Raw genomic sequence first — 144,179 nt, 5'->3', positions numbered from 1 at the left:
AGAATTTTAAATCCATGCACAGTTTTTTCATAATACATATTTTTCATGGACTTTTTGAAGACCCCTAGTATTTACAGTGTTAGTTTTGCTTTGTGACTGATATCTTTTCTTGTGGGCAGAGCACATTTTCATTCACAGGCTACTCCCTGACCTTTGACTCAGGATTCCCTCCTGGGGAGACGAGAACTGTCAGTTCTTTGAAGTCTTTGAAATATGATTTGAAATCATATTTCCACTCAAATAAACGTTGCTTCTGTTTCTCAGAAACAGAGATACGGATAGGAATCATGCAACACTAGATATTACATGAGTAGACATTACAGCACATTATCTGTCCATCAAAAACAGAAATACCAATAGGAACCATATAATGTTAGAATCAAATGACTTTTTAGAAACCATAAAGCAAACCAGATAAGCTCTTGATTCTCACTTTCAGGCTAAATCTTAAAAATAACGTTCTAAAGCAAGAAAAGCAAGTTTTAAAGGTTGTTTTGCTTTCTTTCTATTTAATATCTAGTTAAAATCCTTACATTTTTCCTCCTTGTAAATTATACTAAATGTCATTTCAATCCTTAGCTAAAACAGATAAAAGTGATAACTTTGAATTTCCTACTCACAGTATAACGAAGAGCTCTAAAGAACGCATTTTAAAAAGTACTTGGGAATAAGAAGATTACATGAGATATCAAAAATCTTTACAGGGGGCTATAAAAAGGAAAAGTTTAAGGAAGCCAGGTTCCCATCTGAAATTGGAAAAATAGCCTTGTGAGGCATCAGAGGAATCTCAGTTCACTACATAAAAATCAAGAAGATTTTTTTCTCCAGCATGAATGGGTCCATTTGCTTTGGATGGAGATACCAAGACTGATGTGAAAACCTGGCCCGTGAAGCATGCTTATAAAATGATGATGCTGATTCCACACTTGGCTCACACAAGATTGTCTCGGTAGCCTGATGCTAACATTGCTTTCAGATTACACATCATAATTTTTCAAGCACCCACATCTTGGTTACCTAATTTGGTCCTCCTGAAATGCCTGTAGTGCAGATGAGACCAGGGTTGTCCTTGACTGCACTGTTTTGTGGCTTTTGAGTAGGGAAGCTGGACACGTCTTGTTTTCCTCTCTGTCTTAGCCTCCCAGTGTCATGGACATGGTAGCTATGCCAGCACAGGTCCAGGGGTCTCTCCCACCCTCCCCCAGACCACTGCAGGTCCTGGGGCACGTTTTACACCACTGCAAATCCTAGGAGGTGAACGTGGCAGGGGCCCTCATCTCAGCTGGAGGCTCCTAGCAGGTTTGATGGAAACAGCTTGCAGCTCTGAGCACAGCTTGGTCACCATCTGTGCCCATCAGCAAGTTAAATAAACTCCCTGGGCTTCACATTCCTCTTTTGTAAAATGAGCACATAGATTTGCATGATCTTTAAGGCAGTGGATTCCAGAAGATTAGTCCATGGATCAGTTTGAAAAAAAAAAAAATTAATTTTGGGAATTCACATGGGCTTGCCAACTCTTTGTTGTTTGAAATACATTAAAGAGCCAGGAGTGGTGGCTCACACCTGTAATCCCAGCACTTTGGGAGGCCGAGGCAGGTGGATCACTTGAGGTCAGGAGTTCAAGACCAGCATGGCCAACATGGTGAAACCCCGTCTCTACTAAAAATACAAAGATGAGCTGGGCATAGTGGTGAGTGCCTCAAATCCCAGCCACTCGGGAGGCTGAGGTGGGAGAATCGCTTGAACCTGGGAAACAGAGGTGGCAGTGAGCCAAGATTCTGCCAGTACACTCCAGCCTGAGCTACAGAGCAAGACTCCATCTCAAAATAAAAAGAAAGAAAGAAAAAGAAAAAAGAAATACATTGAAGATAACAACTCTGATCGTCCCTCCTCCCACGCTGGTTCCAACCAGTGGAGAACTGACACCGAGATCCAGATGAAGATCAAAAAAACAACTTCATTAGTTATTGGTCAAGTGCCTAATGCCCACAGAGTAACAGAGGGTCTCTTAAGGCAGAGTAAGAAGACACTAGCTGGCATCTCTCCATCAGTGAGATTTAACAAACACACCTGAAGCCAATGGGCAGAGTAATCTCAGAGCAGCGCCCCTTCCACCTCCAGAAGCTGAGCCCTACTCCTATCCCATCCTTCTCCTTGTGTTGGCTTCTGGGATATGTAAAATGGGCAGCTCAGCTATTGCCCCAAAAGGCTCTGAAATCAGTAAGGACAGAATTAAGATAACTTTGCTGGGCACGAGATTATATGCCTGTAGTCCTAGCTACTCAGGAGGCTGAGGTGGGAGGATCACTTGAGCCCTGGAGTTTGAGACCAGCTGGGGCAACATAGCAATACTCTGTCTCTAAAAAATAAAATAAAATAAAATAAAGTAAAATAAAATAAAACGGTAAAAAAGAAAGAAGAAAACTTCAAGACCGCACATACTGAAGGCCAAAATCCATTGCTTTTTAAATTTTCCATCTCCAATTATATTCCACTTAATACCCAACATAACTCATGACATTTTACAACAAACACCACATGAAAGTCTAAAATGTTCCAAATAAAGCAAAGCCAACCACACAAAAATGCCCAAATTTACATAAACTCACATTAGTGATTACAGTTTCAAAGAGAGGTTGAAGTCTAAAGATGAAATCCTTTGACTTTGGTAAATTAAAGTCTGAAGACATTAAGGTTCAACATTTTCTCTCACTTGATTTGGCATATAGTAGAAACTTCTCAAGAACATAATCCTGACAGCAGAACTGTCTCTTTCCTAAGTGCTACAGACAGAGGATTGTAGGATCCCACCGGCACAAAAGGCACTTTCAAGAGCAAGCCAGTAGTTTGAGGTACAATCCACATGTGAGCTTCCAGTGGGAGGGATCCTAAGACAGCAGCCACTGAAATAGTGCCCAGGGACTGGGTAGGCAGCCCATACCTCCTTCTTGGTTGCAATAACTGTTTCTCAGCGGAGATACAGAATTTACCCTGGGCCTCCATGCACTCTCCAGCTCTGTGCTCAGGAAGATGCTAGAATTGCCCACGCCACTTTAGGCCATTCCCAGAACTATTCACATTAACGTGGCAGGTACTGGCTACCACGTTGAGGGTTTGTCTCAAATCCCTTAGAGAACAAACAGTTAAATACACACAGTAGAATATGGCTCAGATTTTAAAAAGGAACGACATTCTGACACGTGCTACAACACTGATGAACCTGAGGACTTAGGCTAAGTGAAATAAGCCAGATAGAGAAAGATAAATACTGCATACTTCCACTTATATGAGGAACCTGGAGCAGTTAAATTCATAGAGATGGCTGGGCGTGGTGGTGTACACCTATAACCCCAGCACCTTGGGAGGCAGAGGTAGGCAGATTGCTCGAGCTCAGGAGTTTGAGACCAGCCTGGGTAACATGATAAGACCTCATCTCTACAAAAAATACAAAAATTAGCTGGGCCTACTGGCACATGCCTATAGTTCCTGCTACTCAGAAGGCTGAGATGAAAAGATAACTTGTGGCCAGGGGTTGAGGGTACAGTGAGCCAAGATCGTGCCACTGCACTCCAGCCTGGGCAACAGAGTGAAACCTGTCTCCAAAAAAAAAAAAAAAAAATCATAAAGACATGCAGAATAGTTGTCAGGGACTGGGAGGAGGTGAGAATGGGGAATTATTATTTAATAGGCATAGAGTTTCAGTTTGGATAGTGGCAATGACAGCACAACAGTGTGAATGTACTTAATGCCATTAAACTGTGGATTTAAAAATTATTAACATGGTAAATTTTATGTTATGTGTATTTTACCACCATTTAACACTTTAATCTTCAATCCAAAAAAAAATCCTTCTTAGCCTGATTGTGGAACTAAGAACACTTATGATTCTTTGCATAAGTCTAAGCTATTCAATGCTGGCAGGTTGCAATGAAATTCGAGGCTTCTTGAGGCTCTTTTACTAAATACCACAGCTCACCCAGCACCCGGCTGCACTCCCCATGTTGATCCATGGAGGAAGGGTCTCCCTCCCACACTTCTACCTGTAGACCAGTGCTGGGAGGAGAGCTTCCACCCCACTTCCCTGCCATCCAAAATGAAGAGAAGTACTGAATCTGATGAGTGAGGGCTGGCATCACAGGGCATGGTTCCCCAGTGGGCAAGGTACAGTGTCAGTGTTACCTGCAACTGTCTTTATCTTTCTGTGGCCAGCAAGCTGAGCAGGGCCCACCTCAGCAAATCCATAATTCACTTTCTGCTCCACCCACTCTGCCTGTGACCAGGAATGAGTCAGAAGGGCCTTGTAGAATGGACCTGTCTGAATCTGGTTTCAGGGGAGAAAGTAGAAGGCTGCCCTCAGGTCTGCCAACTGAAAGTCTGTATCTCAGCTGGCCTGGACGCAGGACTTGACTAGGTCAAAAATGGGACTTTGATTCTCATCTAGATGTCAGTTTCTTGAGGTGCTTCTCCTCTGGCAGAAAAGGGGTTAGAAATGAGAGGGTAAAGGAGAATGGTGTTATTCTCCTCAAATCACCATGAAATGGTCTTTTAAAAATAAGAAAAGTAGGACAGACATTCTAAAGAAAAAAAAAATATTTTCAACTGAACACATTTAGCTTTATACAAAGTTCACCTTGTTTCTTTGTCTTTCATTTTGTTCAAATTGTTAATTTCATAATTATCACTAGTCCAGGAACCTGCATTTGAGAAATCTTTGAGAAGCATTCCTCTGAAGTATGTTTTTGCTGTCAAAGTCTGTGACATAAATAACTCACTTCTGCTTCCATCACCCCTCCCAAAACCCCAGTCATTGAAAGAGAAGACTAGAGCAGAAACTACAATTTAGTGCCTTACAGAGTGCTTTGTACAAATAAATACTCAACAAATTTTTTAAATACAGCCTACCGCCTGTGTCAGGGTGACTCAGGAATCCATCTGACCTAAAGTCCCATCTGTTTATCTGAATCCGGAGTCCAGATACTCACATGCAGATGAGAAAAAAGTATTAGGAGTGGCACATCCCTGAGCCACACTGCACCAAAGATGATTTCACAATAGGTACCCAGTTTATTTTTGCTTCTTGAGGCTGCCTGCAAATTCAGGTTTCTCTGGTTCATCTCCTTTGCGTTAGTATGTGTTAATTAAAGTGAAATTAGCACGTCTTCCTTAAGCTCTGGCCCTCATTGTATACACACCAGGACTAATATTAAGCGGCCTTCACTTCGTGCTCTCTAGGCACCGGGGATCTTCAGGACTCACATTTTTTTCTCTGAGAATTATTAGCTCATTCTGCCTACCATGTTCCCCAGCAGAGAGGGAGGAAGAGAACTCTCTGTGTCCCCCACCCCCACACAAAAAGCCATTCTCTTCTTTGCAAGCAACTGGTACATGTTTTCAGCTGACATGTCCTAGATTGTTCTAAAAAGAGCAGCAGCAAGAGAAACTGCAAGAACAGATGATTCAAAGACTCCCTGGGAATTGCCACAGCCAGCTCATAATTACAAATGCAGGGTAGGCGGAACATCTGTATCCTGAGTCACTCTGCTTTTCTAGAAGGGAGAATGTTATTAGCCCTCCTGCTGCAGGAACTTTTGAGATCTGTTAGCAGGCGCCAGAACTGGTTCACAGTGTAATCTGTCCTCTCGAGGCTGCAGGTGACCCACTCCCCACCCCCATACAAATCTAACATACCTTGAAGTCATTATAATTAATTACCAACTGACTATAGCCCAGAGAGCTTTTAAGTCAATATTTTGAATAATAACTCTGCAAAGGTAATGGGCACGTGTTTTGGGGGAAGAATGATAATCTTAAAAATCTTATACATGTTTCTGAGCTTGGTTCTCTAATGCCTGGAATGATACAAAGTTAGGGGCCTTGCCTTTTGTGGGAAGAGATAGTAGGAAAAAGTAAAAGGAGAAATGGGTTTTTCTGGAAAACTATAAGAACAATTATCTTAAATGAGAGATGGTTGAGGCTCTGGGGTTAATGAATAACAAAAAGATGATGGCAAAAGAAACATAAGACATTGATGAGTGAAAACAAGAGCTAGTAGTTTTGGCACAGCCAAGTTTACCAGTGTGTTGGCAGGAGTCACTGTTCCTTCTTGTGTGATTTCTTTGGGGACATTTCACTGTTTATACAGAGAGTGTAAACATAGCTGTTGATTTAACAAAACACTGTTTTTCATTCCCCGTCTCCCACAGCCATGGTAAATAGCCCAACATTTAAGCTCGCAGGCTTTGATGTGAGTTAAGGTAAGATTCAGCTGTGCTGGTCATAGCTGTGTGCCTTAGGACAAACGTCCTACCCTCTCTGAGTCCCGTTTCGAGATTGCTACAGGAATCACAATCCTATCTGTCTCAAAACGCAGTTTTAAGGATATAATGAGGCAATGTGTATAACCACCAGAGTATAATTTTTGGGACACAGCAAATACTTAATGAACGTCAGGGTGAAGTGGGGTGGCACTTGGCTGTTGTCAATTTATCTAAGTGAAGTCCTCACTTACAAACACCTGGTGTAGAATAAAACTAATGGTCTCCAGGGTCAGCGCTAAAACCTCAAACTCTGAACAGTGTCACACAAAATGTTTGCATAAGGTAGCTTTCCATAAAGAAATGCGATGAACCCCTGGAAGAAAAACTGAGGATGACAGAAATGTCCACTTAGGACATTTAGACAGACCCACTCAAGTGTTTGTGAAGGGAAGATGGCACATTATCATCAGGTCTTTTTGAGCTGGCCACAGGTCCTACCCGGGGATTCTAGAAATTAAAATGGCCTGACCTGAGTCTGATTTTGCCCAAGCATCCTCATAGGACCTCTTGAGAATGTAATCATTCTACTACTTGGTCTGAGGGTAGAAATGGGGAAATAAGGGGAAGCTGGAAAGTGATTGTAGGAAGGCCCCGTAATGGGACCATGGTAGGAGGAATGTGTCTCAGGAAGGGTGAGAAAGTTATTCTCACTGCCTCTCATGCTTCTCCTCACCAACCTCTCCCCCAGATGGCATGGGCTAGGGCACTGGACATCCTCCAAACTTGACCAGTTATATGCTATCACTCTAATATAACATAATGTTCTTAGTCTATTTTGGCTGCTATAACAAAATACCGTAAACTAGTTGGCTTATAAACAACAGGAATTTATTATTTCTTACTCTTATGGAGGCTGGAATGTCCCAGATCAAGACACTGATAGATTCCATGTCTGGTGAGGGCCCGCTCCTGGTTCTTCTCACTGTGTCTCACATCGCGAGGGTGTTCTATGGGGTGCCTTCTAAAGGCGCACTAAGCCCATTCAAGAGGGCTTCTTCGTCCTTGCCTAATCACCTCCCAAAGCCTCCATCTCCTAATACCATCACCTTGGGGGTTAGGATTTCAACATTCCCATTTTGGAGGTACATAACATTCAGCCCATAGCAATAATGAAATTGTATCCTTTCAGCAGCAGGCACTAGAATTCGTTTTGTACTAGATCCATCATTGTTGGGAGAAGACCCTGGGCCAGCCCACTTCAGCCAGGGAGGTACCCATGGGGTCATGGATGTTGGCTGGCACTGTGGCTTCCGCAAAGTTATCCTGCGAAGGGTGAGATGTCTGTGACACTCCTGAAGTGAAGGAGGAAGAAGAGACAGGAGGAAAGAGAAAGTTAAAAGAGAGAGAAAAAAGAAGAGTCAATGCAGTGATGAAGAAGACAGCCCCTCAAAGTCTCACCAAAGCCACTAAGCCCATACAGGCTTGGAAGTGGGTTAAGAGTATGAGTGGGGTTTGTGTCCAAGTTCACAGATCACAAAGCAGAAAAAATGCAGGCAGAAGTAAAGCTACAAGGCAATGTGGCCTCAACTGCTAGCTGGGTTACATAAAATATCATATGATTAAACACATAGTAAGTCCTCACTTAACATTGTCGATGGGTTCTTGGAAGCTGCGACTTTAAGCAGAACTATTTGTAGCAGGTCCTCAAATAACATCGTTTTGTTCTACATTGTTTTATTATAACGTTGATTTAAAAAGAATTGGTTTTGTCACACATCATTTTGCTTAAAGTCACAGTTTCCAAGAACCGATTGAGGTTATTAAGTCAGAACCTACTGTATGTATTTCTACTGAAGGCTCAAACTATTAAGGTGCAAAAAGATCTAGACATGAGACAGTGTGTAAGTGGCATGCCAAGCAGAGGGAACCCCCGTGCAGATGCACAGAGACAACCATGCACAAAGTCATGCACCCATCAATATTTGTTGAACTCCTGCCATGTGCAAAGGAACTATGTCAGGCTGTGGAACCCCACGTTGAGCAAAACCAGAGTCCTGGTATTCACACGCCAATGAGAAAGACAGACACTAATCAAGTCACTGCACAAAAGCCTGTAAAATGACAGTGGTCAGGAGGGCTATGCAGCCCTCACATGGTGCAATGAGAGAATGAATAGGGAAGCTGGCCTCGTCAGGGGGATCAGAGACCTCTTCCACAAATAAGCAATGCTTGGCCTGAGAACTGAATGACGAGACCTTAACTAGGTGAAGAAAATAGAGCAAAGCACCCCTGGAAGAGGAATATGGGCGGCCAGTTGGAGGACTGAAATAATGCAACATGTGTTTAGGGCAAAGAGAGCACTGAGGAGAATGAGCAGCATAAAGTCGGAAGGTTGGAAGGAGCAGGCTTCTCAGGGGCTGCAGACCATCTTACCGAGTTTAGTCTTTACCTTCAGGGAGAGAGGAAGTCACCGACAGGAAACTGATAGGAATACCCAAGAAAGTCTGAAAATGGCAGATGAGTCCTCTGTGTATGCATAAAGTGTGTCTCCACTTTACTTAGCATCTCCATAAACTATAAATTTGGCTTACCCTGAGTTGCTGGGCATGCCCCAAATGAAGAAATATTTAATTAACATTGTTAACTTAGAAGGTTGGGCACAGTGGCTCACACCTGTAATTCGAGGACTTCGCAAGGCCGAAGCAACAGGATCACTTGAGCTCACGAGTTGGAGACCAGACAGGGCAACATAGCAAAACCTCATCTCTACTAAAAATACAAAAAACCTGGTGCGTGCTTGTAGTCTCAGCTACTCGGGAGGCTGAGGTGGGAGAATCACTTGAACCCGGGAGGTGGAGGTTGCAGTGAACTGAGACTGCACCACTGCATTCCAGACAGCCTAGGTGACAGAACACTACTCCACCTCAAATTTTAAAAAACACAAAAAGTAATAAAAGAAAAAACTGTTAACTTACTAACTACATTTCCATAATCAGTATTTTTTAAATGAGTTTTCTATCAACACACAAGAAAAATCCTAAATTCTGAACTACCACTGAAATGTAAATGCCCAGGATGTAAATTCATAATCAATATTTAATTTTTAGTGACGTTAAGAATACTGGTCAAACAGCTGAAGTTCTATTTCTTTTTTGTTTGTTTGTTTGAGACAGAGTTTTGCTCTCGTTGCCCAGGCTGGAGTGCAATGGTGCAATCTCAGCTCACTACTACCTCCACCTCCCAGGTTCAAGTGATTCTCCCGCCTCAGCCTCCTGAGTAGCTGGGATTACAGGTGCCCGCCACCATGCCCAGCTAAATTGTTGTATTTTTAGTAGAGACAGGATTTCACCATCTTGGTCAGGCTGGTCTTGAACTCCTGATCTCAGGTGATCCACCTGCCTCGGCCTCCCAAAGTGCTGGGATTACAGGCATGAGCCACCCTGCCCGGCCCAGAGTTCTAATTCTGCCTCTGCCTCTTATTAGTCACATAGCCTTGCACAAGTCTCCAAACCTCTCTCAGTCTCAGTTTTCTCATCCATAAAATGGGATAAAATGGGTCCAGTGCACCCCACAGGATTAAAAGTGAGAGCCTTGGGCAGGGCGTGGTGACTCACGCCTGTAACCTCAGCACTTTGGGAAGCTGAGCCAGGCTGATGGCTTGAGCGAGTAGTTTGAGACCAGCCTGGGCAACATGGTGAAACCCCATCTCTACAAAAACTACAAAAATTAGCCAGGTGTGGTGGCACACACCTGTAGTCCCAGGTACTCAGGAGGCTGAGATGGGAGCATCACGTGAGCCCAGGAGGTTGCGGCTGTAGTAAGCCAAAATTGCACCAGTGCACTCCAGTCTGGGTAATTGAGTGAGACTCCGTCTCAGAAAAAGAAAAGAAGCAAGTGAGAGCCTTTTGTAATACAGCAATATACCAAATAAAGAGATCATCATTAACATTTCTTCAACTTTGCATGGGGAAAATACAGAACCATAGAACTTATTCCACTCAGATAATGACTTTTTTTTAACTTCATGCTTCAAACTGTTTTGTAATATTGGTATAAAATCATGCTTTATCTTTAAATCCATTGTCCTCTAATACATCATAAAACAATTTCTTATGTACATGAAGACACCAAGATAGAGATTCTCTGGGAAAAAAAGTTTTCATTTTATTTCAGCCCTGATGAACAATTCAATTCCAATATTATGACTAAAGTTTTATATCTATTTTTAAAAAGGAAAAGAACACATGAGGCTGGGCACAGTGGCTCACGCCTGTAATCTCAGCACTTTGGGAGGCCGAGGTAGGCAGATCACGAGGTCAGGAGAACGAGACCATCCTGGCTAACATGGTGAAACCCCGTCTCTACTAAAAATAAACAATAAAAAAAAATTAGCGGGGCGTGGTGGCGGGCGTCTGTAGTCCCAGCCAACTGGGAGGCTGAGGCAGGAGAATGGCGTGAACCCGGGAGGCGGAGCTTGTAGTGAGCCGAGATGGTGCCACTGCACTCCAGCCTGGGCGACAGAGCCAGACTCCGTCTAAAAAAAAAAAAAAAAAAAAAAAAAAAAAGTACTGTACGAGATGCTATTTCGCACGTATCAGGATTGGCAAAAATGTAAACTCTTGACAAACCAATTTGTGGGAAAGCACACACTCTCATTCCCTCCTGGGCCGTACAAAATGGTACAATGCCTGTGAAAGGAATTGGGCAATATCTAGCAAAAATTCATTTTCAGTTTCCCTTTGATCCAGAAATCACGCTTCTGTGAATTTACCCTGAAAATGCACCTCCAACAACAGAAGAAAACACGTGCACAAAGTTATTCATTGCAACATTATTTGTAATAGAAAAATATTGGAAACACCCTAAAGGCCCATATGTAGGAGTTTGGTTGATAAACTCTGGTACGAGTATAAAAAAGATTTCTGTTAAACTCCATAAACTGATTTCCAGACTATATTACTAAGTGAAAAAAGACTATATGTAGTATGCTACATTTTGTGTGATAAAGACAAAATGTATATTCATTCATTTACTTATTTTTAAAAAAAGAAAGACAGAGGCCGGGCACGGTGGCTCACGCCTGTAATCCCAACACTTTGGGAGGCCAAGGCGGGCAGATCACGAGGTGAAGAGATCGAGACCATCCTGGCCAACACAGTGAAATCCTGTCTCTAAAACACAAAAATTAGCTGGGCATGGTGACATGCCTGTAGTCCCAGTTACTCAGGAGGCTGAAGCTGGAGAATCGCTTGAACCTGGCAGGCGGAGGTTGCAGTGAGCCGAGATCACCCCACTGCACTCCAGCCTGGCGACAGTGCAAGACTCCGTCAAAAAAAAAGAAAGATAAAGAAATACAGGATAAATAAGAAATAAATGAATTTGGTTACCTGTGAGGGTTGAGGAAATGGAACGGAAAACAAAATGAAAAGGGGATGGGACCTGTCTCAGTATAACTTTTATGCTGTTTTGAATTTTGAACCATGTTTGTATTTTACATATTCAAAAAATAAAATTAAATCAACAAGAATGGGGGAACAGAGACCTGAAAGTGAAAGAAATGAATAAACTTGATTATAATCAAATTGGTAACACGATTGGAAAGAAAAAAGAATTAATCCAAACAATTTTTGGACACAGCAACAAAGTATTCTGACTATACACCTTCAATGGAATAGAGTCTAAGACAAAACAAAAACAAAAACAAAGAATCTTAAACTTACCTGCTATGTTTGCTTTTGGTAATGGTGTTGGTGAGGCAATTCTGGAACCATTTTGTGTATATTGCAAGATTGAGCAATTGAGTAAACATCTATTGACATTTTGAGGTACCAGGAATTTCACTGTGGGAGAAAAAAGATACAAATATAGATGAGGGGAAGGAGAGGAGGAAGATCCTATATTATTGGATTGGGTATCAGTTGGCGGTATCATGAATTCATGGTTTTGACAAAGTATTTTCCTGTTCTGTCCACTGAAAGGCCCTAAAAGCAATTTTGCCACAGAGTAGTGAGCACACACAGCACCCGTATCTTGCTCTCTAAATACCATTTACCAGACCCTTTGGAAGAATAGCTCATTTCCAGGTGAGCCTGGAATATCTTGTGCCACAAATGTTAAAAGTGCTCAAAAACTGAGGAAGATGTGTCAAAGAGATACAAGAACCAGTTTAAGGGGGCTGCCACTCATCAAATTTGGGGCAATTCATACTCAATAAAATATAATTCATGAGTTCATATTATATTAAAAAGAAATGTTAAAGGGATTAGGAAGAGAAGGGAAGTCCTTTTTATAGAAAAATGCCAACTAATAAACATAGACAAAATGATAGAAACAGAAAATTGTCAGTCAGGCAAAGTGGCTCATGCCTATAATTCCAGCAGTTTGGGAGGCTGAGGCAGGCAGGTCATTTGAGGTCAGGAGTTCAAAACCAGCCTGGTCAACATGATGAAACCCCATCTCTACTAAAAATATGAAAAATAGCTGGGCCTGGTGGCACACACCTGTAATCCCAGCTGCTTAGGAGGCTGAGGCAGGAAAATCAGGCCCTAGGAGATGGAGGTTTTAGTGAGCCAAGATCATGCCACTGCACTCCTGCCTGGATGACAGAGTGAGACTCTGTCTCAAAAAAAAAGAAAAAATGATAGAAAATTGCCATTTCAATGGCTGGATGTGGTGGTTCATGCCTGTAATCTCAGTGCTTTGGGAGGCCAAGGTGGGTGGGTCACTTGACGTCAGGAGTTCGAGACCAGCCTGGCCAACATGGTGAAACCATCTCTATTAAAAATACAAAAATTAGCCAGGCATCGTGGTGTGTGCCTGTAATCCCATCTACTTGGGAGGCTGAGGCAGGAGAATCACCTGAACCCGGGAAGCAGAGGTTGTAGTGACCTGAGATGGTGCTACTCCACTCCAACCTGGGCAACAGAGCAAGATTCTGTCTCAAAAAAAGAAAAAAAGAAAAGAAAAGAAAATTGCCATTTCATAACTACCACAGTAATATTTGATTCACAAAGGAGTCATCTGTGGATACTAAAACCATTGGGAGAAAGATGGGGAAACAGGATATTCACGCAGTCTCAAAGTAGCACATCACTAGTTATATTTTAATTACAAAGAAAAAAAAGGAATGATTATGATGGAGAAATCCAGCAGACACCACCTTAATTAAATGAGCAAATTCAACATCACCAATTTTTAAAACAATTCACATTACAGGTCCTCTGCTGTGTAATGTACTGAGACCTGTGACACAACGACACCCTATGCCGTATTCTTGCCAATAATGTTTAACCAAAGTCTAGTCATGGGAAAACAATCAGACATCTGCAGAAGAACTGGCCTAAACTCTTCAAAAATGTCAATATCATGAACAAATTTTGAAAGGGCTGGCAAACTGTTTTACGTTAAAGAACACTAAAGAGACATGAAAATAAATGCAAAGTCTGATCATTGCCCAAACTTGGAATTAAAAAAGAAAGCCTGACCTGAGCATGGCAGCACGGACCTGTGGTTCCAGCTGCTCTGGTGGCTGAGATGGGAGGAATGCTTGAGCCCAAGAATCCGAGACCAGACTGGGCAACACAGCGAGACCTAGTCTCCAAAAATATACATTGAAAATTAAAATTAGAAACCGTGCAAAAAAGCAGTATAGGACCAATTGCAGAAATTTAAATATAGACTGCATATTAGAAGACAGTATTGTGTCAATGTTAAATATGACCTGATGGCTCAAGCCTGTAATCCCAGCACTTTGGGAAGCCGAGACGGGCGGATCACGAGGTCAGGAGATCGAGACCATCCTGGCGAACACAGTGAAACCCCATCTCTACTAAAAAAAAAATACAAAAACTAGCCGGGCGAGGTGGCGGGCGCCTGTAGTCCCAGCTACTTGGGAGGCTGAGGCAGGAGAATGGCGTAAACCCGGGAGGCGGAGCTTGCAGTGAGCTGAGATGGCACCACTGCACTCCAGCCTGGGCGACAGAGTGAGACTCCATCTCAACAAAAAAAAAAAAAAAAAAATATGACCTGAGTGCGATCTTTGCATCATGCTTATATATAGGAAAATATTCTAATTTTTGAGAGACATGCAGAGTGTTTTGGGGCTTAGATGTCATGGTATCTGTAACTCTCAAATGGTTCAGCTAAGGATACACACATACAAAAGGAGAGAAAGGAAGAAAATGTGACAGAAATGGTAAAATTAGTGACATATAAAAAGCATATGGAAGTTCATTGTACATTTCTCACAAATTTTCTGTAGGTTTGACATTTTTCAAAGTAAAACATTGGGAATAAGAAGAAAACGGAGTTTTTTTCCCAGTCACAGCAAGATGATAGCATGGTTAGGCAACCTGAGAGCCAGTAAATATTCCTCTGGGTTGATCCTTTCCCAGAGTGCAAGCCCTCACAGAGAAATTAAGCAAAAACAAAATAAATAAGTGAGTACGAAACACCCAGTGAGATTTGAATTTCAGGCAAGCAACAAACAATTTTTTTGGTAGAAGAATGTTCCAAGTAGTGTATGGGACACACTTTATTTGCTCTGGCAACCCCACTGAGAGGCACTTTGGCCTGTTCCATGCCCAGGGGATAAAGCATACCAGTTCAGAAACCAGGACAGTTCAAGGTTAGGTCCATTTATCTTTTTTATTTACTGTTTTTATTTCATTGCACTCTATTTTCTTGAATGAAGGTCATTCTTCGGCTGTATTTTCTCCTTATATATTGGCAGTGCAGCTCTGCCTTAGGCTCAATTTCTTCTTACTGAATTTCCAAGCTTTTTCCTACTCCCACCACGTTTGACTTCCAAGTTCTTCCCTTTTCTCATTCTCTTCACTGCTTTCTTCCTTCTCAACTTCCACCTCTTTGGCCCAGGAGGGAATATCGCACCTCCAAAACAATCAGTGATAGCCAGCAGGGATTGCTTCTGGAAATGTGAATCATTGCTAACCCCATCCTACATCATTAGTTAAATGTTTTGACCCAGGCTGGCAGGGGACTCTCCCCTCTCAAGGGAAACTCTGGATATCTTGAGGTAACTTTTTTATTTTTTATCTTATTATACTTTAAGTTTTACAGTACACATGTACAACGTGCAGGTTTGTTACATAGGTACACATATGCCATGCTGGTTTGCTGTACCCATCAACTCGTCATTTACATTAGGTACTTCTCCTAATGCTATCCCTCCCCCAGCCCCCCACTCCCCAACAGGCCCCAGTATGTGATGTTCCCTGCCCTGTGTCCATGTGTTCTCGTTGTTCAACTCCCACCTATGAGTGTAAACATGCGGTGTTTGGTTTTCTATTCTTGTGATAGTTTGCTTAGAATGACGGTTTCCAGCTTCATCCATGTCCTTGCAAAGGACATGGACTCATCCTTTTTTATGACTGCATAGTATTCCATGGCATATATGTGCCATATTTTCTTAATCCAGTCTATTATTGATGGACATTTGGATTAGTTCCAAGTCTTTGCTATTGTAAATAGTGCCACAACAAACATACGTGTGCATGTGTCTTTCTAGTAGCATGATTTGTAATCCTTTGGGTACATACCCAGTAATGGGATGGCTGGATCAAATGGTATTTCTAATTCTAGATCCTTGAGGAATCGCCACACTGTCTTCCACAATGGTTGAACTAATTTACACTCCTACCAACAGTGAAAAAGATGTCCTATTTCTCGACATCCTCTCCACCATCTGTTGTTTCCTGACTTTTTAATGATTGCCATTCTAACTGGCGTGAGATGGTATCTCATTGTGGTTTTGGTTTGCATTTCTCTGATGATCAGTGATGATGAGCATGTTTTCATGTCTGTTGGCTGCATAAATGTCTTTTTTTGAGAAGTGTCTGTTCCTATCCTTTGCCCACTTTTTGATGGGGCAGTTTGTTTTTTTCTTGTAAATTTGTTTAAGTTCTTTGTAGATTCTGGATATTAGCCCTTTGTCAGATGGGTAGACTGCAAAGATTTTCTCCCATTCTTTAGGTTGCCTGTTCACTCTGATGATAGTTTCTTTTGCTGTGCAAAAGCTCTTTAGTTTAATTAGATCCCATTTGTCTATCTTGGCTTTTGTTGCCATTGCTTTTGGTGCTTTAGTCATGAAGTCTTTGTCCATGCCTATGTCCTCAATGGTATTGCCTAGGTTTTCTTTTAGGGTTTTTATGGTGTTAGGTCTTATACTTAAGTCTTTAATCCATCCTGAGTTAATTTTTGTATAAGATGTAAGGAAGGGATCCACTTTCAGCTTTCTACATATGGCTAGCCAGTTTTCCCAACATCATTTATTAAATAGGGAATCCTTTCCCCATTGCTTGTTTTTGTCAGGTTTGTCAAAGATCAGAAGGTTGTAGATGTGTGGTGTTATTTATGAGGCCTCTGTTCTGTTCCATTGGTCTATATCTCTGTTTTGGTACCAGCACCATGCTGTTTTGGTTACTGCAGCCTTGTAGTATAGTTTGAAGTCAGGTAGCGTGATGCCTCCAGCTCTGTTCTTTTTGCTTAGGATTGTCTTGGCTATGTGGGCTCTTTTTTAGTTCCATATGAACCTTGAAGTAGTTTTTTCCAGTTCTGTGAAGAAAGTCAGTGGTAGCTTGATGGGGATAACATTGAATCTATAAATTACTTCGGGCAGTATGGCCATTTTCACAATATTGATTCTTCCTATCCACGAGCATGTTCTTCAATTTGTTTGTGTCCTCTTTTATTTCACTGAGCAATGGTTTGTAGTTCTCCTTGAAGAGGTCCTTCACATCCCTTGTAAGTTGCATTCCTAGGTATTTTATTCTCTTTGTAGCAATTGCAAATGGGAGTTCCCTCATGATTTGGCTCTCCCTTTGTCTATTATTGGTGTATAGGAATGCTTGTGATTTTTGCACATTGATTTTGTATCCTGAGACTTTGCTGAAGTTGCTTATCAGCTTAAGGATATTTGGCGCTGAGATGATGGGGTTTTCTAAATATATAACCATGTCATCTGCAAACAAAGAAAATTTGACTTCCTCTTTTCCTAACTGAATACCCTTTATTTCTTTCTCTTGCCTGATTGCCCTAGTCAGAACTTCCAACACTATGTTGAATAGGAGTGGTGAGAGAGGGCATCCCTACCTTGTACCAGTTTTCAAAGGGAATGCTTCCAGTTTTTGCCCATTCAGTATGATATTGGCTGTGTGTTTGTCATAAATATCTCTTATCATTTTGGGAAACATCCCATCAATACCGAATTTATTGAGAGTTTTTAGCATGAAGCGCTGTTGAATTTTGTCAAAAGTCTTTTCTGCATCTATTGAGAAAATCATGTGGTTTTTGTTGTTGGTTCTGTTTATGTGATGGATTGTGTTTATTGATTTGCATATGTGGAACCAACCTTGCATCCCAGGGATGAAACCCACTTGATCGTGGTGGATAAGCCTTTTGATGTGCTGCTGGATTTGGGTTGCCAGTATTTTATTGAGGATTTTCACATCAATATTCATCAGGGATATTGGCCTAAAATCCTCTTTTTTTGTTGTGTTTCTACCAGGCTTTGGTATCAGGATGATGCTAGCCTCATAAAATGAGTTAGGGAGGATTCCCTTTTTTTCTACTGATTGAAATAGTTTCAGAAGGGATGGTACCAGTTCCTTTTTGTACCGCTGGTAGAATTTGGTTGTGAATCTTTCTGATCCTTTACTTTTTTTGTTTGGTAGGCTATTAATTATTGCCTCAATTTTAGAACCTGTTATTAGTCTATTCAGAGATTCAACTTCTTCCTGGTTTAGTCTTGGGAGGGTGTATGTGTCCAGGAACTTATCCATTTCTTCTAGATTTTCTAGTTTATTTTCATAGAGGTGTTTATAGTATTCTCTGATGGTAGTTTGTATTTCTGTGGGATCAGTGGTGATATCCCCTTTATCATGTTTTACTGCATCTATTTGATTCTTCTCTCTTTTCTTCTTTATTATTCTTGCTAGTGATCTATCAATTTTGTTGATCTTTTCAAAAAACCAGCTCTTGGATTCATTGATTTTTTGAAGGGTTTTTTTGTGTCTCTATCTCCTTCAGTTCTGCTCTGATCTTAGTTATTTCTTGCCTTTTGCTAGTTTTTGAATGTGTTTGCTCTTGCTTCTCTAGTTCTTTTAATTGTGATGTTAGGGTGTCAATTTTAGATCTTTCCTGCTTTCTGTCGTGGGCATTTAATGCTATAAATTTCCCTCTACACACTGCTTTAAATGTGTCCCAGAGACTCTGGTACATCGTGTCTTTATTCTCATTGGTTTCAAAGAACATCTTTATTTCTGCCTTCATTTCATTATTTACCCCGTAGTCATTCAGGAGCAGGTTGTTCAGTTTCGGTTTCCATGTAGTTGTGTGGTTTTGACTGAGTTTATTAATCCTGAGTTCTAATTTGATTGCACTGTGGTCTGAGAGACAGTTTGTTATAATTTCTGTCTTTTACATTTGCTGCAAAGTATTTTACTACCAATTATGTGGTCAATTTTAGAATAAGTGTGGTGTGGTGCTGAGAAGAATGTATATTCTGTTGATTTGGGGTGGAGAGTTCTGTAAATGTCTATTAGGTCCACTTGATCCAGAGCTGAGTTCAAGTCCCGGATATCCTTATTAACTTTCTGTTTCATTGATCTGTCTAATATTGACAGTGGGGTGTCAAAGTCTCCGATTATTATTGTGTGGGAGTCTAAGTCTCTTTGTAGGTCTCTAAGGACTTACTTTTTGAATCTGGGTGCTCCTGTATTGGGTGCTTATATATTTAGGATAGTTAGCTCTTCTTGGTGAATTGATCCCTTTATCATTTTGTAGTAGCCTTATTTGTCTCTTTTGATCTTTGTTGGCTCAAAGTCTGTTTTATCAGAGACTAGGATTGCAACTCCTGCTTTTTTTTTTTCTTTTCATTTGCTTAATAGATCTTCCTCAATCCCTTTATTTTGACCCTGTGTGCATCTTTGCATGTGAGATGGGTCTCCTGAATACAGCACACTGATGGATCTTGACTCTTTATCCAATTTGCCAGCCTGTGTCTTTTAATTGGGGCATTTAGCCCATTTACATTTAAGGTTAATATTGTTATGTGTGAATTTGATCCTGTCATTATGATGTTAGCTGGTTATTTTGCCCATTAATTCATGCAGTTTCTTCATAACATTGATGGTCTTTATCATTTGGCATGTTTTTGCAGTGGCTGGTACCAGTTGTTTCTTTCCATGTTTAGTGCTTCCTTCATGACCTCTTGTAAGGCAGGCCTGGTGGTGACAAAATCTCTCAGCATTTGCTTGTCTGTAAAATATTTTATTTCTCCTTCACTTATGAAGCTTAGTTTGCCTAGATATGAGATTCTGGGTTGAAAATTCTTTTCTTTAAGAATGTTGAATATTGGCCCCCAGTCTCTTCTGGCTTGTAGGGTTTCTGCTGAGAGATCCGCTGTTAGTCTGATGGACTTCCCTTTGTGGGTAACCCGACCTTTCTCTCTGGCTGCCCTTAACATCTTTTCCTTCATTTCAACCTTGGTGACTCTGACAATTATGTGTCTTGGGGTTGCTCTTCTCGAGGAGTATCTTTGTGTTGTTCTCTGTATTTCCTGAAATTGAATGTTGGCCTGCCTTGCTAGGTTGGGGAAGTTCTCCTGCACATTATCCTGAAGGGTATTTTCTAACTTGGTTCCATTCTCCCCGTCATTTTCTGGTATACCAGTCAAGTGTAGATTTGGTCTTTTCACATAGTCCCATATTTCTTGGAGACTTTGTTCATTTCTTTTCCCTCCTTGTTCTCTAATCTTGTCTTCTCACTTTATTTCATTAATTTGATCTTCAATCACTGATATCCTTTCTTCCACTTGATCAAATTGGCTACTGAAGCTTGTGCATGCATCATGAAGTTCTCATGCCATGGTTTTCAGCTCCATCGGGTAATTTAAGGTCTTCTCTACAGTGTTTATTCTTGTTAGCCATTCGTCTAACCTTTTTTCAAGGTTTTTAACTTCCTGGCGATGGGTTAGAACATGCTCCTTTAGCTTAGAGAAGTTTCTTCTTACTGACCTTCTGAAGCCTACTTCTGTCAACTTGTGAAACTCATTCTCCATCCAGTTTTGTTCCGTTGCTGGCAAGGAGCTGCAATCTTTTGGAGGAGAAGAGGCACTCTGTGTTTTGGAATTTTCTGCTTTTCTGCTCTGGTTTCTCCCCATCTTTGTGGTTTTATCTACCTTTGGTCTTTGATGTTGGTGACCTACAGATTGGGTTTTGGTGTGGATGTCTTTTTTGTTGATGTTGATGCTATTCCTTTCTGTTTGTTAGTTTTCATTCTAACATTCAGGCCCTTCAGCTGCAAGTCTGTTGGAATTTGCTGGAGGTCCACTCCAGACCCTGTTCACCTGGGTATCACCAGCAGAGGCTGCAGAACTGCAAATATTGCTGCCTGATCCTTCCCAGAGGGGCACCTGCCTGTTTGAGGTGTCTGTCAGCCCCTACTGGGAGGTGTTTCCCAGTCAGGCTACACAGGGGACAGGGACCTGCTTGAGGAGGCAGTCTGTCCATTCTCAGAGCTCAAATGCTGTGCTGAGAGAACCACTGCTCTCTTCAGAGCTGTCAGATAGGGATGTTTAAGTCTGCAGAAGCTGTCTGCTGCCTTTTGATCTACTATTCCCTGCCCCCAGAGGGGGAATCTATAGAGGCAGTAGGCCTTGCTGAGCTGCGGTGGGCTCCACCCAGTTTGTGCCTCCCACTCACTTTGTTTACACTGTGAACCACTCAAGCCTCAGCAATGGCGGACGCCCCTCCCCACTGGTCAAGCTGCAGCATCACAAGTCAATCTCAGACTGCCGCACTAGCAGTAAGCAAGGCTCCATGGGCGTGGGACCTGCTGAGTCAGACATGGGAGGGTATCTCCTGGTCTGCAGGTTGCTAAGACAGTGAGAAAAGTGCAGTATTTGGTCAGGAGTGTACCATTTCTCCAGGTACAGTCTGTCACAGCTTCCCTTGGCTAGGAAAGGGAAATCCCCTGACCCTTTGTGCTTCCTGGGTGAGGCAATGCCCCGCCCTGCTTCAGCTCACCCTCCATGGGCTGCACCCACTGTCCAACGAATCCCAATGAGATGAACCAGGTACCTCAGTTGAAAATGCAAAAATCACCCTTCTGTGTTGATCTCACTGGGAGCTGCAGACCAGAGCTGCTCCCATTCAGCCATCTTGGAAGTGACCAAAAAAAAAAGGTAGCTTTTTTGATACATTTGGCAACCATGCGGTCAGAGCAGTGCAGCACAAGGACTAATTATGTTACACTCTTAATTTCTCTCTTACTATTCAACCCCCTCTTGTTTGGTCTTCTTTATCCAGTTCCTCTTATTTTTCTTAATGTCCAAATGTTAGACAGCATCACTGTTAAATCCTAAGCATCTTCTCATCTCTCTTTTAGACCTGGTACTTCCCAAAGTTCAATGAGATAAATATCAACTTCATGATTTTTGCCATCTCTGGATAATTATTTACTTATTAATAATTTTCTGTAAATAGATTTGACTTTAAAAAAATTTATACATTTTAAAAGAAAGCTTTATATCACAACTCTAATATAAAACCCAGTTTCACAAATAGAAGATAAATCTAAATGTAAAAACAAAAATCACAGAATATATAATTTAACTTTTTACTTAAATTTCAAATAATAAGAACAAATCATTATAAATACAAAAATTTATAAAAATGCACACCCCAATGGGAAAAATTGAACTGTTCATGATTAATTAAAAACAATAATGTTTGGCTTCATGTTCTTTGACTCTTGCTTACAGTTGGGGAAATCAAAGCCCACAAGGGAAAACAACTTGCCCAAGATCAAAGCAAAATGGAGGCCGAGCTGGAACCATGGTCTTGGGACTACTGAGTCACAGTTACAGATACTGGTCACACAATCCAGAAAGGAACAATAGCTCTTTCAGGTATGAGGATTCAGTCAGGTGACAGGAGCTTGGCACCTTGAATATAAACCTTGAAGTCAGAAAGACCTTGGTGAAGTCTCACATAGACCGGTTAAATCATGTTGCCATCTGCCTGTGATTTCTACCTGTTTAAGCCTTTGTTTTCTTTCTTTCTTTCTTTTCTTTCTTTTTTTTTTTTTTTTTGGAGACAGAGTCTCACTCTGTCACCCAGGCTGGAGTGCAGTGGCACGATCTCAGGTCACTGCAGCCTCCACCTCCTGGGTTCAAGTAATTCTCCTGTCTCAGACTCCCGAGTAGCTGGGACTACAGGCACCCACCACCACGCCCAGCTAATTTTTGTATTTTTAGTAGAGACAGGGTTTCACCATATTGGTCAGGCTGGTCTTGAACTCCTGACTTCAGGTGATCTGCCCACCTCGGCCTCCCAAAGTGCTGAGATGACAGCTGTGAACCACTGCACCCAGTCTAAGCCTTCATTTTCTAGCATAACTCGTAAATTGTGTAATTTCGAGAAGACAATCAGACATATATACTTAGTTTTCAGCTCAGTGGCTATCCAATCACTAGAAATTTCTTTCCATCCACCCCAGCTCAGATCTGCCCAACACCAGCTCTATTTCCTCTTGAAAGACATACAGATTATTTGAAGAATCTGTATTTCTTTCCATCATATCTCTGTGTCCAGGACTAGGAGAGGGGCCTCCATCTGTGCATGGCTGGTTGATGGCCTAGAGATGGAAGATGGCCTAGAGATGCATCTGAAAGCCAGAGGATAACCCTAGCTTTGAGCAGTGATGGGTGATCTATAGGCTCTATAGAAGTAGCCCAGTGGCCCAGGAATGGACTCAGCTTCCAGATCCAGTGAATGCTCAGAGATGTCTAGAAAAGTCTAACCCTGGGCAAGCCCTGAGGTCCAGTCTATGGTTAGCAAGAAGTCTACAGCGTTTGATGAATGTGGAGAGAAGAGAGCTATTCCCATGGAGACAGTTCGAGAGGCATAGCTGTGGGATCTAAGAAACAGCTGGGAGTTGGGTATTCAATGCCCACAGAAAAAAACATGACTGAGACTTAGAAGTCAGGAGAGGAGGGAAAGACAGGTGACTGGTTTCCATGGCAACAGGAAAGAAAGCAGAACTTCCACCAATCACTTTGGGGGTGAGATTAGTTGAGGGCAAATTGTAAAGCAGGTGACCCATGCCCAGCATGGAATTGGGGGAAGTAGATCACCTAATGGAAATGTAGGATGGTTTCAGCATTGTAAAAATAATAGCAGGGAATGGTCAAAAGAGGAAAGCCAAAATTGGGACTTTCAGGCATACTTGAGATTTATGTGTTCTTGGAAGGAATCCAGGTGTGTCTGGATTCTTTACGGTGCCATGGAAGACAGGTGGCAAAGTAGCCAAGAGATTGCCACAACTAGGGTGAAAGGGTGGATCACCCATTCTGCAAGTGGGCCTGAAAGTGCAGGGTGGGTCAAAAGGAGCAAACCACTGGAGATGAACTAAGGCAAGAGAATGTGCCATGAGTTCATGAGTCTTAAAACTCAGCATTAGATATCAACAAGATGGCTAAGGAGAGAGACTGGAAAGACCAGAAAAGCAAGAGAGCTTCTCAAAGAGCCTGTGGATATGTGTTCAAGGACCCTTTTTACCAATCAGACAACTGCAGCTCATCTTGTTCTCAGAGGGCATCCAAAGGGACTGAAGAAGGAAATCTGAACAATGGGGCATATATCCAAAACAGGTGGAACCAGAAAAGAGATCATTTAAATTTGAAAAGATTGAGATAAACTAACTGGCAAATTCAAGATTTGTTTCCATAGTTCCTAGAGGCCAGTAGGGTGCCAGAGCAAGAATAGATCAATTTTAGGGGAGAAAGTGCATTTGTTTGAGTCAGGTCTTAGGTGTTCAATTTCAGGACATGTGTTGCCTTTACCAGACATTCAACACTGCAAGAACTGGGACTTTGTTTTCCTCACATAACAGGCACATATCAGGCACTCAACATTTGCTGAATACATAAAATGAATGAATAAATAAATGACTCACTCCAGAATAGCAAAGCCTAGATTTTAATTATTATGAGTATGCTATCTCACTGATTTTCCTAAGATTTAAAAACGTGTTCTGAAAATAAAATTTTTTTGGCTTTACACAACATATCTGGAATAATTTAAACTAAGAAACTCTTTGGCAGGGAGAATCAGGAGATCCTGATAGCTCTTTGCTATTCCTCAAGCCACAAAAGTCAGAAAAGTCCAGTCTAAGCCTAATTTAAAAGAAGGTCTTTGCAAAGACTGCTTAAGTAGAGCTTCCCAAGGACTCTTGGGAAGGTTGCCTCTTTCCCAATACAACATTGTAGCGCTTCTCTCTCCATCTTCCGCCAACCATAGGGCAGAAAAAGGAGCATCTGTCTCCTTTGATGTTCTAAATAAGGTTGATGTCTGACTGGAAGTTCTTCTCTGCCCAAACATCAAAATTCTAAACATATTTTTCAATTTTCCCACATATAGCCTGATTTACAGGAAAGCTGAAATATGTTCCAGATCTGGAGACATATTTGATTAATGGAGGTATAATGAACGTTGTTGGCTGCCATCCATTCTCACCTTTCTCCTTCAGAACAGGACCCAGATTTTATTCAGTATCTCACTCTCCCTCATGTAACTCAAGCACCCCTAAAGCAAGCTGGCCCATGCCCTTAGCTCCAGGGTAGATCTGATGGTCTAAGGCAGTGATTCTCAACTTGGGGGTGATTTTGTTCCCCAGAGATATTTGGCAATGCATAAAATGTGACATTTTTGAGTGTCACAATGTGGGGTGAGGCATCTAGTGGGTAGAGGTCAGACATGCTGCTAAGCATCCTACCATGCACAGGACAACCCACAACAAAGAATTATCCAACCCAAAAAGAGAATGGTCCTGAGGTAGAGAAACACTGGTTTAAGGGTTATGGCATTCCCCTGACAAGGGACTGATTTAAGAAGAAGCCTTTTGAGTTAGGAAAAGAAAAAGCAAGATGCCTGCCAAGAGATACCAGACATTCAGAACCCCACCTGAGCAAGAAAGGACCAAGGCAATAACTACAGAGCTGAGATTTGAACGGAGGGTAGAAGGGAAAGTGCTGGAGTGCAGTGGGGGAGTAGAGCTATAGTTGTGGTGATTAGAAGTGCAGGAGGGCAGCATGGAGGCACCAGGACTCTGCAGCCCCATCTCCTCCACATGGATCACATCTGCCTGGAGTCAGAAGAGACTCCACATTGTAGGGGAAGGTCAAGGACAAGAGCCCCACCTATCCCCATCGCTGCCACAAACACCCACAAGTCCTTACATCAGAAGAATCTCACAATCCTTGCAAGCCCTGAATCCAGTTCGGAAAGCTGGTGGGAATTCACACAGCTGCATTGCCCCAGATGAGTAGGATAAGGTGTGCACCACCCAAACACTCACCCACTGTGAGCCAAGCTGCTGTAGCACAGCACAGTCTTGAAACCAGAGCCCCCTCTGGAGTGGTCCCTACTCTGGGGTCCAGTAGCCACTGCTGCTCTCCAGCACTGGGGCTCCATCCTCATTCCACCAAGCCCGCATAGGTGGCTGAATGTCACAACCCTAGCTGTGCAGACCATGGTCCCAAGATCAGCTGTGACTCTGATTCTGTGCAACAGGGTAACAAAGTCCCCCTACCCTCACCAAACTTCCGGCTGGAGGAACAGTTGGCCGGTACCATCCAGGGCAAATCTACCCTTGAAGTGGCCAAATCACTGCCAGTTACCCAAGCCTCCAAAAATCCAATATATCCTTGGGCCAGAGGGATGCCTATGTACATACGTGCAGAACCTGGCAAAGCTGCACTGCCATCACCACAAACTCTCTCATTGTAGGCCACTGAGAAACACAAACACCACTAGTGTGGATTACACCTGAGTACATTACACAGACTACACTACTGTATCAACCTCAGACCAAGACCAATACACCACACCAAACCAACACTCTAAGACCCATTCGTCTGAACAAGTCTTCTCATACAAAGCCTACTCTGTAAAATATAATGAGGCTACTTTTCCTTAAGATGCATAGAAATCAACGTAAGGGCACATCAACCATGAAAAAGCAAGGAAACATGTCACCACCAAAGGAAAATAATAATTCTCCAGTAACAGGCTCCAATCATAAGGAAATATATGAAATGCCAGAAAAGAATTCAAAATAATAATCTTAAAGAAACTCAGTGAGATATAAGAGAATACAGATAGACAATTCAATAAAATTTGGAAAACAATTTAGTATTTGAATAAGAAATTCAGCAAAGAGATATATATCATTTAAAAGACCCAAACAGAAATCCTGTAGCAAAAGAATTAAATGAATAAGAGAGCTTCAACAACAGACTAGACTGAGCAGAGGAAAGAATTTCTGAACTGGAAGACAGGACTTTTGAAATAACACAGGTATACCAAAAGGAAAAAAAAATACTAAAAGAATAAAGAAAGCCTACAGGATTTATGCAACACCACTAAGTAAACAAATACACATATTGTTGACATTCTAGAAGGAGAAGAGAAGGAAAAAGATGAGAAAAACATACTTAATAAAATAATAGCAGAAAAATTCTCAAGTCTTGGGAGTGAGATAGACATCCAGGTTCAAGAAGCTCAAACAACCCCGAATATATTCAATCCAGACGGGTTTTCTCTGAGGCACATTATACTCAAATTGTCAAAAGTCAAAAACAAAAAAAGAATTTTAAAAGCAACAAGAGAAAAACATCAAGTCAAGTATAAGGAAATCTCCACTAGACTAACAGTGAATTTGTCTGCAGAAACCTTTCAGGCCAGGAGAGAACAGGATGATATATTCAAAGTCCTGAAGGATAAACTATTGGCCAAGAATATTATACACAGCAAAGTTTTCCTTCAAAAATGATGGAGAGATAAAATTTTTCACAGACAAGCAAAATCTAAGGGAATTCATCACCACTAGACCAAACTTACAAGGAATGCTCAAGAGACTCTTACATCTGGAAGTGAAAAGAAGATAACCACCATCATAAAAACATACAAAACTATAAAATTCACTGGTAAAGCCAATAAGCAAAGGAAAAACATAAAGGAATCAAACCTTATCAGTACAGAAAGTCACCCAACCACAAAAATAAACCACATGAGAAGTAGTTAAGAAAGGATTTACAAAACAACCAGGAAACAATCAATAAAAGGGCAGGATTAAGTCTTTACCTATCAACAATAAGCTTGAATATAATGAATTAAATTCCCCATTTAAAAGATATAGACTGGCTGAATGTATTTTTTAAAACCCAATGCCCAACTCTATGCTGCTACAGGAAACTCACTTCACTTATAAAGATACACGTAGAATAAAAGTGAAGAGATGAAAAAAGATATTCCATGCAAATGAAAACAAAAGTGAGCAAGAGTAGCTACATTTATATCAGACAACATAGACTTAAAGTTAAAAGTTGTAAGAAGAAACAAAGATGACCATTAGATAATAATAGAAACATCAATTCAGCACAATAATATGACAATTTTAAATATACATACACCCAACACTGGAGCACCCAGATATATAAGGGAAATATTATTAGATTTAAAGAGAGAGATAGACTGTAATGCAATAATAGTTGAGGACCTCAACATCCCACACTTAGCATTGGAAAGATCATCTAGACAGAAAATCAACAAAGAAGCATCAGATTTAAACAGCGCCACAGACCAAATGCACCTGAGAGACATTTACAGTACATTTTACTCAACAGCTGTAGAATACACATTCTTATTAGCACATGGAACATTCTCCAGGATTAACCATATGTTACGACATGAAACAAACAAAAAAGTCTTTTAAAAAATTGTAATCAAAATCATATCAACACTGGGCCAGGTGTGGTGGCTCACACCTGTAATCCCAGCACTTTCGGAGGCCAAGGCAGGTGGATTACTTGAGGTCAGGAGTTCAAGACCAGCCTGGCCAACACGGGGAAGTCGTGTCTCTACTAAAAATTCAAAAATTAGCCAGGCATGATGGCAGGCACCTGTAATCTCAGCTTCTAGGAAGGCTGAGGCAGGAGAATTGCTTCAACTCGGGAGGTTGGAGGTTGCGGTGAGCCAAGATCAGGCCACTGCACTCCAGCCTGGGTGACAGAGTGAAACTCTGTCTCAAAGAACAACAACAACAAAATCATATAAAAGCTAGGTGCAGTGGCTCACACCTATAATCCCAGTACTTTGGGAGGCCCAGGTGGGCAGATCACTTGAGGTCAGGAGGGAGTTCAAGACCAGCCTGGCCAACATGGTGAAATCCGATCTCTACTAAAAAATACAAACATTAGCTGGGCGTGGTGGCATACACCTGCAATCCCAGCTATTCAGGAGGCTGAGGCAGGAGAATTGCTTGAACCCCAGAGGCAGAGGTTTCAGTGAGCCAAAATCATGCCACTGCACTGCAGCCTGGGTGCAGAGACCAGCTCAGTTGTGGAGACCCTAACTCAGCGACGCTAGAGGAATTAAAGACACACACGCAGAAATATAGGGTGTGGAGTGGGAAATCAGGGGGCTGACAGCCTTCAGAGCTGAGAGCCACAAACAGAGCTTTATCCACATATTTATTGACAGCAAGCCAGTGATAAGCATTGTTTCTATAGATTATAGATTAACTAAAATGGGAAACAAATGGATAGGCCAAAACAAAGGGATGAATCTGGCTAGTTATCTGCAGCAGGAACCTGTCCTTAAGGCACAGATCGCTCATGCTATTGTTTGTGGCTTAGGAACACCTTAAGTGGTTTTCCACCCTGGGTGGACCAGGTGTTCCTTGCCCTCATTTCGGTAAACCCACAACCTTCAGCATGGGCATCATGGCCATCACAAACATGTCACAGTGCTGCAGAGATTTTGTTTATGGCCAGTTTTGGGGGCAGTTTATAGCCAGATTTGGGGGCCTGTTCCCAACACTGGGTGACAGAGTAAGACTCTGTGTCAAAAAAAAAAAAAATCATATCAGGTATCTTATCTGACCACAGTGTAATAAAACTAGGCATCAACCACAAAGGTAACATTTAAAACTATACAAATATATGAAAATTAAGCCACATGCTCCCAAATGGCCAGTGGGTTGAAGAAGAAATTAACCAGGAAATCAAAAAAAATTCCTTGAAGCAAATAAAACTGGAAACACAACATATCACTCTTTTCCATGGACCCTCAGAGGCATTCAGCTGCTTCAAGATGAAGCTGAGCATCTCCTTCCCAGTCACTGACTGCCAGAAACTCACTGAAGAGAACGCAAACTTCATACTTTTTATGAGAAGCCTATGGCCACAGAAGTTGCTGCTGACTCTCTGGGTGAAGAATGGAAGGGTTATGTGGTCCACATCAGTGGTGGGAATGACAAACAAGGTTTCCTCATGAAGGAGGGTGTCATGACCCATGGCCGTGTCCACCTGCTACTGAGTAAGGTCCTGTTACAGACCAAGGAGAACTGGAGAAAGAAAGAAAGAAAATCAGTTTGTGGTTGCATTGTGGATGCCAATCTGAGCATTCTCAACTTGGTTATTGTAAAAAAAAGGAGAGAAAGATATTCCTGGACTGACTGATACTATGGTGCCTCGTCACCTGGGGCTCAAAAGAGCTAGCAGAATCCTCAAACTTTTCCATCTCTCTAAAGAAAATGATGTCTGCCAGTATCTTGTAAGAAAGCCCTTAAACAAAGAAAGTGAGAAACCTCAGACTAAAGCACCCAAGATTCAGCATCTTGTTGCTCCATGTGTCCTGCAGCACAAACGGTGGTGTATTGCTCTGAAGAAGCAGCGTACTAAGAAAAATAAGGAAGAGGCTGCAGAATACGCTAAACTTTTGTCCAAGAGCATGAAGGAGGCTAAAGAGAAGCCCCAGGAACAAACTGCCAAGAGACTCAGACTTTCCTGGCTGTGAGCTTCTGCTTCCAAGTCTGAATCCAGTCAGAAATAAGATTTTTTGAGTAACAAATAAGATCAGACTCACATCTCTCTTGACTTTTCATTGACGATAGAAAACTACATAAATGAAGAGAGGGAAAGTTAGGTCATAGAAAATGGGGATATGTATATAGTAATCCAGTCATGGATAAAATCAGATTGACTATTGTGTGGTAGCAGAAGACAAGTTCATGATAAAGGGATTCTTTTGAGGGGATGGGTGGCTCAGGAAGGGATTCTGAGCATAAGACATCCACCTCTTCAGAACGGCATGGAACTTAGGGGAAATAAATGAGAAGGACTATTAATCTTTTTTACATAGTTTATTTTGAGGAATATCACTCTTTTAAAACACTAAACACAGTTTAATACATGAAATTGCCCTTGTGAAAATGAACATGTGTTTTTTTAGAAAAGCTAACTTTTAAGGCATTGTTTTAGTGGATAGTATGTTAACATACTTCAGGAAGTTTTGTAAACTGGTGCAAATTTGCTTTAACAAAGCTTTTCAAGTCAAAAACGAAAGAAAGAAAGAAAAGAAAGAAAAAGAAAAGAAAAGAAAGAAAGAAAGAAAGAAAGAGAGAGAAAAGAAGGAAGGAAGGAAGGAAGGAAGGAAAGAAGGAAAGAAAGAAAGAAAGAAAGAAAGAAAGAAAGAAAGAAAGAAAGAAAGAAAGAAAGAAAGAAAGAAAGAAAGAAAGAAAGAAAGAGAGAGAGAGAAAAGGAAGGAAGGAAGGAAGGAAGGAAGGAAGAAAGAAAGAAAGAAAGAAAGAAAGAAAGAAAGAAAGAAAGAAAGAAAGAAAGAAAGAAAGAGAGAAAGGGAGGAAGGGAGGAAGGGGAAGGAAGGGGAAGGAAGGGGAAGGAAGGGGAAAGAAGGAAGGAAAAGAAAGGAAAGAAAGAAGGAGAAAGAAAGAAAGAAAGAAAGAAAGAAAGAAAGAAAGAAAGAAAGAAAGAAAGGGAGGGAGGGAGGGAGGGAGGGAGGGGGAGAGAGAGAGGAATGAAGGAAGGAAGGCAGGCAGGCAGGCAGGCAACATATCAAAACTTGGCTGCACACAGTGGCTAACACCTATAATCCCTCACTTTGGAGTTTGTTGCAGGCGGATCACGAGGTTAGGAGTTCGAGACCAGCCTGGCTAACACGGTGAAACCCCATCTCTACTAAAAATATACACAAAAAATTTAGCCAGGTATAGTGGCAGGTGCTGGTAATTCCAGCTACTTGGGAGGCTGAGGCAGGAGGATTGCTTGAACCCGGGAGGCAGAGGTTGCAGTGAACCGAGATTATGCCACTGCACTCTAGCCTAGGTGACAGAACAAGACTCCATCTCAAAAAAACAAAACAAAACAAAACAAAACAAAAATCAAACAAACAAAAGAAAACCTTATGGGACCCAGCAAAAGCAGTATTAAGAGGCAAGTTTATAGCAATAATGCCTACATCTAAAAACTAGAAAGATTTCCAAGATTTCTAATAAATCACCTAATGGCACCTCAAGGAACTAGAAAAGCAAGAACCCAAAATTAGTAGAAGGAAAGAAATAACCAAACCCCATTTTAGTAGAAGGAAAGAAATAATAAAGAACAGAGCAGAAATAAACAAAATGGAGACTGAAAAAAAACACACAAAAGATAAATGAAACAAAAAGTTTGATTTTTGAAAAGATAATAAAAATCAATAAAATATTAGACTAAGAAAAAAAGAGAGACGATCCAAATACATAAAATCAAAAGCCAAAAATGAAGATATCGTAATGGATGTCATAGAAATACAAAGACTCATTAGTGACAACTATGCACAATGATGTGCCAATAAATTAGAAAGCCTAGAGGAAATGGATAAATTCCTGGACACATACAACCTACCGAGAAGAAATAGAAAACCTGAACAAATCAATAACAAGTACTGAGATTGAATCACTAATAAAAAGTACTTCAACAAAGAAAAGTCCGGGACCAGATGGCTTCACTGCTGAGTTCTACCAAACCTTTAAAGAATTTTTTTTTTTGAAACATAGTCTTGCTCTGTTGCCCAGGTCTGAGTGCAATGGTATGGTCCCAGCTCACTGCAATCTCTGCCTCTCAGATTTAAGTGATTCTCCTGTCTCAGCTTCCTGAGTAGCTGGGACTATAGGCGCATGCCACCACACCCAGCTTAGTTTTGTATTTTTAGTAGAGATGGGGTTTTGCCATGTTGGCCAGCCTGGTCTGGAATTCCTGACCTCAGGTGATCCACCCTCCTCAGCCTCCCAAAGTGCTGGGATTATAGGAGTGAGCCACTGCACCCGGCCAAACCTTTAAATGATTAATACCAATTTTTCTTATACTCCAAAATGTTGAAGCAGAGAGAATTCTTCTTAACTCATTCTATGAGGCCAGCATGACCCTGATTCCAGAATCAACACAATAAACAAAGAAAACTACAGGCCAGTATCTCTGATGAACACAGACACAAACATCTTCAACAAAATACTAGCAAACCAAATCCAATAACATATCAAAAAGATAATATGCAGTGATCACACGGAATGTATTCCAGGAAAGGAAAAATGGTTCAACATATCCATATCAATAAATGTTATATATTGCATCAATAGAATTAAGGACAAAAAGCATATTATCATTTCAATAGATGCAAAACAAGCTTCTGATAAAACACAACATCCCTTCAAGATTAAAACCCTTAATAAATTAGGTATAGAAAGAAAGTACCTCAGCATAAATAAGGCAACCCTCAGCTAACATCTCACTGAATAGGGAAAAGCTAAAAGATTTTCCTGTAAGAATTGGAACAAGTCAAAGTTGCCAGCCGGGCACAGTGGCTCACACCTGTAGTCTCAGCACTTTGGGAGGCTGAGGCGGGCAGATCACTTGAGCCCAGGAGTTTGAGACCAGCCTGGCCAATATGGTGAAATCCTGTCTCTACTAAAAATACAAAAAATTATCCAAGTGTGCTGGCACACCTGTAGTCCCAGCTGCTTGGGAGGCTGAGGCACAAGAATTGCTTGAACCCAGGAGGCAGAGGTTGCAGTGAGCTGAGATTGGGCCGCTGCACTCCAGCCTGGGTGACAGAGTGAGACTCTATCTCAAAAAAAATAAAAATTAAAATGACAAGATTGCTCACTTTGATCACTCTTATTCAACATAGTACTGGAAGTCCTAGCCAGAGCAATAAGGCAAGAAAAAGAAATAAAGGGCATCCAAGTGGGAAAGGAGAAAGTCAGATTGTCCCTGTTTGCAGACACCATGATTTTACATATAGAAAAACCTAAAGATTCTACCAAAAAACTTTGCACTGATAAACAAATTTAGTACAGTTGTAAGATAAAAAATTAATATACAAAAATCAGTGGTGCTCCTATATATGAAAAATTAAATAGTTGATAAAGAAATCAAGAAGGCAATCCAATTGACGACAGCTATAAAATGAAATAAAATACCTGGGTATAAATTTAACCAAGGAAGTAAAATACCTTTATAAGGAATACAAAGCACTGATGAAAAAAATTGAAGAGGATACCGAAAAAATGGAAAGACAGCGGGTGCAGTGGCTCACTCCTGTAATTCCAGCACTTTGGGAGGCCGAGGCAAGCAGAACACTTAAGTCCAGGAGTTCCAGACCAGTCTGGACAACATGGTAAGAATCCATCTCACAAAAACTACAAAAATTAGCTAAGCGTGATGGCACATGCCTGTATTCCCAGCTACTGGAGAGACTGAGGTGGGAGGATCACTTGAGCCCAGGAGGGAGAGATTACAGTGAGCCAAGATTGCACCACTGCACTCCAGACTCCAGCCTGGGTGACTGACTGGTACCCTATCTCAAAAAAAAAAAAAAAAAAAAAGGAAAGCTGTCTCAAGCTCATGGATTGAAAGGATTAATATTCTTAAAATGACAGTACTCTCCCAAGTAATCTACAGATTAAGTGCAATTGCTATTAAAATAACAATGACCTTCTTCACAGAAATAGAAAAAATATCCTAAAATTTGTATGGAACCACAAAAGACCCCAAGTAGCCAAAGCAATACTGAGCAAAAGAAAAAAGCTGGAGTCATCACACTACCAGACCTCAAAATACACTACAAAGCTGGAGTAATCAAAGCAGCATGATACTGGCATGAAACAGACACATAGACCAACAGAACAAAATAGAGAACTCCCAAATTAGTCCACATGTCTACAGCCAACTGATTTTTAACAGGTGCTAAGAACACTCATGGGGGAAGGGACAGTCTCTCTAAAAAATGTGTCTAGATAAACTAGATATGCATATAGAGAAGAATGAAACTAGATCCCCACCTCTCACTCTATACAAAAGTCAACTGAACATGGATCAAAGACCTAAATGTAAAACCCGAAACAATAATATTACCAGAAGAAAACATAGGAAAAATGCTTCATGACATTGGTCTGGGAGATTTTATGAATAAGACCTCAAAAGCATAGGATAAAAAGCAAAAATAAGCAAACAGAATTATATCAAACTAAAAAGCTTCTGCACAGCAAAGGAAACAATCAACAGAGTGAAAAGACAACCTACAGAATGAGAGAAAAGATGTGCACATTACTCATCTGACAGGAAATTAATATGCAGAATATACAAGGAACTGAAATATTGCAACAGCAAAATAACAAATAATCTGATTTTAAAATGGGCAAATAATAGAAATAGACACTTCTCAGAAGAAGATATATAAATGGTCAAATCCAACAAATAAATGAAAAATGCTCAATATCACCAATCATCAAGGAAATGCAAATCAAAACCACAGTGAGGTATTATCTCACCCCAATTAGGATGACAATTTCAAAAAGACAAAAAACAACAAATGCTGGTGAGGATGCAGATGGGGAATTTTTCTTTCTTTCTTTTTTTTTTTTTTTTTTTCAGAGATGGAGTCTCACTGTGTTGCCCAGGATGGTCTCAAATTCCTGGGCTCAAGTGATCCCCCTGCCTCAACCTCCTGAAGTGCTGGGATTATAGGGATGAGTCACTGCACCTGGCCAAGAAAAGGGCTCTTGTATACACTGTTGTTGAGAATGCAACCTGTACAGCCACTATGGAGAACAGTATGAAGCTCCCTTTAAAAATGACAAATAGGACCGGGAATGGTAACTCACGCCTGTATTCCCAGCACTTTGGGAGGCTGAGGTGGGTGGATCACCTGAGGTCAGGAGTTCGAGACCAGCCTGGCCAGCATGGTGAAGCCCCATTTCTACTAAAAATACAGAAATTAGCTGGGCATGGTGGTGTGTGCCTGTAATCCCAGCTACTTGAGAGGCTGAGACAGGAGAATCGCTTGAACCCAGGAGGCAGAGGTTGCAGGGAGCTGAGATGGCGCCATTGCACTCCAGCCTGGGTGACAAGAGGGAAATTCCATCTCAAAAAAAGATAAATAGAACTACTGTATGATCCAGCAATCCTACTACTGGGAAGTTATCCAAGGAAAAGAAAATCTTCACATAGAAGAGACATTGGCCTCCACCTATTTATTGCAGCACTATTCACAATAGCCAAGATATGGAATCAACCTAGGTGTCCAGTAAAATAAACATATAAAGAAAAAGTGGTTTATATACCTCATGAAATACTAGGTTCTGGAGGACATACAGGTTAACCCAATAGGCAAATCTCTGCCCTTGTGGAATTTATATTTTAGTGGAAAATAAAATAAAAGACAGGAAATAAATAACAATAATAAATAGCTAAATGATGTGTCAGGTAACAAGGTATATATAACTCTATAGAACTGTCAACTTGAAATAATCAAAAGAATCAGAATTCAGTTTGAATGAGTTTATTCCAGCAAAAAAACTGGGAATAGCCATCCTGGAAATACAGACTGCAGAAAAATGAAGTCAGTGCTCCAAAATTAAAAGAAATTTAACAGGATCAAACCTGTTCCTATAAACTTTATAAAATTAATCAGTGAAAAAGGGAGAGGGAGAAGATGAAAACAAACCAAGCTTGCAGCACATTCAGCATTAATTATTAGGTCAGCTTGTTCTCTGACCTGTTTCCTCATAGTTGTTTACTGCCCACTGCACCGGAATCACACAAACTCTGTCACAAGATTATACTTCCCCTTAACTGTTCTAGAGATAGCAACTTAAGCATTGTGAAATATTGTTTTCCATTTGAGATATTCTTTCAGATCCTGCATACTGTAACTACTGATGCCAGCTGGTCTGTAGGATTCTATGAGAAGCTGACTCACCAACGAATGAAGTTTCCACATCCTGATGACTTCATCCCCTTACCACAATGAATCAACAGCCGCAATTTTCCAGCCCCTTGCCCTCCACAATCTCCTTAAAAATCCCAGTCCAGAACTCCCCAGAGGATATGGATTTGAGGATTCCTCTTGCCTTTCTACTTGGCTGCCCTGCAATCATTAAACTCTTTCTCTGCTGCAAACCATGCTGTCTCCGTGTATTGGTCTATTACTATGCAGCAGGCATATGAACTTGATGTTCCTGTAACAAGATTGTAATATTTTATTTGTTGAAATTTATTACTGGGCATGGTGGCTCACTCCTGTAATCCCAGCACTTTGGGAGGCAGTGGTGGGCGGATCACCTGAGGTCAAGGGTCTGAGACCAGCCTGGCTAACATGATGACACCCCATCTCCACTAAAAATACAAAAAAAATTAACCAGGCATAGTGGTGGGTGCCTCTAATCCCAGCTACTTGGGAGGCTGAGGCAGGAGAATCACTTGAACCTGGGAGGCAGAGGCTGCAGTGGGTGAGATCATGCCATTGCACTCCAGCCTGGGCAGCAAGAGTGAAACTCTGTCTCAAAAAGAAAAAAGAAAAGACAAGAGAAAGGGACAGAGAGAGAGAGAGAGAGAGAGAGAGAGAGAGAGAGAGAGAGAGAAGAAAGAGAAAGAAAGATTATTTTTATGTATTTTTTTTTTTAAACAGGATCTCACTCTGTCACCCAGTCTGGAGTTCAGTGGCATAATCAGGTTCACTGCAGCCTTGACCTCCCAGGCTCAAGTGATCCTCCTACCTCAGCTACCCAAAGTGGGACTACAGTTGTATGACACCACACCTGGCTAATTTTTGTATTTTTTGCAGTTATGGGGTTTCATCATGTTGCCCAGGCTGGTCTAGAACTCCTGGACTCAAGTGACCTGACTGCCTCAGCCTCCAAAATTGCTGGGATTACAGATGTGAGCCAGGACTGTGCCTAGCCAGGATTATAAGCTTTTTCCCTCCCCTCCCCTCCCTTCCCCTCCCCTTCCCTCCCCTTTCCTTCCCTTCCTCCTCTTCCAGACAGAGTCTCACTCTGTTGCCCAGATCTGAGTGCAGTGGCATGATCATAGCCCATTTCAGCCTTGAACTCCTGAGGTGGGAGAGCTCAAGCAATTCTCCCAGTTAAGCCTCCTGAGTAGCTGGTACCACAGGCGCATGCCACATCTGGTTAATTTTGAATTTTTTTTGTAGAGACAGGAGTCTTACTGTTAGATATGAGTCCTAAATTTCTTTTCAAAGAATCAATATGTCAGTATGTTCAATTCTTTGCCTTCTACTTTTAAACTTAACTTCCTCATAAAGCAAACTTTTTCGATTACCTGCTCCACCCTGACTCATTCTGATTACCTGCTCTGTAATAACCATTTTTCCCACCAAACCAATCACCCCGTCACTCTCTTTAAATTACCCAGTTGGAATTAGTTTAGCCTGTGTGGTCTAACTCTAGCCAATTGCGGAAGGGCATAGCAGCAGGGGCCACCTGCATCAGGGATAAGAATTCTTTCCCCTCCCTTGTCCAAGTGTGCACTCACCATTGCTCCAACTGTGAGGGCGCACCCTTCTGTAGAAGTACCTTGCCTTCCTGAGAATCAAAAAGAAAATTTTATATTCAGGTGCTATTTCTTTTGTCGCACCAAAACTTTACATATAACAATTTGGGGGCTTGCCTGTGATTACGTTCCCCTCCAGGGATGGTCTCTGGTTCTCTCTCATAAGGAGGAGCACACCGCCCACTTGAGATGACTTCAGGGGTGAGAAATCAAGACCTACCCAGTGCAAGGAATAACTCGAGCTCTCAGCAATGCAGGGGACAAAAAAAAAGCCAGCCACCAAGCTTAAAGGATTCTCACATACTGCAGCAATGACTCTGTGCACAGATCAAGGAAGGAGAAGCCACGGGAGCCGGTAAAGTATTTCCTTGGTGGTGGGGACTAAGGTAAGAAAGCCGCGGGGGGTGGGGAGGGGCGGTGAAGTACTCCTTCATCAGGGTAGCATAGAGGTTAAAAAGAGGCAAGACATCCCCACTGCGGGGGATTGAACCTCACACGAACCTCCAGTAGTACAAAAGGCAAGAAATTTCCAGTGGGGAAAGTGAGCCTCATCCCAAAAGGCAAGAAATTGCCAGTGGGGGAAATTGAGCCTCACCCCACAAGCTGAAAAATTTCCAGCAAGGGAAATTGAAACTTGAACCTTACCTCAAAACCATCAAGATGAGAAATACCCCAAGCAAGACAGGGAGCAAAGGGGATAAAGATGGTAACAAAGATAGCCCCCCAGATAGCCCCCTAGGTCTCATGCTAAAACACTGGAAGGATAATGAAAGGACTGAATATAGAAAAAAGCAACAAATGATAAAATATTGCTGTCTTATTTGGACTCAGGGACCCATCTTCAAACCCTCAATCTTCTGGCCAAAGTTTGGGTCGAATGAGGATGTAACGTGTCAGCTTCTAATCCGATATGTTAATGATAAAGGTCCAGTGTCTCAAGAAGAACTAGGCTATGCCCTTTGTTGGAGGCAAGGACCAGCCCTCCTTTTTCCCTTAAATTGGAAAGAACCCAATCTAGCACCTCAAAATGAAAAGTCAGAGGAACCAGCTGTCATGCCTAAAGACTCCAGTGCATGGGATCCCCTAGACTCAGTGTGCCCCAGTCAGTGTCCCCAATCTTTCCCCTCAGACAGTGCTGCCACCTCAGATCCCATTCCAATTCCCCCACTACTCACGTTATCCTTCCTCCTTATAACCCTGACTGGGGTTACCATCCCACCAGCCTGTTCCCTCGCAACCTAAAGACCCCTCTCTAAAAGGACCCCAGCCTCCATCTGGAGGACCAAGGTCCTCATCCAGACCCCCTAAAGAGTATGGAGGAGCAGGGTTAAGGAATCCCAGAACTAAGAGGGAGGAAGGACAAGATAGGTGCTATAGATGTGGAAGAACAGGCCACTTCAAATGAGGATGTCCTAAACTAAGAAAGGAAAAAGAAGCCCTTCCACTCATGACTTTCAAGGAAGAATAAGGGGTTCAGAGGCTCTCTCTTTTATCTTGAGTCCCACCAGGAGCCCTTGATAAATTTTGAGGTTGGATCTAAATATGAGCTTAGCACCTTTTTTTTTTTTTTTTTTTTTTTTTTTTTTTTTAGAATGAATGTTTTATTGTCATGCAGATGGCAACTGGGTTTATGTCTTCATATTTTATATTTTTGTAAATTAAAAAAATTATAAGTTTTAAATAGCCAATGGCTGGTTATGTTTTCAGAAAACATGATTAGACTAATTCATTAATGGTGGCTTCAAGCTTTTCCTTATTGGCTCCAGAAAATTCACCCACCTTTTGTCCCTTCTTAAAAAACTGGAATGTTGGCATGCATTTGACTTCACACTCTGAAGCAACATCCTGACAGTCATCCACATCTACTTCAAGGAATACCACATTGGAATACTTTTCAGAGAGGGAATGAAAGAAAGGCTTGATCATTTTGCAAGGCCCACACCACGTGGCTGAGAAGTCAACTACTACAAGTTTATCACCTGTGGTGTTCAAGGCTTCCTGAAAAGCAGCCTTGCTCTCGATCTGCTTCATCATCTTTGCTGCTGGGGTCTGAGGAGCGGCTGTAAGGACCGATGGAAACGGATCCAAAGCCAGCTTATCACCTTTTTAGTCAACTCAGGGACTGCCTGCTCCTCTGTTTGTTTCCCTCCCATCTAATGTTGTCTCCTCCTCAGAGGAACTTTTAGTCTCTGGGGTAAAAGGGGAAGGATTTAGAGCAAAAATTTTAGAAAGCACAGAAGTTAGATACCAGGATCGTTAGCTTATATTCAGTTCTTGTTAATCCCTGAAGCAGGAACTAATTTACTGGGGAGGAATTTAATGTTAAAGTTAGGCATAGGTCTACAAGTCAGCCCAAGAGGATTCCTCACCTCATTAAACCTACTCACAACTACAGATGAAAGATATATTAATCCTAATATCTGGTCCGAAGAAGAAAACCGAGGGAAACTCCAAGTCCCTCTGATCCACATCAAGCTAAAAATCCTGGGAGAAGTAGTAAGAAGGAAGCAATACCCTATTCCCCTAGAAGGTAGGATAGGGTTAAAACCTATAATCAAAGGGCTTATTAAGGATGGGCTTCTCGAGCCCTGTATGTCCCCTTATAACACCCCAATACTGCCAGTCCATATAATCATCAATGGTTTACTGTAATAGATTTGAAGGATGCTTTTTGGGCATGTTCCCTCACTGAAGATAGCTGAGATATATTTGCTTTTGAGTGGGAGGATCCCCACTCAGGGCGGAAACAACAATATCGATGGACAGTCTTACCCCAAGGGTTCACAGACTCCCCTAATCTTTTCGGCCACATTTTAGAACAAGTACTAGAAAAAGTTGTCATCCCAGAACAAATATGCCTTCCAGAACAAATATACCTTCTTCAGTACATGGACGACATTCTCATATCTGATGAAGATATAGAGAAGGTAACTGACTTCTCTACGCATATTCTTAACCATCTGCAGTTTGAGAGGCTACGAGTCTCAAAAAGAAAGCTTCAGTATGTAGAGCCCGAAGTTAAATATTTAGGCCACTTAATAAGTGCAGGCAAGTGAAGAATATGGCCTGAATGAATCGAGGGAATCGTGTCCTTACCCTTGACTAAACAAGAACTCGGGAACTTTTTAGAGTTAGTCGGATACTGTCGCTTATGGATTGACTCATATGCACTGCACAGTAAACTGTTATATCAAAAACTTGCCCAGGAGAAGCCTAACCATCTCCCGTGGACTTCTGAGGAAGGTGATCAAGTCAAGAAGCTGAAGGAAAGGCTCATAACTGCCCCTGTTTTAGCCTTACCCTCCCTAGAAAAGCCATTCTACATTTCTGTTAATGTGGGCAGTGGGGTAGCTTTAGGAAGGCTGACTCAAGAACACGGAGGCTGCCAGCAGCCCGTAGCCTTCCTATCAAAGGTCTCAGGCCCAGTCACTTATGGATGGCCTCAATGCATCGCGGCTACAGCAATACTAGTCAAGGAAAGCAGAAAGTTAACCTTTGGAGGAAAATTGACAGTAAGCAAGTCGCACCAAGTTAGAACTATCTTAAACCAAAGAGCAGGGAGATGGCTTACTGACGCCAGAATCTTTAAGTATGAGGCCATTCTGTTAGAAAAGGATGATTTAACATTGACCACTGATAATTCACTCAACCTAGCAAGTTTCCTGACAAGAAATCCAAATCTAAGGAAGGAACATACATGTTTAGATTTCATTGATTACCATACAAAGGTTTGACCAGACCCAGGAGACACCCCCTTCCAGACTGGATGGCACTTATTCATAGATGGTTCCTCCGGGTGATTGAGGGAAAAGACACAATGGGTATTCAGTGATTGATGGAGAAACTCCTGTAGAAATAGAGCCAGGAAAATTGCCCAACACTTGGTCTGTTCAAATGTGTGAGCTGTTTGCACTCAGCCAAGCCTTAAAGTACTTACAGAACCATGAAGGAACCATCTATACCAATTCTGAGTTAATTTGGACTAAACAAGGTCTTATTAATAGCAAAGGATAATTGAAATCCCAAACTTACAAAGTTTTCAACAAAAGTAAAGTTTGCTAAAAGTTAACAGTGTAACATGTATTATCCTAACTTCTAATCTTATGGCCTTAGGCAGTCTAGTCCACAGACATGAAGGAAGTTTGCTTTGGAAAAGAATGGTTATCATCTTTGGGGAAAAAAAAGGAGGGAGGGTGGGAGGAGAATTTACATAAAAAGAATGTTATATGGTACATTCTTGTCCTAAAATAAATTAACTGGTTGTTTAAAGAAAGGGACATTTGCAACAAGTCAGAAAGTTGAGGCATGTCAACGAATTGTCTGTGAAAGTCGTGAAAAAAAAAAGTGTGTTATAAAAGGGAATTTATGCAAGAAATGTTGTATAATGTAACAGTAATTAGGACTCCTGAATATAAAACTATTGAAGAAACAGTTTATATGCAAGGTGTATAAGGAAAGTAAAATATACTTTTAATAAAAGGATTATAAGGAGGCATAAGAATGTGGATTTTTACCTACATTAAAAGGTTAAAAAAAAAACTTTGTTTTGAAGGTTTAAGCAAGTTTTAAAATGTTAATTATAAAGGAAATTCTGTGTGTAAACATATTGGCTAAAGTTAAAAGGGTATCATCCAGTTTTTCTGTGAACTGGACATTAAAATAAAAGCACAATGGATTTTTCTTAAAGCACTAACCTGCTCTTTAACAAAAATTATAAAAGGTTAAAAAGAGTCTATAAAAATCTTACCTTATGGTTAGATGTTAAAATTAGATAAATATGTCTACATGATTTTATTAAAATTGATTGTAACATTAATAACATACTAATACAAAGTCGAAATTTAGCTTATCAGGTATAAAAATCATACAGGAAGCGTTATCAAATATAAAATGGTGTTTGACTTTCTTTGGTCTAAAAACTAATACAAATAGGTGCTAAAGGAAATTTCTCAGTAAGAAGGCACCAAGGGCTATAAAGTCCACTGCTAATATCCCTACATTTAAAACAAAAAATGAATTTCTTAGAAATCATTTACTTGGTTTATCTTCCACTTTCCTTTCCCTCAAAACTAAAGTCTTTGAGCACAGGTACCACTCCTAGAATCTCCGGTAAACCAGCACCAGCCTGAGGATCACGTTCTCATCAAAGGGTGGAAAGAAGGAAAACTCGAGCCACCTGGGAAGGACCCTACCTTGTGCTGCTAACCACGGAGACTGCCATTTGTACAGCAGAAAGAGGATGACACATTACACCCGAGTCAAGAAAGCCCTGGCTGGGCTCATGCCTGTAATCCCAGCACTTTGGGAGGCCAAGGTGGGCAGATCACAAGGTCAGGAGATCAAGACCATCCTGGCTAACACGGTGAAACCCCATCTCTACTAAAAATACAAAAAAAAAAAAAAAATTAGCCAGGTGTGGTGGTGGGTGCCTGTAGTCCCGGCTACTTGGGAGGCTGAGGCAGGGGAATGGTGTGAACCCTGCAGGCGGAGCTTGCAGTGAGCCAAGTTCCCGCCACTGCACTGTAGCCTGGGCAACAGAGCTAGACTCTGTCTCAAAAAAAAAGAAAAGAAAAAGGAAAAACAAAGCGCCAAACCCCCTCTAGAGTCGTGGGCCATGGTCCCAGGGGAAAACCCTACCAAACTAAAGCTAAGAACAATTTAACTCCCTTTCATCTATTCAAATACTCTTGCTTCTTTCCTCGCTCTATTGCTGACCATCTAGTTATAACATAAGCAAGTCAATTTTGCCTCAAACTATTGCATTTGATACTTGCTTTGTTATACCTTGTGGGGACTTGCCAAGTCAAAGACAGCTCTCTACTTCAGAAAAGTACCTCTGTCTCTCCTGACTCTCCCCAGACTGGGCCTTAGTAAATTGGGACCATTTAATCTGGGGAGATTTCAATAAAGACCCCAGTGCCAACCAGGAGTCTTGCCCCCCGATGTAGAGCTTTCATGCCATAGTTGGTCCAACGTTCTGTGGACCACTAAAGAGCAAGGATGGACTGCCCCAACTGGTTTTTGTAATTTCCTAAAACCATGCATTCATTTTACTAGAGGATCATAAAAGTTAAACACTTAAAACAAACTTTGGCAATTAAGACAGGATACCAAGATGCAAATGCCTGGTTGGACTAGATCAAATATTCCGTCCACACATTAAACAAAAGCAATTGTTATGCTTGTGCACACAGCAGGCCAGAGGCCCAGACTGTCCCCTTTCCACTAGGGTAATCCTCCAGTCGACCATGTGTAGGCTGCATGGTAGCCCTTTTCCAGGATTCTACAGCCTGGAGTAATAAGTTGTGCCAAGCTCTCTCTCTGCTATACCCCAAAGTCTGGCACCCTGCGGGTCAGCCCCCAAGGGCCATCCAGCTTCCATCTCCCAACACTAAGTTCACTTCATGTCTCTCACAACAGGGAGGAAACTTAGCATTCCTTGGAGACCTGAAGGGATGCAGTGAGCTTAAGAATTTTCAAGAGCTTATCAATCAGTCAGCCCTTATTCATCCCCGAGCAGATGTGTGGTGGTATTGTGATGGACCTTTACTGGACACTCTGCCAATAACTGAAGTGGCATTTGTGCTTTAGTTCAATTGGCTATCCCTTTTGCCAAGGCGTTTCATCAACCAGAGGAAGGAAAAATAAGACATCGTAAAGCGAGGGAAGCCCCTTATGGGTCTTTCAACTCTCATGTTTATTTAGACACAATTAGAGTCCCATGGGGGAATACCAGATCAATTTAAAGCCTGAAATCAAATAGCTGCAGGATTTGAGTCAATATTTTGGTAGGTGACAATAAAAATGTAGATTGGATAAACTACATCTACTACAACCAACAGCGATTTATTAACTACACTAGAGATGTTGTTAAAGGAATAGCTGAACAATTAGAGGATACTAGCCAGATGGCTTGGGAAAATAGGCTAGCCTTAGACATGATATTAACAGAAAGAGGAGGAGTTTGCATCATGATTAAAACTCAATGTTGCACCTTCATCCCAAACAACACTGCCCCAATGGAAGTATAACAAAGGCATTGTAAGGTCTGATTGCTCTATCCAATGAGTTAGCCAGCAACTCAGGGGTAAATGATCCCTTTACAGGATGGCTAGAAAAGTGGTTTGGTAAATGGAAAGCAATAATAGTCTAAATTCTTACTTCCCTCGCAGCCATAATAGGTGTACTTACTCTTGTTGGGTGCTGTGTCATACCATGCATCGGTGGGTTGATGCAGAGGCTCATAAAAATGGCACTTAATAAAACCTCCCTTAACTATCCTCCACCTTATCCAGAGAAGCTTCTTCTTTTGGAAAATCAAGCAAAACAACTAAGCCAAGGCATGCTAAAAAAAGTTTGAAAAGAAAGCTGTAAGGAAATACAAGGGGAGGGGTTGTTAGATATGGGTCCTAAATTTCTTTTCAAAGAATCAATATGTCAGTATGTTCAATTATTTGCCTTCTACTTTTAAACTTAACTTCCTCATATAGCAACCTTTTGTGATTACTTACTCCACCCTGACTCATTCCGATTACCTGCTCTGTCGTAACCATTTTTCCCATCAAACCCCTCACCCCATCACTCTCTTTAAATTACCCACTCAGAATTAGTTTAGCCTGTGCGGTCTAACCCTAGCCAATAAGGGAACGACACAGCAGCAGGGGCCATGTGCGTCAGGGATAAGAATTCCTTCCCCTCCCTTGTCCAAGTGTGCACTCACCATTGCTCCATCTGTAAGGGCACACCCTTCTATAGAAGTACCTTGCCTTCCTGAGAATCAAAAAGAAAATTTTTATTCGAGTGCTATTTCTTTTGTGGCACCGAAACTTTATATATAACATCACTATGTTACCAAAGCTGGTCTCAAATTCCTGGGCTCAAGAAATCCTCCCACCTTGACCTTCCAAAGTGCTGGGATTATAGGGTAAACCACCATGCCCAGCCTATAAGCCACTGTGCCGGCAAAATTTTCCATAGAAAGCTGATTTATGGGTTATAAATTAGTTATGATTTGTTTTCCTTTCCATACAGCTTGTTTTCATTTTCTTCCCAACTTAAGAGTATATTTAACGTTCCTTCTTAGACAATGTGCTAGTCATAAGCCTTAGTGTGAGAGAGTTAAGAGGAAAGGTAATCTATAATGAAGATCAACAGTCAAGAGGAAAGGGGTCTTCTCTGGAGCCCATTAGTCACTTACAACATTTTACAAAACCATATAGATAAAGAAGAAGGTTAATCTATGATGAGAGAAACAAAGGCTACAGCTGCCTAGGTTATAGCTGCTTAGGTTACAGCTGCCTGTCAAGTGACTCAGGCTCCATAAGCACGTTCCTTTAAGGTCCAAAAAATTTAAAGTTCCAACAGTTTAGATGTTGAATTCTTTTTACAAGACAAAAAAATACACCAGGTAAAATGTTAGATTACAATTTAAATGGGTGGACAGGGCTGGGTGTGGTGGCTCACACTTATAATTCCAGAACTTTGGGAGGCAGAGGTGGGCGGATCACCTGAGTTCGGGAGTACAAGACCAGCCTGGCCAACATGGAGAAACCCCATCTCTACTAAAAATTCAAAAAAATTAGCTGGGTGTAGTGATGGGCACCTGTAATCCCAGCTACTCAGGAGGCTGAGGCACGAGAATCGCTTGAACCTGGGAGGTGGAGGTTGCAGTGAGCTGAGATCACACCACTGCACTCCAGCCTGGGCAACAGAGCGAGACTCCGTCTCAAAAAGATAAATAAATAAAATAAATACATACATAAATAAATCGGTAGTCAGAATAGGCTGCCTTGAGAATGTGACCTTTCAGCAAAGACATGAAAGGAAAGAGGAAGTGACCAATATAGACATCTAAGAGAACCTGTTTTAGGCTGAGGGAACACCCAGGGCAAAGCCCTGAGGCTTTGTGATGGAAGAATTGCAAGGCTAGTATAGCCAGGGTGCAATGTGCGTGTATGGGAGGGAGTGTAATGAAAAAAATAGTTTTCACTCTATTCTCACATTCAATGCAGCACATTTCTGTGACCAGATAAGTGGAAGTTGGTGATTTCCCCACATACCAAGTATTGGAGCTTAGCAAATAATGCCCCAAGTTGTGGCACTTTGGCATGGCTGAGTACTTTTAAGGGGGAAATTGAAAGGGCTTAGAAATAAATCTCAGAACCAAGGACTGTCTGATTTTCTCTTGCCTCACCCCACCACCCTCCCCCATCTACAGGCAGGGAGGGACTTTCTCTAAACTTCCTCTATCTGATTAAGGGAAGTTTCTGCAGAAGAAATGCAATTGTCTTAGACCCCCTCCTTGGAATCTACACTAACTAGAGAAGATGAACTTGTGTCTCAGGAGAGCCCAGGACAATGTACCTGGACAGGTTTTTTCGTTGTTGTTGTTGTTTGTTTTTTTTCTAGACAGAGTCTCACTTTGTTGCCCAGGCTGGAGAACAGTAATGCAATCACAGCTCACTGCAGCCTCAACCTCCCTGGGTTCAGGTGATCCTCCCACCTCAGTCTGCCGAGTAGCTGGGACTACAGGTGTGTGCCACCACGCCTGGTTAACCTTTTATATTTTTTGTAGAGATGGGGTTTTGCCATGTTGCCCAGACAGGTCTCAAATTCTTGGGCTCAAGTAATCCTCAGTCCTCAGCCTCCCAAAGTATTGGGGTTATAGGTGTGAGCCACCACATCTGATTGGACAGACTTTTCACCTATTTTTTAAAACCATTTTTCTAGTCGGAAAGACTTTTTATCTGTATAAGAAGAAAACTTTTGCTTGCCACACACTTACTCTACCATCACCTTTCAATGACTTTGGTCACCACCTCCCCATCAGAGGCCCCGGTTTCTTTCTGTAGCTCAGGGTCCTATTTAAGCTTCAGCCATTTGGCTCTTCTTTGAGTTTCATACTTTGTTTGCCTCTCGCTAGCTTGCAAGTTGATAAATCGATATGTCTTTTCTCCTGTTAATCTATTGTCAGTTTGTTTTATAGATTCAAACCATCAAAACTTCTGAGGGTATAAATTTCCTTCTGCCTTTACAGAAGCAATTATATCAACTTGGTGTCCTATAATTCATTTCAATTCTATCCACCTGGCAATAGTGTCAGATCCCACAGGTGAGGGCTCAGCCCTACAAGCTTGCCCCCACTTCAGATAGCAATCATGAGTCAAAGCCACCCATACTTCTGACTAACGGGTTTCTGAGGTTCCCGTGTCCCCAGTAGCCCACAGAACTCAGGAATAACACGTTTACTGATTTATTATAAATGATATTATAAGGTATACAGATGAACAGCCAGATGAAGAGGTACACAGGGCAAGGTTGGGGGGCAGGGCACAGAGCTTCCATGCCCTCTCTAGGTGAGCCAATGTCCAGCACCTACATGTGTTCAACTATAGGGACTCTCTCATCAAATCCTTTTGTTCAAGACTACTTAGAGAGCTTGATCTCCGGCCCTCTCCTCCCCTTCACAGAGGTCAGTGGGTGAAGCTCAAAGTTCTAACCCTCTATTCCTCCAATCACTTGGTCTTTCTGGTGATTAGCCCCCATGCTGAGGCTATGTAGGGCCCCCACCCTAAATCATCCATTAGCATAAACTCAGGAGTTTAGGGGCTCATTATGAACACGGAAAGACACTTCTATCACTCAGGAAATTTCAAGGATTTTAAGAGCTCTATGACAGAAACTGGGGACAAAGGCCAAATATATTTTATATTATACCACTGGGGTAAGAGGAATAAGGGCTGAGATCAGTAGGTAAAGGGAAAGGCCTTGAGCCATTGAAGGACTTTGGTTTTTGCTACCAGAGAAGTTGGGAGCCAGTGAAGTGTTTTGAGGGGGAGCTCAGTCTGGCTTTTAACATGCATTTTCTGGCTACTGTGTCAAGAGTAGATTGAAGGAGCCAGGCACAGTGGCTCACGCCTGTAATCCCAGCACTTTGGAAGGCCGAGGCAAGTGCATCACCTGAGGTTGGGAGTTCGAGACCAGCCTGACCAACATGGAGAAACCCCATCTCTACTAAAAATACAAAATTAGCTGGGTGTGGTGGCTCATGCTTGTAATCCCAGCTACTCGGGGGACTGAGGTGGGAGAATCGCTCGAACCCAGGAGGCGGAGGTTGTGGTGAGTCGAGATCATGCCATTGCACTCCATCTTGGGCAACAAGAGTGAAACTGCATCTCAGAAAAAAAAAAAAGAGTAGATTGGAGGACAAGGTGGAAGCAAGTGATAGTGGTAAGCATCTGGCCGGAAGCAGAGAAAGTGGTGATAAGTTACTGGACTCCGGACAGATTTGAAGGAGGAACCAACCTAACTTGCTAACAACGTGGATAAAAACCACTGGCATTTAAGCATTAGAGCTCTAAAAACGGAAAACCAAACCAAACCAAACCAAACCAAAGAAAACAAACCACTGGGGAAAAAATTCGGCTGATAAAACTATGAATATAATTCCTGTATTTCTGACTCCATGGCTGCACAGAAAAAAAGCACTGGGTTTGTTAAAAGTTGACTTGTCAAGATGTACTACAATGTTAATTTCAAGATAGAATCACAAGAATGTCAAGATGTATTACATGTATTACAATGTTAATTTCAACATAGAATCACAAGAATTTCAAGATGTATTACATGTATTACAATGTTAATTTCAACATAGAATCACAAGAATGTCAAGATGTATTACATGTATTACAATGTTAATTTCAACATAGAATCACAAGAATGTCAAGATGTATTACATGTATTACAATGTTAATTTCAACATAGAATCACAACAATTTCAAGATGTATTACATGTATTACAATGTTAATTTCAACATAGAATCACAAGAATTTCAAGATGTATTACATGTATTACAATGTTAATTTCAAGATAGAATCACAAGAATATCAAGATGTATTACATGTATTACAATGTAAATTTCAAGATAGAATTACAAGAATGTCAAGATGTATCACATGTACTACAATGTTAATTTCAAGATAGAATTAGAAGAATGTCAAGATGTAGTACATGTATTACAATGTTAATTTCAAGATAGAATCACAAGAATTTCAAGATGTATTACAATGTTAAGCTCAAGATAGAAAATATATTGTAACATATGAGGCAGTATTAATGTCCTCTGAGCATAGCTTAACAGTATATAGCAGCCTTTGCCCTCACATTTCCGCTCCAGGTTGTTGGAAATATGTCAAGACCGCGAAGCAATCACCACAAAGATTCTGAGAAACTCATTAATCCTTCCAGTGACATCCAAAGAAAAATCAAACCAAAATTTCCAACCAGATTGTAGGGATTCCTAGGACCAACTTAAATATCCATTACAGCATAATATGGACAGAAAAAGGTATATTCTGTTGTCAGTATATTTTGATTAGTACTGCATCTTATTTTAGAGAGCCTGATTTGTCCTCAAGATGAATCTTAAAAGCAACTATTAGAATAAAAGAAGTTGGGCTTTGGGAAAGACGTTGAAGAAAATGCAAATTTAAAACATTTTATTTTTTAAATTTATTTTTGAGAGAGACAGGGTATTGCCCTGTTGCCAAGCCTGGAGTGTGGTGGCACCATCACAGTTCACTGTAGCCTCCAATTCTTAGGCTTAAGGTATCCTCCTACCTCAGCCTCCAAGGTTGCTGGGACTACAAGCAGGAGCCAAAGTGCCCAGCAAAAATATTTTAAATCCAACCAGGCATGGTGGCTTACACCTGTAATCCCAGCACTTTGGGAGGCCGAGGCAGGTGGATCGCTTGAGGTCAGGAGTTCAAGACCAGCCTGGCCAACATGGTGATACCCCCCTCTCTACTAAAAATACAAAAATTAACCAGGCATGGTGGTGCATGTCTGCAATCTCAGCTACTAGGGAGGCTGGGGCAGGATAATCACTTGAACCTGGGAGGCAGAGGATAGAGAGAGCCAAGATCGCACCACTGCAGACCAGCCTGGGCAACACAGTAAGACTCTGTCTCAAAAAAAAAAAAAAAAAAAAAAAAATTTAAATCCTTAGAAAGATGTATCCTCTGCTGCTACTCTAGAACTCTAGGTGGAGGCGGAGGTTGCAGTGAGTGGAGATCATGCCACTGCCCTCCAGCCTGGGCAACAGAGTGACACTCCATCTCAAAAAAAAAAAAATGTATTCAAATCCTTAAAAAGATGTGTCCTCTACTGCTACTCTAGAACTCTAGGTGGAGGCAGATTTCTAAACCAGTTCTTTTGTACAGGAATTACTGGTTTGGGTGGGGCGTAGTGACGCTGCTGTCTCAGAATTAATGTAATCATGCTTCATCATACTCCCTTTTAGACTCTATATTTTCAAGGCCACTGTCTGCCTGTTGAAGAGATTATCAGTTTGATCCTCATGTATTTTCAGAATCAAAATATCTAAGTAAGGAATTATATAAAAGTTGTAGGAATGTGTTTTACATCACTTTTAATATAGCCACATGGTTAATAACAGCCTCATATTCAGGGTTTGGATTGCAGCAGTGCCATTTACTTCACTGCAAGTGCTAAATGTCCTCATCTTTAAAAGTGGGATAATGATAGAGTCTTCCTGAAGTTGTGAGGATTGTAGAAGTTAAGGCTGGGTATGGTGGATCACCCCTGTCATCCCACCACTTTGGGAGGCCAAGGTGGGAGGATGGCTTGAGGCCAGGAATTGGAAAGCAGCCTGAGCAACATAGAAGACCCGTGTCCCTACAAAAATAAATAAAATAAAGGAGTTAGTATTTGTAAAGCCTTCACAGCAGTTACTGGCATAGCCAGTACTTTGCGTGTTATTATTTTAAGGCCATTGCCCCATAGGACCTGATAGCTTTCCATTTACATGCTTTAAAAAAGCAGAGAAATGGAAACTCGATTTTCCCAACGCTCCCTAATTTCACTAGTTGCTTGATGCTTTTCAAAGCATTTAGAACACTGCAAACAGCAAGGAAGGTCATACAGTAAAGAAATAAAAAGCAATACCGAGTTCGACGTGTGCGTTCTTCAAAAATTTGAATTGAACCCTCCCTGGTCACCCCTTGCCATTACACATATTCTTCGAAATGTACTGATTTTTTTTTTTTTTTAAAGTAAAAGTAATCCTTACACAACCTAAGAAAAAAGCAGAGCATTTTCCTTGACCACTTTGAGATCTGGGTGAGCAGTGGATGTTTAAATGCCGGCATTTCTACAAGGTCGGCAATTAAGAATTCACGAAAACATTAATCACTCCGACTTATCAGAAAAACACTAAGAGCGCTACGAGGCCTCGGAGCCTTTACTACCCCTGGAAGCAACCGGTGAGCACCCTGGAGCAAAGCCGAGGCCCCGAGCGCGGGGAAGGCGGCTGTGCCCGACCGCCGGCTCCGCGTCCCTCTCCGGGTGCCTAAGTCTGGGCTCCCGCGCCTTTCCCGAGCATTCAGCGCCCGGAGCAGAGAGGGGAACCAGAGGAGCGTCGAAGCCCGGAGAGAGAAGGAGCAGGCGCTGCTCTGGTAAGAAGCTGGGGCCTGGTCCCCGCGCGCCGGCGAACCGGCTATCCGGCGAGCCAGTAATCCGCCCGCGCTAAGGGGCGCACCCAGGGCCCACACGAGGGGCCGGACACCTGGAGGGAGTGCGCTGGGGCACCGGACTGGACAGGCGAGGCGGGGCCAGGCGCGGAAGGCGGGGCCAGGCAGGGAGGCGGGGCCGGAGCGTGGGCAGGGCACCGCGGGGCGGGGCGCGGCGCGGCGCGCGTTTCCGGTGTGCGCGGCGGAGCGCTAGGGCGGGGGCACAGTCGGCTCCCAATCGCGCACAATGAGACAGCGCTGAGCGCCGGAAGTGGGGCCGAAGGAAAACACGGAGAGGGAGCCCGGCCGGGATAGGAAGAGGCTGGGGACCACGGCGAAGGTGGTGAGTGCTCCTGGGCGCCTTCTCCCAACGTCCCTGCCAGACTCGCCTCCGGGCTGATTCTCCAGTTGGTTTCCTGGACTCCAGAGTAGTGGTCCGGCCTGGCCCCGGAGGTACGTTGGTTCCATCCCCCTCCGGCTTCCTCGCACCAGTTTGGGTGACCGAGGAACCCCCAGGCCGGCAGAGACTGAGCTCTCGGGTTCGAGTCCGTGTTTTCACTTTTTGTCAGACTGCGGGCGCAGAAGATAGGATTTGGGTCAAGACATTCGGCTTTGGCCCCCTGGCTGGCCGGGGGAACCCTGGAACCCTATGGAGACAGCAGGTCACTTCCTGCTTCCTGGTCCCCACGGTGGCTTCTTGGCCAGGAGTGCAGGGACGCCTCCTCTTTCTCCACGTCGGTCTCAAAAGGGTGGAAACTAAGGCAGATCGGTGGTGGAGCGGTCAGATGGGGATTGAAGAGGAGTGTCATTCCTCAGGCAATTGCTGTTCCTGACAAAACCAAACTTGTTTGGGGTTGGAGAATGGGGATTGAGGAGGTTAGCTGGAGTTGTCCCTTGATCGGAAACCCAGCCCCTTTGATTACGGCTGCACCTTGGTCGGGAGCGCAGCACTTCCGTAACCTAAGCGCTCAAAGCCAGTCTGTCCAGAGTAGTGGTGGTGAAGGGACGGAAAATTGGAGTTGAAAGATGTAGTACTCCGTTCACGTAAAGTTTCGGTGTATAACACTTACAAGTAATTACCAACTTAAAAAAAAAAAGACTGTTTCGGTAGTTTAGTAATAATATTGCCTTGGGATGAGGTTTTCTTTGAAGAGAAACGCTGTGTTACAGAAGGAAAAGCCGACCATACTTGGTTTGAGTAGTACTCTCTACTGTGCTACCGTTCTGGAACCTATAGAGCTTCTCTTATTCACAGATTTAATCTTCATGCTAAATAGTAAGTATTAATTTTCATGAAGACTGTTAGAGGACCAAGCCTCCCAACCTCTAGAGTATTGCACTGATTATTAAGAATGTGATAGAATTTTTATTTTAAAAAAATAGGGAAAGAGTTTCACAGGCTTTGGGCATCTGTACGATAAATGTGTTATTTTGTATACTTGTATGATATCTTGTTATATAGTTTGATATTTTCCCAAAATGCCTTCTTTCAGGTGCAAAGTAAGAAAATTGAAGTCAAAGACCATGGGAGATACAGCAAAACCTTATTTCGCGAAGCGCACTAAAGACCGGGGGACTATGGATGATGATGACTTCAGAAGGGGTCACCCCCAACAAGATTATTTAATAATAGATGACCATGCTAAAAGCCATGGCAGTAAAATGGAAAAGGGCCTTCAAAAAAAAAAGATAACACCAGGGAACTATGGGAATACCCCCAGAAAAGGACCATGTGCTGTTTCCAGCAATCCATATGCATTTAAAAACCCAATCTACAGTCAACCTGCTTGGATGAATGACAACCACAAAGATCAGAGTAAGAGATGGCTGTCTGATGAACATACTGGTAATTCGGACAACTGGAGAGAATTCAAACCTGGACCTAGAATTCCTGTTATAAACCGACAAAGAAAAGACTCCTTTCAAGAAAATGAAGACGGTTATCGGTGGCAAGACACAAGAGGCTGCAGAACTGTGAGACGACTGTTTCATAAAGACCTAACAAGCCTAGAAACCACATCAGAAATGGAAGCAGGAAGTCCTGGTAATGTTTTCCAACTTGTCAGAGCACAACCTCAGAGTCAGCAATGTCTTATTCTTTTTCATCCAAATGAGTTTTGTTATTTTCAGCAATTTCGTTTCCAGTTTTTCATTGTTTCTGTTTTAAGAAGTGGTCACTTAGTATGATTATTTTAAGGATTGTAATCATGATATTTGGGCAGCTTCAACACATTTCACATGTTGATCCCTTTAAAAGTTTACTTTGCCCCAAGGCTCATTTTACTTCAGTAAACATGTTTTCTATAACGTGTTTTTTACAGAGGAGGGTAGCTATATGCCCCAGGGGATCATATCGTAATTGCTTAGTGGTTTTTGTGTTTTCAAAATTATGATTATAATTTTGTATTTGAATAATTAATGTGTTCATAATATAAATGACAGAATATAAAGGTTGTTTTTTTAAAAAAACTTACTTGTTGATGTACAAACACAGTATACACTGCGTATATCTCCTGCCACAGGAGATACATCTTTTGGGTATAGTGTCAGTGTCCCGAGATGAATAATCTGAGATCTTTGTTTTTCAAAAGGGATCATGACAAACAGGTTGAGAAACAAGTTTAGAAAGTCAGAAATAGATTCAAGCTTTGCTGTTTGGTTTCAGTAAGACCAAAACTAATTTCTCAGTGCCCTCACATGCTTGGTTAATTGCCCCAAAGGGATAATAAGGAGGTAATATGTTTTTCTAAAAGTAAAAAGTAGATTTTGTCCATGTGGCAATGATTTCTACAAACAGGAAGGTTATTTTTATCTAATGGGTAATATTTACTGAAATGAAATAAAGTCACAAATTGGATGGCAAAAAATGAAACAATATCATAGTTGGAAACATGGACTTGTAAGTTTATTGACTGAAAGCATTTTTTTAGTGGTCGTACAGAATGTGCTTCAAACTGGCCAGCACTTTTAAATAAATTTTTTTAGTTTAAATGCATTCAGGGAATATGGACACTTTCTAGATCGCCCGATGCCTTTTCATGTTTTCTCACAGTGGCCAGTTCATACACAGGTTACCTATAAGGTGTTTGAGTTTGTGTCCCATGCATATGAATACTTAAAAGCAAAAAGGTTGTCTTTTATTTTTACTAGGTCTTAGGATAAAAATGAAAGTCTCAAGTGCTTACTGATATTAAATGGGGGGAAATGTGCTATTTGGTATTTTTTTCTTTTTTCGTAGATTCTTCTAGTTGTCAGATCCATTTATTTTTATTTTATTTTATTTTATTTTTTGAGATGGAGTCTCGCTGTGTCACCCAGGCTGGAGTACAGTGGCACGATCTTGGCTCACTGCAACCTCCGCCTCCTGGGTTCAAGCGATTCTCCTGTCTCATCCTCCAGAGTAGCTGGGACTAGAGGCGCGTGCCACCACACCCGGCTAATTTTTGTATTTTTTATAGAGACAGGGTTTCACCATGTTGGCCAGACTGGTCTCGAACTCTTAACCTCCAGTAATCTACCCACCTTGGCGTCCCAAAGTGCTGGGATTACAGGTGTGAGCCACCGCACTCAGCCTGATTTTTTTTTTTTCTTTGAGACAGTCTTGCTGTGTCACCCAGGCTGGAGTGCAGTGATGTGACCTGTCACTGCAGCCCCTGCCTCCCAGGATCAAGCAATTCTCATGTCTCAGCCTCCCGAGTAGCTGGGACTACAGGTGCACACCACCATGCCCAGCTGATTTTTCTATTTTTTAAATAGAGATAAGGTTTCTCCCTGTTGGCCAGGCTGGTCTTGAACTCCTGACCTCGAGTGAGCCACCCGCCTCGGCTTCCCAAAGTGCTGGGATTACAGGCGTGAGCTACCGCACCTGGTTCTCAGATATTTTTAAATTGGAAAATTAAGAGTATATATCAATATCAAGTAGCAGAAACAGAATGAAGTGTTATAAAGGCGTTAAGTAGTAGGGAGACATAAAACTTAAATCTTTAAGCTAGAAATAGCTTAAAGAATTATCTGATGCAGCACTCTGTTGTGATATATCAAAGATGTAATCACAATTTTACAAATCAGGGAGCTGCAGCTCGGAGAGGTTAAATTTACACAGACCTGTTTATGCAGAGCAGTAAATGAGGAAGTAGAACTAAAATTGGGGACTCTGCTACTCTGGCCATTAACTCAGCCTCGCTGGGCCTGAAATCCTGACGGCGGAGCTGAACATTTCTTGATAATTTCTGGGCTTTTAATTTGTGCTTTTCTTTGTTAAAAATTGTGTCTATTTAAGTGTTTCTGTATTACTGTGTCTAGGTGGGATGTGGGCAATTTTGTTACCTATAGTCAGTCTTGTAGAAGTTGATCTTGAAAACCATTTTACATTATTATTATTATTATTATTATTATTATTATTGAGATGGAGTCTCACTCTGTCATCCAGGCTGGAGTGCAGTGGTGCGATCTTGGCTCACTGCAACCTCCACCTCCTAGGTTCAAGCAATTCTCCTGCCTCAGCTTCCTGAGTAGCTGGGACTACAGGCATGCACCACCACACCTGGCTAATTTTTGTACTTTTAGTAGAGTCAGGGTTTCAGCATGTTGGCCAGGGCTAGTCTCGATCTGCTGACCTCCTGATCTGCCTGCCTTAACCTCCCAAAGTGTTGGGAGTACAGGTGTGAGCCACCACACCCGGCTGAGAAGCATTTTAAAAAGAAAGTTTGTCAAAAATTTGCAGCTAGACATTAAAAGGAACTGTTTGCTGACCACAGAAACTTATGTTTTCTTATTTTATTTGTATTCTTATAAAAGCAACTAAAGAAGTTGCTTTTAAATGTATTTGAATAGGAGATTAATTTTGCTATCTTTTTATTGGAGGTAATTCAAAAGCTTGCATGTTTTCCCTGTATGACACACAGGTATATGCTTTCACAGTTATTAAGTAAAGAATTAAGTTTCTGTCCCTTGAAAATCTTCATATAGGAAGCATTAAGCTTTGGTATAACATTATTTACTTTAGAGAGATTCAACTGAAAGTATAAACTAAAAAGGATCTCATTAAAGAGATTGAAATTTCTTTATCAAATTGTGTCTTAATAAGGAAGGGTCTTATTCAACAATGTGAGAAGATATAATGGAAATTATGATACATTTGCTTTTTGTTTTCCCCTAAATACAGTACTACCTTCTGTTTTTTTCAGCTCTACATTACTGCCCCTACTTTAGCCCTCAAATGTCCTAGATTGCCAATTTAATGTATTTGGGACATTGCCATTAATGATCTTAGCTGGAAAGCATCCACTCAAATACACATGTCCTTTGTGAACCATATGCAAATAAAATATGGGAAACTTGGAATGCTGAATATAGGGAACTCTTATTACAATAAATCTGAGGTAAGCCAGGTAGTCTTCCTCCAAGTAATTATGAGAATTGTTCTTTTTCTCTTTTGTTTTTTTTGAGGTGGAGTTTCACTCCTGTCAGCCAGGCTGGAGCGCAATGGTGCCATCTTGGCTTACCACAACCTCCCGAGTTCAGGCAATTCTCCTGCCTCAGCCTCCCGAGTAGCTGGGATTACAGGTGCCTGCCACCACACCCAGCAAATTTTTGTATTTTTAGTAGGGATGGGGTTTCATCATGTTGGCCAGGATGGTCTCGAACTCCCGACCTCAGGTGATCTGCCTGCCTCAGCCACCCAAAGTGCTGGGATTACAGGCATGAACTATCACACCTGGCCGACAATTTTTCGTCGGTACCTAGCTTTACCCTCCAAGAGTCCCTCTGGTGAGATTTTGACAGTTTTTACCACCCATGCCTGTGAAACTAGGTTTAGAAGGTTATATTGTCTTTCGGTGCTAGTCCACTCCAGATGTGAATGTGTATGTTCCAAGAAGGGATTTTAGTAATTTCTCTCCAGTTTTTATGTTGTTAGTTAGAAGGCTGAATTTCAGGATTTCATCCTTTGTTTGTTTGTTTGTTTTATAGATAGAGTCTCACTTTGTCACCCAGGCTGGAGTGCAATGGTGCAATCATGACTCACCGCAGCCTCACCTCCTAGGCTTAAGCAGTCCTTCCATCTCAGCCTCCCAATTAGCTGGGACCACAGGAGTGAGTCATCTTGCCTGGCTAATTTTTTTCATTTTTGCTAGAGATAACATCTCACTATGTTGCCCAGGCTGGTCTTGAACTCCTGAGCTCAAGCAGCCCCTCCCACCTCAGCCTCCCAAAGTGCTGGGAATTACAGGCATGACCCACTGCACCTGGCCCCATCCATATTTTAATCTATATTTTCAATCCCTTTGATTTAGCCATGTGTTCTTGGAGAAGTTATTCTCTTGGATTAGCATTGTCCCCATCTGTACAATGGGGACAATATTAGTATTAGCAGGATTGCTGTAGGGATTAAATGAGGCAGTACATATAAAGTGCTTTACATCTATTGCACAATAAGATACACCATCGTGGTAGCTGCCGTTATCTGACAGAATTTCTGCAGCCATCCACTTCTGTATAAAAGCAGTAGGAGTTAATTGTGGTCTTTGGAGGAAGAAAGAAGTTACTCTTTCTAGAAAATGACAGCAAATATAGTTATGTGGAGAAGCCTTTGTGACCAGAAGAGAGGAAGAGTTTAAAAAAGGAATTCGGTTCCCTATCGCTAACTGGCTTGCGAACTAACAGGGGCGTTTCTAAAGGGTATTGCAATGTTATTTTAAATTTGTAATGAGTTTTTGCCTAAGAAACCTGTAATAAACACTGAAGTTAGATGCAACTTTTTTCGATAATGTTTACTAAATGAGCATGGATATATCTCTAAGTAGAAGAAATGCTTATCTGAAAAAGAAATTTTTTTCTACCAGAAATGCTGGCCCTAAAAGATTATAATAATTTAATCAGGAGTAGGCGGGTATTAAAAAGGAAGTATTAAGGTAGCCCAAGGTAGCCTGATTTTCTGTTGAAATGACAACTTACCTTTTAGTATTTTATTTGTTCAGTGCATTTTGATTGAGTTTTTGAAACAACTTTTCCAACACTTTAATTTTTTTAATTTTCTCATATTATGGAAGTTGTTTGCAGAATTTTGTGATTGTCATCTCAGGTAGTTTTAGCACAATGCTTGCTGCCTATTCTTTAGAGCTCTCAGCAAGCTTTTTAAAAATTGGAGGTCCTATAAAATTTCCTTTTCAGCCAGCCAGTTCATTGTAATTGCCATACTAGTAGTCATGAGTTCCTCTGAAAACTTGATGGAGGAATTACTTCATGTAGGGCATTTCAGTAAGTTTACATTTCCAAGCACTAATGTATTACTAATAGTTTCATTTTTTAAAGCTCGATATAAGTTGTCAAAACTATCTAAAGCAATTTTTTATCATTTAATCCCACAATCACTTTAACAAGTTGAAAAGTTGTAGGTTTTAAAAAGAAACAGGATTATTTTTATTCATTATAAGGATTATGGAACTAATAGCAGAGTTTATAAACAAATGTACTTAGAGAAAACTTTTGTTTCAATTGCCAGTTGTTTTTTTCCTTTGAAATATGCTCAGCATACAGGCCGTTCAAAGAAGCTAAAATAAAAGCAAAGGTAAAATGAGAGATAGTTGTCCTTAGTAAATAAAATTTTGGCTTGGACTTCTTCATATTAATGGAGGAACCTCGCTTATGTGTTATCGAAGTCTAAATTTGCAACTAAATGAGTGATTTTTCACTCCAGATGAGGATATAGTTGATTTCTGAGTTGTCCAGGGGTACATTGTCCATGTTGCCTTACTGAGATTGTTCACTTACAGAAGATGAAACCAAATGTGGATGGTTTTAATGAGAATAACAGGTGTACTTACAGATGTTATGGAATACATAAGATATTTTACAATATGTATTGTGATATATTAAATATAATAGAATTATACATATACTTGCCTATAATTTTTCTGTTGCTTTACTATGCTCAGCAGTATACCAGGAAGAGATAATAAAAATCAAATTATATGACTGAAGTAGAATTCTTTTAAGTTTTCCAAAAAGCTGATTTGTATGGATTAATGTGTGCAGGTGACGCACTCACTGAATACAATATTCAAGCACGTTGTCCATGGGATTCAAGCACGTTGTCCATGGGACAGCTACCTTTCCTTCTGCTCTGCATTCGGATGGGATTTATTCTCTCCCATGATTTCACGCATATGTAACGTCTGCTTTTTACTCAGGAGTAGCATTATTTAATATTGCCAATAATATTTCTCCCCCAACTGAAGAAAACAAGAAGCAGAGGTCCAGACCTAGGAAGCCACGGAAGACTAGAAATGAGGAAAACGAGCAGGATGGAGACTTGGAAGGCCCTGTGATCGACGAGTCTGTGCTTTCAGCGAAGGAGCTGCTGGGCTTACAGCAGGCTGAGGAGAGACTGAAGAGAGACTGCGTTGACAGGCTCAAGAGGGTAACATCCTTCTATGTATATTTATTGGTTAGAATCCTGGTTTGGGCCTAAATTTTGTTATTAATTGAGTATGCATGCTGTGATCAATTAGATATCCTACTTTGGTTATCAGTATTTAAGCACTACAAGTTAAAAGTGATATCCAGTGTGATTTAATAGGATTAGGAGTCATTGCTATTGTACCTAAAATGACTGTTAGGAGAGTGATAAAGGGAACAATGACAGGAGCAATTTTAAAAGTGAAGAAGCCAGGCGTTCCTGTAGCCCCAATTACCTGCGAGGCTGAGGTAAGAGGATTGCTTGAGTTCAGGAGTTCGGGGCTGTAGTATGCTCTAATGGCATCTGTGAATAGCCAGTTCACTCCAGCCTGGGCAACATAGTGAAACTCCTGTCTCTTTAGAGAAAAGAAATTGAAGGGGAAATCATTTCCTGGCTGATTTTGTTTATCTGAATGTTTGGTTTTACTTATGTCTCTCTAAATAAATCTCTTCAAATTATAGCGACCACGAAACTACCCTGCAGCCAAGTACACCTGCAGACTCTGTGATGTTTTAATTGAATCCATTGCATTTGCCCATAAGCATATCAAGGAGAAGAGGCACAAGAAAAACATTAAGGTAAATTGAATGTAACCCAAACAAGTCTGCTTACCTGTGAGTTGTTATTACTTGTCATCTTTGTGGCTTTCTTCTCCTTAAGGCTATGATATTGATAACTTTACTGCTTTATTTATTGAATATATTTGAGCCAAAATACATAATACTGGTCAGATGTATTTACTGGTTAATTTTGTGAATTTCCTTAAGGGCAGCATCAGGATATATGAAGTCATTGATAGGACCCAGGTATATGTCCTTATACTAGTATTAAAGCAAACAGTGTTTGTAAGTGCTGTTTTTAATATTCTTTCCTTACACTTTCTCCTTATGCCCGCCTATCCTCTGTTATCACTGATCCACATTATGTGCAAAAGGAAGTATGTGTATGTTTGATAGGATGAAAAATAACACAGCTAAGATGAGAAGGGAGGCCTAAGAAAAAGAAAACTCTATAGGGCGTTGTCTTCGTGAATGGTAGAAGGTAAAAACTATGTGTAAGTCATTTTTAATCTCAACATTTGATCTTAAAAGGAGAAGCAAGAGGAAGAGTTGCTCACTACGTTACCCCCACCAACACCCTCCCAGATAAATGCAGTTGGCATTGCCATTGACAAAGTGGTACAGGAATTTGGCTTACACAATGAGAACTTGGAACAGAGGCTAGAAATTAAACGTATCATGGAAAATGTGTTCCAACACAAGTTACCAGGTATTTTCTAGATTTTTCTATTTAACTACCTAAAAGTACCTCATTCATTTCTCCTACCAGTAGTAATTTTCACCAAATAAAAATTTATTTCCCATGTCATGAAGCTCTCATGTTTTCTGTTTTTTTTGGTTTTTGTTTTCCCTAGCTTTCCCCAAGGTAACAAGGACTTTCATATGCATTGTCATTGCATTATCAATTTTACCCTGTGTGCGAACTTTAAGTTGAATGTCCTGCATTATTGGGACACTATGGGACTCCTGTGTATATATTTGTTTGCCTTTCTACTCATCTAAATTGACACCATATTTTGAGTTAAAATCAAGAGAAGTATCCTGAAGTTATTTTCAGGTTATTCATGTCAAAAAAAAAAAGATTTTATTTAACTGTACTTAAAAGAATTGTAGCATCTAAAGTGAACTTTGAAAACCAGTTTTAATAAATTTGTATTGGATTTTATGCACTGTTGAGTTGATTTTCCAAGTTATGTCTGTTTTCTGCCTGTTTTTAACTTTAGACTTTTGGCATGATAGGGAGGGGGGACAACTATTTGGAGTGTATTACATGAAAATTTAAGGTCAGATATGCTCCATGCCTGACACAACTGCTGTCAATCCTTGATAGCAACAAACCCCAGCCCACATCGTCCCCCAACCCCCACTGTCCATTCGTGTTTAGGTAAATGGTTGGAATAGCTTAATCATTCTCAATCCTTGCTGTGCATCAGAATTACCTGTGAAGCCAGGGACAACTATTTTTACAAAGCTCGACAAGTGATTCTGATCCACAGCTAGGGTTGGAATCATTATTTGTATTTGTCACCTTATAAATCTTAAAACTATTTGTTCTACTGAAAGATCATACATATAGTATTTGTAACAGATATACTTTCATAAGAATAAGGGAAAATAATCTACTCATCTTATTATATAGGTGTTTCCTGAAAAGTCCATTGTAATTTTGATGATTTTTACGTAAAATTTCATGTAAAAATGAATGTACTTTGTTGTGGAAAACTGCTAAAACCCAGTGAAATCACTTGAAGTTTAGCAAACCTTAAACAAACAAGAAAACCAACTCCTGATGAGAAAGGGTACTATTTTGACATCATAGTAAAACATTGAAAATAAATGCTATAGTATAGATAGTGCACATATACACACATACGTCTTCCTCTGAAGAGTGAAGTGCCTGCTGCCTAGCATTTTAAATTATATCAGTGATATTGTAATTATTTTTCAAAAGTTTATCTATAGGGATTATGTTGTAGCAAATGCTTTTTGTTCATATTGAGAAATTCATATTAAATATGTCAAAAGATTTTTTTTTATTGTTTTAGTGAAACCTCTTTATAGTAAGTTACACCTATGTGTGCATTCTAAAAGGTGAAAAGAAACGTTTGCATTAGCTCTTGAATATACTATCAGGTTTATAAATTTAAACAAAGGCATTCTTTTTCAACTGGCACATATTAAAAATTATTTTAAATAGTATTTTCTTCATAAAATGTGACATTTAGATAATAATATTTTCTTCATAAAATACATGATAATGTAGCAATTTGACATTTTACAACTGACATGAAGAGTGGCTGTTAAGCTAAATGATAGTTGATGCTGCCTTCCCTGTTAAATGAAGTGAAGAGCAAAGAGCCACCTATTTCTATCCTTTGTTTATGCTAGTCTTGAATACAAGTTTGCTTTTTTGTGTAATTTTAATTGATGCTTCTGTTTCTGAAATAGCAATGTTTTGTTACAACTTTTGAGCAGTTTTACTGTATTTATGACATTTATTTATTTATTTATTTATTCATTTATTTGTTTACTTTTTAGATTGTTCCCTAAGATTATATGGGTCATCCTGTAGCAGATTGGGTTTCAAAAATTCGGATGTAAACATTGACATCCAATTTCCAGCCATTGTAAGTACAAAATGAAATGCTGGCATTTTCAGAGTGGTATGGAAATTCTTTCTTGCAAATGTAAACTATGAATATATTTCAGATATTTGAAGATATTTTAAGTGTAATGACAGCATCTGCTTGCCTTCAGTTTCAGAGCTTTTTTTTTTTTAATACTCTGCAAATTTTCATACTTATTTTAGTCTGTGGATCTTTTATACATCCAACACTGGTTTTTCAACCACGTGCACCTGATGGGGGTGTTTAGGTTCTGTTACTTAAAAAGAGTAAATTTTCTTGATAAAATCAACTTTCCAGTGGCAGAAAGGGAATTCAGATTTTAAACAGTATAGATATTTAAACATTTATGATCTGAAAGCTTAATTATCTCTGGAGTTTCCTCTTTTTGTATACCTATGTTATTAGAATAATTAGGCTTTTAAAGAATCACACCTAGCCTGGATTTCTGGTTTAAGCATGATTTAAAAGTATGTTGATGAGTTAGAATTTTAAAACTGGAGTGTAGCTGGGCACGGCATACTTCTGTATTCCCAGCTACTCTGGAGGTTGAGGCAGGAGGATCACGAGCCCAGGAGTTCAAAGCTGTAGTTAGCTGTGACTGCACTTGAGAATTGCATCAGCCTGGACAGCATAGTGAGACCCTCTCTCTTTAAAAAAAAAAAAAGAAGAAAAAACCAGAAGGCACTTTAGTAGATTATCTGTTTCTCTACTGGTAGTTCCCACAGGCCTGTTTATAAATGATCTGTTTGCAGTTATTTGGGTTGCTTGTTAAAAGTCTATATTCTGAGCTGGGTGCAGTGGCTTAACCCTCTAATCCCAGCTACTCGGGAGGCTGAGGTCAGAGGATTACTTGAGCCCAGGAGCTCATGAACAGCCTGGCCAGCCCCACCTCTCTCAAAAAAAAAGTCCAGATTCTGGGGCCCCAGAGGTTCTATTTTACAGCCTCTTACTTCTTGCTATACCTGACTGCTGTAGCTACCTGGTAAGCTACCCAGTAGACTGTGTTTTAGCCTTAAATTCTGATCAGTGATTTACCAGCCATAGCAGTTATTTTATTTTGATCTAGTGTCATTAATTCATTTAGCAGATATTCACTAATCCCATTTGTATGGCAGACGTACTAGGTTATAAAGGACAAAACAGAGATGGTTCCTCTTCATGGAACTCATCTAGTAAAGGAGATTAGTAATTACCTTGTAATTATAGTGAGAGCTCTGCAGGTAAAGATTCAGGGATAGAAAATGACAAGGGCTGGGCAGAGATAAAGCAGTCATGAAGGCCTCTTTGAAGAGGGAACATTTAAGCTGAGCTCTAAAAGATGAAAAAGAGCTTGCAGGATAGGGGGAAACTGGGAGGAAAAGAGTTTCGGGCAGAGGGAGCAGCATTTGCAAATACCCGAAATCAATAAAGAACTTGGCATATTCAAGGAGCTAAAAGAAAGGTTGTGTAAGTATGGTGAAGGGACCGAGAAAAAGAAGAGCAGGAGATGAGGATGGCAAGGTAGGCTGGGCTTGACTTGCAGAATCGTGTAGACCGTGGTAATTAAAGAATTTGGTTTTGACCGAAGGGCAGTAAGAAGTCATTGAGAGTTGTAAGGATACAGTTGATGATTTTAAATAGTTCTGGTTCCAATGCAAAACAAGGATTTTAAAAAGAAATGCAAGACGGACTCCAGGACCAGTAAGCTATCTGTTGCAATGGTATTAGAGAGAGAGGTAATATTGTTAGCAGTTTGACAAACTTCCAGCTACCACTTTGAGACTTGTTGAGAGGCAAATTACCTCAATAATTAGTTAATCAGGAGTTAGTTGTGTAGTAGGTCTCTTGCCCACATTCATCTTCATTTGGTGTTGATCTGTCTGTCTTTGATTGACATATGCAAACAGCATAGTGAGCAATTACTTTGGTAGCAATGTGCATTTCTCATTTAGAAAGGAATTTGGGGAACTTCGGATGAGTCTTATATCAGTGAAGCAAAATCACTTAGGAATAATTTCATGTATTCATTGATTTATTTCCTAGATGTCTCAGCCAGATGTCCTCTTACTTGTTCAAGATTGTTTAAAGAACAGTGGTAAGGCCAAATTCCACATTTTAAAATTTTTATGTTTATAATTTGGATATATCCTATCTCTCAAACTTTGAAAATAGCAAGGCATGCTTTTAAAATTATTTTTATGGGTAATATCCAAAGCAAAAAGCAAAGCAAATGCCCATGAATTATTAACTAAAGTCCTGTTAGTAGTTCTACTATGCAGAATAACCATTTCATAAGTAAAGCTTTTAGCTTGATGACATCGTCACTATTTATAAAGATTAAATGAGTCCTAGATGTGACTAAGAAATGCAAAATATGTAAAATGTACTCTTGAGGGTAAAACTAAAGGATAATCTGTTTTTATCAATGATTAAAATCAATATTTTACCAACAGTGAATAGGTGTAACCCAACCCTGATTAATGAATCCGCAGTTGTGCCCATTTAGGTTTATCAGTTGTCTAATATAATGTCCAGCTTGGGGCTTTATGGCTTTTTGTGTTTTACATAGTCCTCATGAAACTGTATCATCTTTTGAATTAGTCATCCCCATCCTCCTCGTTTTGGTTAAATTTTGTCTTCAATCAATACATATTTCGACACTGAATATTTTAGTAGCTTTTGCAGCAACTTTGTTTTTAAATGTATTACCTATATTTCTAATTGTTATCCATGTAACATTTGAATTTTCTTATCCGATGATGTAGTCACTTCTAATGAAACATTCACTTTACAAACTAAGGATTTTATATTAATGTGATAACTTGGTTTTTGAATATAATATTTTTTCCTTTTCAAGTCATTTCAGAGCATTATTTAGTAGTGGTCTTTCAAAAGACTCACAGCTAAGGGACAACTGGTACTTGTACTTTATCTGGTTCTGCTTTTAAACAAAGCTTTAATTAACCCACTTAATATTTTTTTTCTTCTTTCCTCAGACTCTTTTATTGATGTCGATGCAGACTTCCACGCTAGGGTGCCAGTGGTGGTGTGCAGAGAAAAGCAAAGGTCTCATTTCTTTAAGCTGTTTATTTTTTTAACTATCAATTCACCAAAAGCACAAGTTCTTTACTACATCCAATTTTTAAAATTATAAGCTTTTTATTTGGTTGTCACACATGGTTCCTACTAACATTATCTCTATACTTTTGGCATTTGATGTGAAAGGGGAAAATCCTATTTTAAAAATAATAAAATGACTTAAAAGAAAAAATATAGGAAGGAAGCATTTCAGTCCATTTCAACTTGATAAAAAAACAGCCTTATTAAATGGTTACTTGCTATAATCACCTGTATTTGCCATCCTTTTTAGCAGCATTTATGGCAGTGCTGAGTAACAGTGTGACCTCTCGGGTTTATCTCTCTCCCTCCCTCTGTTTGAAAGTATTACTGTCACTACTGTAAATGGGTGGTTTATGGGCTGTAATGATTGTTCATTAGGCACATTCCTCCAGCTCTTGGGAAAACACTCTTTTATTGTTACAGAGATGAATCATGCTCCCATTTGAAACATTTTATAATATTTTCCTTATTTGCATTTCCCCCAAAAAAATAATTTTAATATTTGAAAACAGAATTATGGATCTGAAAAATAAAGGTTACTCAGAAAATAGCCACGATATCTTTTTTGTAAAGAAAATTTACTTTATTAAATGACCCATAAAGATGTAGTAAGTTTTTTTCACTTTTAAGCTTTTTCTTTTTGAAGTATTTATTATCCATGTATATTAGTTGTTGGCATAAAAGACACTTTCAGACCTGTATAACACTTTTTTCTTTTTTTCTTTCCCATCCTCATCCCCCACCTCTCACCAGTGGTCTTCTGTGTAAAGTGAGCGCAGGAAATGAAAATGCTTGTCTGACAACAAAGCATTTAACTGCCCTTGGAAAACTAGAACCAAAGCTGGTTCCTTTGGTGATTGCGTTTAGGTACTGGGCAAAGGTAGGCTTGAGTTCTTTATGCATGAATATATTCTACATATAGTATAAGCAGTATGCTTTGATTTTTACTTAATTTAATCTTCAGTGTTTAAATGCAAATTTATAGACATCAAAAGAAAAAGGCATCTGAATTTTGCAATGGAAACATGTACAGATGGAAGATTCAGTGTTTCTATTTCACTTTAACAGTATTGCTCAAAAGATCAGAATGATTTATAGGGCTTATTAAAAATCAGATTTGTGGGTCAAATCTCAGAGGATAAGGCCCAGGAACTTACATTTTAACTAGTTTACCACAGTGGTTGTTAGGCAAAGGAAAGTTGAGCTAAAGCTTCTCATATCATATCCAATAACATACAGAGAGACTGCAAAAAATAGAAGATACTCTCTGATCTTGTTTACATTTCCATAATGTTTTAAATATATTTCAATTAAAATACTCAAACAGAAGAAGATTTAACATTCCCCCAAAATGTAAGGTTGAGTCATGATTATAAAATTGAGATTCTGTCGCTTGAACCTGGGAGGTAGAGGTTGCAGTGAGCCGAGATTGCGCCACTGCACTCCACCCTGGGTGACAGAGCGAGACTCTGTCTCAAAAAAAAAAAAAAAAAAATTGAGACTCTGTGTATGTGCTTTTAGAGATAAGCAAAAGCTTTACTGATTCAGGTATATCAATACCAATAGATACTTCCTGTTTCTTGGATCCTGAACAAAGGATTTCCCACTTTTCACTGGGTAAATTATAATTATAATATGCTATCCTTTGAAAACCACCACCTGCTTCATCACTAAGTAGAATGTGCCTTTTTAGTTGTTATTTCCATTAGTGATGATGAGTTTGTCCACATTCTCTCCCCACACCAACCTTTGTGACCAAAGCATGCATATGCCAGACGCTATGGGTTAGGGTAAGAGGACCATTGAACTGGCTTACATTTGTAACTGAACAAATATTTTTAATTCATTAACATGTATTCTAACCAAATGAATGAATTGACCATGTATATCAAAAAATAAAATAGGAAATAATATTTTAGGGCCATCCACAAGTGAGTATGGTTAACAGGATTAAATATTCGAAACTGAAACTATCACTTAAAACCACAATATGTGGTTGCAAAAGTTTAAGGAAGTTGTATATTTCATAACTGCTATTTTTGTCTGAAGAATTACCGTAAATCATGTAGTAAACAAGAATGAGGTTACAGGTTTTAGGCCAAATCGTGTAAATGACAAATTCATACAAAAAGAATGCTTAACTTTCTTTTCTCTTGTTTGTAGCTTTGCAGTATAGATCGCCCTGAAGAAGGAGGTCTGCCACCTTATGTGTTTGCCCTGATGGCCATTTTCTTTCTTCAGCAGAGGAAAGAACCCCTTTTGCCTGTATATCTAGGATCATGGGTATAAAACATTTTTTTGCTTATATATCTGAACTGATTTTATTACAGGTCCACAATTAAATTTTGCATAATTTCAAAATCTAGACACCTAACCAGAACTGATAATGGATTTATTTATTCTACTAGTGTGAATACTCATACCTTTCACTGCTGAAATACTAATGTGTTTGATTTCAGTATGCTGCCCTATAACCTGCTTAGGGATATTATTACCTTTCTAGACTGCAAAATCTCTTAATTTTTGAAATATGTGTGGTCCTGAGACGAACAAGAGACTGTGACCCTGTAAATTTACCATTTGGTACATTCTTTTTTTGGGTACAGTTTTCTAAATTGATACTTGGATTTACATATCACCTCCAGACAGACAGACTGTGGGAAGCATTTGGTACACTGTAACTTACTTTCTGTTTCTAATCTATTTCTCTCCATAACCTGTAAAAAAAAAAATATATATATATATACACACACACACACACACACATATATATATAAACATTGAGATTGCTACCTGTACCACAAGTTGCAGAACCTAATAGTCATCTCTTGAATAATATTTTGACATTATTTTTAAGATGAATTAGAATTCATGTGATCACTCTTTCTTTCTGGATAAATTAATGTTGAGTCGATTTGTTCAAATAAGATTTAGGAAGAGACCATCCGAAAGAGTCAAAATGATATTAGCTCATCCTCTTAGAAACCTTATTTTTAATCCCTTGGTATTACCTTGATATACTTTTATGTGTAGAAAGACTCCCATTTTATAGAAAGACCCCTTAGTGAAAAGCTTACTTTGACACATTGGCTATTGTAACTACTTTTCTTAATGCACATAGGTTTCTCTCATCATTTAAGGAGTTCTTAACAATGGGTACACATCAAAAAATATATTTAAAGAGAATTTTTTCCTTATACTTAATAAGCTGAGATTAAGCAGGGACTTTTATCTATCAGGCCCTGGGAATAAAGACTGAAGTAGAATAACTCACTTGTAAAACTGTCCTGGCATAAGGGATTATTGCATGCTGTGTATCCTAGTAATCTAAAGGTACTTCTCTTTGTGCCTGTAGTATTGAAATGAGAGAATTCAGAGCCATGAGAGGGTATCGCTACCAGACTACTGTCCTGGTAGAAAAAAGAGCAAGAGAACAAAGTCAACCCTTAGTTGATAAAAAACTCTTTCCAGCACACCCGAGTAGGAATCTGTGAAAGTCTTTGAAGTTTTCCTTTCACCTTGATCTAGGAGAGACAGGAATTTAGGATAGAATCAAATCAGTTGGACTTCTGCACCTAAAAAAACCCTGAAACAAGTTGGATAAGTTGCCTTACTCGCTGCCATCTTACTGAGTGAGGTCTGCTTTTTCATGTGTCTTGATCTTCTCTAAGTAGTCATCTGTCATTAACATGAGAATGCAGGAAAAAGAAAAACCTCCTCTGGTGATGAGATTCTCCTAAGGATACTTCAGGGTAGTACAGATACCCTTTCCTATGGCCAGCATATTATTTCCTTGTCAGTGATACCGGAAACTCTCTAAAGTGCTCCTCAATTTGATTTTGATTGGATCATTTGTTTATTCATAATTTAATGACAAAAGCAGGTATGTGGTGATCAAACACTGGATTGAAATCGTTGAATCCGTTAAGGCATGCTACCACCTGAACCAGAATGATCCTGTGGTTTTCAACATTTTAAACTAGTTAGGAAGTGAAGAGAAAGGAACTAATATTTATTAAGTATCTTTATGCTAGATATTTTACATACATTATTACTGCAGAAAATCCAATGAGGTCCTCATAATTATGTACGCAAAAGTATCTAAATGTTAATTCCTTCCAAATATTTAAAGCACTGTGTATACTAGTCATTGTAGTAGTCCCTGAAGTACAAAGATGGACAAGACCAAATTCCCTGTCAAGAAGTTTAGTGTATTGTGCACGTGTTTTCTGATCTGTCTTTTCACAAATCTTTTAGTCATTCTGTCCCAGCCTACCCAGATCTCTTCCATGTTGGAGACTCCAACCCTCTCCGACCTTTATTCCCAATCAAAAATCCCATTTTATTGTCCTTAAATCTTGATATGATTGAGGTTAATCATAGTGAGTTGTGAATGAAGAATAATTTTGTATTATACAAACCTAGTCCTTAGCAGATATTCATACTTTAGAGATGCTAGATAATATAGTAGAAAAAAGGGTAATTTTCAGGTTTAACAGCACTGGGACTCATCTCGGTTTTGCCACTCACATCCTTGAGCAAGTTATTTAATCTCTGAGCCTCAGTGTCATTCTGAACCGTAAATGAAATAATGAATGTAAAACTCCTGAAACAAGGAAGGAGAACAAATGTTATAGTCCTTTCTTTCTTCAGTAGAAAGTCAAGTTCCACTTATGGTGTGGAAGTGTGAACTCCTAATCAAGTGATCCTTCTGCAGATAACAACTATAAACTCTGGGCAAAATACAGAAACAACAGCATGAATATCCTGCAGACTGAACAAATGCTAACAGGCTTTAGAGGGGAGTCAAAACTTGGAGCAAATGACCAACACAAAGTGAGTCTCCTGTTTTTCTGTAGCTCTACCCCTAAGGGCAGCTCTGATTTAAAACAAAAATCAGTCCTCTTCCTGGCCAGAGGAACCAGGGCCACCAGCAGATAAGGGGTACAGGAGGAGGAACTGAAACGAAAGATAACAGATTGGAACCCTTAAAACCCTTAAAAAGAACCCTGAGTGTAAAAACTCAGGATGTCTCTGGCCAACTCCTGAACCAGTTTAGTTTGGCGTGAAAGGAGCCCAGAAGTCGTCACTCTCACCCTCACAAGAAAAAAAAGACCGAACAAACGGAAAATCAACAATCCTTTTTGGATCCATCAGACAGTTGATGTCATGGGCAAACCACTGCCCCCAAAATTAGAGAGCAGGGTAATACAGTGAAGCACAGCTTACCAGAGCAGAAGGCCAGGAGCGGAATCCTGCCACTGAAGCCAATACTAGGGTAGAAAAATTTAAAGTGTAATTGACAAATTTCCCAAGGCTCAGTTTGGACAAGCTTGAGGGTTAAAAATTTGTCCCATGCTTAGGAGGGCTTCCTCAGACTTTTGTGTGAGTTATACCTCCAGGAATCCCACTAAGTTCTGAGGGTAAAGACCTGAGAAAAATCTCCCAGTGCTTCTGGCAGGATGAGAGGAAAGGTAGCCATTTAGAAATAATGTCCAGAGTGTTCTTTTATTATTGAAAGCCTGCGCTCCAGAGGTACTATTTCAGTGAAGCCTAACCACCTTGGGTTTTACTAGGGAGGAGAAGGGAGGTACCTAACTCCACCCCTCTAGCCTTCCTTTCTCATCTAAGTAGGGGTGGTAGTAGGAGGACTGGGAAATACTTAAGAAGGTCACAGTCTAGGGGCACAGGCTCACTAAAAGACTGAGACCTAATCTTAGGACTATACAGTGTTTCCCCTCTCCAGGAATCACAAGGTCTGAACTACAAGTCTCAGACCTTTTGTAAGAAGTCTTTAGGGAAACACAAAGGCAACAAGGGAGACAAAAACAAGGACACCAGAGGAAGTTTCAGCCACGACAACTGCAGAAAACAGTAAACATCCTAATTCCCAGCCAGATAAACAAAACCTCATCCTAAAAGCCTCTTTACCCAGTATATCATGTCCAGCTTTCAACAAAAAATTACAAAGCATGCTAAAAGGCAAAAAGCACAGTTTGAAGAGACAGCATGTATCAGAACTTAACTTGGATATGACAGAAATGTTGAAATTGTCAGACCGGTAATTTAAAATAATAATATGCTAAAAGCTGTACTGGAAAAAATGGACAACATGCAAGAATAAATGGGTAATATAAGCTGAGAAGTGAAAACTCTAAGAAGATTTAAAAGGAAATGCTAGAAATCCAAAAAATTGTAACAGAAATGAATAATGCCTTTGGGCTCATTAGTCGACTAGACATAGCCAGGAAAAATCAGTGAATTTGAAGTGATAGCAACAGAAAATTCTCAAACTGAAAAGTAGAGAGGAAAAAGGAAGAGAATACCTAAGAACTGGGTCAATTAGTCCAGATTGAAACGTATGTATAATGGGAAGACCAACAGGAGAAGAAAGAGAAAAAAGAACAGAAGAAATAGTTGAAGGACTAATGACTGAGAATTTTTCAAAATTTTAATGCCAGACTCCTAAACCAGGCCTGTGTGGGGCAGACTGAATATAGTTAGGAGCCAAGGTTTAAAGAACTGATCCAAGATCTGAGCCACAATGTACTGGAGGTGTGATAATTTCCAGTTTGCCTAAACAAGTTAATTACCTGCTGCTAAAACAAAAACACTTTTTGGAGTAAAATAAATGATTCAAAATTTTAATAATGTAATATTTACAATATCTAAAATATAATCCAAAATTACTCCAAAAGAGTCAAGAAAGTGAGACCTCCTCTCAAAGGAGAAGAAAATGAACAAAGGCAAACTCCAAGATGACCCAGATGCAACCGTCAAAGACATTAAAGCAGTTATTATAGCTATGCTTCATGACAGAGGAAATAATACACTTGGAATAAATGAGGAGATAGGAAATGTCAGCTAGAGAAGTAGGAAATATTCAAAGAACCAACTGGAAATTTTGTCTGAGTGGACAAACAGAAAACACTCAAATGTTAGACCTAAAACCAGTGATATCAGTAATCACCTTAAATATTGATAGACTAAATATCCCCACTAAAAAGCATAGATTACCAGAATTTATTTATTTATTTATAACTTTCAGGTTCAAGGTACATGTGCAGGCTTGTTATACAGGTAAACTCGTGCCACGGGTTTGTTGGACAGATTATTTTATCACTCAGGTACTAAGCCTAGTTCCCAATAGTTTTTTTTTTTTGCTCCTCTCCCTCCTTCTACCCTTAACCGTCAAGTAGGCCCTGGTGTCCATTGTTCCCCTTCTTTGTGTCCATGAATTCTTATTATTTAGCTCCCACGTATAAGTGAGAACTTGTGATATTTAGTATTTGGTTTTCTGTTCCTATGTTAGCTTACTAAGGGTAATGGCCTCCAGCTCCATCCATGTTCCTGCAAAAGACATGATCTTGGGTTTTTTATGGCTGCATAGTATTCCACGGTATATTATGTACCATAGTTTCTTTATCCAGTATATCACTGATAGACATTTAGGTTGATTCCACATCTTTGCTGTTGTGAATAGTGCTGCAGTCAACATTCGCATGCATGTGTCTTTATGGTAGAATGATTTCTATTTCTCTGGGTATGTACTCAGAAATGGGATTCCTGGGTTGAATGGTAGTTCTGCTTTTAGCTCTTTGAGGAAAGTGTTCCCTTTTTGCCGCAACCTTGCCAGCATCTGTTTTTTGTTTTACTTTTTAATAGTAGCCATTCTGACTGGTGTGAGATGGTATCTCATTGTGGTTTTGATTTGTGTTTCTCTAATGATTGGTGATGTTGAGCTTTTTGCATATGCTTGTTGGCCGCATGTATGTCTTCTTCAGAAAAGCGTCTGCTCATGCCCTTTGCACAAACTTTTTAAGGGAGTTGTTTCTTTTTTTCTTGTAAATTTGTTAAGTTCTTTATAGATGCTGGATATTAGACCTTTGGTGTATGGTTTGCAAAAATTGTCTCCCATTCTGTAGGTTGTCTGTTTGCTCTGTTGATAGGGCTGTACAAAAGTTCTTCATTTTAACTAGATCCCATTCAGAATGAATTTTAAAAGTAAAACTATATTCTGTCTGGAAGAAATAAATTAAAATGTAAAGACTTATAGGTTAAAAGTAAATGCATGGCAAAAGATATAAGTTGTAACCAAACGAGAGAGGCTATGTTAATATCAGGTGAGATGGATTTCAAGCGAAAAAACATGCCAAAGACAAAAGGGACATTTTATTAGGGTAGGGTCAATTCATTGGGAAGACCAAACAATCGTAAATGTTTGCACATATTAAGAGAGCACCAAAATACATGAAGTAAAAATTGATGGAATCTATTCTACCATCAGACAAGGAGACTTTAACAGCCTTCATCAATTGACTGTGTTAGCTAAACAAAAAATCAGTATAGGCAGTATAAACTGATAGACAATACCAACCGCCTTGACCTAATTGATATTGGTAAAACACTACACCCCAAAACTGGATAATACATATTTTTTCCAAGTCCATATGGTACATTCATCAAGGTAGACTACGTGCTGGTTCTTTTTGTTTTTTTTGATTTAAGAGACAAGGTTCCACTATGTTGCCAAGGCTGGTCTCAAACTCCTGGGCTCAAGTGATCCTTCTGTCTTGGCCTCCCAGAGGAGGGCCTATGCTGGTTCTTAAAATAAGTCATAGTACATTTGAAAGGATTCCATAGATTGAAGAGGAATTCAAGTGGGAAATTATAACATATTTTGAACTAAATAATAATAAAAATATAAGCTATCTTAGCTTGGCATAGTGGCACACACCCTAGTCCCAGCTACTCAGGAGGCTGAGATGAGAGGATTGCTTGAGCCTAGGAGGTCGAGGCTGCAGTGAGCTATGATCACACCACTGCAGTCCAGTCTAGACAACAGAGCAAGACCCCATCTCAAAAAAAAAAGAAAACAAGATATATAAAATTTGTCAGATGCAGCTAAAATAGTGTGCATAGGGCACGTTTTAGATTTAAATGCTTAAATTCAAAAAGAAAGGTCTTCAGTGACCTAAAGGTCCACCTCAAAAAGCTGGAAACCAAACTGGGTCAAAGACCTAAATGTAAAAGTTAAAAACTCTGAAACTCCCAGAAGAAAACCTGGGGAAAAACCTTTGCAGAAAGGATTTCTTAAAAGACTACAAGCATAAACTGTATCAATAAAGAAGAACATTAAGAAATTAAACTTTATCGAATTCTAAAACTGCAGCTCTTCAGAAAACATCACTAAATAAATAAAAAGGCAAGCTACCCAGTTGAGAAAAATCTTGAATACATACATTCAACCAATAAACAATCACTAAGCCTAATATTTTCAAAGTGTTTTCTGTAGAAGACTAGTTCAGTCTGTCAACAAATCTTTACTAAGCAGTTACCATGGCCAGGCACTAACAATTCTGGGGGTTACTGTTAAAAGTGGTGAATGGGGCCAGGCATGATGGCTCATGCCTGTAATCCCAGCACTTTGGGAGGCCAAGGCGGGTGGATCACCTGAGGTCAGGAGTTCGAGACCAGCCTGGCCAACATGGTGAAACCCCATCTCTACTAAAAAAAATATATAAGAATTAGCCGGGCATGGTAGCAGGCACCTGTAATACCAGCTACTTGGGAGGCTGAGGCAGGAGAATTGCTTCAACCCAGGAGGTAGAGGTTGCAGTGAGCCGAGATCGTGCCACTGCACTCCAGCCTAGGCGACAGAGTGAGACTCTGCCTCAGAAAACAAAAAAAAAAAGGAAGTGGTGAACAAAACACAATCCTTGCCCTCGAATTTATACATCCACTGGGGCAAGAGACTTATATATATATATATATGCAGTGGTGGTACTTTCTCTGAGGAAAAATAAACCAGGGTAAGGAGGACAGAGAATGATCAATGTGGAGCTCTTTAGAGAAAACGTTTGAACAGAGCTGAATAAAGTGAGAGAGAATGAGTCATACTCTCTGTCACTTTGTTAGGGGGAAGAGCATTTTAAGCAGAGGGAATACCAGGTGTCATCTCTGAGTCAAGAAGATAGAAGAATCAGAGAAGTAGAAAAGGGCCAGGTTACTCAGGCCCTGGAAAGGAATGCATGAGTGATTAGAAGGATCACTCTCTTCTAAACCAATGAAGTAGCCCATTTGGTATAAAAATACATTTGGGAAATGTGATATCACATCCATACTCCATCCCGTATTATTTTGTTCATTAACCTGTTTTTTTGTTTGTTTGTTTGTTTTTTGTTTTTGTTTTGAGATGGAGTTTCGCTCTTATTGCCCAGGCTGGAGTGCAATGGCACCATTTCGGCTCACCACAACCTCTGCCTCCCAGGTTCAAGCGATTCTCCTGCCTCAGCCTCCCGAGTAGCTGGGACTACAGGCATGCGCCACCACCCCCAGCTAATCTTGTATATTTAGTAGAGACGGGATTTCTCCATGTTGGTCAGGCTGATCTCGAACTCCCAACCTCAGGTGATCCGCCCACTTCGGCCTCCCAAAGTGCTGGGATTACAGGCGTGAGCCACCATGCCTGGCCTGTTCATTAACCTGTTTTAAAGGCTGTGATGAATCCCATCATACAATGAAGAAACCTGTTCAGCTCTGTTTGACATTTCATGAGCCTTTTCAGCCGGACCATTTTCTTTTGCATTAACATTCATTAATAGCACATAAAATTTACTTTGAAAATGTCCAGCATAACCAGAATTAATAGTATTTAAAATTATTTTCTAATTAACTGGATCTAGTTCTTGTAATTTTCATTTTCTAGCAATATAGTTGTATTTATTAAGCAGTTACTATGTGCTATATGCTACAAGCAGATACTACCTCTATCTGAGTGCCTTATGGTCATTTTTTTAATATCATAACCATCCCATGAAGGAAGTCCTAGTGTTACCCTTTTTAAAGGAACCTGAGGCCTACAGAGAGTAAGTACCTTACCCAAGATTGTACAGCTAGTATATGAAGGAGCTGAGATTTGGGACCAGGCAGTTTTACTTCAGAACCCATGACGTCAGCCACTAGGCCATTTTGCCTACTCTTAGAATATTTACTGAGGAATTATTTCACAAAGTCACCATTCCTTTAGCAAATCAAAGCCTTGTTTTTTACTTTTAAAAATATTTTTAAATGTATAGATGCTAATTATATCTTTTGTATTTTCGATGAACTCTGAATATTTTTTTTATTCCAAGATTAGTAGGCTGTGTTTGATATAAAATTATTTCTATCTTATTTTAACATGTGTCTGATTTTTCCTAGATTGAAGGATTCTCATTAAGCAAACTGGGGAATTTCAACCTTAAAGACATTGAAACAGATGTTGTGATCTGGGAATATACGGACAGTGCTGCGGGGGATACAGACACAGCGAAAGAAGAGGCACCAAGAGAAAAGCCCATTAAAAGGGGACAGGTCTGTTCTCGTTTGTTTCTAGTTGTCAATTTCAACTGCCAATTGTGAAGTTTGTGGATTAGTCAGTCTCCTCTTCTTTCCTTAACTATCTTAACTATTTCATGGTTCTTTCATTTGCCAGTCTATTTAGTACCTTGAATCGACAAGTAATGAGAAAAGGTTTAAAAAAAAGTTAGATCACTAAATCCACAGTTATTTATGTAGTTTCTTTGTGCTGAGTCCTTTGAAAGAGATTCAAAATTCAAAGGTAAATCCGTATCTATCCACAAAGAGCTTAGTCTTAGGTGGTATTATGAGGTTTAAATGTATGAAAGGTTAACTAGCTTTCAGTTACTAAAATTACAGCGAATGCATATATGATTTAATGTACTGGTCCCATACTGTTGGGGGTGGGCAGGGGAATTTATGCACAAGGAAAGAATAGTCATTAGAATTTCAAACAAAAATCTCTGCAATGTCATGATCCTAGTAATAAAATAAGATTCTCTCCCAAATAGATGAAAGACCCCTGATCTTCCCATTACCTTTTGGGGTAAATTGACAGTAATATCCACAAAATTCTTGGATTCGAATCCCAGCTCTATACAAACAAGTCATGTCACTCCTCCAGTTCATGTTTTACTCGTGCCTAAAATGAGGAGTTAGTGGTGAATCAGATTTTCCAGTTGTGTTTTCTAGAATCCTTGAATACTGGGAGGAGGAGGAGGAGGAGGAGAGTGGTGGTATCACCCTACCGCTGCTGCCACCAGAACCACTTTTATCTGTTTCTTATTTGGAGTCTCTGTAGTGGAGAAGAGTATAGGCTGTGGAGCCAGAATATGTGAATTTGTATCCCAGCTCTCCCACTTCCCAGCTGTGTGTCCTTGGGCAAGTGACTTAGCCTTTCTGTGCACCAGTTTCCTCCCTACTCATGGGGATAATATTGGTACCCTCTCATAGGGTTACTTACAGAATGCTTAACTCAGTGCCAAGCATGTGGTGAGCGCTCAGTAAATGTTAGCTGCTATTCTTATTTTATTTGAAAAAGAAAATGTTCTCTGTTTTAAAGAAAACCGGTTTAAGTTCCTGCAGTCTAGATATTTCAAAGGTCTCTCCAGTTTCATGTTACGGTATTATCAAGTCATTTCAGTGAGATGCTTAAAAATCCTTTGTAATGCTGCTATGGATAAAGAGGTAAAATGTAATAATGCTTAAAATTTCTGGGGGATTTATTTGTGTCCTCAAACTGTAGTGTTTGGGACCTAAACAACTTCCATTTTTAATCAGTTCTGCCTTGTAAAACCACCAGATGACTTTATATTACTTGACACAACCTTTGTGGTTGAGAAAAATATACCATTGGTTTTGAAGTTTAATATCATAAAGTATGATTGGAGACAAAGTTGTGCACCTTAGAGGAAATTACTTTTTTCCAGTGTGAATTATAGGAAAAGCTATTGCTGTAAATCCATTTAATGCTTTATTTTTACATTTTTATGTTATTTGGAAAGATTAATCATGCTGCCACTTCTGAAATAAAGTGAGCCTCAGGCACTATGGGGTTGCATATGGTGTGCACTGTACTGAGATCAGGAGACATTGAGACATTGTTCTCATTCGGCCACTACCGGGCAGTGCAACCTTCTGACAAGCCATGGGCACTCGTGGGGCTTCAGTTCCTTCTCTTGTAATATACAGGAGTTGAACTAGATTACCTCTTAAGAGCATCTTACAGTTGTGACATTGTGTTTCAGTGATATATGGATTTCTTGTACTTAAAAGGCTATACCTACGTGAAAAAATACAGAGAGCAACCGAGTCTGCCAGATGCTTTCCCTTGTTTCTGATTTAATCCTCATAACTATCCTGTGTTATAGGTGGTATCATCCCTACTCTGCAGATAATGATAGCGACCATTTTTTGAACACTGTGTGCCAGGCACTGTGCTAAGCACTTTACAGACACTATCTCACTCAGTCCTCCCAACAACCCTATGAGGTGGGTACTGTTATCCCCATTTTTCAGATGAGGAAACCCAGGCTTAGACAGATTATAGACCTTGACCCGGATCATACACGGCTAGTACATGGCAGAGTTTGGATTTCAAATCTCAGCTTGTCCCAATCCAAAGCCAGTTCTCTTAGCCACTGTGTTGTGCTACCAGTCTGAGAATGAGGAAGCTAAGTCACAGAGCAATTAAGAGATATGACGTGGCAGAATCTCTATTTGGGCCCATATTTTCCCCTATGCTAAGTAATATGTGCTTTCTATTATATTACATCACAGTTATGGTCCAACTTGTCAGAAGTCTGTAACTGTAAAACCAGTGTCAGTTTCTGATGGCAAGAGTTACTTGACTTTAAAAACCAGTTGCCACTGGCAGAGTCAGTGTGCTTATGTAGCTTCTCAGGGCAGCGAGGGGAGTGTTTTTCCTTTTTCTCTATGCCTTTAGCTACTGTCCATTTTTGTGTGTCTGTGACTATAAAGGTGCCTCCAGCAGCAGTAACAGGAAGAGTTCAGTGCTGAGAATATTAGCAACCTATGCACAGTCCTCTCCACCTGTTATTAACAGTTCAAAATTAGGAGCGCTGTCTGGTTAAATAAATAAAACCCATCTTGTCTGTTCCTGTGATAATGACTGGATTATAGCATACTCTAATCCTAATAATGCAGTGAAGTAATGCTGTTTTACCACAAACAAAATAGAAGTTAGAATTGATTTATCTAGATGAATTGTCAGGCTTATATCTTTGTTAAGGTTTTCCAGATTTTTTAAATTTGATACTTGAATGATCTTTAATTTTCCAGATTGTACTTGCATCTGAAATAACCTGTATGTTTCTCTTTGCTATTAATAGGTGTCATTAATATTGGATATGAAACACCAGCCTTCAGTACCAGTTGGGCAGCTCTGGGTGGAATTGCTGCGATTCTATGCTTTAGAATTTAATGTGGCTGATTTAGTGATAAGTATTCGTGTCAAAGAATTGGTATCTCGGGAATTGAAGGATTGGCCCAAAAAGCGCATTGCCATTGAAGGTATCTCAAAATGTTTATCTTATTCCCCCCGACTCTTTTTTTTTAAAGGTACCAGTCTAACAGCATGCTTTTTATTTCAGTCTCTTTTCAGCTCCCACAAGTAAGGTAGGCCTGCCCTCAAAGGGAAATAAATAGTTAGAATCTTGCATGTGTTACTGTGGGTCATTTCAAGGAATCAAACTGTTTTCACCCTGGGTTTTTAAAGTATAAACAACTTGAGTAATGGCTGGCTGAGTCCTTGCTTTCTTTGTAGATTGCTTAACTACTTAAATGCCTAAAGTATGTTTTTCACAGTGATGTGTAAATCCCCCTTTCCTCTTTACCATTCTCACCTCTGGATTTTTTCATTCAGTCCATTTGTGGATTGTTGAAGTTGTTTAGTTTTGCAAAGGTGAGGACAATACTTCTTCTCGTCAAAAATGTCATTCTCCATTGGACTCCTCTCCAGTAGAGAGAATGAGTAGTTATTTTTGACATATCTACAGTAACATTTAGAACTTATTCATAAAAACACATTTTTAGTGAAGGCTCATTTAACTGAAATCACTTTATCAAAGACACACTGATGTGCCCTATAGATATCATTAAATGAACTAGCTCTTCTCAGCTTTGCAAAGTCAGGAGGTTGAAACCCCTCTAGAAATCTTAATTCTCCTCCTTTAAATAATTTAAAGAACCTCCTAAATGGAATTCTCTTATTTTTGCTTGATTTTTTTTCAAGCTTTATGTTGCATAAGAGGGTTTTTTTGCATTTTGCATAAATTCTGTGTGCAATCATGGGGATCTCACATTTTTAAACCCTCCCCTGCAGTTTCTGTGGCTCAGCTCTTCTGGCCAATTGCCTAACCTGCTGGAGTTCTAGGGGAGGAGAAAAGATTGAGAGAAGTGGTGTCTCCTCCTGGTGCCTCCCTCTCGCCCCTGAAATTCAGTCCAGCCAATTCAGTGATGGGGCTTCCCAGGGCAGAAGAGTGGAGGTAAGCTCGATAAACCACAGGGCCTGACTGAGTGGGGAGGCAGAGCACTCAGCAGCAGAGCCTTGTGGGAAGATCTTCCTTCCCAAGGGCCTGAGAGCCACGCTGATAACATCTTTTCTACCTCCACAGTCACAGAGCACAGTAGGGAGAAGGGGTACTAGTTCTGAACGGAGAATGGCTTCCCTTCATAGAGCAGATGTTTCAGAAAATACTGCTTTTTGTTCTTAAACTCTATTTTCTTACTCCCCACCCCCAGTTTATTTTTTTTTTAAAGCCTGTAAAATACAAGATAAATTTTACTGTTGTTTGTTGTCTGTTTTTATCTGCAGCAGGCTAAGTTTTAAAACATGAAATACAGTAGTATATGAAGAGATGGATTTTTTCTTTCTTTTTTTTTTTTTTATTACAGATCCCTACTCTGTTAAAAGAAATGTGGCAAGAACCCTAAATAGTCAACCTGTGTTTGAATATATACTTCACTGTTTAAGGACAACATACAAGTATTTTGCTCTTCCACACAAAATTACAAAATCCAGCCTTCCAAAGCCTCTGAATGCAGTTACATGTGTTTCAGAAGTAATAAATCATGATCCAGATGTGCAAACAAAAGATGATAAGCTCAAAAACTCAGTTTTGGCTCAAGGTCCCGGTGCTACCGGTTCAGCTGCAAATACCTGTAAGGTACAGCCACTTACTCTTAAAGAGACTGCTGGAAGCTTTGGAAGTCCACCAACAGAAGAAATGGGAAATGAACACATCAGGGTCCCCCCTGAAAACTCAGACTGTATCCGAGCAGATGTTAACGATGATGATTACAAGGATGATAAAGTACACCATCAAGAAACAGGAAGGAAAAACGAGAAAGAGAAAGTTGGTAGGAAGGGCAAGCATCTGTTGGCTATTGATCAGAAACGTGGAGAGCATGTTGTCTGTGGCAGCACACGTAATAATGAGTCAGAGATCTCTTTGGATTTAGAAGGCTTCCAAAATCCTACAGCCAAAGAGTGTGAGGGGCTTGCTACTTTAGATAACAAGGCTGATCTTGATGGAGAAATTATAGAAGGCACTGAGGAACTAGAAGGCTCTCTAAACCACTATACCCACTCAGTACAGGACCAGATTTCAGAAATGATTCCCTCTGATGAAGAGGAGGAGGAAGACGAAGAAGAAGAGGAGGAAGAAGAACCTAGACTCACCGTTAACCAAAGGGAAGATGAAGATGGCATGGCTAATGAAGATGAATTAGACAACACCTACACGGGATCAGGGGATGAGGATGCCCTATCTGAAGAGGATGATGAGTTAGGCGACCCTGCTAAGTATGAAGACGTGAAAGAATGTGGAAAACATGTAGAAGGAGCTCTCCTAGTGGAACTTAATAAAATAAGTCTTAAGGAAGAAAATGTATGTGAAGAAAATTCACCTGTGGATCAGTCTGATTTTTTTTATGAATTCAGTAAACTTATCTTCACCAAAGGAAAGGTAATCAGTACCACCACTAGTCATATATGGAACTAGGAGACTTTAAGGAATTTGAATGCATTTAATTTCAATTTTTATATACTAGGAGTTTTCCTATTTGGTAGTGTTTAACAAGTTGGCCTTTCATTCTGATATGACTGCTCGCTCTCCTTTCCTCCTTAAGACTCATGGGAATTAGCAGAGGAAGGGAATGCTATTAGTAGTGAAAATAACTACCTCGTTCTCCTAATGATACCATAGGATGTCCCCAACTCTCAGATCATTTGAGTGGACGCATGTTACATTTTCATTTCCTTTGGAAAGTGAATAGGAGACTATGTACTTTTAAAACATGATTCCAGACTCCTTTATTTGGCAAATAAAGTGTTAAGTCTTGTTTTGCTTTGCCATATTCCTGCAGTCTCCTACGGTAGTGTGCAGTTTATGCAAACGAGAGGGTCATCTAAAGAAGGACTGTCCTGAAGACTTCAAAAGAATCCAGCTAGAACCTCTGCCACCGTTAACACCCAAGTTTTTAAATATCTTAGATCAAGTCTGTATCCAGTGTTATAGTAAGTTATTCACATTTCTTTTGATTTGTCAAAATATTAAATTGACATTTACTCGAGTCTTTAGAATCACTATCCTATTTAGGTCTCTACACATTAATAGGGAACAAGTCTATTCCATTCTCCATTGTATCCACAAGTGTTCCATGTCATGTCTGTTCTGTTTGGGACATGCAATAATTGTCAAAGAAAGATGAGGAAAGATGCAGGGAGGATCTTTTTTATTTTTTATTTTTTTAATTTTTTGAGACAGGATCTCACTCTGTCACCCAGGCTGGAGTGTAGCAGAGCAGTCATGAGTCACTGTAGCCTCGACCTCCCAGACTAAAGTGATCCTCTCACCTCAGCCTCCCAAGTAGCTGGGAGCACAGATGCATGCTACTATGCCTGACTGATGTTTTCATTATTTGTAGAGACACAGTTTCCCTGTGTTACCCAGGCTAGTCTTGAACTCCTGGGCTCAAGCAAATGGAGGATTTTATTTTTCAAGTGTCTTCTGTATTTTCTTTTATTAACAGCATAGTTGTTGCATCAAGATACATAGCAATCATAGCAGGTTTCTTTTTTTGGAGGGTGATAGGGAGACAGGGTCTTGCTCTGTCCCCCAGACTGGAATGCAGTGGTGTGATATCAGCTCTCCACAGCCTCTAACTCCTGGGTTCAAGCAATTCTTCTGCCTCAGCCACCCAAGTAGCTGGTATTACAGGTGTGCATCACCACACCCAGCTCATTCTTATACTTTTTGTAGATACAGGGTTTCGCCATGTTGGTCAGACTGGTCTCAAACTCCTGACCTCAAGTGATTCACACAGCTCCGTCTCCCAAACAGCTGGGATTGCAGACTTGAGCCATGGCACCCGGCCAGCAGGTTTCTTTTTAAAGCTTAGTATTAAATATTAAATATCTTACCCCATTTAAATTTTCCATTACTCTGCCAAGAAAAAAAAATTTTTTTTTTTTTTGTTTTGAGATGAAGTCTAGCCCTGTCACCCAGGCTGGAGTGCAGTGGTGTGATCTCAGCTCACTGCAGCCTCCGCCTCCTGGGTTCAAGCAGTTCTCCTGCCTCAGCCTCTTGAGTAGCTGGGATTACAGTCATGCACCACCATGCCCAGCTAATTTTTTTTTTTTTTTTTTTTTAAGTAGAGATGGTGTTTCACCATATTGGCTAGGCAGGTCTCAAACTCCTGACCTCCAGTAATCCGCTCGCCTCGACCTCCCAAAGTGCTGGGATTACAGGCGTGAGCCACTGCGCCCGGCCAAAATTTAAAATTCAAGTTACTTGAAGCCTGGACACACTTTCCTGGCTAGTTGGGCTATGTAAAGGTTGGTGGCATTATTCCTCCTGCTGTGTAAGCAGATCCAGGCCCCAGAAAGAAGGGACCAGGTTATATAATCGTTTTTGAAAAGTTTGCTACAAAAATGGATGGCCTGTTATAAGCCAGGATACAAAGTAAGGATGAGGATAAGGGAGGGACATTTTCTTCCAGAAAAAAAGATATTTTCTGAAGAGTCTCAGTTCATAATTTTCCCAAAATGGTTGGAAGAGAGGATAAAATCTCAATACGAATTTCAAAATACTGTCTCTGTGAGGGGCCAAAAGTTGCCTTGCTGAGGATCTTTGTAGGTCTTAAAATCAGAGTACTAGCATTTCCCAACCGGCATCCTTTGAAATGATTTTCTAGATGCAGTGAATAATATATCATCACCAGAAGTATACCCAGGCCAAGTAGGGAATAATGCTACACACTCCCTTCTCTCAGGGACGGTCGATCTCCTTTAGAGATTTCCAGGACATATTAGCATAATAAAGACATCTGAGAAATATTATTTCTAAAATTTGAACATAGAATACTTTTTGAGTAACACTAATTAATAGCCTACATAACAGCCCTTTAAGGAACACGAGTTTGGGGAAGCTTTGGTGTAGAGAGGCTTAAAGTTTTACAAAAAGAAAACATTTAAAGGAGAGACGTTCAGCTGCTTAAAATGAAGGAGCTTGTTTCACATGGCTTCATCACAGGTGTTCACCTGTGCCAGAGGACACGTGTTCTTAACCAGTGCTTTTTTTTTTTTTTTTTGGAAACTTTTTTTTTTTTTTTTTTTTGGATATTATGAGCTGCGAAAAAACTAGGTTCTCCTTAGGGAAAAAAAATACATGCAAATGCTCACAAACTTTTAAATTCCCACTTTAATGGGGTGGCGATCCCTGAAGGCCCTTTCTGTAACCCTGGTGTCTTTCAGGAAACCCAGGTGGAGATCCCTGTTTAAATTACTTTCCATTTCAAGAGCACTTCTTAGATTCTTTCAAAAAGGATATTTTAAATTTTACATTACTGTTAAAAAATTAGCCAGGTATGGTGGTACATGCCTGTAGTCCCAGCTACTCGGGAGGCTGAGGTGGGAGGATGACTTGAGGCTGGGAGGCAGAGGTTGCAGTAAGCTAAGATCACGCTACTTCAGTGCAGCCTGGCCAACAGGGCCAGACCTTGTCTCAAAAATAAAAAACAAATTTTACCTTGTTAATGCTGTCTACTGAGAAAATACAACAATTTAGGAATTTTAAAGTTTAAGCTTATAAGTTTTATTTTCTAAAAAATAATTTTTTTTCAGCTTTTTTAAGAGCGTTAACAGTCTTATCTTGTCAATATGTCTGTTTATCTTTAAACAGAGGATTTTTCTCCAACAATTATAGAAGAACAGGCTCGTGAACATATTCGGCAAAACCTAGAAAGTTTCATAAGACAAGACTTTCCGGGTAAATGATTTATTTTTTATTTTTAAGAAAAGTAGTGTGACCTTTCTTCCAAATGAGTTCTTGTGTTATAAGCACACTGATTTTGAGAATCAGGGTTTCCGTTGTTTTGTGATATACCCAGGATGGTCCTTGGTCTGCCAAATCCTCGTTTACCAACAGAAACAGTATAGGGTTTATTCTAGCAAGTGCCTAGTGAATTTCATTGAATAGTGTGTTTAGAGTCAAAACTAAGCTTACATTATTAAATGTGTTGAGGTGATCTAACATTTTCCTTGAAATGTCTTTGCATTTAAGAATAAAGAAGCACCTGGTAATCTTTCTTGCCATATACAGCTTGTATGTAAGGGAAGCTTTGAGAGAAAAAGCTTTTAGAATAAATGCCCAGTTAATCAGAGAGCATAAGTGTGAGATTAACATAGGATAGTTAAACAACTGGGTGTGTTTGATTCATGAGAGGGCCATTTTGATCAAAAATTAAATGTACTCAGGTAATTAGTTATTACTTTTCATATATCCCTAACAGGAACTAAATTGAGCCTGTTTGGCTCCTCCAAAAATGGATTTGGGTTCAAACAGAGTGACCTTGACGTCTGTATGACGATTAATGGACTTGAAACTGCTGAGGTACAGTGACCACATAAAACTTCCATTTGCTGTGGCAGTGTGATTTAACCAATCTAGACTGACATTGCAGCGTGGTATTTTCCAAATTGATCAGGGCATACCATATAGAGTGTGCTGTTTGGCACAGTCTCTGGCCAAATACATTAAGAAGCTTAGAAAGGTTGTGAGGAATGTGAGGAGTAGAAAGGTTATACTTTCACCCTGTAGCAAAAAGTGGATTGGAAAGTGATGCCTGGGAATTCTACATAGCCAAACCAATCTCTCCAGTGTCCCGTTGGCTTGGCTACTGTGCTGACTTGGCTCACACACCCACATAAGGTTATCTATAAAGTTTATTACCAGACAGGCAGTGTGGTAAATGGTAAGAGTACTTAACCTTGTAGTCCAGAGACCTGGATTTGAGACAAACTTGGTTTCATCAGTACCTAAACATGTGGTCTTTGGTAAATAATCGATAAAGAATAATATCTGTTCCTCCTGCCTCTGCTGATTTTTGTACACATTATCATGGATCATGTAGGTCAGGAGTCAGCAAACGATGGCCCTTGGGCTAACTTCAGCCCCCCACTGCCTGTTTTTGTAAATAAAGTTTTATTGGAACAGAATCACACCCATTCACATATGTAATGTCTATGGCTGCTTTCACTTTGTAAGTGCAGAGTTTAGTAGTTGTAAGAGACCATATGGCACGCAAAGCAAAACAAGCTTGCCAGCCCCTGGGATATCTGAAGGCACTTATAAAATATAAAACACTATATAAAGGTATAAAGTCTGGGAAGTGCTGAGTCCCTATTCTTTTAAATCCTTAACAGCAGTCCAAATGCTAGATATCCAAATGAATGATGCTGCTGTTGCTGAAGGCCTTTTTGTACCTTTTCTTAGTTTCAAGTCTTTCTATTTTGAGGATGTATCTGATTTGGGAAAATAGTCAAAAGTGATCTAGCCTGAATTTGAATAAAGTATATAAGCAAGATTGGCTCAACATATGGAATGACCCTATCATACATCCTCAAGATTGATTTATTTACTCACTTTTTTACATGGCTTATAAACTAGTTTTGAGGGCATTTCTAAAGTAACATTCTAAGTATGTTCTGGGATTTTTATAACCATCAAAAAGGCGTATGTTGATAGAGACAGCCCAAATATTTTAAAGAATGATTTATTTGAGATACTATTTGTATTTGCTGTATGACTTTAGTTATATACATTATAATTCTGGCTAGTCCTGTAGGGAAATAATTTGAGCTTAATCACTCTCCACAGCAATTCATCAACTCTTAAACCATAATGAAGGTCTACTTAGAATAAATGAGCTGGGGCACAGAAGCCTCCTCTTATCTATTCTGGGACGTGGGGTACATCTGAGTGATATTATGTGGAGGGGAAGAAATGAAGGTTCTCAGCCATGGTTCAGAGACTTTTTTGGAAGCCCTGGGTCCATAGACTTCCTGACTGAGTTTAGCCTTTGTTGCACACCCAAAAATATTTAGGAAGTAGGGTATTTAGTGGTTTTTGTACCCTCAGGATATTTCCTGTGAATACTGACTCTAATACCCAACTAGAAAGGAAAAATATATATATAGACTGACTTGAAATTAATTACATTATTTCTGAAGGTAATGGAAACTATAGCCAGTTTCAGAACCTGTCTTCCAGTTTTGGTTAAGTTCTTTGTGCCTTCTTTGTTGCAGGGATTGGACTGTGTCAGAACTATTGAAGAATTAGCAAGAGTCCTCAGAAAACATTCAGGTACTTTTGTAAACTTTTTCTAAAAGTATTTCTGACTTTTAATTAGTGTTTTATATAGTCTTCCCTCGGTATCCATGGGGTATTAGTTCCAGGCCCACCCATCGCTCCTCACCCCTCCCTTCCCCAGCAAATTTAAAAAATCCCTAGGTGCTCAAGTTCCTTATATAAAATGGCAGATATACCTAATGTAAATGACGAGTTAATGGGTGCAGCACACCAACATGGCACGTGTATACATATGTAACAAACCTGCACATTGTGCACATGTACCCTAGAACTTAAAGTATAATAAAAAATAAAATAAAATAAAATAGCATAGTATTTGCATATAACCTATATACATCCTTCCATATACTTTTAGTCATCTCTGGGTTACTTACAATATCTAATACAGTGTAAATACTATATAAATAGTATTATACTGTATTTTTTATTTGTATTATTTTTTATTGTTGTATCGTTAGTTTTTTTTATTAGTTGCTTTTTTCCCTCAAATATTTTTGGTTTGTATTTGATTGGATATGGGGATGCAGGACCCACAGACATGAAAGGCCAATCGTATTTAGAGTTTACTAATGCCATGAAGCAGTATAGTGGCTCATTCATGGAATAATTACAGTATTAATGTCTTTTTAAAATCTTGTATGCTTAAGTATGAAAGACTGAGGAATTGGTGATAATTTATGTGCATATTGTTGCCTAGCTCAGTTTTATTTCAAGACAAAGCCTGCACCAGACAGGCAAGAAAGTCTGTAAATTCTTTTCCTTTGTTGGCATTGTATAAGTCAAAGTGTGGGAGTTGCTGATGGTGTGAAGTGTCAAGGAAAGCACCCCAGACTGGGCTTGTGGGTTGAATTTGCAGCTGTTCTGCTCAACAAGCTGTGTGTGACCATGAACAAGTCGTTCACTTGAAGTGATCTCTTTTTTTAAGAAATTGGATCTTGCTAGGTTGTCCAGGCTAGTCTCTGAACTCCTGGGCTCAAGTGATCCTCCTGCCTTGGCCTCCCAAAGTGCTGGGATTACAGGTGTGAGCCACTACGCCTGGCCTGATCTCTTGTTTTCATTGATAAATTGAGAAAACTGAACTGGGTAATTTCTAGAGTATTTACAGCTATAAAATGTATAGATTTTGTAAACCATGCACACACTTCAAATGCTGTTAACATATCCTTTTGTTGTCATGGCAGCTGTGGATACCGTTAACAGTGAAAAATCTTCTTTTAAAATGTAGTTCAGCAAACTTCTGTGCTAAGAACTGAGAATGAAAGTGAACAATGTATGGCCCCTGTCCTCAGGAGCTTAAAATCCATGGTCTGTCCATGAAAAGTTTTTGTACATTTTGGTTAGGAACAGACTTTAAGTCACAGCATGAACGTGCCCTGACACCTAGACACACACATACTTTTCTTTGGTCATTGAAGTAAACATTTCCCTTAACTTGGGAATTCCACCTCTAAAGATCATGTGTTTTGTTTTGTTTTGTTTTGAAGGTCGTGCAAAGAAACTAAAGTACTAAGTTAGCATGACTATTAATTTTTTAGTATTGAGCTAGGTTTATAACTTTGTGTTTTGAAATAATTTAATTTCACATTTAAAGGAAAGCAGCAAAAGTTGCATAAAGAGTTCCACATATAGCTTTTATTCAGATCCACCAATTAACATTTTCCATATTTGATTCATCATTCCGTCTTTTGCTTGCTCTCAATTTCTTCCTGTACCATTTGAGATTAAGCTGCAGACATTATGTCCTTTCCCCTAAATACCTCAGTATATATTTCCTAAGAAGGAACAATGTTAAAAACAGATCATTTTTAGATTAGAAATGACTTAGGCACACAGATGATGTATAATAATAATGGAATGCAGATTGCCTGGAACAAGAATTTCATAACAACTAGAGAGCTGTGTTTAAAACTTCATATCTTTAAAACAGTCTCCCCAGGTATTTTATTGGGTGCCTCCTATGTGCACAACACTGTGTTAGATACTTAGGGATGGTGGAAAAGTTAAAAAATCTATATGTTTTTCTTTTGAAAGCTTCCATATCTTAAGAGGTAAGGTAATCTTCCAAACTATGTAACGATGTAAGGTAATATTCAGTTAAATAACTTCTAAGAAGAGAGAATGTGGGAAAGAGTTGCACAGGGGAGGTTGATGGAAGAGATGGAGGTTGCTCTGATCTTGGATGATGGTGAATACGATTTGAAAAGGATGGGAAAAGAAATCATTTCTAAGTGCATAGATGTGAATGTGAGACTGTGGGATATTTTGGAGAGCAGTGAGAAGATTGGAGATTTTTGGAGATTTGGAGATTTTTAAATGGGAAATATTTGGAGTAAAAATCTCTACATTTGGAGATTTTTAAATGGGAAATATTAGGAGATAAGGTGAAGTCTTATAGATATTTGGAAACACTGGAATTTCTTCAGGAGGGAAAGGACCCAATAAAAGCATAACATAAGGTTTTTAGGCAGCTGGTGTGGTCTTTTAGGGAAAGTGTAATCTAGATGACAGGGCAGCAGGACCTCAGCCAAGGTGCCACTGGTACTAACAGGAAAACGATATGAGAGATTCCAAGTGGGAAAATTTCCTAGATTTGGTACCTACAAGTAGGAAGTAAGGACTGAGGTCTATATCTGGGTATTTGAGAACCAGGAATATTTGCAGAGAACCACCTGTGTGGAAGTGTTTAGTTTGCCATGAGCATATAATCTCCAAGAGTTAACATTCCAGAAAGCAATTAGAAATATGGGGTTGCCAGTCAGAATTGAAGATGAAAGTAAAACCGTTTTTTGTATTGAAAGCCTTGGAGAAAAAGAGAGAGATTGAGAGAAAGAGACTAGACAGAAATTAAGAAAAGAGACTGAAAAGGAACTGGGAAGATATGCTGTGAATAAATCCTAGACTTGGAAGTGTTACAATGATCAACAGTGTCAAATTCCAGAATGGGAAGGATATGAAGAAAAGGGCCCTGTCTAATTTAGAGGTGGGATAGCAAATACTAGGTGGAGGTTCTGGAATCAGACTCTGGTTTTAAATTCCATCTCCCCCTTGCTGGCTGTGCAATCCCAGAAAGTCACTCAGCTCCATAACAAGCACTCAGTTCCTCATCTCTAAAGTGGAAATAACAATTCTATGGCATTTGAGTTTAAGAACGATAATACATTAAAGTGCAAAGCCTAGCATATTCTAAGTATTCAGCAAAATGAGCTTCCTTGCCCCCTTTCCCCATCAGATTAAGTTTCATTTCCTGTGTCTGCCACACAGATTTTTTCCTGAAATGTCTTCTACCTACTTATTTTGTCCTGTGTTCTATGATATGATTACTATGTATCTGCTTTCTAGAAACCACCACTTAGCTCTCTCAGTAGAAACTCAAACTCTGACATCTCAGAATGAGCTTATCTTTCGCTTTACTGCTTTGCTTCAGCAGCAACCAACTCTGTTAATCTCCCCTTCCTTCTGAATCCTCTTTCATGGTTGTTGATATTGGCATCCTTGGAATCAACAAAACGGGTGAAATGATAATTAGCCTGACCCACACTAAGTTCAGTGTAAGTTAGGAGTCAATCTTACCTAGATTTGAATTCCAGCTCCACATTTTACCAGCTGCATATTCCTAAGCTTGTGAATCTTTCTGGGTCTCTGTTTCCTCATCTTACAGATGAGGGTGATAAACCTAAGAATGTAAAGTTTGTAAAGGAGTCTTACATATCCCTATCACGCATTAGGTGCTCAGGAAGTGGTAGCACTTACTCTTAAAACCCTGATCCTCTCTTATTAGCTCTTGCTCCCCACCCAGTTACAGATGCTCTCAAACGTGCCTTGCTTCTGCCGTGTATTCCCATGCCACCATGAAAGTTCACACCCAGTTATTTTTCATAAGTGGTCACCCTGCCTCTATTCCTGGTGCTTCCAGTCTGTCCACTGCCAGGGGTATTGTCTAACTAGATGTGGTCAGTGATTCCTCCCAGCTTAGACCAGTTCATCGGCTCCTCTTTGATTCTAAGGATAATTCTTAGCAAAATGTGTATGTTCTGTAGTTGGGCCCTTCCCAGTTTCTCCACCATCTCCTATGCCTCATATTCCATTCCCTCATGTTCATTCTGTAACCTATACAATTCTCTGGAACTTCCCTGAACATACCATTCTATTTCAGGCATCTACGCTTTTTGTGTACAGTTTGCCTTGCCTGGTAAATTCCCTCAACTGCCACGATTTTTGCTGGTTTTTCTCTCTTTTTCAAAGCTTAGCTCAGGCAGTTTCCTCTCTCCTGTTGAAACTAATTCCTATTAACTTCATAACTTCTAGCTTTAAGGTGAGTAACTTGTTTGGAGGATGATTGTCCCTTAGGCTTTTCTCCAAATTAGATATAGTCACATGGAGAGAATGTACACATGTGTGTACATACAATCCAGTAAGTTCCCAGAGGGGAGTGACTGAGTCTTGTAGTTCTAGTATCAATGTGTTTAATAAATGTAAACTTTGCCAGACTAATCTTCCCAGATGTTTGTTAATAACGGAATTCTTTGATGAGTCCTAATGAATGCAATGAAACAGGCCAAAGTTAGGTTTACACCATTTAATATTGAAACATTAACGTAAGAGTGACTTATATCTCCAGCTGCTGTATTTAATGATAACATTTTATTTCCCAACTTAGGTCTGAGAAACATCTTACCTATTACAACAGCAAAGGTGCCAATTGTGAAGTTCTTCCATTTGAGAAGTGGTCTGGAAGTAGATATCAGTTTGTATAACACATTGGTAAGGTTTTTTTCAGTCTTTTTGTTTAGAGAGATAAAGGGAACAAATGTCTCACCTTGCAGAAACCTCAAGTTAAAGAAGACATTCATTTCATCTTAGTCAATCTTTCAAGAGTTGTTATGCTTACTTGCTGTGAACCTGGCAGTGTTCTGAGGCTGAGAATTCAAAGATAATTCAGATATGTTTCAGGGATTTATAGGACCTCTCTGACCCTTTGGGGGTGTTTTTGCAGAGAGATCTTATGTCTACTGAAAGGGAACTGATTGTTTATTTCGCCAGCCCTTATTTTCTAGATGTTCAGACCAAGGACATACAAAAGCCATGAGGTCAGATGTTACTTATAATTCTTTATTATTGTCTAGTAAGTTAATGAAGATTGTCTTTAGGGAAAAAAAAAAAAAAAGGTTAATTTCAGTTGAAATGCCTTCTTCCTAAAATGAATCACACTGTAAACCTATTTAGAATATTCCAGCTTAAAATCTTTTCATCTAGGTTCGCCTGGTGGCTCATGCTTGTAATCCCAGCACTTTGGGAGGCTGGTGGGGGAGGATCACTTGAGCCCAGGAGTTCATGACCAGCCTGGGCAACATAGTGAGATCCCATCTCCATTATTTAAAACAACTACCACAAAAAAAAAAAAAAACCCAAAAAAACCCTTTACACTTCATTGTTAGTCTTATAGTGTTATTTCCTTTTAACAGGCCCTTCATAACACAAGGCTTTTATCTGCTTATTCCGCCATTGATCCCAGAGTGAAGTATTTGTGCTATACCATGAAAGTATTTACAAAGGTGAGTATGCTTCCTATTGTGACTTATCAGGAAATTTCATTGCATCTTTAAACACTGTTGAAAACATAAATCTATTTTTTAATGAACTATAGTCATGTGAAATGCATCATATAGCTATTTGGGAGACCCTATGAAGAAAGCTAAAATTTTGTTCTGAATTTTATACAATGACCTGAACTTGCGTGTAGCCAACTGTCCACTGCTTTGCTAGGTTGGGTTGGTTTTGCCTTTGAAAATGTGATTTTTATATTAGTCCTCAACATATGCACTTTACTTTTAGTGATAATAGAATGGATGCAAAGTTAGCAGAAAACAGACCTTTCCTTTGTTCTTTGTTTTCCTTTTTTGTTTTCCTTCCGTCTAGATGTGTGATATTGGTGATGCATCTAGAGGCAGCTTATCATCATATGCATATACTCTTATGGTGCTATATTTTCTCCAGCAGAGGAATCCACCAGTCATTCCTGTCCTTCAAGAGGTATTAATGAATGAAATTGTATTTCTTCTCTGGAAAACTGGGTGATCTCTGAGCCTTTCTCCTCCTCGAAAATTCTGTGGTTCTGTAGTTAATTTTTTACCTATTTTCCTAGAAGTTTTTGTATCAATGCATTAAGTTTGTAATCCATACTAATAGTTTAAAAATTAATTTCAGATATACAAAGGTGAAAAGAAACCTGAAATATTTGTTGATGGCTGGAATATTTATTTTTTTGATCAAATAGATGAACTGGTACGTATTTTAAGAGTAAAGATTTTCCTATATCCTTGACTAAAAATTAGCTATACTACAGTGTAGATGGCCAACAACTATTTTATTGCTTGTTATATTTATTTATCTTATGATAGTAAAAAAAAAATAGTGTTTACAGATGTTTTCTTTGATGTGAAAATATTTTTACTAAGCCAAGTGAATTTCTAGGGACTATATCTAGTATTTCTTTAATGCCTAATAATTCCAAGTGGTTAAGTAATTTTATTCCAAGTGAATGAATATTTGTTCTGTGGTTTTTGTACCCAGAGTTTAGAAAGACTTTCACTGAACTAAAGAGATCTAATAACCTACGTATCACCAAGGCTCTTAGAATCTATTTCTGGATCCTCCGACTAACGTGTTTTGAGACTTGACACTGAAAACTCTTGAGCGCTTCTATCTCCAAGTCGTAGAGTAAAGATTAAAAGTTGTATAATTGAGCTCTAGTTAATTAGAAATAAATCCAAATTTACTCCCTAAGATACAAATGAATGTTGATATTAACACTTCACTAAAGACCATGGTATCCCTTGTTCCCTTCTATTTCTAGCCTGCCTATTGGCCAGAATGTGGAAAAAATACCGAATCTGTTGGGCAGTTATGGTTGGGCCTTCTTCGTTTCTACACGGAGGAATTTGATTTTAAAGAACATGTTATTAGCATCAGGAGAAAAAGTCTGCTTACAACTTTTAAGAAACAGTGGACCTCAAAATACATTGTTATTGAAGGTACGAATACAAGTAAACTTGAAGTTGAATAGACTATAGAGCTTGAACTATAAGGACATTGTTCTTCCTCCTTGCAGAGCTCTTCCAGCTGCTTGGGGTGTGCAGTGCCCCAGTCTCATTGTCCATACCAGGCCAACTTGTCTCTTTCCAGCCTAAAGATTTGTTTTTAAATGACTGAAGCCATTTCACCATGACAAATTTTTTACTATTGTTGGACACATAACATACTGAAGAATAAGGCAGCAGTAGTGATAAGGCAGCTTCAAGAAAGTGGGACTTTTACAACCTTCCTGTTCGGGGGTTTGAAGAGTGCCACTGAGTGAATTTTCAAGATCTTCATTCGCTATTGATGGAGTTCACCTATAAGTAATTGTACATAAATTTTGACATTTATTTTGACCATATGGAAGCCTTTTCTTTTTCTATTTTTTTATTTTTTGAGATGGAATTTCGCTCTTGTTGCCCAGGCTGGAGTGCAGTAGCGCTATCTCAGCTCACTGCAACCTCCGCCTCCCAGGTTCAAGCAATTCTCCTACCTCAGCCACCTGAGTAGTTGGGATTACAGGCGCCTGCCACCACAACCAGCTAAATTGTTGTACTTCTAGTAGAGACGGGGTTTCACCATGTTGGCCAGGCTGGTCTCGAACTCCTGATCTCAGGTGATCACCCACCTCCGCCTCCCCAAGTGCTGGGATTACAGGCGTGAGCCACTGCGCCTGGCCACCTTTTCTTTTTCTGTTAAAGGTAGTGATCTATTGGAGCCGTTGATGCTAATAGTTGATTGTTTATTTCCAATTTGTGGGATTCTTATTTTGAGACAAAATGGAATTTAAATGCCTTAGTTGAGAAATGACCTAAGAAATATTTTTTTTTTAATTTTAATGAGATTTTAAAATTTTTAAATATATTTGTATCACATAAATAATATGGACTATTCTAAGTTGTGGTTTTATTATTATTTCTGCATATTGGCAGTATTAAAATACAATGAACTTTTGTAAAATGAAATGCAGATCACCATGGGTTACAAATACAGTTTTGATTTTTTAAAATCTCATGTGTCAAACACATAGAACTTTTGACTTACTCCTTTTTGTTATCACTGCAGTTCTTATCATCTGTCACTTATTAAGGTATTCCTTTTTTTTTTCTTAAGACAGTTTCGCTCTGTCTTCCAGGCTGGAGTACAATGGCGCGGTCTTGGCTCATTGCAACCTCCACCTCCCCAGTTCAAGTGATTCTCGTGCCTCAGCCTCCCGAGTAGCTGGGATTACAGGCATGCGCCACCACGCCTGGCTAATTTTTTTTGTATTTTTAGTAGAGACAGGGTTTCACCATGTTGGCTCGGCTAGTTTCAAACTCCTGACCTCAGGTGATCCGCCCAGTTCCGCCTCCCAATGTGCTGGGATTACAGCTGTGAGCCACTGCACCCAGCCTATTAATGTATTCTTTTTTAAGTTTTTAAGGTTATTATCTTTTGCCTCTAATTTTTACATTACTTTCAGACAAGCTGTTAGTAATAGGCTAAACTAAAAAGAAGACTTTATTCATAATCATATAACCAGCTATTTTAGAATTAAGGCATTTCAGTGGTGATAGTAGTCATTTGCTTTTGTTTTTGTGGGTGACGGAGTCTCACTGTGTCGCCCAGGCTGGAGTGTAATGGCAGGATCTCAGGTCACTGCACCCTTCGCCTCCTGGGTTCACATTCCTGGATTCTCCTGTCATCAGCCTCCAAAGTAGCTGGGACTACAGGCGTACGCCACCACGCCTGGCTAATTTTTGTATTTTTAGTAGAGACAGTGTTTCACCATGTTGGCCAGGCTGGTCTCGAACTCTTGACCTCAGGTGATTAGCCCACCTCAGCCTCCCAAAGTGCTGGGATTACAGGCATGAGCCACAGCACCCAACCAGTAGTAGTTTCTTTAACTGCACAGTAGCTAATATTGTAGTATCTCCACTACACCAAGCAAATAACCAAAAATACACATGCACATATAAAAATCACTTGAAGAAAGAATGACCAAACTGATGAAGGTAACCTTCTCCTAGCAGTGATTATTGCAGGGTTAAGCTGAAGGAAGGGTCCTATACTTCGATAAACTTAGGCTCAATCTCAATCTGGTACACCTGTTACTGTTCACTAGCAGCGTAACTGGCTAGTGGAAGATGCCTCTTTTTACTTCTCTGGTGTATACTATATCCATGCAGTCCTTCATTTTCTCAGTAAGAGGATTCCCGAAAAAAGGTCATCACTTTTTTCTCTTCGCCTTCTTGAATATTGTTTTAGGGATGTAAAAAATAGAAGTTAGAGATCTACACATAATGTCTAAATTATGAATCATTATGGGTGTATATTATTTTAGATCACTTATAAAACAGTATTTGGGTTTAGAAATAGTGCTTTTAACCCCATTTATTTCATGAGACAGTTTATTCAGACCTCTCATACATCTTTGACATTAGCTTCATCATTCCTACCATTTCCTAGGTTATTTAACAAACAATATTCCAAAACACATCATATATACAGCTATGTAAGATGTTTGAGATGCAGACGGAGATGCAGACATATAAGATCAAATGAGAGTCTGTATTAAGCTTTTACTGGAAATTGTATCCCGAGATCCAGGTAGCCAATGGCATGCCACTGGGACAGATGTGTATTTCTGTGTGTTTTATCTTATAAGTGTGTTTTGTAATCTCCATGATGAATTATTTTCTAAAGTGATCTTTAAGAAACTTGTTACATAGTGGGAACATTTAGTGCTAAAATGTTTTAAATGTATTTATAACTTCTATATACATCCAAAACTAGTGTCATTAAGTAATATCAGGCTAATGTGTCTTCTGCAAACAGTATTTTGTTCAAAAATAGGCAGCCAGTCGTAACATAAAGAGCTTTATAATGATTTAAATGTAAAGCAGTACCCTCTATTCTGATGAACACTGTAGTGGAAAAATTTGCCTTATGTTTAGGAATAAGTATTGCTTCGCTTTATTATAACTTTTAAGCTCATTTAACAGGTGTCATTTAAAACTTTTTTTTGCACTTCTTTTCTATGATGTGAATTTAAAACTTATTAATGATAAGCAAAGTAGATGATATCCTTGTCTTGTTTTATGAACTTCACTTATTGCATGAATGGTGGCATTTTCTATTTGATTACCTTATTTGCTCTTAAATTTTTTTGCCTAGATCCCTTTGATTTGAATCATAATCTTGGAGCTGGATTATCAAGGAAAAGTAAGTTACTTCATTTGTCATTTTATTTTTTATTTTACTTATTTACTTTTATAATAGAGACAGGGTCTTGCTTTTGTTGCCCAGGCTGGTCTCAAACTCCTGGGCTCAAGCGATCCTCCTACCCCAGCCTCCCAGAGTGCTACAATAACAGGCACCACCAGGCCCAGGTAGTTTGTCATTTGTAACACAATCTCTTTTCCTTTTAACCCACCTCATTGAGTTCTTACTCTTCTTTTTAGTGACAAATTTTATAATGAAGGCTTTTATCAATGGTAGAAGAGTATTTGGTATTCCTGTCAAGGGATTTCCAAAGGACTACCCCTCAAAAATGGTAAGTGTCTGTTGAAAATACCCAAAAAAAAAAAAAAAAGGTGCCTAATATGTACACATCACTTCAGTAGTAACTTAAATATTTAGAAAGTCGGTGAGTCTAGCCAAAATAAATGACTATAGTACAGAATAATTCCCAGAGCCCCCCTTTTTCTTAAACATCCCTGGGTAAAGGCCATCAGAATAGAGAGAAATAGCAAGAATTGGAGTTTGGGTGGAAAAATTATTAATTTTGCTGCTGCTGCTTTTCCTTGTAACATGGCACCAGGGAAACATGTACTAGCTCTAGAGCAACTTTGAAAACAGAAAGAAAGTAAAGCTACATTCTAACGCCTGAGGTAGCTTCCTGATAGAGAAGATGGATTTAAGGTTGTTCCATTCTTGTTTTCCTCTTTGATACCTTTTTTTTTTTCCTGGTTATCTGTGCTAGCCTTCATAGGTGCATTGCTGTTCCGCCAGCGTTTGGCTGGATGCCGGCCTTGGCCAAGCCCAGTTTGTACATAACTAGAATCTAGATTTTCCAATCTGCTTGCAAAAAGTAGTAAATCTTCTGCTGGGACTAGGGGGATAACAGTGCTTCCTGTAGCAGACAGGTATCTCTTCTTATATAACTTGATACTCGAGTTTTTAAGGAACCACATTTATTGAAAACAAAGCAGAATTGTGTCAAAAAAATAACTTCAGTGAGAGAAAAATGGCTAGGGACTAGATGGTCTTGTTAAGAATAATGTTATGTTTTTCTGCATTAATTTCCTTATAAAGACTTTTTAATGTTATTTTTAATTGACATATAATTTAGGGAGCACAACGTGATGATTTGATACATGTATATGGAATGATGAATTCAAGTTAATTAACATATATCTATCACCTCACCATTTTTTGTGGGGAGACATTTGAGATTTACTCTTAATTATCTTGAAATATGCACTGTTATTGACTATAGTCACCCTGCTGTGCAACAGATCTCAAAACTTATTCCTCCTGTGTATCTGAAACTTTGTACCCTTTGACCAACAACCCCCTATTCCCTCTGTCCTCCCAGGGAAGACATTTAAAATTTAGCATAAGTGTTTTGTTTTATAGGCACATTCAGTGTTTGATTACATCTGTACATCTGGTTTTTGCTAGATACTGATGTGGCTTCTACACCAGTGCTTCTGAAACTTGTTAGAACAAATCACCTGAGGATTTTGTTAAAGTGCAGATTCTGATTCAGCAAGTCTAAGATCAGGCTCAAGACTGCTTTTCCAGCGATCTCCCTGGGGATGCTCATGTTGCTGGCCTCCACCTTAATTTTAGTACAAAGAGGCTACAGGCTAGACCATTATCTTTCCTTTGTTCTGTTATTTTTCCTTCAGTAGCCACAACTAAGCGAAGTAGCAACACATAGTTTTTTTTTTTTCTTTTCTTCAATATGATCTGTGTAATGCAAATCATGTTTCTCAATTCTTTAGGTTTTAGCCTTTTCATGTGATAAGGAGACAAAGCCTTTGTACCTGGCCTCAACTCCCTCCCACATCCTGGGAAAACTGACTCACAGGGATGTGTAATCCGCTTCTTTAGAAGTGTGCTTAAACCTTTAGGGTTCGGGCTCATGAGTGCTCTGCATGACTAAAAGAAATAAACAAAAATGGATTTAGTTAAAACTATCCTGAGTTAGACCTTGATGGTTTTAGATTTTGTTTGGAATTAAGCAGTATAAATAATATTTATTAAAAGTAATGTTTTATCAACATTGAATTGTAAGATGACTGTTTAATATCAAGTTTTGTGTTCCAATCTCACATGAATAGTTCAGACTTTTATATATTTATGTTCTTCTAGGAATACTTTTTTGATCCAGATGTGTTAACTGAAGGAGAGCTGGCCCCAAATGATAGATGTTGTCGAATTTGTGGGAAAATCGGACACTTTATGAAAGACTGTCCTATGAGGAGAAAGTAAGTAAATGTTCAGAAGGGGTGGTTGTGTTTTTATTTTCTTAATGTCCCAATTTTTAAATGAGGTACTATTATAACAAAGAAAATACACTTGTGTGAAATCCAGCAGTTTTCAGATACATTTAAGTTTTTTTATTTTTTAATGAAATGAAGTGATTTAAAACGTGACTTTAGGCCAGGTGCAGTGGTTCACGCCTGTAATCCCAGCACTTTGGGAGGCCGAGGCGAGTGGATCACCTGAGGTCAGGAGTTTAAGACCAGCCTGACCAACATGGTGACCTATCTCTACTAAAAATTAGCCAGGCATGGTGGTGGGTGCCTATAATCCCAGCTACTCGGGAGGCTGAGGCTGGAGAATCGCTTGAACCCCAGGAGGCAGAGATTGCAGTGAGCCGAGATCACACCATTGCACTCCAGCCTGGGCAACAGAGCGAGATTCTGTCTCAAAAAAAAAGCCAGGTGTAGTAGCTCACACCTGTAATCCCAGCACTTTGGAAGGCCAAGGTGGGCGGATCACTTGAGGCTAGGAGTTCAAGACCAGTCTTGCCAACATGGTGAAAAGAGGAAACAAAAATTCTTCCTTTTTACAGTAGTGAGAAGTTCAGAATCATTTCAGTCAGTGAACAGTCAAGGGAGCTCCTTCAGGAGCTCAGTGACGTTTCTAATGTACAGTACCTGTTCAGCACGTTGGGATTTATATTCACAAACAGTTCACTGGATTTTAACACTCTTTGTTTGTATTCCACTTAACCCTCAATAATTGTTGTGAGTAGGTAAGCCACGCAGTTTAGTCACCATGCTTTCTTCTGGTGGTGTTTATGGGGAGGGAAGAGAAACATGTTTTTGCTTTCTTGCCTGGGACACGTTGTTTTGGTGGTGTTTTTAATTGTACAGTAATGTAGTGGTAACAGTAATGGTGTTGTTAACTATATAGTAATGGTGTTTTTAACTGTACAGTAATATAGTGGTAACAGTAATGGTGTTTTTAACTGTACAGTAATGGTGTTTTTAACTGTACAGCAAATGGTGTAGTGGTGTACAGTAATGGTGTTTTTAACTGTACAGTAAGTGGTGTAGTGGTGTACAGTAATGGTGTTTTTAACTGTACAGCAAATGGTGTAGTGGTGTACAGTAATGGTGTTTTTAACTGTACAGCAAATGGTGTAGTGGTGTACAGTAATGGTGTTTTTAACTGTACAGTAATGGTGTTTTTAACTGTACAGTAAATGGTGTAGTGGTGTATAGTAATGGTGTTTTTAACTGTACAGTAAATGGTGTAGTGGTGTATAGTAATGGTGTTTTTAACTGTACAGTAATGTAGTGGTAACAGTAATGGTGTTTTTAACTGTACAGTAATGGTGTAGTGGTGGTGTTTTTAACTGTACGGTAATATTTTGAAACATGGTGCTCAAATTAGGTTACCATCTGGAATTTGAGAAGCCCTTTTTTTCAGTCCTTTTCTTCATTACTCAAAAATCGGTGATTATTAGGACAAGGGAGAAATGATTTTGACGTTTTGAGAATATAAATCTTATAACCATTGTTCCTTTGTGAATTTAAGTCTTCACATCTAAAATTTCCAGTGCCTAGTAAAGAAAGAATGCTAATGTGCCAGAAAGGCCATTCAAGAAATCACTCCAAGTATGATTTGCCTTTCATTACATCAGTGTCAAAGTAGGCATTCAACCAAGGAGTGCCACTAATTGCAGTTATTGGTTTTACAGCACTAGAGCAACTTTGAAAATGAAAAAGAAAAACTGCACCCTTAAACCCTGAGGGAACGTCTTAATAGAGAAGATGGATTTTCATTTAGGTTCTTGCTTTTCCTTTTAAACTTTCTATTCCTGGTTATCTCTTAAATCTAGAATTGCCTTAATATTTTGGGAATTGCCTTAATATTTTGTTAGGCTTCTGTTTAGATTTTTGGTACTAATATGATGTCTTCTACAGAGTGAGACGGCGGCGAGATCAGGAAGATGCCCTGAACCAAAGATACCCTGAGAACAAGGAAAAAAGAAGCAAAGAGGACAAAGAAATTCACAACAAATACACAGAAAGGGAGGTGTCAACAAAAGAAGATAAGCCCATACAGTGCACACCTCAGAAAGCCAAGCCAGTGCGGGCAGCTGCTGACCTGGGGAGGGAGAAGATCCTCAGACCACCAGTGGAAAAATGGAAGAGACAGGATGACAAAGACTTAAGAGAAAAGCGTTGTTTTATTTGTGGAAGAGAAGGGCACATTAAAAAGGAATGCCCACAGTTTAAAGGCTCTTCAGGTATGGACACCTATCACACCTTGATGTTTGCTCTAACATCTCAAGGGAAATCTCCTTTTTAGAGCTCTTTACTATTTTAGTTATCTTTCTTTATCAATATATTTACTCAAAAAAGATCTTCTTTTTCAAGAAAGTAAAATCCCTTCCCCCTCCTTTAATGTTGATCCTCCATATATCTTATTCCTGGCTTTATTTAGAGTCTTATGAGAGTCATTTGGTGAACTTTTCTAAGATTATCAGTGAGGTGAAAGTGTAGCCATCCCTGGTACCTGCAAATGTAGCCTCAGTGACCAGAAAAGAAGCTGCAACTTGAGCTTTGCTACTTGGTATATGTACTTGTAAAATCAAATCACAGGGGTGGCGGTAGCTAGAGTTATCTCAGGACACCATGCTCTGTGCACAGGTGAGCCACACACAGGCACATGCGTAGAAAAGGGAACAGAAAGAAATAGGCTGCATAGTTAGCAGTGGGTATATCTGCAGAGGGGAATTATGGAAGATTTCTTTCTGTAGATTTTGTCATTTTGATTTTCTACAAGTGAGCATGATTATTCTTATGATGAAGAAAATATCTATTAGCCATCATTAGTACAACACCATCCCCAAATCTGGCCGCTTTGAGTTGTTAAATAGAAATTGGCCATTTTTGCTAAATGGGTGAAACGTCTATTGTGGGCACCTTTTAAGCAGACTACTAACTATAAGGGTACCTTGTGTGTGTATAATAAGTAATGATTTACAAAACAATTTACCTTCTCACTTCTCAGAACTGTGCAAGTGATGAAATTTGATGAGCATAGAAAAGAAATCTTGGGAAGTAATTTTTTTCTATTTAAGTAGTCAATCCTGTCGCTATCCTCAGTTGTATATATATGTTTGTGGACAGCATAAAATGTCAGCTGCTTTACAGTTTCCTTAAAATACTCCATGTGTATAGTTCTTGGAACAAGAATACCTCTCTTCTATTTTATTTTATCATATTCAGCAATATAGTGTATCTTTTTTTGAGACAGGAGATTTTTAGATTATACCCATTCTTTTTTAAAGGAGCTTTATATGAAAAGAAAAATATTTAAAATTTTTTATCTATTATTTTTAGAGTAGGGTTTAAATGTTTATGAAAGATACAGCTTTAGCTGCTCACATGGGACATATACCAGAATAAAGTGATTTTCTTGTGTTGTTTTAAGAGGAAAATGTATGTAAAAGAAATTACAATAATAGTTGCCAACGTTCATTGAGCATTCATGATGAGTTAGGCACTATTTTAAGTACTTTACATGGATAATTTCATTTAATTTTTACAACAGCTTCATTAAATGCGTTAATATCTGCAGTTTTATGGGTAAGGAAACTGTAAATAGTATAGATAAGTTTTAAATAGTATTCCCAGAATTATTCCCAAAATGACTGGAAGCCTGTATTGATTACTCATGACTGAAACATTATTACAGTCTTCCTCTTTGGTACAACAAAGTGGAGAATTTGCCCCAGCTTTGATGAATTTCTTTTTTCTCGCTAGCAGCAAGTTTTAAGTTGTTTACTAGGGAAGCTCTCACAACAGAACAGTGATTTTGGCAGCCTATGGGGGACAGCAGCAACTCAAAAAGAGGGGGGAATCTGGGTGGCAGGGGGATTATCAAGCATAAGGAAGAGCACTTATCTGGAAATGTGGTCCCTTTCGAATGCAGTCTTGACACATTAAAGTTAGTAGTCATATTTTAAACGTGAAATGACAGTGGAGGCATGGAGATAGATATAGGGAATTTCCCTTGGTGGCAGTTAAGAAATAATTAGTTGCTTCTTCCTGTCTAAAACTTATGCTGCTCTCTCTTGTTTCTTCAGATATATTGCTCCTTTGTCCACACAATATACTGAGTGGAGCTTCTGTCACACCAACAGACAGTCTCTCTGTGAAAATTTGAAAACAGGGCTACAGCTTTCAATTTAAAGTAGGGACAAAAAGTGCTAATTTCTTTTTTAGGAATGTCTAAATCAGATTGTATGTTTGGATCCCCCTCACCTGTACCATTGAAACCAACTGGTCCATTTGTTCAGGTAAACCTAGCTCAAACCGAGAAGGAGTCGTGTCTGTCATCTGTTCACTCAGGAGATGCTCCCTGAGTGCTCTCACTCTGTGCCAGGTCCTTGCCGCCATGCTGGCAGCCCGGGCCCTCCTTCCTGTGGCTGACCTGCAGCACTCTTTCTGTCTGTGGGTGTGGTGCGTGGTGAGGCTTGCTGGGCACCGGATGGCAGGGCCTTGTTTCAGAACTCCTGCATATGGTCTCGCTTTTCAGTTAACTTGCAAAATTCTGCCACCCACATGCCTTATTTCAGCTCTCCTTGGATATGGTTTCGGTTTTAAGGCTGTTTCAAATGCTCTTCCTTTCAATTTTGTAAACCAGTCTATTTCATTTTTTAGGCAGTGCTTTTACATGAAGACAAAAAGAAACAAAAAACAACAATATTTTTGAGTCCCCAGTCAGGTATGTGGGTTTTAAAAAAAACAAATGTGTGTTATTTTATTTACTGCATACTTTACCACATGCCTTTTGAGATTCTTTCTCTGAATACATGCTTTTAACAGGGATTGGACATCAGAATGACTTGGGGGAACTTTAAAACATACGGTTGCCCATCCTCTACCTTTATTTCCTAAAGCTCATTCTTCAGTGGGTAAGCATGGGCCTGTGTGTTTTGTAAATTCCAAGTGGTGTTTATACCACCCATGAGTGGCAACCAGAGTCTTCAATTATTTGTTCCAGTCCCGTGCTTTTTGTTGCTGCTGTCTTGCCTGCAGTGTTTTCTCCTCCTGGAGAGTATTTGCCACACACAAAGTAAAAAAAAAAATAAGCTTAGCCTGAACTCCACTGTTACCTCTCAGCTACTTCATTTATTCATTCTTTCAACAAATAGTTATCCAGCCGCTCCCTCCCTTTCAAAGTTCAGGACACCGGCCTCAACACTGAAGATACGGCGGTGAACAAGCAAAGCCCCTTCTCTCATTTACTCTGCATCCTTCTCAGAAGAGGGTAGACAATAAAGAGATACAGAGATAATATGTCATGTGGTGGCAAATGCTAGGAAGAAATAACAAAACAAGAAAAGGGAAAGAGAATGGTTGGCTAAGGAGGCAGCCTCTCTGGTCAAGTAACATTTAAGCAAAGAATCCAATGAAACAGAGGGGCCAGTCCGGGGAACTTGGTGTTCGACTGGTAAACTCAGAGATGGAAACGGGTGTTGTCCTACAGCATCACTGAGGCAGTGTGGCAGGAGTGGAACAGGATTGGAAACCTGAGAGAGAGAAGAAATTTGAAAAAAAAAAAACAGAGTAGAGCAGGCAGGAGGCTGAGTGAGTGGTGGAGGTGGAGGTGAAGTCAGAGGGTAGGTAGATCTGGATTATGAAGCGCCTTCAGCAGTGGTAGTGACTGTTTTTGTTGGGTTTTTTCCCCCTTTAAGTGAAATGAGAGAGTATTTTAGGGTTTTGAGCCAAGGAGTGATATTATCTGAATCCTGTTTTAAAAATCTCATTATGGCTGCTGTGTGGAGACAGGGTAGCTACTTAGAAACCAACCCACCTCAGCCTCCCCATTTATAGAGATGGGGTCTCACTATGTTGCCCAGACTGGTCTTGAATTCCTGGCCTCATGTGATCCTCCCACCTTGGCCTCCCAAAATACTAAAATGATAGATATGAGCCACCACATCTGGCCATAAGCTTCAGCCTTGAGCAGACACTTTCTAAACACTTTATTTAGGGAAAAAGAAAAAAAAAAAAAACACGAATTCTTGCGTAGCCACGGTGTTCATTTTGCTGAGAATAGTGTAGCATAGTGTTTACAATTACATGGGTGTAATTTCTAGCTTTGTGATTCTGAGAGACTGCCTTATTCTCCATATGCCTCAGTTTCCTCATGTGTAAAAAGGGGGTAATAATAATACCTGACAGGGATGTTGAGAAATCCATGTAAAAGTACTTAGAACAGCGCCTGCATGTAGTGAGAGCGTAGAAAAGGTTTGTAGTGGTGATTGCATTGATGTTATTATTCCTTCAGGGTACCACCAAGTCTTCCAGTGCCAGCATTGTTCAATTGAGAGAGAAATATAGATGCTGGGCATATACCTAGAAATGACATTGACAATAAGTTATGATTTCTGTAATTATCTTCTGAGTAAAAAACGTACATATTTATAAATCTTTTGAGCAACTGGAAAAAAAGTATTAACTTAAATTTACTACAGGAAAAATGTATTGCAATAATTATGTTACTTATACCAGAAAAAATTACGTTACTTTATACCAGACAAAAGAAAGCATTTATAGGTGGTTAAAATCTATCCTATCCAATAAATTGGACTCTTCCAAGTAAGTATATGACAGATGATATAACTGTTTCTAGTTTATCTGTGATATGTGTATCCAAATTATTTATGTTGTTATAAATGTGAACTGTATCTCACCTGTAAGTAGTGTTAATTTCCCCACAGCTCTTCCTTTCCGTAGTACTAAGTATGTCTTTGGCCCACTGGTAGTTTCTCAAGAGAGCATGTTGATATGGACAGCCCCCCTACTCTCATATATGGTGTATTGACCTTAGGCAAGAGATGTGGTTTCTCTGAGCTCCAGATGTGTCATCTATAAAATTGGTGTTAACACCGTTTATCTCATAGGGTGCTAAGAAGATTAAAGTACCACCCAGAGCAGGCACTCAGTCAAGTTCTCTTTCCTCTCCTGATACCTACCCCCATCCTTTCCTCTAGGCTGCATATAGTTCTTTCCTCCCAAAGGAGATCATAGTAGATAGAAAATCCCGTGAATGTCCTTGGTCTTTGTTGTTACCTCCCTCCGCCCCATCCCCCCACACACAATGCCTTAGATATACAGTAGGTTTTATTGATTAGAGGTGAACTTATTTGGAAGGAATAAAAAGACAAAGCAGGAGAATGGTCAAGAACATGAGTTTTAGAGTGAGACACTTGAGTTTGAAATCCAGCCCAACCATTTACTAGTTATATGACCTCTGTCAAGTTATGCAACCTCTCTGTGCCTCAGTTTCCTTTTTGGTAAATTGGTGCTAACACCTCACAGGACGATTGTAAGGATTACCTTCATGTAGATAAAGCACTTAACACAGCATCGACACATCTCATCACTCAATAAATTATCACTGCCCTTTGTTACTGTGGTTAGCAAACACTTGCTGTAATTTATCTCTTCTAACTTGGAGGACAAATAAATAATGGAAATTTTTAACAAAAGTATGTAGAGATTGTGGTACCACAGTGATAAACTGATTTTTATGCTTACGTTAATTACTCTGGTTTGTATATGACAGTTTATTCAGTATGAGAATCTCAGAAAACTAATGTTTTTTTCTATTCCTTAATCTTCCTACCCTTTTTTTGGTAAAGAAAATTACCAAAAAAAAAAAAAAAAAAAAAAAAAAAACTACCTCTGTCTTTTTATTTATTCCATTTTAATCTCATGGCTTGGAATCTGAGAAATAGGAGTTGCTGGAAGAGATTGGTGGGTGTCTTTTTGCTCTCATGGTGATGTATTCTTTTACAGCATTTATCATTGACCAGAATTTTAAAGCCTGCTTATTTTAAAAAACAAAAACCAGTGATCTTTATGAAAATAAGTTTACAATAATAGAAATACTTTTTAAAATAGTATGGGGAGAGCTCACTGTCAGTGAATATAGATCATTCTTGTTGATATCCTTTTCTGGATATTCTGATGTATTAATATACCATTGTTTAATCATGTCTTATTAATGGACTGGCTGTTTTCACATATTTGATATATCAAGTGTCTTTACAGCTTGTGCTTGCATATTCTTTCCCACAATATTGGAAGTCCACATATTTCCTTGTACATTTTTAAAGTTGATATCTAAATCTGGTGTCATTGTAGTTGCAAAGCATGTAATTTCTTGGGGGAGGGAGTCTGTAAATATTGACATTTTAAAATAAAACTTTTAAATCAGCCTTAAATGTATCAAATGAAGTATAAATATTATTGCTTTTTCATACCCACCATCATTTATATACAGCTCAGCTCTTCTTTAACAGGCAAAAATTACATATCATTTCCCTTTCCTCCTCAAATTCCTTTGTTGTACTTCTATAGAATTTCATCATAAGATGATATATTTTGTTTGTTTGAACTTCTCCCTGAGATGATATACTTTTATTACACATTTCAGATATTTTATTGAGTAGCTTATCATGCTTATCTGCAACAAAAATGACAGGGGCGACAAGCTAGACCCTGTCTATTTTCTACAAATTAAATTTTTAAGCTTTTTATTAAATCTCAAAGGATGAAAATGTTTTCTACATTGAGTTTTCACAATTAATAGAATATATAATTGATCAAAACAAATGTTACAAATTTCAATTAAAAATTACTTTTTATGTTTACTTACTGAAAATGACTTTTATTTATAAGAAAGAAGAGATTTTTTCCCTATACATTCATGTATCTTTGGGTCAATATTATTCACTGCATGAATGAAGCTGTTCCTTTTCTCTCCCTAATTTTTTTGTTTTTATAGTTGATAAAAATGGAAAAACCCCAATATTCTTTATGATGGCAAATTAAAAATAATAGAAATACTTTAAGAGTTTGGGAATAGAAGATACATTGCAATAGTGCCACTCAATTATTTTGATTCCTTCTTAATTACATGACCAAAAATCACAGTGATGTATCATCAAAAATTGTTTCTAATGATCATCCACTATCAGTGTAATTTTATGAAAGCTAAAAATTTGGATTTTAATTAGAGGTATTTACATTTACCACAGATACCAGCATTTTGTTTGCTTCTCCTCTTCTCTGTTTTTTTTTTTTTTTTTTTTTTTTTGCCTCGTGGCAATACACCACAGTAAGATTTGGCTGGTTAGGAGATACGCCTTTCTTTTGTAAAGTAGGTGAATAATTGTGAAAGGGGAGTTAGAAAGGATAGGTGGAGTGATTCCTGAAAACCAGCCTAAGCCTTGACCACAAAGGCATTCACAGGCATATAATTTTTAAGAAAGAGTATATATGGAAGTTGAAGAGCTGGAAATTGACTCTCTCAAAACTATCCTTGCGGCTGGGCACCATGGCTCACACCTGTAATCCTAGCACTTTGGGATGCCAAGGCGGGCAGATCACCTGAGGTTGGGAGTTCGAGACCAGCCTGGCCAACATGGTGAAAGCCCATCTCTACTAAAAGTGCAAATTTAGTCAGGTGTACTGGTGTGCACCTATAATCCCACCTGCTCGGGAGGCTGAGGGCAGGAGAATCGCTTGAACCCAGGAGGTGGAGGCTGCAGGGAGCCGAGATCAAGCCACATGCCCTGTCAGGTAGGCTCAGGAACCCATGGACCCTGGTTGAAAGAGCGCTGTTTACATAAAACACTCTAATGAATATTCACATATTTGTCTAGTGAATATTCACAATATTCACATATTGTTATTTCATCAGGATAAATGCCCACTCATAAGAATGATAGGTTTAAAAGTATACACATTTTGACAGTGATGCCAGTATTCCCAAATTGTGATTGTTGACAATCACGGAGAGTCAATGACATTGTTTCCCATACCCCGACGTCATTGGGATAGTCTTTTTTCCTTTTACACCTGCTTGAATTCCTATTATTACCATTGAACTTTACCTTTTTTTTTTTTTTTTACATGATTTCATCTATCTTTCTTTATATTTATGTCTTTGTGCTTTTGTATTGGAGTATTCTTGACAGGCTCTCACTGTTGCCCAGGCTGGAGGGCAGTGGCTCAATTACAGCTGCCTACAGCCTTGAACCCTCAAGCGATACTCCTACCTCAGTCTCCTGAGTAGCTGGGACCACACGCTAGTGACACCACACTCAGCTGATTGTTAAAATGTTTTTGTAGTGACGGAGTCTCACCATGTTGCCCAGGCTCGTCTTGAACTCTTGGGCTTAGATGATCCTCCCTCCTCAGTTTCCAGAAGTACTGGGATTACAGGCATGAGCCACTCCCCCCGGCCCAGTTTATTATTCTTTTAACCTCACGTATATGTGTTTGCCATACAGATGAATATTTGTTTTAATAGTGTGATCTAGCCAACTTTTGCATGGTTTCATATGATAGCAAATTTTATAAATGTCATGTTATTCCTCTATATTATATAAAAATTCATTCATCTGTTATTTCTAGTACTTTTGTTTTTTTACATGCAAATATTTTATATTCAGGTATAGTGAACATTTTTCGGATATAGTAGATTACATGTTTAAATGCTACAGTAGTAAAACTACTAGTACTGTACTTACCAAAGGGTTTAACATTTTGGGAAAAACAGAAACAGGGGCAAGTAGCAGTATAACAGTAACTAACTTACCTTCTAGAGAACTGGCATTGTTTTTCCATTTTTTTTTTTTTTTTTCTTTTAGAAGGGTCTCACTCTGTCACCCAGGTAGGAGTGCAGTGGCACAATCATAGCTCACTGCAGCCTCGAACTCCTGGGCTCAAGTGATCCTCCCACCTCAGCCTCCCAAGTAGCTCACAGGCATGAGCCACCGTGCTGTGCCTGGCTCAATCTTTTTTTTTTTTTTTTTTTTTTAAATAAAAGACCTGTCACTGAGGTGGTAGAAGTGCCTTGAGTACCATCACCAAGATCGTTTCCTCTGTCATGTCCCTCTCAGCCCTAGAAACATCCATTATTATGAGGTTAAGTCTCCTAGTTTCCCCCCCCCCTTTTTTTTTTGAGACAAAGTATCCCTCTGTCACCTAGGCTGGAGTGTAGTGGTGTGATCTCTGCTCACTGCAACCTGCACCTCCTAGCTTCCAGTGATTCTCCTGCCTCAGCCTCCCGAGTAGCTGGGATTATAGGTGTGAGCCACTGCGCCCAGCCCCTTCTGGTTCATTTTTTTGTACTCTTCCATATGTATTCCTTACCATATGTTTCTCCTTGGTGAATTTTTAAATTTAAATGGCATATCATGGTATATAATAAGAATGTCCTATGAACCGGGGATGGTGACGTGGGCATGCAGTCTCAGCCACTCAGGAGGCTGAGGCAGGAGGATGGCTTGAGCCCAGGAGATCTGACACTGTAGTATGCAAAGATAGCACCTGTGAGTAGTCACTGCACTGCACTCCAGACGGGGCAACAAGCTAGACCCCATCTGTTTTAAAATTTTTATATATTGCTGTTTTTAGATTTGGGGGTTTTTCTTTGCAGTATTCCACCCTGTGAATACAAAATATTCTATGTATTTATTACCCAGTTTTAGGCTGTATTCAATATTCTGCTGTTATAAACAGTGCTATAGTGAACATCCTTGTAGAAGTCCCCTTGAGCATGTGCGAGAGATTCTTTAGGGTTTGTGTATCTACAGGTCAAATCGTTAGGTCATAGCTTGCTTATGTGCATTTTAGTTAGATTCCATCAGATTACCCTTGTATTGGCTGAAATAATTAGAACTCACACTAGCACTGTGTGGGTCATTTCTTTATATCCTTTCAAATACTTGATTTTTTTTTCAGAATTTTCATTTTTGCAAATATGGATGAGAACTACTTATGGTGTTGTTCTCATGTGTATTTGTATGACTGGTGATGCAAGGGGCCCTTTTCCTTTTTTTTTGTTTTTTTTTTTTTTTGAGATGGAGTTTCACTCTTGTTGCACAGGCTGGAGTGCAATGGCGCAATCTCCGCTCACCGCAACCTCTGCCTTCCGGATTCCAGCGATTCTCCTGCCTCCTATCTCCTGAGTAGCTGGAATTACAGACACTTACCATGACACCCGGCTAATTTTCATATTTTTAGTAGAGACAGGGTTTCACCATGTTGGCCAGGCTGGCCTCGAATTCCTGACCTCAAGTGATCTGCCCACCTCAGCCTCCCAAAGTGCTGGGATTACAGGCCTTTCTTACGTATTTATTGGCCATTTGGAGTTCCTCTTCTGTGAATTGTCTGTCCAAATCATTTGCCCATTCTCCCATTAAATTATCATTTCCTTATTAATTTTTAAAGGTTCTTCATTTATTCTGAATACCGCTCTTTTATTATTGCATAAATTTCAAGTGTCTACCTGCAGTATATCTTCTGTTTCAACTTTTTGTGTGTCTTGCCATTCCAAAGTTTTTAATTTTGAGATAATCAAATTATTAGTTTTCCATAATTCATTTTCATCATCATTTGGTTCATAATTTAGGGTCATTTTTAAGAAATTCTTCTCTAACCTGAGGTCATCAAGATATCCATCTCTATTTTCTTCTAACAGCTTTAAAACTTTGTTTTTTCTATTTAGACCTTTAATCCATCCAGAGTTTATATGTGTATAAGTAGGAGATAGTGATCTGAGCATTTTTCCCTCTGGTGAAAAGCCTAATCTCTTTTTTTTTTTTTTGAGATGGAGTCTTGCTCTGTCGCCCAGGCTGGAGTGCAATGGCATGATCTTGGCTCACTGCAACCTCCATTCCTGGGTTCAAGCAATTCTCCTGCCTCAGCCTCCTGAGTAGCTGGGACTACTGGTGCACCGCTGCCATGTCCAGCTAATTTTTTTTCGTATTTTAGTAGAGACCAGGTTTCACCGTGTTGCCCAGGCTGGTCTCGAACTACTGAGCTCAGGCAGTCTGCCCCCCTTGGCCTCCCAAAGTGCTAGGATTACAGGTGTGAGCCACCGCACCTGGCTGAAAAACCTAATCTCAATACTTTGTGCAGTTCACAATATCAAAGATGGGTGCCTAGAATACAATGGTAGAAAATAGAGTACTTCGTTTCTTCCTGACTGAAATTTCTTACTGAATTCCCTGGCTGATATTTTTCGTTGTGAGTTGATTATTTAGATGTCCTGCTTTGAAAAGTATGTGTTTCGGGAATGTTTTTATTTGCGTACTTACTATGTTTGCTATGGAAAATTTAGAAAGTACTGTTAAGTAAAATGAACAAAATAAAAACCATCTAAAATCCCTCCATTCTAGCATTAACTACTTTTTAGGTTTTGGGGATAACGTTTTCCTGTCTTTTTACATTAATGTAATAATAGTTCACATTTATTAAGCATTTTCTATGTGCCAAGTACTATTCCAGTTGCTTTACATGTATTCATCTAATCTTCACAATAACTTCGAGGGGCAGGTATTATTGTCCTCATTTTGCAGAGAAAGAAAATGAGGCATCAAATACATGATTGGTGGGGTGTTTTTTAGTTTTTTGAAAATACTATTTATATAGTTTTATATCTTGTTTTTTCACATTATTATCCTTCTGTGTATACCTAATATTCTATTATGTGCATAGTTCCTTATATACTTGGTCATATTGTAAGTTTGGGACTTTTAAGTTCTTTGCATTGTTAAATTATAAAGTTTTTATGAATATTTCTTTAGCAGAATTTCTACCCACCTCCTCCTGATCTTCTTCCTCCTAATAATTTGGTAACCAAAAATTGATAGTTTTAATTTGCATTTCATTGATTACCCCAATATTGAATTTTTTCATATACTTATGCCATTTTTTTCCTATTTTGTATATTACCTTTTCATTACCTAGTTGTCTATTGGTGTTCATTCTTTTATCTGTTGACTTACAAGTTCATTAAGTGTGGTAGTATGCTTAGGAAACTCTTACCCTACCCCAGGATTACCTAAATACTCACTATTTCTTATGCTCTGACTTTCTCTTAGTTACATTTAATTCTGTAGTTCACTTGGAAATGGGTAGAGAAGAAGGATATGGTGTGAGGAGGGAAACTACCTTCCTTCTTTGCCTCCAAAATTACTTATTTGACATAATACAGTTATTGAATAATTCATTCTTTGCCCCATTGGTTTGAAATGCAAACTTCATTATGTATTACTTTGTTACATATAATCACCAAGAATTTCTCAGGTTTCTTAAGTTTTTTCATTGATCTATTTGTTCAGACTCCAGAACAAAATTTAGTAACTATTCTGTGGTATTGGTTTTAATCAGTAATCCTCATTCATGTCCTCTACCTGCAAATATAAATTTCCTTTTTTCCTTTTATATCTATGAGTTATTGCTACAATGATTACCATCCACAGCTTTGTATCTGCAGAGTAATGATCTAAGATAATTACTTCTGGCCAGATAATTCTTTGCAATCTATTGTGTTTGGTTGCAAATGAAGATACTGAATTATACAAGGCAGAACCTTAGGTTTGTCTGGTGCTCTGTACCAGCGTGGAAATAGTGAATATGTAAATGTATTAAAATGAGATCACTCTAGGAACCTGTCTGCATTCAGAAAGAATTTTGACTAAGCTTATATTTAATCGATCATCTGCATATATACTTTTTAATATCTAGTCTTATTACTTGATTCTAAACAAGTGACCAATTCTAGTATGAAGCTTTTGTGACTAATTAATAAGTAATTTTACGGCTTTTGTCATAAAGTGAGGCTTGTTTCATTTATATTGGGTTTTGTTTCTTCCCCTCCTCTAGGTAGCCTTTCCAGTAAATATATGACTCAGGGAAAAGCCTCAGCGAAGAGGACCCAGCAGGAATCATGAGGGAAGGAAAATGCAGCACTCTAAATGGCCACTCAGGCGTTCCTATTGACTCGGAAAATTAGGTTCATTTCACAGGACACAGCAGCGTAGATCAGGCTTCAACTTAACATTTAAGGGAAATGTCAGATTTTTTTTTAATTTAATGAAATTGTTAATGAGGAAGAATTTTTAATATAGTCTTATCCACCACACATCCCCTTAGATTTAAGGATTTTAATAGAAAGCCATGATGTATGTATTTAAGCCAGATTAAAAGAAAAAATGTAACTATGGACCGGTATTCAATGAATACAGTTTCATGGTTTTTAATTCTTTCAAAGCACATTAAAAATGGTGTGCTGATAAACCCCAAGTAAATTAACCCTTTTTCCGTATAAATCCATTTTTTGTTTTGAAGAGGGGAAATTATATTTATTGTTGTTTACTGAATCCTTGTGTGAAAGCATATCAAATATGTATGAACTGCTACTGCTGTACTTCCAATTTACAGACATCATTTTATTGCTATTTGTAGACGCGATAACATGAACATGAGGACCTATTTATGTGGGCCTTCAGTGGATGAGAAGTGCCACTCAGGTCTCTGGGCTCTCCCTCTCTAATTTTAAGTAAATTGACATATAACTGCTATGCTTATCAAAATGAAGTAAGGAAAACAAGTAGTCCTGTTTGCCACTAAAAACATTTTCAAAGGAAAAATAAAATGAAAGTACTTTTTACTTTTTATGATACTCAGAAATTAGGATGAAGAACTTTTAAAAATTCCTGAAGATCAAAGAGGTTATCTCTGCCAGTCACAAGTGTGGTTGGTGTCATTCTGGGTCTGACTGGAGCCCTCCTGGACTGTTTCTTTAATTTCAAAAGCCCTGCAGACATAGTACCTGGTCAGAACTATGCCTCGGTTTATTTATCATTTTGAAATAAAATCAAAATTTCAACCTGTAATTTTATCTACATTATTTTCTAGTGAAAGATTCCTAAATTTCCTGGGGAAAAAAAAAAAAAAAAGATGAAGGAATGAGGACATTGGGAATGATAGTAAGAGGAGTTTAACGAAAGAGAAGAAAGGACAAATACACTCCTCTAAAATAGCATACACAGAGTTCCCTTTGACTTGTACCCTTGCAGTCATTGGTGTGTGTTAACATCCAGTGTGTTCCAGGCTCTGGGAACATATAAATTTGTTATTATAAAAGGCACAGATGGGGGTGAGGGGGCGGGGAATTTGTAGGCAGGGAGGCGCAGGGGGTGCTTGCTGGGCAAACATTCTGGATGTCTGAGGATTCAGAAGACGCATATCCCTGTGCCCTTCTTTTTTAAAAAATTATTTGAAGACAGTCTAGCTAAAGACAAATCATATCAAAATTAAAGAGTTCAGAATTTGGAGGCCGTAAGTAGAAAGAATTAGTGATCATTCCCTACTCATTTTGAACGCAAACTAATGAATGACGCAACCTGGGCTGATGCTGCTCTACGTGACTGTCCTCAGCTGCCCCCCTTCCGGTTTCTTCTCTTTAACTCATGCATGAAAGTCGACGAGGCTTACAATGCTTGTCACACTTTTCTTTGAAAAGCCCATTGATGCTGTTCTGTTGTTTTCTGGCATTATAGCAGAAGACACGTCTAAGACCAGGCTAATTTTTGTTCTCTTGTAGGTTTTGTTTTCCTGCCTGGGTGCTTCTGTTTTTTAATTTATCCCTGTAATTCAGAAAGAACATTACCTCAGTATAGAAATACATCTATCCAGCGACTTCATGCTAGGAAAACTTCAAGTTTAATCTCTACATGACTGGCTTAATTTTTACTGTCATTCTGGTGCTTCCTGTTTCTAATATGGATTTTCTTATTGCACTTCTAATTTTCTGGAATTTACCTCACTGACCTTCCTTTACCTCTCATTTCCTTAATTTCCTTATTTTCGCTTCCTTTTCACAGGAGCCATGTTTTCTTGTATACCTTTAAGGATGTTAAAAGTTTCCTACATTTTAATCTGATCCTTATGGTAGCTTCTGCCCAAAGTACTGGGTGTTTTGTTTGATTTTCAGTTCCTCACAGTGGATCCATGGGTCAATGAGCAGTATTTACCAGAGGGCCTGCAGAATGGATTGCCCTTGATTCTTTACTTGGATGTGGTCACAGCCCCATCTTGCTGCCCCAGCTGGGATACTGAAACATCTGCTCTTTGCTAAGTCCATTGGCCTAGCTGTCTTTCAAGTGCAGCCAGCTTATCTGTCTTCAGCTCTACAAATGCCCCATTACCAAGGTTCTCCTTGCCACCTTCTCTCAGGAACAAAAATAGGAAATCTCTTTAGTATAGCAGTGGTCCAGTGGCCCCAACCTGTGGTGGTTAAAACTTGCTCAGCTGGGTGCAGTGGCTCATGCCTGTAGTCCCAGCACTTTTTGGGAGGCCGAGGTGGGCAGATCACTTGAGGTTAGGAGTTCAAGACCAGCCTGGCCAACATGGCAAAACCCCGTCTCTGCTAAAAACACAAAAATTAGCCGGGCTTGGTAGTGGGCGCCTGTAATCCCAGCTACTCGGGAGGCTGAGGCAGGAGAATTCACTTGAACCTGGGAGGTGGAGGTTGCAGTGAGCCAAGATGGCGCCACTGCACTCCAGCGTCTCAGTGACAGAGCAAAACTCTGTCTCAAAAAACAACAACAACAACAAAAACTCTTGCTCAATGTGTGCAGGATCAGCAGTGTGCAAAAATGTTTTTAAATGTTCTTAGATAACTTCAGTGTATTTTTCTTCTTGAAATATGTTTGACAAATGGCTTCTTTTTTTTCCTTTTTTTTTAATCTTTCATGAGTGGAAAAGATCCTGGATACATCAATAGAGTCCAGGGTTACAGGCAAAAATATACACACACACACACACACACACACACGTTGAAAACGGAATTTAACAAACCCCGGTAAAACTAAAGCTCTCAGTAGTTTTTTCTCTGGAAGCAGGCATATTTGGACAGCAGCAGTCAAGAACTTCACAGACTTTCCACTGAATGGAACTCTAGACTTAGACAAGGCCTGGCCTACCTCGTTTTCCAGCTGTGTGGCAGTCCCCTAATCTCAGGCAGTTCGATTTCCATTCCAATAAAATGGAAACCATACTTGGCTTTCCACAGAGTTGTGATGTCAAGTGAGGTCTTACCAGGAAAACACTTTTTTAAATGTCTAGAACTATGAAACTAATGCCTGAAGTGCAGGGCAAAACAGTTCACTATTATAAGTTCTGTCACGTATTAGTGGAAATCTAAAAGTGGTTACAGCTTGTAACTCCTTTGACACTTACCACACCCACCTCATGTTGACACCACAGGACAGCTGCTGTTCTGAGATAAGCTCACATACTGCTTAAATAATCGTGAAATTTATTCTAACAGCTTATTTCAGGGACTTGTGCCAATTTCAAGTGATATTAGAAACTAACAAGTAGATCATGTGACTTAATGCTTATGTGCAAAACAACTAACCAAGTTAAAAACTGAATAGTAGGGTTTTTCTTGTTTGTTTGTTTTTGTTAAATAGTGGGTATTAAATAGAGGAAAGAAGTCTGTTAAACATACACAGGATCCTGAATCAGAAAATTGAGGACTAGATTTTTTCAATAGTGTCTAATGCTCTCTACTAAAATCCTTGAGTTTCAGCATCTGTAAAACTGCCATGCCTGTGCTTCTGCCCTGTTTAGCTCAAAGTTGTGAGGCTAGCATGAGATAATATAACATGCTCATGGGGTTTTCTGAATCTTGTAAAGTGCTGCACAGCTGTGTAATGTGTCAGTAATTGAAAAAAAAAGACATGGCATCTTTTATTTTCATTAAATTTTATTTTTAGGGCTGCTTTAGGTTCACAGCAAAGGTAAGCAGAAAGAACTGAGCTGCATGTATCCCTTGTTTCCACACGTGCCCCACTGTCACTCTGCACCACAGTGGTACACTTGTTACAATCTTAAACCTACATGGACACATCATTAGCTCTCAGTGCCCATAGTTTACCTTAGGGTTCGCTCTTGGTGGTGCACATTGTGTGGATTTTGACAAATGCATAATGATATCTATCTACCATTATGGTAGTTTCACAATACATGGCATCTTTAAATACTCATTAACAATTACCATTTGAGTGAGGCTGTGTGCCTTGCACCCCTCTAAGGACTTCTCCTGTCATTTAATCTTCACAATATCTGTAGGAGGAAGGATATGAGATCCCAAACCCCCAGGTAGTCAAAGATGAAGGCCAAGAAATAAACCCACCACACTACCACCTCTCTATGCCCCTCCCTCCCTCCCTTCCTCCCTCCCATCCTCCCTCCCATCCCGTTTTTAGTTTCTTTCTTTGAAGACACAATCTCGCTCTGTCACCCAGGCTGGGGTGCAGTGGCGCGGTCTCGGCTCACTGCAACCTCCACCTCCCAGGTAGCTGGGATTACAGGTGCCCCCAACCACGCAAGGCTAATTTTTGTATTTTTAGTAGAGACGGGGTTGACCACGTTGGCCAGGCTGGTCTAGAACTCCTGCTCTCAAGTAATCTGCCTGTCTCAGTCTCCCAAAGTGCTGGGATTACATGTGTGAGCCACCACGCCTGGCCCCCAGTTTCGTTTCTTTTTTCTTTTCTTCTTTCCTTCCTTCCTGCCTTCTCTCTCTCTCCTTCTTTCTTCCTTCCTTTTCTCTTTTTTTTTTTTTTTTTTTTTTTTTTCTCTCTCTCTCTCTCTCTTTCACAGAGTCTCACTCCATTGCCCAGGATGGAGTGCAGTGGCACGATCTCGGCTCACTGCAACCTCCGCCTCCCAGGTTCAAGGGATTCTCCTGCCTCAGCCTCCTGAGTAGCTGGGATGACAGGTGTACACAACCACACCCGACTAATTTTTGTACTTTTAGCAGAGATGGGGTCTCACCATGTTGGCCACCCTGGTCTCGAACTCCTGACCTCAGGTGATCTGCCCACCTCGGCCTCACAAAGTGTTGGGATTACAGACGTGAGCCACGCGCCCGGCCCCCAGTTTCTTTATGTGCAGATAAGGCTTAGGGAAAAAAAAAAAGCATCTTCTTATTGTCAATGCGATTGCATTTCTGTAGCAGGAAGTCAGAAGTACTTGATGGAATTTTGAACTCTCCTTTCAGAACCTGCAGGAGATCAAAGATAAACTGGGCTTTAAAAAATGTTTCACTGATTAGTTCTTTCCACATCCAAACACTGCGAATCTGTCCTCCCCAGTACTGCTCCATAGACCCCTCCTGCCCTTTTCCCTTCACTTCTAGCACTTCAATGACAAATGCCACCTGTCTTGATGTCCTCCTTTCTTCATCTGCTAACCCTGTCCTGCCAGGATCTCATTCTTCCCTGGCCCCTCTTTACCTGGCTTCCTGTGTACGCCCGGGTACCGTGCCTGTGCACAGTGTCTGGTGCTCAGGAATATTGCATCAAAAGGAAGAATTAAGCCCCTGAGCAACGAGGACAAGGTCTGGCAACACGTGTTAAATCGAGTAATTGTTGCTCGCTATAAATGTGACTATTCACAGTGCTGCCCAGTCACATCTTCAAGTAAGGTTGGGTTCCCAGTTCAGCACCAGAATGAAAACTGCATTAGTCACCACCCTTCAGCATCCCCAGCAGTACAGCACGCTGGGGAGAAGGGTAGGGGGTGGAGATTTATTATACAATTATGCGGTAACGCTGTGCTCTTAAGTACTGCCTAGCTGGACCACAAAAGAAGAATGAAAATGGATGTAAATGTCTGGCATCGGAACGATCACTCTGCATTTGAGAGCATAAGCTCCCCGTGCAGGGTTGACATGCGTCCTTAAGCGTCACCGCCTATGATGATGTTTGTCACGGTGAGTATTTAAGCAGGGGGTGACGCTGCACTTTGCCCAGGGGGCAGGTGGCGAAGCTACGCGCATCCGGGGTCAGCAGGTCTGAGGTCATTGCTCGCGCCCTCCCTCCCGCCCGCTCCCCGACGTCGCACTGACTCCGTCCCCGGCGGTGACGACATTCCTCCCAGGTCCTGCGCCCCGCAGCGTAGTAACCCCACGGCAGGCCACCGCGCGCAATCCAGCTGGTGGCACCCCGGCGTTGAGCAGCAAAACCCCGCCCCGAGCGGCTTGCCCCGCCCCCGGCCCGTCACTCACTCAGCCCACCCAATGGTGGCAGTGAGGGGGCGGAGCTAGGCTTGAGGGCGCCGTGCGCCGGTGCTTGTGGCGTCAATGCGTCCGCCGTGTCCATGGAGAGAGGCTGAGGTGGCCGACCTCCGGCCCGAGGCACCGGGGCGCCGGGACGGCGAAGATGTCGGCTTCCTTAGTCCGGGCAACTGTCCGGGCTGTGAGCAAGAGGAAGCTGCAGCCCACCCGGGCAGCCCTCACTCTGGTGAGTGCTCGCGGTGCGTGGTGGGGCCCGTGACATTGCCCGTGTCCGCCCCGTGCAAGGGGAGGTCACTGCGGCCGGGAGCGGGGGCGCAGGGGCGCGGACACGTCAGACCTCGGGGCTGCCCTGACCTGCAGCACAGCCTCGCCGCCCCTTCCCCTTCGGCCCCTCTTTGCAAAGATAAACAAGTCCCGGGCGGGGCTGCTCCCTGGCCCCCGGAAACTACGTTTCCCGGCAGGCCGCGCGGCAACCGCGTGCGGGCCGGAGGGGAGCACGGGGGTGGGCGTCCCCGGGGTCCGATCGCTTCCACGCTCCGGCCGGCCTGCGCTGTTCGGCCCCTCCGGTTGAGCAGAGGCTGAACGTGCCCGGTGCCGGGGGTGCCCGGTGGTAGCCCAGAGTCCTATCCTGGAGGTGCGTGGGGTGGGGAGGGACGAGGTTTTCCGAAGGACCGCTGTGTCAGGGCGACAGCGTTCGCAGAGGGCGAGCACAGCGGCAACAAAGGCCCCGGCTGCTGCCGAGGTCACGGCCGCGGCGCGCAAAGCGTTACTTACCGGTGTCCTGGGTGGTTGAGGCCTTTGAAACTCCCTCTGTGCCTCCAGCAAGCCTAGGCTCTTAGGACAAAAGATGATTTCCCGGAGTGAGTTTAAAGCGTTTTCTGGGTGAAAGGTCAAACACTCAGGGCACCAGAGTACAACCTGAGCTCGGTGTTCCAGCCGCACCGTTCAGTTTTTTTAGTGGAAGGAAAATCCCATAACATAAAATTAGCCCCTTTAAAGGGTTCGGTGCCATTTAAGACATTCACAGTGTCGTGCAACCATCACTTCTATCTAGTTCCAACATATTTTCACCCCAAAAGAAAAACTTTTGATCACGTTCCTACATACACTCCCCTCTTAGTTAAGGAGATGACTTTATGCAATCATTCGCTTAGAGACTGGAAAAAAAACCGATTTAAATTGATTCATGGATTCTGTTCCATGTAATGCCAAAAGGGCCTATTACCAAAAAATAAGTTTGTAGCAAAGTAGAAGAAAATTGTGATCAGGTGAGAGAATTTATTTTTATAATCAATTTTTTAGGCCTCTGATGTTACTCTGATTATATATGGTACTGCTAGTGTACTGATTACGTATCATTCTATATTACCTCTTTTCTGTCGGAGCAAGCAAATGTTCATACGCCATGGGATGTAGAATTAAACAAGGTTTTAAGAACTAGAGGGCACAGCTCATTCTTTGTGTCTCTTTCAATCTCAGTAAGAGTTATTCAGAATTCTTCCACTGGTAATGGTAGATCCAGGAAGAGCCAGAAGGTTCAGGAACAGTTTTTGCCTTCTATTTTTTGCTTTTTGGCAACCCTATTAACTTTTTTTTTTTTTTTTTGGAGACAGGGTCTCACTTTGTCTCCCAGGCTGTAGTTCAGTGGTGCAGTCATGGCACACTACAGCCTCAACCTTCTGGGCCCAAGCGATCCTCCCACCTCAGGCTCCCAAATCTCTGGGACCACCGCTGTGCACCATCATGCATGCACCTAGGGTCTCCCTGGGTTGCCCAGGCTGGTCTTGAACTCCTGGGCTCAAGCAGTCCACCAGCTTAGCCTCCCAGTGTGCAGGGATTACAGGTGTGAGCCACCATGCCTGGCCCTGATGTCTTTCTTCATTACCATTTGACATGTTACCTTTTCCTTCAGAATTTCTTTTTTTTTTTTTTTTTTGGGGGGGGGGGGACGGTGTCTCGCTGGGTCCCCAGGCTGGAGTGCCGTGGTGTGATCACGGCTCACTGCATCCTGTGCCTCCTGAGTTCAACTCTCTGCCTCAGCCTCCCGAGTAGCTGGGATTACAGACACCCGCCACCATGCCTGGCTTATTTATTTATTTATTTATTTTGTATTTTTAGTAGAGACGGGGTTTCACCATCTTGACCAGGCTGGTCTTGGACTCCTGACCTCATGATCCACCCACCTCAACCTCCCAAAGTGCTGGGATCACAGGCGCGAGCCACCGCGCCCGGCCCTTCCTTCAGGATTTCTGAGTCAGTCCCTTCCTCTCCATTTCTAGTCATTTAGAAAGATCTGCTGTGTTTCAGGACAAATGAATTAGTTATACAGTTCCCAGCCTACAGGGACACAGTCGCAGGCCAAGCCTTTGCCAGCTCTTTGGTCTCTCTCTACACTTGCTCCCCTCTGCTTCAGTACATGTTATCATAGCAGTTCTCAGTTCACAGGGTTGCCTCGTTGCCTGACTCAGCTGTTCTGGTTAACTTGCAGGAGTCTACTGTCTGAACTCTGTTGTCCTACTTACAGTATGGCTGACTTTAGAAGCTCCTTTCTCTGCGGTCTTAGAAGCTGTACCAGAGAGAAGGCACATCAGTGCTGTTTTCCGCACAGTCTGTGTTGGTGGGCTTGCAGTCATTTTAGTTCCAGCATTCGTGCCCTAGTCAGGACACTATGGCATGTATTGCTCTTTGTGCATAGTTTTAACATCAGCATGTATCATCAAGTGCAAAAATATTGATGCAGTCAAAGGCCTAATGAGTGGAGACAGATAAGAGCAAACAAAAGTATACGTAATTTAGTAAAACTGATTGGAAGAGATAAATGTTACTTGGGTCTAATAAGTGGAGACAGGTAAGAACAAACAAAAGTATACCTAATTCAGTAAAACTGATCAGAAGGGATACATGTTACCTGGATATATAAATTTTGATATTAGTAATTTGACATGTTGCAGCATTTGAAAAGTGCTGTATCTGTGGAGTCTACCAGATGTCAACAAAAGGCTAGGAAAAGTAATTGATAATATAACACAGTTCAATGCTGTCAGTATCAGATTATCTACATCTTCCCTATTTCCCTACATATCTAGAAATTGACAAGTGGAATTGAACTTGCAGGAGCCAGATGTGATTAAAGAATTGAAGAGTAAATGCTGCCCTGCTTGCAGACAGATTTATTTCCATCATTGTACAAGTCAGAGCAACCCTAATTTGTAGGATTGGGGTGGGTCACAGCTGTGCATTAAAACGCAACCAAGTTCTGTGAGAAGAATGATGATGCTGTGAGAGAATGATGATGCACAGCCATGATCATTCTTAATGTATTCATTGTGTACAGAAGGTGCCTTAGGGCTTCACTTTCTATTGGAGTCCAGTTGAGAAGCTAGGAAATGCTTAATGCTCAGTAAGGAAGTATGTGTTAGTTCACTGAACTAGAACCAGGAGTCCTTTCGAACAGTGACCAAGCACTAAGATTTCTGTCCGAAGGCAATTTAGGAAATACTACACAAGAAGCACTGGAAGTAGCCTAGCAGTCTAACAGTGAAAGAATGGTTAAGTACATGAGAATAGATCCTGTTGAAGGATATAGTCCCTGTAAATTATGATTTTTTTAAGTTTTAGAGTTGTAACTCTTCATTCTTTGACTTACGCTGTGCAAATTATTTAATCTTTAATACCTAAATCACAATGGCAGGAATAAAAAGATGATACATTTAAACCATTAAACACTTAGAAGGTGTTCAGTAAATGGTGAATATATTTTTATTACCATGTATCAAATGAAAAAAAATTGTTAAATTGTTTAAATGGAGGCTGCAAAATTATGTATATATGCCATGATTACAAACCTTATTCTTTTTAGAGACAGGATCTTCCTCTGTCACCCAGGCTCATATGCAGTGGCATGATCATGGCTCACTGCAGCCTCAAACTCCTGGGCTCAAGCAATCCTTTCACCTCAGCCTCCCAAGTAACTGGGACTACAGGCATATGTCACCATGCCTACTAATTTTTTTTTTTAATTAAAATTTTTTTAATTTATTGTAGAGACAGGGTCTTGCTCTCTTGCCCAGGCTGGTCTCAAACTCCTGGCCTGAAGCCATCCTCCCACCTTGGTCTCCCAAAGTGCTGGCATTACAGGCATGAGCCACCACACCTGGCCCACAAATATATATATATGTGTGTGTGTGTGTGTGTATATTTATATATATAAAATATTTGTATATTATATGTGTTTTGGGTGTGTGTATACACACATACACAAATAACAAAAGACAAAAACAACACTCTAATGCCAGGCATGGCTGTTAAGCAATGAGTTTGATAAAATACACTATACTTGGTCACAGGCTCTCTTTATTTATCATCTTTTGTTCCCCCAGAAAATTGATATATTGACATTAAAATGCCACATTTGTAATGAAATTAAAATAAGTTGTTGTTGGCACGTGTTTAGTACACACAATCACAGAGTTAACTTTGGGTTTTAATTTTGTTTTCTTAAACAGCAAAAAATGAAATTTGCCTGGGGAGTTACTTAAAGAAATACAGGATTGAAAATGAAAAGTTTCTCCTACAAGGATTAGAAAGTGTATTGCTATGAAGTAGTGATAAAACATTCATCTACAGTGCCTTTTCCCATAATTTTAACAGCAGAAACATCTTGGAAATACTTAGGTTTTTTAATTAGGCCAAAATATCTTACCTCAAAGATAACCTCTCACTTTAAAAGTCATATTCCTGTGATTTGCATTCAGGAAGCTCTTAAATTTTAAAACATGGGCCAAGTCTCAGGTAAGCTATAGTCATTAATAGTACATACATTTCTTGAGAATTACATGTTTCTTGGTAGTTCTGGGAAGTGCACTGGTACTGGCATTCTGCGAGGCCCTGCAGCATGCTGTGTAGTTGAAGATTTTATGCTGTTTCTCTCATGAATTTTCCCTAAGCACAAAGTTGCCAGGGTATGTAGACTTAAAGCAGGGTAGGATTCTTAGCCTCTCCCTGATACTGAGACACAAAAAGTACTTTTTATAGCTCGATTTTTTTTTAAGTCCCAACTGTTCCCTGTTTAACCACTCTCACTTGTTCTGAAAATCAGATCCGTCACTTTGAAAGTCGTAAGAACCTTTTCCTTTGGTTGAGTACTCACCTGGGTTATCCATCATTAGTAACACCCTCCCGGTGAAGCACGTTTGGTTTTGGCCTGACACAGGAAAATTAAGACACATGTTTAGTTCCTGTAACAACAGCTTCCCAGGCACACAGGTTCCTGTTGAATGTTACTTTTCCCTTAAAGAGCCCTTCAATATAAGATGTAAACATCAGCAACTTTGTGATAAGTAGACCAATCCACACGAATTGCTTTCATTTACTGTATTTAAGTGTTTCCTGCTAAAAGGTGAGAAAATAAGAAAATAGATGACTTTGTAAAACCAAATTAGATAATTTAGAAAACCACTTGGAGATAAAAAAAAAAATTATATATTTGGGGCTGGTAAACGGAGTAGTGTGACACACGTTTGTTTTGTTTGGATCATGCAGTGGTGTGCCCGTCTGTGCCTTTGATCTACTCACATTAAATCAAGACCACGTTTAAGATTTTAGTTCCAGCAGGTATTTTCCATGGCTATGCTTTTTGTTTTTTGTTTTTCGTTTTTTGGAGACAGAGTCTCACTCTGTTTCCCAGGCTGGAGTGCAGCAGCATGATCTTGGCTTACTGCAACCTCCGCCTCCCGGGTTCAAGCGATTCTCGTGCCTCAGCCTCCTGAGTAGCTGGGATTACAGGCACGTGCCACCATCCTCAGCTAATTTTTGTATTTTTAATAGGGGTGGGATTTCACCATGTTGGCCAGGCTGGTCTCAAACTCCTGACCTCAAGTGATCCTTCCACCTCGGCCTCCCAAAGTGTTGGGAATATAGGTATGAGCCACCACACCCAGCCAAGCTATGCCTTTTTAAAAGAAACTTACAGAAAGCTATTTTTATTTGACAGTAAATGATTAATTTCTTCAGCATGCACATAGGAAAATATGATCGTGAAAATTTACAAGTGGTTGATAAGAAAGCTAGCTTTTATTGACAATCATTTAGAACGGGGGTCCCCAGTCCCTGTGGTACAGACTGGTACTGGTCCATGGCCTGTTAGGAACAGGGCCTCGCAGCAGGAGGTGAGAGCAGCAGGCAAGCCAAGCATTACCACCTAAGCAAGCTCCACCTCCCGTCACATCAGCAGCAGCGTTAGAGTCTCATAGGAGCGCAAACCCTAGTGTGAACTGCAGGTGTGAGAAGCTAGTTTGTGTGCTCCTTATGAGAACAATGCCTGATGATCTGTCACTGTCTCGCATCACCCCTAGATGGGACCATCTAGTTGCAGAAAAACAAGCTCAGGGCCCCCACTGATTGTTCGTTTTGATGAGTTGTATAATTATTTCATTATATATTACAATGTAATAATAGAAATAAAGTGCACAATAAATGTAGTGCACTTGAATCATCCAGAAGCTATTCCCCTTATCTGTGGGAAAATTGTCTTCCTCGAAACCAGTCCTTGATGCCAAAAACATTTGGGACCACTGATTTAGAAGGGTAATGAGCACTTTTAAAAATAGTAACTATTTCTATAACTATTTAAAGTTGGTATTCTGTGACTCAAAAAACAAAAACAACACCATAGTCCTGCTCTTCCCGTTTTCTCCTTCCGCTCCCTGTGTGCTACTCCCTGCGTTGTAGGACTGCTTGCTTCCTTTTCTGATAGAACCATGGGAAAAGGCCTTTAGAGGCTGCCTACTGGCAGTGGTTTGTTTGTTTACAGTGACATGCAATAAGAAATGTATATACACAGATACTATATATTAATAACTGAATTAAAAGTTTTACTAAACAGTATTCACTTTTTTTAAGTGCAGTGCATTGTTTTCTGTTTTAAATTTTTAAGACATGTTGGTCTTCACATTCTAAATTGCTTTCATGCCCTTCTAAACTGGGTCTATACTGTGTTTAAACATGCTCATCTAGCTGAACGCCCACCCCGACAGGGCAGGAGAGTACACTCTAGGGCCATCCATTGGGCTGGCTCCTCCAGGTGTCAGTCCTGGCCTCAGTTTACTACCAAGTCTTAGGTCGTAATATCCAGACTTTGAGACTTCGGAAGCAGTCTCAAAAACTTTACTATACAGTAAAATGTCAGTACAAAGAACTGAAGGGCCTGCAGAGCACTGCCAGCTAGAGGAGCTGATAAAGTAGGAAGGACGCATGTAATCTCTTCATTATGATGTACTCTCATCATCGTAATAATACTTGGCTTTTCTGTGCCTGACTGTCCTGAATGCTTTTCATGAGTTTATTTAATCCTCGCAAGAATCCTGAGGAGGAGGAACTATTATCCCTGTTTCATCAGTAAGGGACTAGAAGTCAGAGAAGCCACATAGGGTGACTACCCTGGAGGCACAGCTGGGAAGTGGGCCAGGAATGCTGGAGAACAGCCTCCTTCCCAAGGAAGTGGAGTTGGTAATGCCGACCTGTTTCACACAAACTCTGATGTCTTTCTCATTTTGAGGCCCACTGAGCTGCGTTAAACAGCATTTCTCCTGGGAAACAGCTCCTCCTTGTTCTTATTTCTGTCATTGACTAGCTTAGTTTTCTTCATCTAGATCTCCTGAGATGTTGGTTTAATCCACGTTGGAAAAAATCTGTGTGAGCATTTGGTGGGACTGGTGCAAGAAGCACACCCTGGGTTATTTTATGCTGGTAACACTGTTTCCTCAAGCTATGCATTTTGTTGGATTAGAAATGGATTGTGAGTAAGAAAAAAAAAGTGTAGGATGAATAATCAACAGGAAAAACACCTGAGGTTGGCCTTCCCAGTGAGATACTTGATTCCTTCATTGGCTCTTTGTCGTAGGCAACATGCTGGTTGCTGGGCATAGAGTTGGTGCACAAAATAGATGCTGCCCAGAAAAATAGCATTTGTGATGTGAGTGAATAGCACCTTAGAGAGAAGGACAGGGAACCAACCTGACCTGAGGAGCAAGATTAAAAGGATGTTGCTAGCAGATACTTTTTAAAATAAAGAGGGTATTTTGAATTCAGTATAGTTTATGTGTTTATATATAAAGTCCATAAGGTAACCTGGGAAGAATGGAACATAAAATTTGTCACATGAATTTGCTAAAGACAGACTTAGGAAGACTGATAAATATGAGGCTTTGAGGAACAAGTTTTGTAGCTAAAAACATCATTTTCTTTTTTCAGACACCTTCAGCAGTAAACAAGATAAAACAACTTCTTAAAGATAAGCCTGAGCATGTAAGTAAAACCAGTTAATTATTCAGTAAAAACCTGAAGCTGTATTTCAAAATAAATTATCTTGTGATATACAGTATTATTTCATTTAGGGGTTTTTATTTAAAAGGTAAAATATACTCAGGATTTCTTTTTCTTTTTTTTTGAAACGGAGTCTTTCTCTGTCACCCGCGCTGGAGTGCAGAGGCCGGATCTCAGCTCACTGCAAGCTCCGCCTCCCGGGTTTACGCCATTCTCCTGCCTCAGCCTCCCGAGTAGCTGGGACTACAGGCACCCGCCACCTCGCCCGGCTAGTTTTTTGTATTTTTAGTAGAGACGGGGTTTCACCGTGTTAGCCAGGATGGTCTCGATCTCCTGACCTCGTGATCCGCCCATCTCGGCCTCCCAAAGTGCTGGGATTACAGACTTGAGCCACCGCGCCCGGCAGGATTTCTTCAAAATTCAAATAATATAAAAGGGCATTTAACTAAAAGGAAGTCATTCTTTCTTCCAAGAAGCAACCTCTTTGGTGTCCTTCCAGGAGTAATGTATACATTTGAAGTGGCTAGACCTGATTTTCTCAGCCTCCTCACAGTTGACACTTTAGGGCAGATTGTAGAATGTTTGACAGCATCTCTGGCCTCTGTCCACTAGATACCAGTAGTAACCCTTCTTTGCCACAACAAAGAATCCACATATGTGGAACCCACTGATACGGAAAGGTGACTGTATAGAGTAAAAGTGTTGTGAAGGGTAATGAGCACTTTTTTTTCCTGATTCTACAAAGCTTTGGTTGTCCCAACCAAAAATGTCTCCCTGAGGGCCACCACTGGCCTCGACTGGGCTTGTTATTCTTGTGTGTGTCTCTTCCTACCATAAATGTTTTCATTACACTTTGCTTTTTACCCTTAATAATGTGGCTTGAAGATATTTCCATATCATTATGTAATGATCTGCCTCCCTTTCTTGGCTGCATGTAGAGTATGTTCCATTGAACAAGTTCGATTTCTTTAACCAGTCCCCATGTTAAAGGGTCATTTTCATTCAGTGCTGCCACAAACACCGTTCAGCAACTATTTAGTGGCTGCAGTGTGCTCGGCTCATTGTTCTAGACCTGTAAGCATGGCTTAGTTCACCTACATAGGATCCATTCCTATATATAGAATTGTTGAGTTAGGAGTGTGTGTATCATCTTAATTGTACATTGTTAGTTGCCAATGGAATGCTGTAAATCATTTCAAGTAATGGACTATCAATATTTAATAATTAGACTGTGGAGTGATCTGGTTTCTGTTGTTAACCAACGTTACAATGTAATGGAAGTTCTCAAACCTGCCTTTTAAAATTATTAAATTTCAGAGGATATCAGTGTTCTGATTCAATTTGGATAGACCAATGACTAGAGTACAAATTGGCCTAATGAAACAAGAGTTTAGCTTTGTAAAATCAGGAACTGCTGGTGAAATAGTACTTACAATACTTTTACTATATACAGTCACCTCCCCGTATCTGTGGGTTCCGCATACATGGATTCAGTCAACCACAGGTCAAAAATATTTGGGAAAAAAATAGAAGGTTGCATCTGTATTAAACATGTACAGACTTTTATTCTCCAAACAATACAGCATAACAACTATTTATGTAGCATTACATTATTACAGGTATTCAAGTCATCCAGAAGTTATTTAAAGGACATGGGAAGATGTGTATAAGTTATATACAAATACTGTGCCATTTGCATAAGGGACTTGAGTGTCTGCAGATTTTTGTATACCCAGGTAGTCCTGGAACCAGTTTCCCACACATACTGAGGGATGACTGTATTTAAATGAAAAGGCAGATCAGCCCTAAGACCGAGAACTCAGGTAGATATTGTTCGAAAATTGCGTTAATGTAAACATCGATATTTTTAAAGTGCTGTTTGGTCACTTTTTTAAACTTCTTTTGTCTGAATTGACTGCAGTCTTTTGCTTTCTGGTATTTGAGACTGTACACAGGTCTGCACTCGAATTCAGCTCCCATGTAGAGAGAGGATTGCCAGGTGATAGACTGTGAACCCTGGTGAATCCTAACCATAAGGAAACGTTTCAGAGTGTATCTCACAGAACAAGGTAGAGCAAAAACATTTTAGATGAAGTCCCAGGCTGGACAGGGTGCTCCTGCCTTGTAATCCCAGTGCTCTGAGAGGCCGAGGTGGAAGCGTTGTTTGAGTCCAGGAGTTCGAGACGAGCCTGGGCTACATAGTGAGACCCTGTGCTACAAAAAGTAAAAGAAAGTCCATTGTGGTGTGGGGAGGCTACTGTCACTTTATTAGTATAATTGTTTAATCTGTACTACTTTAAAACTAAGTTTAGACTTTCACTTCTTTTTCAGGTAGGTGTAAAAGTTGGTGTCCGAACCAGGGGCTGTAACGGCCTTTCTTATACTCTAGAATATACAAAGACAAAAGGAGATTCTGATGAAGAAGTTATTCAAGATGGTGAGTTTTTAACCAACATTTTTTGGGCACGTTGTTTTGCCTAAAATTGTTAGCCTTGCACAGCACAAAGTAAAAAATAAGGATAGTAGCAGGAATTATGTAAATAATGCTCACTGTGTGTGTAGGCATTGTTTGATGGAATTTCATATATTAACTGATGTATACACAACACTGAATGAGAGTGGTACCATATCCCTGTTTTTCTGATGAAGAAACTGAGGCACAGAGGAGTTAAATAGTTTAAGGTCATAGGAAGTGGCCTAGTAAAGTTCTTTCCAGAGACTCTGCTCTTAGTAACTAATTGGTAAATTATTCTATAAGCTTGTTTGAACTATGAAAGATCATTGTTATGTCCAAAAAGTGAACCAACCTTAAACCTCGGAGTGAGCCAAGAGTTTTTGTGTAAGCAGCAGTTTTATATCTGTGTCAAATAAGTACAAGTTGAGCATTCCAACCCAAACATCTGAAATCTGAAACACTCCCAAATTCAAAACTTTCAAAGTGGGTGCCAGCATGACACTCAGAGGAACTGCTCATGGGAGCTTTTTGGATTTGGGATGCTCAGGCAGTAAGGGTAATGCAGATACAGTCACACATCACTTGATGTTGGAGATACATTCGGAGAAATGTGACATGAGACAAATACCCTGGGGTGTACTTACACAAACCCAGATGGCAGAGCCTACCACATGCCTCGGCTAGATGATACAACCTATTGCTCCTAGGCTTCAAACCTGTACTGCATGTGACTGTGCTGAATACTGTGCACAGTTCTAACACAGTGGTAAGTATTTGTGTGAACATACCTAAGCAAAGAAAAGGTGTAGTGAAATTTCACTGTAAAAGATAAAATGTGGTCAGGCGTGTGAACACAAGCCTGTTGTCCCAGCTACTCAGGAGATTGAGGCAAGAGGATTCCTTGAGCACAGGAGTTCAAGATTGTTGTGTACTGGCCGGGCGTGGTGGCTCACCTCTGTAATCCCAGCACTTTGGGAGGCCAAGGTGGATGGATCACGAGGTCAGGAGTTCACGACCAGCCTGGCCAACATGGTGAAACCCCATCTCTACTGAAAATACAAAAAATTAGCCAGGTGTGGTGGCACACCCCTGTAGTCCCAGCTACTGGGAGGCTGAGGCAGAAGAATCGCTTGAACCCCAGGAGGCGGAGGTTGCAGTGAGCCGAGACTATGCCATTGCACTCCAACCTGGGTGACAAAGCAAGACTCCGTCTCAAAAAAAAAAAAAAAGAGATTGTAGTGCACTTTGTTCATACCTGTGAATAGCCACTGCCCTTCATCCTGGGCAACATAGCAAGACCTCCGTCTCTTAAAAAGAAAAAAACATGAAGAAGGAGAAGATAAAACACGGGACACCTGTATGTGGCACTCACCATGCATGGAGCTTGCAGGACTGGAGGTTGTCCTCGTGAGTCAGCGAGTGAGTAGGGGAGTGGTGAGCGAATGGGAAAGCCTAGGACATTACTTTGTAGTACTGTAGACCTTATAAACCTTGTACATTTAGTCTTCAGTAAGAAATTAACCTTAGTTTACTGAAACTTTTTTACTTCGTAAGCTTTGCGATTTTTTTTATTTTAACTTTTTGACTCTTTTGTAATAACATTAACTTGAAACATACATTGTACAAATGTACAAAAATTTTTTATGTCCTTATTCTATAAGCTTTTCCCTATTTTTAATTTTTTTTCTTCTTTTTTTTTTTAACTTTATAAACGTTTTAATTAAAAACTAAGACACAAACATGCGTATTAGCTTAGGCCTCCACAGGGTCAGGGTCATCAGTATCCCTGTCTTCCACCTCATCCTCTCGTCCCTTTGCCATCAGGAGCAGTAACACTCATGGAATCGTCATCTTCTCTGATAACGATGCCTTCTTCTGGATACCTCCTGAAGAACCTTCCTTAGGCTGTTTCACAGTTAACTTTTTTTTTCTAAGTAGAAGTACACTCTAAAGTAACAATTAAAAAGTATAGTATAGTAAATACATAAAGCAGTAACATAACCATTTATTATCATTATCAAGTATGATGCAGTGTACATAATTGAACATGCTTAGACTTTTAGACGACTGGTAGTGCAGGTTTGTTTACACCAGCATCACCACAAACACCTCAGTCATGGGCTGTCTTGTGATATTATGGTGGTTACAGCATTGCTAGGCAATAGGAATTTTCAGCTCCATTATAATCCTTTTTTTTTTTTTTTTTTTTTTTTTTTGAGACAGCGTCTCGCTCTCTCACCGAGGCTGGAGTGCAGTGGTGTGATCTCAGCTTGCTGCAACCTCCGCCTCCCGGGTTCAAGCGATCCTCCCACCTCAGCCTCCCAAGTAGCTGGGATTGTGGCGCCCACCACCATGCCTGGTTCATTTTTGTATTTTTAGTGGAGCTGTATTATCAACTCACGTTTTTGAGGAATCCTGTATTTCCAATTTTTATTAAAAACTATTTTATTATAATTACATTTAATTATAATTAAAATTATTTAATTATTTTTACCACTGCCCCCTTCTTCCACCCTCTAATCTGTTAAAACCTATCTAAAATAAATAATTTATCTTGTCATTGGAAGTATGCACTTAGCTTGCAGTTCTTACCTCCATGGGAGAATGAGGCCTAGATTCCTAAGTGTGCTTTCTTATTAAACTAAAGTTACTAAGCAATAAAGACCTTTTAAAAATATATTATTTTGAAAATTATAACACATTATAAACCTTAAGATTCTCATCTTAAAGAAGAGGTGACTTATTTACATATTGTTTATGTTTAGCTAATGGCTCAATTTCTTATAAGGAAGAAAGTTTTTTGTTTTGGTTTGGTTTTTTATTTGTTTTTTGAGACAGAGTCTTGCTCTCTTACCCAGGCTGGAGTGCAGTGGCACAATCATGGCTCACTGTAGCCTCTGTCTCCCTGGCTCAAGCAATCCTCCCACCTCAGCCTCCCAAGTAGCTGGGACTACAGGCACCCACCACCGTGCCCAGCTAATTTTTGTATTTTTAGTGGAGACAGGGTTTTGCCATGTTTCCCAGACTAGAAAGCTTTCTTAAACTGATTGTATTTGTTGGCTGGGCACTGTGACTCACACCTGTAATCCCAGCACTTTGGGAGGCTGAGGTGGGAGGATCACTTGAGCCCAGGAATGCAAGACCAACTTGGACCACATGGTGAAACCCTGACTCTAAAAAAAATACAAAAATTAGCCGGTCCTGGTGGTGTGTGCCTGTAATCCTGTGGGAGGATCACTTGAGCCTGGGAGGCGGAGCTTGTGGTGAGCCATGATCATACTACTGCACTCCAGCTGGGGTGACAGAGCGAGACTCTGTGTCAAAAAAAAAGATTGTATTTACAAAGATGCTGATCTCTACCTGTGTAATTACTAGGGAATAGTACCCGTTTTCCATCCCATAACCAGAAAAGACTATTGTTGTACTGATTGATCTTACTAAAATAGCCCCATTGTATCGCAGTCCTTTGTATATCTTTAAGCTTAAATCCGTGTATCTAGTGTATAGATGTTATTACAGAATTTTCATAAATTTTTTTTCATTTCATAAAACTCACCGAGAATATACATTTTCTTCACGTTGCAAACTGCAAAAATGAGTGAAGTATAGTGAAAGGTAAATTCTCATTTTGCATAAAATTGTCATGGGATACTTACATAAAATTCTCCCCTAATGTGATTGTTTGTGACATAAATTCGTGTGTGGGAAAGAAAGGGCAGACAGGAAACTGAATGCTTAATTCCTTAAGGAAATAATTTAAAATGTTCAAAGCTTCCTGTTTGACTTTTGTTGATAGTCACTATTTAAAGTTCACTTGTGCTTTGAATCAGCGAGTTCCATAAGGCTCCTGGCTTTATATGACACATGCTTTCTTTTCCCCAAGGAGTCAGAGTATTCATCGAAAAGAAAGCACAGCTAACACTTTTAGGAACAGAAATGGACTATGTTGAAGACAAATTATCCAGTGAGTTTGTGTTCAATAACCCAAACATCAAAGGGACTTGTGGCTGTGGAGAAAGCTTTAATATTTGAAATCTCAGGACTCTTCTGGCCGTAGGTTCCAGGAAAGCTCGTGGAAGCCTTGTTGCTCACTGCAGAAATCGTGTGACTGTCACATGCTGGAAAATAAAGTGATACATCTTGAAAATGAAGCCAGTGTGTTGGATTCCAGAAGAAATGATATTTGTATTCTCTATAGGGGACAGAAAGTGAGAAGCCATCACTCTCTTTGGATCATTTAGGTCTCTTGCATCCTTTGTTTTAGAACCAGTTTTATTAAAGTTGCCTTCCTGGCTACCTGTTTATCCATTTCCTGAACTGTGTGCACTCCTTAGATCGCTATTGAATGGCTTGAACATCCCTCAACATTTCTCCCAACCAGATCGGCGACTCCAAAAATCCGAGACAGGACATCCTGACTGCTGGTAGTAACATGGTGGTGCATTGTTTTTTCCACCCAAACTTAACATAGCCTTTGTATACACTTTGATGAAAAATTTCATTGTCAGATGCCTCATTGCGTACCCTTTAATAGTACCAGGCAAAGATTTTCTTCAACTATAGTACAGATTAGTTCTGAGTGATGGTATCAAAAGGTGAGAAAGACGCCATCCATTTGTTTTTTAATCCATTTTTTTTGCCACCCTATATGTCTGTTCAGAGAGGGGATCTCAAGCTGACTTTGATTCTTTTAGTTAAGGAGTCTCTTAAAGCCATCTAGCCCACCTCCCTCAATTCCCTGTGTGAGGAAGCAAAACCCCAGAGAAGCCAAAGGGCTCCTGTCCACTCCGATTCCACAGGCCGGGGGAGAGTAGGGACTCTCACCCCCCTCCCCTTCCTTGTAGGTGACACATGCTTTGTCCTCTGAGGCAGTCAGTGAAGGCAAATGGTCTGACTTCTTTATGTGGTCAACATTTTGATAGAATTTCTTTATAATTTGATAGAGATTATATTGTTATTGTTTTATTTTGAGTGAGAAGAATTTTAAAACCTTTTTATGTGAATTACCATCTTGTTTCTTTCACCTTTGAAACAGTGGATTGTAGCAGAGACATTGTAGCAACCCAGAGTTATGCTTTTGGAATGTGGTCCTCACTGTGCAGGAGAACATGGGGATCCTTTGTTAACATTCCCAGTGTGCACACACTTTCTGCTTCCTCCGTCCAGTTGCTCAAGTTCTTAGTATTTTAGCCTAACGTTTTTATCACCTACTTTTCTTGAAAAGTGTTCCTTTTGTCACTTAGTTACTGATTTTCCTGGGTTTGACATACTAAGTATTCTATGAGATGATATATATGCTTTTTTTGAAAGCTAATTCTCATGAATTCAAGTAGCTGAGTTCCTTTGTTTCTTTTATTCACTAAAGTAGCTGGCACAAAACACAGAAACCTAGAGCAGTAGTTTTATGTCAATGCTCATGAGTTTGTATCGATAATATAATTGTTGATCCACTTATAATTCGTGCAATACTGTATGTATGTAGACATTGAGTTGTCAATTAAAGAAAATGTGGCCTCTTTGTGATCATAAAATTGCCTTCTTGAGGGGAGAGGGTTTGGGACAGCAGCTGCTAAAGCCAATAAAAAAATGACTGTCTTTTTTGCCTAGGCTGCCTGTCACCAGGCGTCTTCTCTGCCTGACACTGTTTCTTCCAGAGTCCGAGCTGCTGACTCTCCACACAGCCTGGGAGAGACCATCTCAGGTGGCGCTCGTCTCCCTGGCTTTGCTGGCCAGGCTTTCCTCCTTGTCCTCCCCCTGTGAGGTCATCCGCCCCACCAGGCAGCTTCCTCATGTCCTCATCACTACCTGGAGCGCTTTTCCCTCTGGCGTCTGAGCTTTTTATAGGAACCTCCTCCAAGAATGTTCTCAAGTGTTCGCTCAGGCACAGTAGTGAGCACTGACTCTCTATTAGCCCTGAGGTTTCGCAGGTCATTAGAGACAGTCCCAACCTCAGAGAGCTTTAAGTCGGCAAATGAAACACCAACGGAGAGCGTCGATCGCATGGTAAGTGTTGTGAGCAGCTGGCGGTGATTGCTTGCTCACTGCATGCCTGGAAGTGTTCTAATACACATTGTCATCTCAGCGATCTGAGAACGCAGGTCTGCCTACTGTCTTTCTCGTAGATAAACCAAAACCCAGCTTAAATAAAATAGCTAAGGTTACACTAAGTGGCCGAGTCAGAATGGCGCCCCGTGCCTGTGACTCCAGATGCTGTGCTCCTAGCTGTTAGGCCATACTGCATGTCCTGATGGAACTAACAGTGCGCTTCTAAAAACGTATCCTACAGGTTACGTCCCCTGCACCTAGTTGAGAGATTTCGGGAAGAGGAAAGACAGTGAATGGTACTAAAGAGGGTTGAAAAAACACAGAGGGCGTGTTCTCACTTATAGGTGGGAACTGAACAATGAGAACACTTGGACACAGGGAAGGGAACATCACACACCAGGTCCTGTCATGGGGAGGGGGGCGGGGGAGGGATAGCATTAGGAGAAATACCTAATGTAAATGATGAGTTAATGGGTGCAGCACACCAACATGGCACATGTATACATATGTAACAAACCACGTTGTGCACATGTACCCTAGAACTTATAATAAAAAAATTAAAAACACAGGGAAGCTAAGCACTCAGGATACTGAGGCCCGGAGAGGAGCATGAAGGCTGAAGGGTGAGGTAGACGCCTGGGGCATTTGGGCTTTCTGCAAGTTCTGTAGGCCTTGGGGCCACTGAAAGTGTTTAGGGGCACTCATTAGAAAATTGCATTTAGAAGTGTCACGTGGCCTGGACTAGGCTGATGAGGACCGGAGGAAGCTACTGCAAAGCCCGCTATAATAGGACCTGAGCAGGGACCCATGTGAGGAAGGCTTAGGAGGCAGAAAGGATGGTACTCTCTCTATGTGTAGCCCAGCCTCATCAGCCAGTGTTTTGTGACTCATTTCTATTTGTACAGGCAGTACTTGTACTGTTCCTTGGTTTTGGTTCTTGTCTCTTGTACAATATTGAAAGGTTCTCGGAGACGGGAATACAATTGCTTCTTTAATGTTCATTTAGCATTGGGCAGGTCAGAATTATTTTTGCAAAATGGCTCCATCCTACGGCCATGTCATACCATGTCATGCAAGCCTGAGCCCTCACCAGGAAGATTCTGTCTGTTGCACCACATTCGTCCACACTCTGCTCACAAACACTGGTCGTTGTGTTAGGCCATTTGGCAGTGCCCCTGGGTGATGGGTAGGCCAGCAGATCTGTCGCATAGCAGCAGATCTCAGGCTTTTCATGATCAGTTATAAGCCCACTCTTCCACATCAGGATGCTAAATTGAATGGATCAGGCCATCAGGACAGAGGCCTGCTGTGCTCCATTGTTGCAGGGCGCCTCCCAGCCCTCTGCCAACGGACCCACCAGAATGATGTTATTTCTCAAACAGGAAAGGGTTGGGAACAATCCCTACAAGATCAGATGTCCCTAAGATTTCTGGTATTTCCTAGGTTTCACTCAGCAGGAAATGCCGGGAAAAGAAAATGGCCTTTCTTGTCACGTTCTGATACCTGAGAAATCAGGAAATGGAAAAGCCTGTGTTAAGCTGAGCTGTAAGCAACATCAGTGTCTCACTTCAGCCTTAGAGCAGACGTGACGTGAATAAACCCAAATACAGCTCGCCTGAGCTCAGTGCAGGCTGGGGGGCTGGCCTGGAAAGGTGTAGGTTTGGGGTGAGATGGGCCTGGATTTGAATTGTGGTTCCTGTCATTTTGTAGCCATGTAACCTTCTGTAGAACAATCTCAGAATTAAGGGGGATGTGATGAGCTAACTACACATAAATGGCATCCTGCTAAGAGTAGACATTTCTTACATTGTAGTTCTCATCCCTTTTAGCCATTTTCTTGTGCCAAAAGGGATAGTATGCTAATGGGCTGTCAATCAAAGCAAGAGCTTAGGGAAAGACTTTCAACACAATTAGGGAGTTATTGTCCCATATTCAAATCTGGGGGAAGTTTGCTGTATTTCCCTCAAATGACCACAGTAACTTCTTTGAAAAGAACCATAAATTAATTGCAAATACAACCATACAGAGAAATTTCATTCTCTTAGTGGCTGATTAACTGTAGACAAACCTGCCTTAATCGAGGAGCTGTTTTGAAAAGCTCATTCCCCAGTGGGAACTCAGTCTCCTGGACCCGGGTGGGTCTCATCAGACAAGAGAGGTAGGAGAGAGGGAGGTGCACGCTAGCCTCAGCCTCTGCTGAAATACAGAGCCATGTGGTCACTGTGGACGCACTTCCTCCCTCGCTGCTGTGCAGTGTTCAGGGAAGGCTTCATTTCACACCAACCTTTAGTGGGGCAAGGGCTCTGTACCAGTGGTACTGAGCTTAAAACTAGCCTACTTGACAGCCTTGGTGGGTTACTGCTTTCACTTCCACTAGCTAGTGATTCCCAAACTTTTCATTACGAAGTGCCCATTTGTTGGGCTAGGTGTGTTGGCTCACACCTGTAATCCCAGCACTTTGGGAGGCAAAAGTGGGCAGATGGCCTGAGCCCAGGAGTTCAAGACCAGCCTGGCAACGTGGCAAAACCCCATCTCTACAAAAAATACAAAAATTAGCCGGCTGTGGTGGTACATGCCTGTAGTCCCAGCTACTCGGGAGGCCGAGGTGGGAGGATCACTTGAGCCCAGGAGGCAGAGGTTGCAGTGAGCCAAGATTGTGCTACTGCACTCCAGCCTGGATGACAGAGCGAGACCCTGTCTCAAAAAAATAGAATAAAAAGCAAAGTACTCGTTTATTGTTCTCCATGGAGTCTATGTCTTGAAGCAGTCCTCAAACTTTAAGGTGCAAGTAAGTCACCTGGGGGTCTTGTTAAAAAGCAGATTCTTGGCCGGGAGCAGTAGGTAGCTCATGCTTGTAATGCAGCACTTTGGGAGGCTGAGGCGGGTGGATCGCTTGAGGTCAGGAGTTCGAGACCAGCTTGGCCAACATGGCAAAACCCTGTTACTACGAAAAATACACAAAAATTAGCCAGGCATGATGGTGGGCGCCTGTGGGCCCAGCTACTCAGGAAGCTGAGGCAGGAGAATCACTTGAACCCGGGAGGTGGGGAGGTTGCAATGAGCCGAGATGGCGCCACTGCACTCCAGCCTGGGTGACAGAGCAAAACTCTGTCTCAAGAAAAAAAAAAAAAAAAAAAAAAAAGCAGATTCTATAACAAAGGTCCGGGGCAGAGCCTGAGATTCTTCATCAGTAGCGAAGGCCCAAGTGAAGCCAGCGCGTTGCTCTGCAGACCACCTTTGAATGGCAGGCTTTGGAAATATTTTCTCACTGGAAGAATCTTCTGTGTTTCTTAAATTCTGCTTAAAATTATTAACTTTCTTGTACATCCATGTTCACAACAGCATTATTCACAATAGCCAAAAGGTAGGAACAACCCAGGTGTCCATTGACTGGGGAGAGGGGGTGAGAAATTAATTTCATGGACACAGATTCAGTTGGAAAAGACGAAAAAGCTGTGGAGATGGAAGGCAGTGCCTGTAGTACAACAATGTGAATGTACTGAATGTCACAGAACTGTGTACCTAAAACAGGTTTAACATGGTAAGTTTTTTGTTATGGATATGTTGCCACAGTGTTCACGAGTTGTTAACTCAATTAGACTAAATACCCAGTAGATTGCATTCTGGGGAAATGGCTGTTTCAGGAAAATTTTCAGTGATTGCCACAAGGACCTCCCAGGGGTGGGGACAGAGTCTGGAGCACAGCTGCATGGCTCAGGGAGAGAATTTGCACGGCCAAGCAGCCCCCGGTCCACTTCTCCCCATAGCTGGCCAGGTGCAAAGAGCATAGCTCTACCTCCTATTATCTCCCTCAATTTCTTATTTGCACTTTGCCCATGTCTATAGAAGGAAAAACTTGACTGATTAGAAATTATATTCACGGCACCTGTAGTCCCAGCTACTTGGGAGGCTGAGGCAGGAGAATGGCGTGAACCCGGGAGGCGGAGCTTGCAGTGAGCCGAGCTCGTGCCACTGCACTCCAGCCTGGGCGACAGAGCGAGACTCAGTCTCAAAAAAAAAAAAAAAAAAGAAAAGAAATGATATTCACGCCAGTCTGGGCAACAGGGGGAAACCCCATCTCTACAGAAAAATACATAAATTAGCCAGGCGTGGTGGCGT

General features: G+C 40.2%; 2 protein-coding genes and 2 pseudogenes across 12 annotated transcripts; 3 read left to right on the top strand and 1 right to left on the bottom strand.

Annotated features, from left to right (window-relative positions):
- The first annotated feature begins 29,431 nt into the window (after nt 1–29,431).
- On the top strand, nt 29,432–30,172 carry LOC693736 (small ribosomal subunit protein eS6 pseudogene; annotated as a pseudogene).
- Nucleotides 39,555–40,056, bottom strand: LOC693792 (thioredoxin pseudogene; annotated as a pseudogene).
- Nucleotides 52,752–118,046, top strand: TUT7 (terminal uridylyl transferase 7). Of its 11 annotated transcripts, none has more exons than XM_028835299.2 (29): nt 52,752–52,837; nt 53,988–54,538; nt 60,732–60,913; nt 61,414–61,530; nt 62,044–62,221; nt 64,051–64,139; nt 66,162–66,213; nt 67,115–67,184; nt 67,992–68,118; nt 69,402–69,521; nt 78,441–78,593; nt 81,431–81,611; nt 82,995–84,067; nt 84,468–84,618; nt 87,284–87,370; nt 87,894–87,994; nt 89,689–89,746; nt 94,410–94,513; nt 95,215–95,304; nt 95,669–95,782; nt 95,957–96,034; nt 96,606–96,783; nt 99,983–100,030; nt 100,270–100,361; nt 102,188–102,303; nt 104,254–104,579; nt 106,564–106,637; nt 107,002–107,065; nt 117,034–118,046. In XM_028835299.2, the coding sequence occupies exons 2-29, from the start codon at nt 54,019–54,021 to the stop codon at nt 117,099–117,101; spliced, it is 4,611 nt and encodes a 1,536-aa protein (XP_028691132.1). In that variant the 5' UTR covers nt 52,752–52,837; nt 53,988–54,018; the 3' UTR covers nt 117,102–118,046. The 11 variants fall into 11 exon arrangements, with proteins under 11 accessions (XP_028691132.1, XP_014973509.2, XP_077822422.1 ...); XM_015118023.3 differs by having other exon boundaries at nt 52,752–52,947; XM_015118022.3 differs by lacking the exon at nt 52,752–52,837 and adding an exon at nt 53,062–53,770.
- A 5,220-nt stretch (nt 118,047–123,266) lies between these two features.
- Nucleotides 123,267–139,546, top strand: ISCA1 (iron-sulfur cluster assembly 1). Its single transcript, XM_015118019.3, has 4 exons — nt 123,267–123,464; nt 131,489–131,542; nt 133,892–133,997; nt 137,899–139,546. Exons 1-4 carry the CDS (start codon nt 123,384–123,386, stop codon nt 138,045–138,047), a joined length of 390 nt encoding a protein of 129 aa, XP_014973505.1. The 5' UTR covers nt 123,267–123,383; the 3' UTR covers nt 138,048–139,546.
- The last annotated feature ends 4,633 nt before the right edge of the window (nt 139,547–144,179 follow it).

The sequence above is a fragment of the Macaca mulatta genome, chromosome 15, assembly GCF_049350105.2.
Source record: "Macaca mulatta isolate MMU2019108-1 chromosome 15, T2T-MMU8v2.0, whole genome shotgun sequence".
NCBI lineage: Eukaryota > Metazoa > Chordata > Mammalia > Primates > Cercopithecidae > Macaca > Macaca mulatta.
The sequence above is the reverse complement of the archived record's forward strand: the minus strand, read 5'-3'. Positions and strand labels throughout refer to the sequence as shown.

What these genes read in the sequence shown, in the direction of transcription:
- TUT7 (XM_028835299.2), top strand. Translation starts at nt 54,019, where the DNA reads ATGGGAGATACAGCAAAACCTTATTTCGCGAAGCGCACTAAAGACCGG. An exon ending in ACATCCAATTTCCAGCCATT is followed by an intron (nt 64,140 to 66,161) that starts GTAAGTACAAAA and finishes TTTATTTCCTAG; the next exon opens with ATGTCTCAGCCAGATGTCCT. An exon ending in ACAGTTTAAAGGCTCTTCAG is followed by an intron (nt 104,580 to 106,563) that starts GTATGGACACCT and finishes TTTCTTTTTTAG; the next exon opens with GAATGTCTAAATCAGATTGT.
- ISCA1 (XM_015118019.3), top strand. Translation starts at nt 123,384, where the DNA reads ATGTCGGCTTCCTTAGTCCGGGCAACTGTCCGGGCTGTGAGCAAGAGG. An exon ending in TTAAAGATAAGCCTGAGCAT is followed by an intron (nt 131,543 to 133,891) that starts GTAAGTAAAACC and finishes CTTCTTTTTCAG; the next exon opens with GTAGGTGTAAAAGTTGGTGT. An exon ending in TGAAGAAGTTATTCAAGATG is followed by an intron (nt 133,998 to 137,898) that starts GTGAGTTTTTAA and finishes CTTTTCCCCAAG; the next exon opens with GAGTCAGAGTATTCATCGAA.